The following is a 143,370-nucleotide window of genomic DNA, read 5'->3' on the forward strand; positions in this document are numbered from 1 at the left end:
ATTACTACTATTAAGTTAGGAGGAACTATGTTTGACAAAAGGTGTTGTCAAGTTCTGTTATTTGAAGACTAGTGATCGTTTATCTTATGTAATGGTTGTTGTGGAGATTTTCTGGGTTAAGAGAAGTATGTTTTTCTTTAAAATTCCGATAAGCGTCTGTATTTTTTCCCTTTATTTAAGAAACGACTGCGGTGCTGGTGGTCGTGGTGGGGGGCTCTCACTATCCTGCCCAGGCTGGTCTCAAACTCGTGTCCTCAAATGATGCTCCTACTCTGGCCTCCCAAAGTGTTAGGATTACTGGTGTGAGCCACTTGTGCTGGATTTTATTTTATTTTATTTTATTTTAATTTATTTTTATTTTTGGAGGCAGGGTCTCCTTCTGTTGCCCAGGGTGGAGTGCAGTGGAGCGATCACAGCTGCCAGCCTCAAACTTTTGGGCTCAAGCGATCCTTGCACCTCGGTCGCCCCAGTAGCAGGGACCACAGGCACATGCCACTACTCCTGGGTAATTTTTAAATTTTTCGTAGAGATGGGGTCTGGCTATGTTGCTCAGGCTGGTCTTGAACTACCGGGTTCAAGTGATCCTCCCTTCTCGACCTCCTAAAGTGTTGGATTACAGGCGTGAGCCCACTGTGCCCGGCCTGCATTTAATTAGACACCTAAAATTTAGGCTGGTCAGTGGCACACTTAGCAGCATGTTACTTTTTATAAAAACATAGACCGAATACCAATTTTTTGTGGGGGGAAAAAAAAGTATGCACCAGTTCTCCCCATATCATTTCTTCTGTCCACCTCTGGTGTTTGCAGCTAACATTCCTGGCCGAGTCTGCAGCAACCGAGTTCTCTGGGCTCTCAACCTCCGCCCTCCTCGCCCTTCTCCGCGCCGGCAGGTGAGGCCGCGCCGAGGGACTACAACTCCCAGCGTGCCCCGGGACGGGAGGGTCACGTGGACGTCCGGAAACCCTGGCCGCCGCGCCAGGAGTGCGCTGGCGGCGGAGGCGGCCGGCAGCGGAGCCAAGCTGAATCCGCGAACCGAGCCGGGGCTGGAGAGCGGCAACCACTGCGGATCTCGGGTGGGCGAGCCGTGATGCGTGTGGTCGAAGACCTGCTAGGGGCGGGGGCTGGGGCGGGTCCAATCCGAGGGGGTTCCCCGGTCGAGAGGGTGGTGGGGAGATGTAGGCGGCGGCCCCCCTTGGGCGGGGCGACTAGGCAGGGTCTGCCGCTCGCCCCCTCCATCTCCTCCCTGGGCCCGGGCCCGGGCCTGGGCCTGGGCCTGGCGTCCCGGCGGTCACGGGGAGGCTGCGATGGGGAGGATGGGGAGGAGAAGGACCCCCGGGGGACCCTGCGGCCCGGCCCCGATCCACGCGGCGGCGGCGGCTTTTGTGCTCCTCGCCCGCCTGTCCTCCAGCCGTGGGTTGCGAGATTCTGACTTGATCAGAAAAGAACTTGTCGTTCGGACCAGGAGAGAGGGGATGCTTTTCAGGTAGGTAGGGAAGGAAGCTCTTTGGGAAGGATGTGTAGAGATCAAAGAAGAAGCGTGGTCTCAGTGGAGTGACTGGTTTTGTTTTCTGGTAGCATGAACTCGATCAAGGAATTTGGTCAAATTATTCGTCATTCCCTCCTTTCTCTTCTTCTCAGGATGTGTCCTGTTTATTCTCAGTTTTGACAGGAGATAATGGGAATGTGTCCCCGGAGTTTTTAGTGTTTTCTTGAAATGTAAGATGGTAGGCTATCTCGTGGTAACTGTTACTGAAAAGTTTATAGGGAGGAGTGGTTCCTGGGGTGAGCAAAATCATTCAGTTGTTACCTTCTTGTCCACCGCTTTATTTCTACCTTTACACAAATTTATACATACATACATATATATAATAGTTGTTGAAGGGAATGTCTTCAGTGCTTTGGTGCTTGATTTCTTTTCCGTTTGTTTGATGTTTCTTGGATACTAGGCTCTAGAACTCCACATAAATTATCTCGTTTAATCAATACATGAGGAAGTTGAGTTTCAGGTCGGGCGCGGTGTCTCATGCCTGCAATCCCTGCACTTTGGGAGGCTGAGGCCTGTGGATCCTTTGAGGTCAGCAGTTCAAGACCAGCCTGGCCAACATGATGAAACCCCGTCTCTACTAAAACAAAACAAAACAAAACAAAAAACAATTTGCTGGGCGTGGTGGCGCTCATCGATAATCCCAGTTACTCGGGAGGCTGAAGCAGGAGAATCACTTGAACCCGGGAGGCGGAGGTTGCAGTGAGCCGAGATCACGCCACTGCACTCCAGCCTGGGCGACAGAGCGAGACTCTTCTTCTTCTTCTTGTTTTTATTTTGAGACGGAGTTTTTGCTCTTGTTGCCCAGGCTGGAGTGCAGGGGCACCATCTCGGCTCACTGCAACCTCCGCCTCCAGGGTTCAAGTGATTCTCCTGCCTCAGCCTCCCGAGTAGCTGGGACTACAGGCACCCGCCACCACGCCCTGCTGACTTTTCTATTTTTAGTGGAGACAGGGTTTCACCATGTTGGCGGTGATGGTCTCAATCTCCACCTCGTGATCTGCCTGTCTTGGCCTCCCAAAGCACTGGAATTATAGGCGTGAGCCACCACGCCTGGCCTCAGACTCTGTCTTAAAAAAAAAAAAAAGGAAAAGAAAAAAAGAAATTGAGATTCAGAGAAGCTGCTTAAGTGGAGGGTCTTAGATTCCATACCTGGCTTGTCTCTTGAATGACACCGTTCTTCTATTAGTCTTTGATTTCCAGTCTCTGCCTAAGAAGGTGACCCGGAAACAACAATTTTATAAAAGTTAAGTCAACAGTGTCTTGCTGCTTTCTAGCTGTCAGGATCAACTGCCTTGTTCATTGTTTAAGGTTCTGATTTGTCTCTGTTCATCAGTGTTAATGTCATGTCACTACAGTGACCATTAACTAGATTATAAATCCTTTGTGTAGAAGAGGAAAAGATTTTTATCTTGAAAACTAGTTGTCTTTGAAATATGTCCAAAAACAGAGAGGAAGAATGTGGTTTTGGAAACCCTGGAATAAGATGAGAGATATTTACAGATAAATGCCAGGTATTTTATGTCTGTGGTAATGAGACAATTTAAGAAGAGAGAAAAATTACAGGAAGACTTGAGTTATGAATAAAAAGGATTTATGCGGTATAAGTAAATGGCTTCATATAAGATAATGTGGGATAAAAAAGATACTTGTGGCTTGGTGCAGTGGCTCACGCCCATAATCCTAGGGGTTTGGGAGGCTGAGGCAGGAGGATCGCTTAAACCTAGGTAGGAGATTGAGGCTGCAGTGAACTATGATCACGCCACTGCACTCCACCCTGGGTAACAGAGTGAGACCCGGTCATTGGAAAAAAAAAAAAAAAAAGATACTTGTATGAGTGTGAGCATTGAGATGCTGAACTGTAACATATGCAATACTGTAAAAATGGTGAACTCAACTATCCATTTAATAATTTCCCACATTCTTCTTTACACTTTGAATACACATAATCTTTTTACTCTGCAGACAAAAAAACTGAAGTCTGGGAGGTGAATAATTGCCCATCTAATGCCCCTCTCCTTTGAGTGTGTAAGAGAACCACTCTTACCAGTAAGATGTTTATTTTTCCCATCCTTTGTGTATACCTCTGAGTTTAGATGTGCTAGTTCATTTATTTATTTATTTATTTATTTATTTATTTATTTATTTATTTATTATTTGAGACGGAGTCTTGCTCTGTTGCCCAGATTGGAGAGCAGCAGGGGAATCTCGGTTCACTGCAACCTCCACCTCCCGGGTTCAAGCAGTTCTCCTGTTTCAGCCTCCCGAGTAGCTGGGATTACAGGCACCCACCACCACACCTGGCTAATTTTTGTGTTTTTAGTAGAGACAGGGTTTCGCCATATTCGCCAGGGTGGTCTAGAACTCCTAACCTCAAATGATCCACCTGCCTCGGCCTCCGAAAGTACTGGGATTATAGGTGTGAGCCACCGCACCCAGCCTATTTTTATTTATTCATAGCTCTTTTTTTTTTTTTTTTTTAATTTGAGACAGAGTCTTGCTCTGTTGCCCAGGCTGGAGTGCAGTGGCGCCATCTCAACTCACTGCAACCTCCGCCTCCTGGGTTCAAGCAGTTCTCTGCCTCAGCCTCCCAAGTAGCTGGGATTACAGGCACCTGCCACCACGCCTAGCTAATTTTTATATTTTTAGTAGAGACGGGGTTTCACCATCTTGGCCGGGCTGGTCTTGAACTCCTGACCTCGTGATCCAACTGCCTCGGCCTCCCAAAGTGCTGAGATTACAGGCATGAGCCACCTGCCCGGCTTTATAGCTCTTTTTTAATGCATGAAGGGTATGATAGCTCTAACTACTGTATTTTACCCAGCTTGGAGTATTTTCTATTTTAACCTTTCCCCTTAAATGATATAACATACGATCTAGAATTAGGTCTGAGTTGGAATGTGCACTCCATCTCTTAGGAGAGATTGCTTTCTTTTTAAAAAATTTTTTTGAGGGCTGGGCGCAGTGGCTCACACCTGTAATCCTAGCACTTTGGGAGGCTGAGGCAGGTGGATCACGAGGTCAGGAGTTCGAGACCAGTCTTGCCAATATGGTGAAACCCTGTCTCTACTAAAAATACAAAAATTAGCTGGACGTGGTGGTGCATGCCTGCAGTCCCAGCTACTTGGGAGGCTGAGGCAGAAGAATTGCTTGAACCTGGGAGGTGGAGGTTGCAGTGAGCCAAGATCATGCCACTGCACTCCAGCCTCGGGTGACAGAGCGAGACCCTGTCTCAAAAAAAAACTTTTTTTTTTAATGGTAGAGTCTCGCTCTGTCGCCCCAGACTGGAGTTTAGTGGTGCAGTCTGGCTCACTGCTGCTTCAGTCTCCCGAGCTCAAGTGATCCTCCCACCTCAGCCTCCCAAATAGATGGGGCCACAGGTGTCCACCACCACGACTGGCTAATTTTTGTATTTTTTGTAGAGATGGGGTCTCCCTATGTTGCCAAGGTTGGTCTTAAACTCCTGAGCTTAAGTGATCCTCCCACCTTGGCCTCCCAAAGTGCTGGGATTATAGGTGTGAGCCACTGGACCAGACCTAGAGATTACTTTCTAATATCTGTTTTCTCATCTGTAAAATACTGAGAGAACTAAATGCAGTAATGTGTGGTAGGTACCTAGCATGGTACCTGGTACTTTGTAAGCATTCAGTGTTCTGCCATCAGTCAGCCAATTCATTGATTCAAAAAAAACTTTTTTTTTTATGTGGGGTCTCACTTTGTTGCCCAGTCTGGAGTGCAATGGTGCAACCTTGGCTCACTTCAGTCTCCACCTACCGGATTCAAGCGATCCTCCCGCCTCCACCTCTCGAGTAGCTGGGACTGCAGGTGTGTACCACCATGCTCTGCTAATTTTTGTGATTTTATAGAGACAAGGTTTCACCATATTGCTCAGGCTGGTCCCGAACTCCTGGGCTCAAGCCATCTGCCTGCCTTGGCCTCCCAAAGTGTTGAGATTACAAGTGTGAGCCATTGCGCCCGGCCCAAAAAATCTTTATTGATCATTCTCAGTGCTCTGCTGGGTCCTGTGGATGTAGCTGTGGGACTCAGGACAGAGAGAGCCACTGCCTTTATGGAGCTTACAGATGAACAGTAGACATGGAAACAGTTAGACCAGATAATTGGGAGAAGTGCTCTAAAGGAAAGAAATGATGAAAGAGATGAGAGAGGTAGTAACCAGGGGAGACCATTTTAGATAGGGTGATCAGGGAAGTCACTCTAGGGGGTGACATTTCATTGACTAGCCAAGAAATGGAGCAAGCTGTTTGCCAAGAAGCAGGACAAAAGCACTTCTCTTGTGGAACAGCAAACACAAAGCCCGAAGCAAGAGGAGGCTTGATGGGTTCAGGGACAGGAGAGGGATTTGGTGTGGGGAGACAGTGGTGGTGGTGAGGGTGGAAGGTAGGTGGGCAAAGTAGAAAGGAGACAGGCTAGATCCTCACCAGGTGGCCTGGCAAAGGATTGGGAACCACCCAGCTGCCCAGTGGGGGACTGGTTATATATCTAAAGATTCGTTCATGTCAGGGAGGACGGCACATGTGTTCAGCAAAGTGCAGCAGCTCTGCGGGTGCTTATATGGATGGACCTCCAACCTCTGGTAAGTGAAGAAAATGCACAGCAGATAGTGTGTGCTGTGTGCTTGCATGTGTGATCTTGGGGGCTCTCCCTGGTGTGTGTGTGCAGAGGCACAGATTGTGCCCCTGAAGGAAAGAAAGAAGATATGAAAAAATTGGTTAGGAGATCAGGGTGGACTGAGAACACAGGAGGGAGTTGTATCCTTTGAGGTTTTTTTTTTTTTTTTTGGAACAGAGTCTTGCTCTGTCGCCCAGGCTGGAGTATAGTGGCGTGATCTCAGCTCACTGCAACCTCCACCTCCTGGGTTCAAGTGATTCTCCTGCTTCAGCCTCCTGAATAGCTGGGATTACAGGCACATGCCACTGCATCCAGATAATTTTTGTATTTTTAGTAGAGATGTGGTTTCCCTGTGTTGGCCAGGCTGGTCTCAAACTCCTGACCTCAGGTGATCCGCCCACCTCAGCCTCCCAAAGTGCTGGGATTATAGGCGTGAGCCACTGCGCCAAGCCATATCCTTTGAGTTTTATACCTTAGGTATATAATACCAGTTGAAAAGTAATGAAATAAAACAAAACCCAACCTCTGCAGTTTAGTTATTGGCTCCGACAGGCTCCTCCTCCATCTGTACCAACCCATCTGTCAGCCCAGTCCCTCCCCAGCCCTAAGCATCCTATTTACCTGCAGAGGTTAGACAGGCTTTGAAGGCTGTGGCAAAGAATCTGTGTTTTTATCTGAGTCTCGGGAAGGCAGTAAAGGATTTTAAGCAGAACCTGTCGAGGTAGGCAGGTGGGAGATGCTGCTGGTGGTTTATCTTAGGGCGATAGCAGTGAGGATGGAGAGAGAGGGTGGCGGTGAAGAGGACTAGAACCAAGAGGCTGGATGTTGGGATTTGGGATATATTTTGGAGGTGAAAAGGACTGGATTTAGTAATGGATTGGATGTAGAAGTTAAGGGAAAAGAAGTAAAGGCTACCTCGTAGTTACCTTGGTTGACTGTAACGAATGGCAGTACCTTTGCTGAGATGGGGAATACCAAGGGATGTTGCAGGTCATTAGCGACTATCTGGGCTGGTGGAGGTTACATGGACACCTTTCAGTCCCACTGGAGTGTAGCTCCAGCCAGGACCTTCAGTTATCTTCCTGCTTAGATGCTGGTCCACTGAGGGTTCCAAGTTGGGAAAGAGAAAGGGAGGGGAGAGGGTTCTCCCTAAGGAGAGTTTCCCGTACAGGCCACCAAAATGTTGCAAGTGATCAGTGACTATCTGGGCTGGTGGTGTAGGCGGTGAGAAGAATTTGCCAAGACAGTTATAGGTATAGAAAGGCAGATTTATTAGAGAAGGTAGGAGAGTATGTTTGCAAGGAAGCAGCAGGCAGGTCAGCAGGAGAGGAGCTGACTGCAAAGAGATGAAGGCTTGCTGGAGATTTTATAGGATGGTGCTGCGTGCTGAAGAGGGCTTTGTGCAGTACAGATAACGATAAGGTTTCAGTGAGCTAACTTGCATTTTTCTATCAGCTGAGCGTCTGGTGATTACTGGGTGCAGGAAGATTGTAAGTTACTTGCGCAGAAGGGATGTGTGTCCTGGACCACGAAGAAAGGCAGACTTAGTTTATCTGCTTATTCTTTTTGGTTTCCCTTGATCCCACCAGCCTGACTCCTTTTTCTCTAATTAGAACTCCACATGGGAGGGATAGATTTGGAGGGAGAAGTGAAGAGTTGTGTTTTATGTTATCTTATTTTTTTGAAACGGAGTCTCACTCTGTTGCCCAGACTGGAGTGCAGTGGCCTGATCTCAGCTCACTGCAACCTCTGCATCCCGGGTTCAAGCGATTCTCCTGCCTCAGCCTCCCAAGTAGTTGGGATTACAAGACGCATGCCACCATGACCAGCTAATTTTTGTATTTTTAGTAGAGACGGAGTTTCACTATGTCGGCCAGGCTGGCCTCGAGCTCCTAATCTCAAGTGATCTGCCTGCCTTGGCCTCCCAAAGTGCTGGGATTACAGGTATGAGCCACTGAGCCTGGCCTAAGAGTTCTGTTTTAGATCTATGGAGGGATATTAAGTGGTCATTTGGATCCTGGAGGGTCTAAGTTAGAGCCATGAATCTGGGAATTGTTGAAATAAAGGCATGATACCCTAGGAAGGAGGAGAGAAAGATGTTGGAAGTTTAAAAAGAGAAGTGTGAAATCGCTGTCTCAGTTTGAGAAAGCAAAATTACTTGGAAGTGTAGTAGGCTTGCTGGGCAGTGTTGCATGCCCTTTGAGGTTTGTGGTTTTGAATCTAAAAAGTGAAATCAGCCTGCTCTAGTGGTTTTTCTGTGGCAAAACTCAGCTGCTTGGGTGCAGGGAAGGAGGAGGACAGAGACAAGGAAGCGCACTGTAGATTCTAAGTTGGTAAGGCAGGAAATGAGGACAGGACAGGGCTGGATAAGGGAAAAACGAGGCTACTGAATTGGGAGCCTTGTTGAGGTCAAATGACTGTTGAGGTGTGGTGTATTCAGGTAAGTGATCTGCAAGGAAAGGAAGTAGAAGGTTTGAAATCCGGTTACCAGGGTTCAGCCTTGCATGGGTTTTTATTGGGGGATGGAGGAGAAGGGTGGTGGTGAAGAGAACTGGAACTGAGAGACTGAGGAGGAAACTTATCCACTTGGCCGTGGGGATGGAGGTTGGGTGACCGTGGCTTAGGAGTGCGGGGGAGATCAGTCTCTGACATCTATGGGGAACAGCAGGCTATAGAGCCCCAAGGTGTGAGTTTCAAAGAAGGGGGTTCTTGGCAGGAAGACGCTCCAGAAATGGCCTTGGGGAGCAAAGACAACTTGGACCCCTTGTGTCCTTGAGGCATGTAGGTTGCCGGAGGGAAGATTGCCCCTCTTGAGAGGCCTTAGGGGAAGTGAAGGTATAGGAAGTGTCCGGAGTCTTGTAAGGATATGGTGCCTGCTACCCACGTAACTAGGTTTCCAGAGAGCAAGGATAGGGGGCTTGCTAACTGTGTATCTTTGTTTCCAGATAGCGTGGTCAAAAGGGCTGGGGGTGGGGTGTGTGGGAAGGCTGGGCACAAGAGATGAATGGGGCAGAGTGGGTGTGTGGTGGCTTCACGTATGTCATCTCTTTTCCTGCTGACCACTCCCTGCCCACTCTGCAGTAGACTTTCTTCAGAGAGTTCCTCATACGAGACAGTTGGGTTTTTTTCTTTTGTTTTGTTTTTTTGAGGCAGGATCTTCCTCTGTCATCTAGGCAGGAGTGCAGTAGCATCATCATAGCTCACTGCAGCCTGGAAGGCCTGGCCTCAAGTGATCCTCCTGCCTCAGCCTCCCTAGTAGCTAGGACTACAGTACATGCCACCACATCTGGCAAAATTTTAAATTTTTTATAGAGACAAGGTCTGTTGTCCAGGCTGATATTGAACTCCTGGCCTCAAGTTTTCCTCTTGCCTTGGCCTCTGAAGAACAGCTTTATATTTGGGTTGGAAAGGACTCTAAATACCACTATAGAAAGTGAAATTAGAAATAACATTTGGGGGAAATTTTATATCCCAAAGCAGTGTTGTAGAAGGCAGCATTGCCTTCCTTCTGGACATGTTGCTGCAGTGCGAAGTCATCTTTTACTAAGCAGTGATTGCACACTATTGTAACCGCCCAATGGGTTCACCTTGCCTGCTGCCTAGACAGAGCCAATTTATCAAGACAGGGGAATTGCAATGGCAAAACAGTAGTTCACACAGAGCCGGCTGTGTGGGAGATGGGAGTTTTATTATTACTCAAGTCAGTCTCCTGGAGCATTCGGGGATCAGAGTTTTTAAAGAATTTGGCGGGTAGGGGCTTGGGAAGTCGGGAGTGCTGATTGGTCAGGTTGGAGATGGAGTCATCGGAGTCTGAAGAGAGTTTTTCTTGCTGCCTTCTGTTCCTGGGTGGGATGGCAGAGCTGGTTGAGCCACATTACCGGTCTGGGTGGTGTCAGCTGGTCCATCGAGTGCAGGGGCTGCAGAATATCTCAAGCACTGATCTTAAGTTTTACAATAGTGATGTTTTCCCCAGGAGCAATTTGGGGACGTTCAGACCCTTGGAGCCAGAGGCTGCATGACCCCTAAATTGTAATTTCTAATCTTGTAGCTAATTGGTTAGTCCTGCAAAGGCAGACTGGACCCCAGGCAAGAAGGGGGTCTGTTATCAATTTTGTTTCAGAGTCAAACCATGAACTGAATTCCTTCCTAAAGTTAGTTCAGCCTATGCCCAGGAATGAACAAGGACAGCTTAAGGGTTAGAAGCAAGTAGAGCCGGTTAGCTCTGATTTCTTTCACTGTCATAATTTCCTCAGTTATAGTTTTGCAAAGGCAGTTTCACTATTGTGTTCCATTCTGGAAGTTACCATTTTTGATGGGTAGTCCTCTAGGACTAAGAAAAACTTCACTACGAAAATCACATGAGTTAGTGATTGTGAACTTGCTTTGGAAAGTAGAAGGTTATGGTTCTGGATTTTTGTTTTTTTTAGATGGAGTCTTACTCTTGTTGCCCAGGCTGGAGTGCAGTGGCATGATCTTGGCTCGCTGCAACCTCTGCCTCCCAGGTTCAAGCGATTCTCCTGCCTCAGCCTCCTGAGTAGCTGGGATTACAGGCGCCTGCCACCACGCCCGACTAATTTTTGTATTTTTAGTAGAGATGGGGTTTTGCCATGTTGGCCAGGCTGGTCTCGAACCCCAGACTTCGTGATCCACCTGCCTCGGCCTCCCAAAGTGCTGGGATTCCAGGTGTGAGCCACCACGCCCCACCAATGGTTTTCTGGATTTTATTTGATGGCAAGAATCTTACCACTATATATATATATATATTATTATTATTATTTTTTTTTTTTCTGGAGAGAATGGAAGCAAAGGAATCCTTTTTTTTTTGGTTGAGGGGGAGGGGGACAGGGTCTCACTCTGCCGTGCAGGCTGGAATGCGGTGGCACAATCTCGGCTCACTGCAACCTCTGCCTCCCAGGCTCAAGTGATTCTCCTATCTCAGCCTCCTAGTAGCTGGGACCACAGGCACGCACCACCACCCCTGGCTACTTTTTGTACTTTTTGTGAAGACGGGGTTTTGCCATGTTTCCCAGGCTGGTCTCAAACTCCTGGGCTCAAGCAGTCCTCTTACCTTGACCTCCCAAATTATTGGAATTTCAGGCGTGAGCCACCGTGCCTGTCCAGAATCTTATTTTTAACAAGGATTTTTTTTTTTTTTTTGTCTTTTAAAATAATTCTAATGGGGGTTTGAGGAGATGTTGGCCAAAGGATACAAAATTTCAGTTAGGAGGAATAAGTTTAAGAGAACTATTGTATAATATGGTGACTATAGGCTTTGGTTTTTTGAGACAGGCCCTCACTCTGTCATCCAGGCTGGAGTGCAGTGGCGCAATCGCGCGGCTCACTGAGCCTCTAACTCTCAGGTGATCCTCCCATCTCAGCCTCTGGAGTGACTGGGACTATAGGCTTGCACCATCACACCCGACTAATATATGTATATGTATTTAGATGGAGTCTCGGTCTGTTGCCCACACTGGAGTGCAGTGGTGTGATTTCGGCTCACTGCAGCCTCCGCCTTCTAGGTTCAAGTGATTCTTATGCCTCAACCTCCTGAGTAGCTGGGATTACAGGTGTGCATCACCACGCCCGGCTAATTTTGTATTTTTAGTAGAGACAGGGGTTTCACCATATTGGCCAGGCTGATCTCGAACTCCTGACCTCAAGTGATCCACTTGCCTCGGCCTCCCAAAGTGCTGGGATTACAGATGTGAGTCACTGGACCTGACCTGGCTAATATTTTTGTATTTTTTGTAGAAGTGGGGTTTTGCTGTGTTGCCAAGGCTCGTCTCAGACCCCTGAACTCCAGCAATCCACGCGCCTCGACCTCCCAAAGTGCTGATATACAGGCCTGTGAGCCACTGTGAGCCACTGTGCCCAACCGGTGACTATAGTTAATAACAATGTACTCTATTTTGAAAATTGCTAAAAGAGTAGATTTTAAGTTTTCTCACCAAAAAATAAGTAGGTGAGGTAATGGATATATTAACTAGCTTGACTGAGCCATTCCACAATGCGCACATATTTTAAAACCTGTTGTACATGATAAATATATACAATTTTATTTGTCAATTAAAAATACTATAATGTTAAAAATCTTGTTGCTGTCAACTATCAGTTGATAATTGTGTATTCAGTGTTCATTAATAGAGTCTGCAACCATACCTGCATACCACCCTGAACATGGCCTGCCTTGTCGGACTTTGGAAGCTAAGTATGGTGGGGCCTGGTTAGTGCTTGGGTGGGAAACTGCCTGTGAATACCGGTGCTGTAGGCTTTAAGAAATAAAAATTCACCAATTGAGAAAATACTGAATGACAAGCTACAATGAATTCAGAAATGCTGAAATGAAATTTGGTTTTGAAATTTGGTTTTATTAATTATAACAGCATTTACACATACTTGAAAAATGTTACACTCTTGTTCAGTGTGTATTTAGAATGGTAAAGAGAGTGTTCTTCAAAAAGTAGATAGGACACATGTGCAAGATATTATTATTGCATAGGACCAAATGTTACAGTATTTATCTTAAATGTCATTATGCACACAGCAGGTGAATGTTTAAAACTATTTTCCTGGGCGAGGTGGCTCACGCCTGTAGTCTCAGCACTTTGGAAGGCTGAGGTGGAAGGATTGCTTGAGACCAGGAATTCAAGACCAGCCTGGACAACATGGCAAAACTCTGACTTAACATAAATGCAAAAAATAAGCTGGATGTGGTGGCGTGTGCGCCTGTATTCCCAAAGGATTGCTTGAGCCTGAGAGGTCAAGGCTGCAGTGAGCTGAGGTTGTGCCACTGCACTCCGGTCTGGGTGACAAAATGAAACCTTGTCTCAGTCAATCAATCAATCAATCAATCAATCAATCAATCAGGCTGGGCACGGTGGCTCATGCCTGTAATCCCAGCAATTTGAGAGGCCAAGAATGGTGGATCATCTGAGGTTAGGAGTTCGAGACCAACCTGGCAAACATGATGAAACCCCGTCTCTATTGAAAACACAAAAATTAGCTAGGCATGATGGCGGGCGCCTACACTTCCAGATACTTGGGAGGCTAAGGCAGGAGAATCTCTTGAACCTGGGAGACAGAGGTTGCAGTGAGCCGAGATCATGCCACTGCATTCCAGCCTGGGCAACAGAGCCAGACTCTGTCTCAGAAAAAATAGATAAATAAAATAAAGCCTGTTTTCCCAATGTGCTTATTAAGCCTTTTCTCCCCAATCATTGTAACTTAGGAAAAGATCGTCTACTTAGAAACTAAATCCAAATGGCCTCAAATATCTTGGTAGTTATTTAAAGCTATTAACATAAGTGTACAGCCCTAGATTATGCAGCTCTATTGCCAACATGCTGTAATTTCAATCTGTTGGAGCATTTATTTTTGGAATTATGATTTTACATGATACATTATTGAATTTCATATCCCATGCCCTTTCCTGGAGTACATACTACACTGTTTTGAGGTGGGAAGGTGTCCAGTTCAAAGAGCTATGATTCATAGAGAATGATTAAAGTTTTGAGTTTTTCCACTTGGGTTTCATGTTTAATTTTCAGGATGGAAGTAAATTTAGTCATAACACTAATAGCTCTTGTTTTTGTAACTTCCTAGAATTATAGACAGGAAGTTTATTTACATTTTGTGAGTGGAATTTTATTGTCCTACTCTGCACGTGATTTTATTAACATTTTCCAAGAAGAATGACTTTAAAATGAAATTAGCTAAATTCTACTGATTTGGAATTAATCCTTGGCAGATCAGTGGCTAATATAATTTATCTGAATATGTCACATACATTGTTACTTTTAGCCTTACAGCTCTCAAATGAGATCAGCCATTTTATGGATGACCACTTGTGATTTATAGAGCATGACCTGTCCCAGGGCTCACAGCCAGTAAGGAAAACAACTGTTATGTGTACATAATTGTAACCACCTCAACTTTGTTTCTTTTATCTGCAAGTTGAAAGAATGGCCTTTCTGCTGGGTCTCTTAGCCTTTAAGGTTTGGGTGCATCTATTGAGCTGTGGCTAATGAAAATAAGTAGTGTAACGGTTCCAGTGAACATAGATCTCAGAGCCACGCCCTGTGATTCTCTCTTGAGTATTGGGAGCTCTTGCATGTGTTCCCTACCTTGACTACTGTTGTATATTTATCATACAAGCCATTTTATGGATTTTTTTCCCCTGAATATGAGGATAAATTACATTACTTTTTTTGTTGTGGCGGGGGCCAGGCAAGGTCTTACTCTGTGGTACAGGCTGGAGTGCAATGGTGCGATCATAGCTCCCTGCCTCCTTGAACCCCTGGGCTCAAGCGATCCTCCTGCCTTAGCCTACTGAGTAGCTGGGACCACAGACACGAGCCACCATGCTTGGCTATTTTTTTTTTTTAATTTAGTTTTTGTAGAGATGGGGTCTCACTATGTTGCCCAGGTTCTCAAACTCTTGGGCTTAAGTGTTCCTCCCGCCTTGGCCTACCAAAGTGTGGGGATTACAGGCATGAGCCAACATGTCGAGCCTAAATTATAGTACTTTTCTAATGCTGTGGTTGTTTCCATTATAAAAATTATATTGATGTTTATTGTAGACTTTTTAAGAAAAAAAGTATATAGAAGAAAATTAAAATTATCCGTTATTTCACTCCTAGAGAGAACTGGTATATTCCCTATTTATTTGTATTATGTAAATACAGTTGAGTTGATTAGATTTATAACCAGCTCCCACTTTTTGTCACTTGACATTTTCTCATGTCATTAAAAAGTCTTCATGGCAAATGATTATAAGTGATTTAGCCATTCAGACGTACCATAATTTATTTAATTATTCCCCTATTATTGTATTTTTAAATTGGTTCTGCAGACTCATAACTGGAGACATTAAGTTTAGCTGCTTACTTTATGCTTAATTGTTCTTGGATATCAGAGAATGGGTGCAGCTTTTAGAGAGTACAGTCAAATGAAAAGGCACTGGGGCTAGGCACAGTGGCTTATGCCTATAATCCCAGCACTTTTGGAGGCCAAGGTGGGCAGATCGCTTTGAGTTCAGGAGTTCGAGACCAGCCTGGGCAACGTGATGAAACCATGTTTCTACAAAAAATACAAACATTAGCCAGGCATGGTGGCTCATGCTTGTAGTCCCAGCTACTTGGGAGGCTGAGGCTGGAGAATGGCTTGAGCCTGGGAAGCAGAAGTTGCAGTGAGTCGAGATCGTGCCACTGTACTCCAGCCTGGGCGACAGAGTGAGACCCTGTCTCAAAAAGGGAAAAAAAAAAAAAATAAAAGCTGCTGGAAGTAGTGGAAGGAGATGGCAAGGAGTGGCCTGACCTCTTTCTCTGTTTCGTTGACTGACACAGTTTTTTTCATTTTGGGGGATACTGGGGGTCAGACGGGTTAGGCAGCTTGCCCCGAGTCTTACACTGGGACCTCACCTCAAGGCAGTAGAAGATCGTGTAGAACATTGTTTTAAATCATTTTGTTTTGTTTTGCTTAGAGTCAGGGGTCTCACTTTGTTGCCCAGGGTCGACTGCAGTGGCGTGATCATAGCTCACTGTAACCTTGAACTCCTGGACTCAAGGGATCCTCTTGTCTCAGCGTGTCCAATAGCTGGCGGACTACAGGTGTGAACCATTGTGCCCAGCTCCTTCTTTCTTTTAATATTAAAAATCTCCTCCAACACTTTGTGAAAAATACTTTTTATAGGCCTAAACACATCTTGTATTTTTTAAGGAATAGATCCCTGGAAATACATTTTTTTTTAAAGTGAAAGCAAGTTTATTCAAAAGTAAAGGAATAAAAGGGCAGCACTCCATAGAGAGAGCAGCCTGGAAATTGAATGTTTGTGTCAAACACTCTTGATGAACATGGCTAGATTGTCCTCCTATAATATTATACTAATTTTTACTTCTTTCAGTAGCGTATGGGAGTTCAGGAACCATTATACCCTGAGCTGCATTGAGCACAATCTTTTTTAACTATCCAAATGTTTTCTTGCCTTAATTATATTTCTAATATTACTAGTGGGATTGAACTTTTATTTCTTAAGTTCAATAGCCATTTCATTTCTTCTGAGTTGTCTATTTCCTTTGCTCATTTTTTCTATAACAATGAGTGATTTTCTTATCAGTTTGTATGAGCTCTTTCTATTAAGATATAATCTCTTGTCCAGGATTTTTTTTTTTTAAAGGACTACCTAATAGCTTTAACATAATTATTAATCCAGTTTTCTGGTGTCAACTAGGCCATGAGATTTTTTCCCACAAGGCCTGATTATATGGTGACTATAAATCGAAATAATTCAGTTTTTGGATAATCTGCCGAGGTTTAATAATGTCCATAATATGTTTTGTCTTTCCAGAAAGAAGAAATGATGTAAATCACTCACTATCCAAACTTTAAGGTCAAAGGTGAGAAGGAAGGTCAGGAAGAACATGGCCTGGCCAAATGTTTTTCAAAGAGGGTCTCTGCTGTCCCGATTCAGCCATCATCACGTTGTAGTGTTCCTGCTCACCTTCTTCAGGTAAGCACGTTGCTAAAGCTGCTCTCCTGCTTTTTTTCTTTTTTTCTTTTGAGGGAGCTATTGCATGGCAAATGTCAAATGCACTGATGGGCATACACTTAATAATGTTGGTTATTCCTTCTGTTGTAGTCTTGATAGCTCTAATATAGTAGTTCTCGAGGGCTATTTTGCCCTCCAGAGGACATTTGGCAGTGTCTAAGATAGTTTTGGTTGTCATGAGTGGGGAGGAATGCTACTTGTAGTTAGTGGTGGAGACCAGGGATGTTACTAAACGTCCTCCCATGCACAGGACAGCTCTCCACAACAAACAACATTTCGGCTCAAAATGTCAATAATGTGGAGGTGGAGAAGCCCTGGTCTGGTTTTTTATTTTTTATTTTGTACTTTTTTTTTTTTTGAGATGGAATATTACTTTGTTGCGCAGGCTGGAGTGCAGTGGCATGACCTCGGCTCACTGCAGCCTCCGCCTCCTGGGTTCAAGTGATTCTCCTGCCTCAGCCTCCCGAGTAGCTGGGATTACAGGCACGTGCCACCATGCCTGGCTACTAAATAGAAACAGTTTCACTGTTAGCCAGAATGGTCTCGATCTCCTGACTTCGTGATCTGCCCGCCTCAGCCTCCCAAAGTGCTGGGATTACGGGCATGAGCCACCACGCCCGGGCAACATATCTCACTTCTTTTCATCACCCTGTTTGGAGAGAGAAGTCCTCTATTTGTTAAAACCAGGAGCTGGAGAACAAAGGTGATCGTAAGCGGTTCTCTTAGAAACATAGCATACATCAGGCCATTGGGTGTTAGAGGCGTGCTATAAGTGACCTTGTTACTCAACTTTTTTTGATATTTCTGCTGAGTAGATTTTATTATTAATCTTTATGAAAGACACCAGAAATAATGATTATTTATTTATTTATTTATTTATTTATTTGAGATGGGATCTCACCCTGTCACCCAGGCTGGAGTGCAGTATTGTGATCACTGTTCACTGCAGCCTCTGACTCCCAGGATCAGATGATCTACCTGCCTCAGCCTCTTGAGTAGTTGGGACCACAAGCACGAACCACCATGCCTGGCTTCTTCTTACGTTTTTATTATTATTTGTAGAGATGAGGTCTTATGTTCGCCAGGCTGGTCTTGAACTCCTGGGCTCAAGCAGTCCTCCCGCCTCAGCCTCCCAAAGCGCTGCGATTATAGGCGTGAGCTACCATGCTTGGCTCATCCTTTTTTTTTTTTTTTTTTTTTTTTTTTTTTTTTTTTTTTTGAGACGGAGTCTCGCTCTGTCGCCCAGGCTGGAATGCAGTGGCCGGATCTCAGCTCACTGCAAGCTCCGCCTCCCGGGTTCACGCCATTCTCCTGCCTCAGCCTCCCGAGTAGCTGGGACTACAGGCGCCGCCACCTCGCCCGGCTAGTATTTTGTATTTTTTTAGTAGAGACGGGGTTTCACTGTGTTCGCCAGGATGGTCTCGATCTCCTGACCTCGTGATCCGCCCGTCTCGGCCTCCCAAAGTGCTGGGATTACAGGCTTGAGCCACCGCGCCCGGCCTATCCTTTTTTTTTTTTTTTTTTTTTTTAAAGAGAAGAATTCTTGGCCAGGCATGGCGACTCACACCTGTAATCCCAGCACTTTGGGAGGCCGAGGCGGGTGGATCACCTGAGGTCAGGAGTTCGAGACTAACCTGGCCAACATGGTGAAACCCCATCTCTCCTAAAAATACAGAAATCAGCTGGGCGTGGTGGCCCGCACCTGTAATTCCAGCTACTTGGGAGGCTGAGGCAAGAGAATTGGCTTGAATATGGGAGGTGGAGTTTGTAGTGAGCTGAGATCACACCACTGCACTCCAGCCTGGGCAACAGAGCAAGACTCCGTCTCAGGAAAAAAAAAAAAAAAGAGAAGAATTCTAAAATTGTTCAGTGTCATGCCTATAATCCCAGCAATTTGGGAGGCCAAGTGGTGGGAGGATCACTTGAGCCCCGGAGTTTGAGACCATCCTGGGCAACATAGCAAGACTCTGTCTCTACAAAAAATACAGAAATTTTTGTAGCCTGAGTAGCTAAGATTACAGGTGTACTGAGCATGGTAGGGTGCGCCTGTAATCCCAGCTACTCAGGCTGGGGTGGGAGGTTCGCTTGAGCGCGGGAGGTCAAGCCCAGTGAGCTATGATCATAACTGCACTCTAGCTTGAGTGACGGAGGGAGATCCTGTCTCAAAAACTAAAAATAAATAAAATTGAGAGAGCCTCTCTGAATCTATTTTGGTTCAAGTGGCTGCCCCCCAAATAAAATAAAACACAATTGAATAAAAGAAATGGGCTTATACCTGTGATTTTATTGAATGCTGTTTCTCCTTGCTATCCATTCATCTGCATTCTCTCTATTTTGTAGTTATTCATTGCTCCATGCTTCACGAAAAACATTTAGCAATGTCAAAGTCAGTATCTCTGAGCAGTGGACCCCAAGTGCTTTTAACACGTCAGTTGAGCTGCCTGTGGAGGTAAGCAGAACAAAGTGCTGGGATGGATTGAAGGAGACCGCGCCCACCCCTAGATTCTTCTTAAGTTCTTTTTTGCATCTTTTGCTTGCCCAGGACTCTGAAATGGCTCACTGTTTCCTATCATATCACATAAGAGCCAAACTATTCTACTAATTTCAAAGCCTGCTCCGACTCAGTCCCATTTTACCTCTCCAGCTGGCTTATTTCTAACTGTTTAGAAATCACACCTTCTGATGAGGCTATTTTTTCACTGGCTTTCATTAGTGCTGTACTCGTTTCTGTCTTTGAGATTTTGCATGTTATCTTTTATGTGCTCTTTTGCCCTTTTCCACCTGTCTGAAGTTTGCCTTTCTCTTTGTGTCAAGATAAAATGCCACTTTTTTTTTTTTTTTGAAACGGTATCTTTCTGTTGCCCAGGCTGGAGTGCAGTGGCACGATATCTCAGGAAACATCTCTGCAATCTCCACCTTCTGGGCTCAAGCAATCCTCCCACCTCAGCCCCCTGAGTAGCTGGGACTACAGGCACTCACCACCATGCCCGGCTAATCTTTTTTTTTTTGTTTTTGAGATGGGGTTTCACCATTTCCCCAGGCTGGTCTTGAACTCCTGAGCTCAAGTGATCCACCTGCCTTGGCCTCCCAAAATGCTGGGATTATAATGTGAGCCATCGCACCTGGGGAAAATGCCATGTTTTCAATCAAGTTTTTCCCCAACTTCTAATGTTTCCCTTCACTAAACTCTTGTACACTGTGTATTGCATATTGTAATATCTTGGTATTTCAATATTTTCTAATTGTTTCTTTTTCTTTTTTTGGAGACAGAGTCTCGCTCTGTCGCCCTGGCTGGAGTGCCGTGGCGCGGCGCCATCTCGGCTCACTGCAAGCTCCGCCTCCCGGGTTCACGCCATTCTCCTGCCTCAGCTTCCCGTGTAGCTGGGACTGCAGGCGCCCGCCATCTCGCCCGGCTAATTTTTTTTTGTATTTTTAGTAGAGATGGGGTTTCACCCTGTTAGTCAGGATGGTCGCTATCTCCTGACCTCATGATCTGCCCTCCTCGGTCTCCCAAAGTCTGGGATTATAGGTGTGAGCCACCACACCCAGCCTGTCTGTTTTTTTACTTTAAATTTTTTTGGGGCCGGGCGCGGTGGCTCAAGCCTGTAATCCCAGCACTTTGGGAGGCCGAGACGGGCGGATCACGAGGTCAGGAGATCGAGACCATCCTGGCTAACACGGTGAAACCCCGTCTCTACTAAAAAATACAAAAAACTAGACGGGCGAGGTGGCGGGCGCCTATAGTCCCAGCTACTCCGGAGGCTGAGGCAGGAGAATGGCGTGAACCCGGGAGGCGGAGCTTGCAGTGAGCTGAGATCCGGCCACTGCACTCCAGCCTGGGCTACAGAGCAAGACTCCTTCTCAAAAAAAAAAAAAAAAAAAATTTTTTTGTAGAGACACCCTCTTGCCCTGTTGCCCAGGCTGGTCTTGAACTCCTGGACTCAAGCCATCTTCCGTCCTTGGCTTCCCAAAGTTTTAGGGTTACAGGTATGAGCCATTGCGCCCAGCGTGTTTCATTTGTTTGTATCTTGCTTATGTGCCTTGAAGTAAGGCGCAATCTTGGCTCACTGCAACCTCCACCTCTGGGGTTCAAGCCTCCCAAGTAGCTGGGATTACAGGCATGCACCACGACACCCAGCTAATTTTTGTATTTTTCGTAGAGAAGGGGTTTCGCCATGTCCTGACCTCAAGTGATCTGCCTGCCTCAGCCTCCCATGGTGTTGGTATTACAGGCCTGAGCCTCTGCCCCTGGCTAGAGTCATAAATCTTTTTTTTTTTTTTTGAGATGGAGTCTTACCCTTTTGCCAGGCTGGAGTGCAGTGGTGTGATCTCGGCTCACTGCAACATCTACCTCCCAGGTTCAAGCGATTCTCCTGCATCAGCCTCCCGAGTAGCTGGGGACTACAGGCGCCCGCCACCATGCCCGGCTACTTTTTGTATTTTTTAGTAGAGACAGGGTTTCACCATGTTGGCCAGGATGGTCTTGATCTCTTGACCTCGTGATCCTCCTGCCTCAGCCTCCCAAAGTGCTGGGATTACAGGTGTGAGTCACCGCCCCTGGCCCAGATCATAAATCTTAAAGATGGAAGTGGTCGTAGAGAGATCATGCACCCTACCCTCCCAGATTGGAATCTTTCTTTGTCATTCTTGGAAGATAACCATCCAGCTTCTGCTTCAGTAGTTCTAGGCAGAAGAAACTTGCTGTTGTGTGAGGTGGATGCTTACATTTTTATTCAGCTTTTGAAGAAAATTCCTCCCTGTCTCTGTAAGTTTCTGTTTAGGCAAAACATTCTTGGCTCCTTCAGCTGTAGTTTAGTGACACTGAGCACTAATTGTGGGATTTCAGGTACAGCCTGAACAATATAGAGAAAAAGAGGATTTCATTTAGGCGCTAGATTTCCAGTTGGATTGCCTAAGGCTGCCTTTATTTTTAAGTAACTGGGTTGGGGGTTCCCAAGACCACCCCCAGTTTGGTGATTAACTAGGAGGACTCAACATAGCGTACATGTGGCTGTAATTTATTCCAGTGAGAGGATATGAGGTAAACTCAGCAAAGGGAAGAGGCCGGTGTGGTATGAAGTCTGGAAGAGGCCAGGCCCAGAGGCCTCTTTCATTAATTTTTAATTTTAAAAGGTTGTTAAATTATTTTTTAAGAGATAGGGCTCTTGCTATGTTGCCCAGGCCATACTTGAACTCCTGGACTCAAACGATCCTCCTGTCTCAGCCTCCTGAGTAGCTGGGACTACAGGTGTGTGCCATCATGGCCAGCTAAATAAATATTTTGCTTATATATTTTTATTTTTTTATTTTTATTTTTTATTTTTTTGAGACGGAGTCTTGCTCTGCCACCCAGGCTGGAGTGCAGTGGCCGGCTCTCAGCTCACTGCAAGCTCCGCCTCCCGGGTTCACGCCATTCTCCTGTCTCAGCCTCCCGAGTAGCTGGGACTACAGGCGCCCGCCTTGTCGCCCGGCTAGTTTTTTGTATTTTTTTTAGTAGAGACGGGGTTTCACCGTATTAACCAGGATGGTCTCGATCTCCTGACCTCATGATCCGCCCGTCTCGGCCTCCCAAAGTGCTGGGATTACAGGCTTGAGCCACCGCGCCCGGCCGCTTATATATTTTTAAAAGTTAGAAAGTTTAACAGAAAAACATTTCTTAAGTGCTCTAAGTAGCATCCTAAAAAGTACCTTTTATAGCTTTCATTTTTATGCTTAGCTCTGGGTGTTTTACAAAAAGAGTTCAGCAAACACAGTCTCTGTTACCTTTAGAACTTATAATGGATCCACTGACATGGACAAACGTTGGAAATGGTAAGTAAACATAATAAACATAAAATCTATGTCTGTAGATAATAATCACTAGATCTTATATTTGAGAACAACTCAGCTAAAATCTATAATAAAAATATGTACAGTTCTTACATGAGAATGGTGCTAGAGAATCTAAAATTATCCCCAGGAGAAGGAAGAAGAATTTAAAGTGTCTTGGGCCAGGCGCGATGGCTCAGGCCTGTAATCCCACCACTTTGGGAGGCCTAGGCAGGAGGATTGCTTGAGCCCAGGAGTTTGAGACTAGTCTGGGCAACATAGAGAGACCACTGTCTCTACAAAAATGAAAAAAAAACACACAAAAAAACAAAAAAACACTTTGGGAGGCCGAGGCGGGCAGATCACTTGAGGTTAGGAGTTTGAGAGCAGCCTGGCCAACATGGCGACACTCCATCTCTACTGAAAATATAAAAATTAGCTGGGTATAGTGGTGCATGTCTGTAGTCCCAGCTTCTTGGGAGGCTGAGGCAGGAGAATGGCTTGAACCCGGGAGGTGGAGTTTGCAGTGAGCTGAGATCATGCCATTGCACTCCAGCCTGGGTGACAGAGTGAGACTGTCTCAAAAAAAAAAAAAAAAAAAAATTAGCTGGGTATGGTGGCACATATCTGTACTCCCAGCTACTTAGGAGGCTGAGGTGGGAGGATGATTTGGTCTCTGGAGGTCAAGGCTGCAGTGAGCCATGTTTGTGCCACTGCACTCCAGGTTGGGTGACAGAGCAAGACCCTGTTCCAAAAAGTGTCTTTGGAGATTCCATCTCAACCTTATGCACAGCTACTTGGTAGATTCCCACGTAAACATGTTCCACTCTGCCTTGTGCAAAGAACCACATGCATAAGTTGGCCTATCGTCCATCCTCTGCTCACCACTTTGAGGAAGCCCTTCCGTGTTAGTGAGCCTCCCCTGTCCTCCTGCATAGCCCTTATTCTGTTATAAACATTCTCACCTGGGAAACCCGCACAGGGACCTTTAGTGTGTGCACAGGAAGTACCTCACATCGAGCAAGTGTAGTAGCTTATATAGTCCCCCCAGCACAATACAAGAAAACCCTGCAGTACATTCAGGCTGACAAGTTCATATCAAATGTACGCTCAGACCAGGTTGAATCACATTTAGCATGTTGACTTAGTTGTATTGGTGACTTCCATTAAACATTGGATGGTTCACTATGAATAACTGGAACATGACTAACCAAGTAGTATAGTCATCCTGATCTGAGCTATGTTATTGATGTTAACTTTCTTCTCTAGGCTTTTTTCTGTTACCCTGTTTCCTGCATCTGTTTGTTATCCTACTTTCTTCTTTTAGTTTTTGGTTCGGTTTTGTTTTCCATTTAAGTCAACAGTCAAAAAATATATTTCAACTGAATTCTGGCAGTGAAGGAGAAAAAAAGCTGTTTAAAATCTGTTAATTCTTGCAAAAGCCACACCTGCAGGGAGTTTTCGGTAACTTCTTAGAGGAGTAAAGAAAACCTACAACTTTGAGCAGCTGCTTAATAAGGTCCTTGTCTCTAGCTCACATTGGTGCGGGTACCCAGCAGGGCTTAATCATGGGTCCTGATGAGTCTGGTGGGCACACAAGGATGGAAGACTGTGGTTGCAGGGAAAATGTGGGAATGTCACTCTAATTGAAGACATTTAGGACCCCAGATTGGTGTTGCTGAAAATACTGTTTGATGTCAGCTGTGTGAGCCTGCACTGCTTTCTCATCTTGGATAGAACGCGTCTTCAAAGTATGCGTGAAGTGGCATTAAAGTAACCAGATTGGTTCCAGAAGCCACCCAGAAATTAGTTCCACTGCTTTGGAATCACACTTTATTATTTGTTTATGATTTGGGGATTTTATTTTTTGTTAAAGATATATTTCTTTGATTCTTCTGTAGTTCATAAGCTGGATTATTGAGTATTCACACACGTGTGAGATGTGCCACCCTTGGACCTTGTTACAACGTGGGCACATTACCCATTTGACATGGATTAAAAATAAAGATATTTTTTAAAATTGCTGATTGCGATTTTTCTCTTTAATATTCTTTTAAATTTAATTTTTTTTTTTTTTTTTTTTTGAGACGGAGTCTTGCCCTGTATCTCAGGCTGGAGTGCAATGGCGCTCTCTCAGTTCACTGCAATTTCTGCCTCCCAGGTTCAAGCAAATTCTCCTAAGTCTACGGGGTAGCTGGGATTACAGGTGCACACCGCCATGCCCAGCTGAATTTTTGTATTTTAGTAGAGATGAGGGTTCACCGTGTTGCCCAGGCTGGTCTCGAACTTGAACTCCTGAGCTCAGGCAATCCACGTGCCCCTGCCTTCCAAAGTGCTAGGATTACAAGCATAAGCCACTGTGCCCGGCCTGTTTTTTTTTTTTCTTTTTGTTTTTTTGAGGTGCAGTCTTGATCTGTCACCCAGGCCGGAGTGCAGTGGCACAATCTTGGCTCACTGCAACTTTTGCCTCCTGGGTTGAAGCGATTCTTCTGCCTCAACCTCCTGAGTAGCTGGGACTACAGGCGCGTGCCACCACACCTGGCTAATTTTTGTATTTTTAATAGAGATGGGGTTTCACCATATTGGCCAGGCTGGTCTCAAACTCCTGGCCTCATGATCCCCCCATCTCGGTCTCCCAAAGTGCTGGGATTTCAGGCGTAAGCCACCGCGCCGGCCTTGTTTGTTTTTTAAGACGGGGTCTTGCGCTGTTGCTCAGGCTGGAGTAGTGGCATGATCATAGCTCACTGCAGCCTTGAAGTCCTGGGCTCAAGCGATCTCCCCATCTCAGCCTCCTGTACTCTGGCACTACAGGTGTGCACCTCCATGCCCAGGTAATTTATTTTTATTTTTGTAGAGATGGGGGGCGGTTCTCACCATGTTGCCTATGCTGGTCTTGAACTCCTGGTCTCAAGGGATCCTCCTGCCTAGGCCTCCCAGAGTGTTGGATTATAAGCATGAGCTACTGCACCCAGCCTCTTTAAATATTCTAAAATCAATTTTTTTTTTTTTTTTTTTGAGATTGTGTCTTGCTTTGTCACTCAGGCTGGAGTATAGTGGCATAATCTCAGCTCACTGCAACCTCTGCGTCTCTGGGTTCAAGCAGTTCTTCTGCCTCAGTCTCACGAGTAGCTGGGCCTACAGGCACATGCCACCGCGCCTGGCTAGTTTTTATATTTTTTCGTAGAGATGGGGCTTTGCCATGTTGGCCAGGCTGGTCTCAAACTCCTGACCTCAAGTGACTGACCTGTCTCGGCCTCCCAGAGTGCTTGGGATGGTAGGCATGAGCCACTGTACCTGGCCTAAAATCAAAATTTCTTTCTGTAACAACCCATCTCAGAAATGCCAGGATATTGTAATTAGTAAGTACCTCAGAAATGATTTAGTCCAAGCATTTTCTAGCTTTTTGGTCATAGGACCCCAAAATGTTTTTGGTTATATGGGTTTATATCTATAGATACTAGTTTAGAAATTAAAGCTGAGAATTTAAAAAATACATTGGAGTTTTTGGGATTGCATTTTAATGAATTAAATAAGTCAATAAATATTGACATAAATAACATCTGAAAAATGACTTTTTCAAAACAAAATAATGAGTAGCATTGTTTTACAGTTTTGCACATCATTTCATGTCTGTTAATAGGAGATAGTGGGTTTTCATGTCTCCTTTGAATTCAGTGTGTTGCAGAGTTTATTCAAAGATCTTTTTTTTTTTTTTTTTTTTTTTTAATTTGAGATGGAGTCTTGCTCTGTCTCCCAAGCTGGAGTGCAGTGGCTGGATCTCAGCTCACTGCAAGCTCCGCCTCCCGGGTTTACACCATTCTCCTGCCTCAGCCTCCTGAGTAGCTGGGACTACAGGCGCCCGCCACCTCGCCCGGCTAGTTTTTTGTATTTTTAGTAGAGATGGGGTTTCACCGTGTTAGCCAGTATGGTCTCGATCTGCTGACCTCGTGATCCGCCCGTCTCGGCCTCCCAAAGTGCTGGGATTACAGGCTTGAGCCACCGCGACCGGCCTATTCAAAGATCTTTAGCTGGGCATGGTGGGGTGTGTCTGTAGACCCACATACTCAGGAAGCTATTGCTGGATCGCTTGAGCCTAGGATTTCAAGAGCAACCTGGGCAACATAATGAGACCCCATCTCAAAAAAAAAAAAATTCTTTGAAACATAGGAAGAAAATTTGACCTTTTCACAGGTTTGAAGTTAGAAAAGAGGGAAGTGTTTTTGTAGCCTTTTCAGCTAGTTGTGGATGTTCATTTGTCTTTGGTACTACAGCAAAATTTGGATAAGTGATAATTTCTTAAAAATTAGTTCCGGTGATGGAATCTGAAACTGTATCGGTGCACTTTGGAATACTCGTACATTAAGATCCATTGGTCTGTGTTGTTCTTTGGATCTTTAAAGTGACAGGCTCATTTCATTCATGTCTGAGGCAATCCCTGCCAAATACTCAAATCTGAGTAACTAGTTTCTCAGTCTTTCTTTTTTTTTTTTTTTTTTTTTCTTATACTTTAAGTTCTAGGGTACATGTGCATAACGTGCAGGTTTGTTACATATGTATACTTATGCCATGTTGGTGTGCTGCACCCATCAACTCGTCAGCACCCATCAATTCATCATTTATATCATGTATAACTCCCCAATGCAATCCCTCCCTCCTCCCCCCTCCCCCCTCCCCGTGATAGGCCCCAGTGTGTGATGTTCCCCTTCCCGAGTCCAAGTGATCTCATTGTTCAGTTCCCACCTATGAGTGAGAACATGCGGTGTTTGGTTTTTCAGTCTTTCAAGTCAAAATAGGTTCCAGCTGCTTTGGTAGCAGAAGTGATTCTTGCAGACTTTCTACTTACTGACACAGAATATGAAAAATTATTGGCCGGATGCAGTGGCTCACTCCTGTAATTCCAGCACTTTGGGAGGCTGAGGGGAGCAGATCACGAGGTCAGGAGTTTGAGATCAGCCTGACCAACATGGTGAAACCCTGTCTCTACTAAAATTACAAAAATTAGCTGGGCATGGTGGCACGTGCCTGTAATTTCAACTACTCAGGAGCCTGAGGCAGGAGAATCGTCTGAACCCGGGAGGCAGAGGTTGCAGTGAGCCGAGATCCCACCACTGCACTCAAGCCCGGGCGACAAGAGTGAGGCTGTGTCTCAAAAAAAAAAAAAAAAAAAAAAAGAAAAGAAAAAGAAAAATTATTTTACTCAAGGACCTACAGTTTATAAAATTAAAAATTTTTACTGCTTCGTGAAGGACAGTCTTATGTGACACTGGCTTTTTTTTTTTTTTTTTGAGATAGAGTCTCACTCTGTCACCCAGGCTGAAGTACAGTGGCACAATCTCAGTTCAGTGCAACCTCCTCCTCTCAGGTTCAAGGAATTCTACTGCCTCAGCTTCCCGAGTAGCTGGGATTGCAAGCACCTGCCACCACACCCAGCTAATTTTTATAATTTTAGCAGAGATGGGGTTTCACCATGTTGGTCAGGCTGGTCTTGAACTTTTGACTTCAAGTGATCCACCCTCCTGGGCCTCCCAAAGTGCCGGGATTACAGGTGTGAGCCGCCCAGTCCTTTTTTGGTTTTTTATTGTGAGGATGTTGCAGTGAGCAATATGGTGATTACTAGTGCTGTCTGGCATTACTGCCTTGGCTTATGCTAAGGTGCGGCAGTTCCTCTCCAGTGCAGAAGGGAACAAAGTCGAAAGGACATCACATTTTAATGTGGTGCAAATAATTTTGACCTTGCAGACCCCCTTGGAGGAAGGCTCTGGAGGCCTCTCCGTCTACCCGAGTTCCGTGGACCACAGTTGGAGGGCTATGATCTGGTCCATCTCCCATCCTGTTGAAGAACCCCTTCTGTATCTTTGAGAAATTACCTTCCCGTTTCCCTCAGGGATGTCTGTTGTGGGGGAAATTCACTACACCGTGAAGCAGCCCATTACATTTTTGAAAGTTCTGTAAACTAACTCAGATCTTTTTTCCACCACTGGCCCTTCATAAAGTTGAGGATAACTTTTCACAGATCCCCTGTGTCTCTCTTTTTCAGCATAAATTTATATTTCCATTTCCTTCAGTGGTTCCTCTCATGGCCTGGTTTCGTATATCCTGCTCCTCTTTCTTTAAAATGAAAATGAATGGACATTATTTAATTCATTACAAAAGATACTGACAAAATAACCATGGGTTATTTTCACTGTTAGACCCTGTATAAATATGTGTAAGACTTGGTTCTTATCCTAAAGGAAGTTAAAAAACTGGATTCATTTCAACACAGCTGAAGAATATAAACATCCTGCAGAATCATACATGGCATTTTGCAGTTAGAAAGAACCTAGGTCTCGGCTGGGTGCAGTGGTTCACGCCTGTAATCTCAGCACTTTGGGAGGTGGAGGCTGGCAAATCACTTGAGGTCGGGATTTCAAGACCAGCATGGTCAACATGGCAAAACCCCACCTCTACTAAAAATACAAAAACTATCTGGGCATGGTGGCACGTGCCTGTAGTCCTAGCTGAGGGAGGCTGAGGCAGGAGAATCCCTTGCACCCAGGAAGTGGAGGTTGCAGTGAGCCAGGATCACGCCACTGCCCTCCAGCCTGGGCAATGGAGTGAGACTCCATCTCAAAAAAATAAAAAAATAATAAAAATAGAACTTAACTCGTTTTGTGGTTCTACAGACTGGCCACTGTGGTACTCTGAGAGCTGCTCAGCTGTTTTGTCATGATTGGGTTGTAGGTGGGATGCGATCTCCCTTCCCTAAGCTCCTGGGGTTGCTAGGTGGGGCTTGGGATAGCCTCCTCCTGATTTTAGACTGGTGGATATTCCCAGTCCAATTAACTCTGACCTTGAACATCTTCTTCAGTTTACCCCAGTGTGTTGTACGAAGATCGTTTTCTATGTGTGCCTATGAAGAAGCTGAGAAGTATTGGGATAAGTGGCTCTCTAGGGCAACAAATTCTTCTTTTTTTTTTTTTTTTTTTGAGACGGAGTATCGCTCTTGTCACCCGGGCTGTAGTGCAGTGGCACGATCTCGGCTCACTTCAAGCTCCGCCTCTTGGGTTCACACCATTCTCCTGTAGGGCAACAAATTCTTAAGCATAGAGTTGGGATTATAAGTTTTCTGAGTACCAGACTAGAAAGATAATAAAGTTGGCAAGACATTGTGATTTGATTGAAGTAGGTTAATGAAGGACACTTTTTTTCATTTTAAAAATCAAGATGTGATTTATAATTACCTTTTTAGTATACAGTTCTACAGTTTTTGATAAACACATACAGTGTTGTAACTATTCCAAGATATAGAACATCACCCCCTAGATTCTCTTTACCCCTTGTTAGCCCTTCTTGCTTCCCTCAGCCCTAGGCAACCACTGATCAGTAGGAAATTATTTTTGAAGAGTATTATAAAATGTTTCCTTAGATGGAGTTAGACTTAATTTCTCCCATCCAAGTAGTAACCAGGCCTGACCCCACTTAACTAGCTGTATCAGATGAGATCGCATGCTTTCAGGGTGGTATGGCCCTAGATGGTAGGCATAATTTCTAATTGATTGGATATTGAATTCTGCCAAACAAAAAGATTATAATCAGAATTTATTTTTTATAAATGTCTGCTTTTAAACTTACTGCCCCACTTTCTCACTTAATTGACTGAGTCACTAGCGTTTGGGCATTCTAATGATACATGTTTGAGGTGATAGGTTAATTGCCCTGATTTGATCATTGCATGTTGCATATATGTTGAAATATCACACTCTACTCCCTTAATATGTACAATTATTATGTGTCATTTAAAAATAATAAAAGCAAAAAAAAAAAACTAGTTATTTCTTTTCTTTTCTTTTTTGAGACAGAATTTTGCTCTCGTTGTCCAGGCTGGAGTGCAATGGTGCGATCTCTGCTCACTGCAACCTCCGCCTCCTGGGTTCAAGCAATTCTTGTGCCTCAGCCTCCCAAGTAGCTGGGATTACAGGCATGTGCCACCACGCCCAACTAATTTTGTATTTTTAGTAGAGATGGGCTTTCTCCATGTTGGTCAGGCTGGTCTCAAACTCCTGACCTAAGGTGATCTGCCTGCCTCGGCTTCCCAAAGTGTTGGGATTACAGGTGTGAGCCACCGCGCCCGGCTATACTAGTTATTTCTAAATGCATTTGAAGTAAAAGTTGGTCTTGAGCATTACTGGTGTTTTGGAAGTGTTTGTGAAGGGGCTTTGGGAAACAGAAAGCCCTAGCAGATTCCACAGGGACTGACCCGTTCCTGCTGTCTTACCATAGATCTGGAGCAGCAACCATTTGTTCCCCAGTGCAGAGAAAGCGACTCTTTTCCTCGGAACACTGGATACCATTTTCCTCTTCTCCTATGCTGTGGTAAGTTTTAGAACTCTGGGGTTTAAAGGTAAAGAAAAATGTAAAAGGAAACAACACTGAGCCTTACGAAATGTGTAAGGGATTTTGAATTTGCTGACCGAGGCAGAGTTCAGTATTTCTGAAGTTTATATTTTTTATTTTTCCCATTCATTTATTAATTCATTCAACAGGTATTTATTGCTCATGTAGCACATGTCAATGGGAATTTATCCTGAACAATACAAAAATGCCCTGCCTTTATGGAGCCTGTGTTCTTCGGCGGGGAGCTTGGGGAGACAGTCACCAAATGCTATAAATAAATTGTAGAGTGCATTTGAAGGTGATAAGTGCAATGGAGGAAAATAAAGCAGAGAAGGGGGACTAAAGGGGCCCGGGTGAGGTTGTAATTTTAAGTAGCATAGCTGGGAGACCTCAGGAGGCAGCGGGCATTTGAGTGAAGACCCAAGCAGGTGACTGAGGTCGGTGTGCTTGGATCAGAGCTGTAAGAAGTGAGGCCAGAGTTGTGGTGGGGCTCAGATCTGTAGGGTTTTGGTGCCTTTGTGGGGGCTTTGGCTTTAACCTTGAGTGCGATGGGAGCTGCTGGAAGGTTTTGTGCAGAGCAGCGGCAGGACCTGACTTAGGTTTGGACAGGCGCACTTGCTCTGGGAGCTGAGTTCTTTGGAGGTGAAGGATGATGTTGGCTTGGGTCCAGCATAGCAGTAACAGAGGTTGCAGGAAAGTAGATTTTAGTAGTGTGTTGGAGGTAAAGCCAATATTTTTTCCCTCTTGAATGTGGAATGTAAGAGAAATGTGTGAAGAACACCTCCAGGGTGGAAGTGTCATGGCGGAGGGGAAACTGGGGAGATAGAAAGATTTGAGGACTCACTTTTGGATGCATTACATTTGACCACTACTGCCCAGATGATGAAGAGCAGACGCTTGGTCATTGAGTCGGAGTTCAAGGTGTAGGTTCAGGCTGAAGATACACATCCTTGGCCTTTATTATTTTTTTTTTATTTTTGAGACAGAGTTTTGCTCTTGTCACCCAGGCTGGAGTGCAATGGCACGATCTCGGCTCACTGCAACCTCCGCTTCCCGGGTTCAAGCAATTCTCCTGCCTCAGCCTCCCGGGTTCAAGCAATTCTCCTGCCTCAGCCTCCCGAGTAGCTGGGATTACAGGCATGCACCACCACGCCCGGCTAATTTTGTATTTTTTTAGTAGAATTTGAGAATTTGAGGTCAAAAGTTTGAGGCTGATCTCAAACTTCTGACCTCAGGCGATCTGCCTGCCTTGGCCTCCCAAGTGCTGGGATTACAGGCATGAGCCACCACGCCTTCCCTTTTAGATGATTTATAGATCAAAACTGTGAAGCTGCATGAATTGATCAAGGGAACAGGCGAGGGCAGGGAAGAGGTGTGAAGCCTGAGCCCTAGGGCTTCCAGTCCTCAGAGGTGGGTGAGGAATGGGCCAGGTGGCGGGGGTGGAGTGGTAAGGAAGGTGGGGTTGGGTGTGGGCTCACGCCTGTAATCCTAGCACTTTGGGAAGCCGAGGCGGTTGGATAACTTGGAGTCAGGAGTTTGAGACCATCCTGGCCAACATGAAGAAACCCCGTTTCCAATAAAAATACAAAAATTAGCCAGATGTGGGTGCCTGTAGTCCCAGCTACTTGGGAGGCTGAGGCAGGAGAATTACTTGAACCCAGGAGGAGGAGGTTGCAGTGAGCTGAGATTGTGCCACTGCACTCCAGCCTGGATGGCAAAATTAGATTCTGTCTCAAAAAAAAAAAAAAAGGAAGGTGGGATCCTGGAGAGGTAGCATCCTGGGAGACATTCCATGGTGGTGAGGAGTAATTCAGCATAAGGATAGGCCGCTGACATCTCTGGCTTGCTGTAGGAACGGCTGTGGTGGCTCCCACATTACAGTTCTGGAGCCTACGGTGGCAGCAGCTGGAACGTGGACTGTGAGAGTAGTCTTCCTTTTCTCCCCAGCATATAAGATGCTGTCTTTAAGTGTGCCTTATTAAAAACGCCTTTTAGGCCGGGCGTGGTGGCTCAAGCCTGTAATCCCAGCACTTTGGGAGGCCGAGACGGGCGGATCACGAGGTCAGGAGATCGAGACCATCCTGGCTAACACAGTGAAACCCCGTCTCTACTAAAAAATACAAAAAGCTAGCCGGGCGAGGTGGCTGGCGCCTGTAGTCCCAGCTACTTGGGAGGCTGAGGCAGGAGAATGGCGTAAACCCGGGAGGCGAAGCTTGCAGTGAGCTGAGATCCGGCCACTGCACTCCAGCCCAGGCGACAGAGCGAGACTCCGTCTCAAAAAAAAAAAAAAAAAAAAAAAATGCCTTTTAATTCTCAATGTTCAGGCAATGTGAAATACTGGGTAAAAGTCCTGAAGTAGTTTCTAAATGTTTATTTAGTTAATTATTTTTATTTATTTATTTATTTTATTTTATTTATTATTTCTGTTTTGAGATGCAGACTTGCTCTGTCGCCCAGGCTGGAGTGCAGTGGCGCGATCTCACCTCACTGTAGCCTCTGCCTCCCGGGTTCCAGCAATTCTCCTGCCTCAGCCTTCTGGGTAACTGGGATTACAGGTGCACGCCACCATGCCCAGCTAATTTTTGTATTTTTAGTAGAGACGGGGTTTCACCATGTTGGCCAGGCTGGTCTCGAGCTCCTGTCCTCAGTTGATCTGCCCACCTCTGCCTTCCAAAGTGCTGGGATTACAGGCGTGAGCTACCACACCTGGCCTATATGTGTGTGTGTGTGTGTATATATATATGTATTTATTTATTTTTTTTGAGACGGAGTCTCGCTCTGTTGCCCAGGCTGGAGTGCAGTGGCACAATCTCGGCTCACTGCAGCCTCCGCCCCCTGGGTTCAAGCAATTCTTCTGCCTCAGCCTCTCGAGTAGCTGGGACTGCAGACATGTGCCACCATGCCCTCCTAATTTTTTTTGTATTTTTAGTAGAGATGGGGTTTTACCATGTTGGTCAGGCTGGTCTCGAACTCCTGACCTCAAATTATCCGCCCGCCTCAACCTCCCAAAGTTCTGGGTGGGATTACAGGCATGAGCCACTGCGCCCAGCCTATTTGTTTAATTATTATTATTATTATTATTATTTTTTTTTTTTTGAGACGGAGTCTCGCTCTGTCGCCCAGGCTGGAGTGCAGTGGCCGGATCTCAGCTCACTGCAATCTCCGCCTCGCGGTTTCACGCCATTCTCCTGCCTCAGCTTCCTGAGCAGCTGGGACTACAGGCACCCGCCACCTCGCCCGGCTAGTTTTTTGTATTTTTTAGTAGAGACGGGGTTTCACCGTGTTAGCCAGGATGGTCTCGATCTCCTGACCTTGTGATCCACCCGTCTCGGCCTCCCAAAGTGCTGGGATTACAGGCTTGAGCCACCGCGCCCGGCCTGTTTAATTATTAAGAGTATCTTTTCTTCAAAGAGGAAACAGAGAAACAGTTGGAATGGTTCTTTGGTCATTCATTTAGTCTGTATAAAATCCCCAGATAGGGGCACTGGGCTTTGGCTAGAGCTGGTGACAGGGTACTTGCTTCTCTTGGAGCCACTCATTTCCTTCAGGGACCATTTTAAGAGGCAGTGTAGTTTACTGGAAAGGCCAACTCTGCCATGATTAACTAGCTGTGTTAAACTTGGTTGCAAAGTAGAACTTAACCTTTTTTGGTATTTAGTTTCCTCATCTATAGAGTCATCTAGAGGAATAAATAGATTTAGGACATAAAAGATCAGTGCCATGAAAAATCAGTGGTCATGGTTTTTTATCTTGAGCTGTACTTCCTTCTGTAACTTAGGGTCATTTTGCTTTCTGCAGCAAAACAGTGTATTGATTCTGGCGGGGCACGGTGGCTCACGCCTGTAATGCCACCCAGCACTTTGGGAGGCTGAGGCGGGTGGATCACCTGAGGTCAGGAGTTCGAGACCAGTCTAGCCAACATGGTGAAACCCCATCTCTACTAAAAATACAAAAATTAGCCAGGCATGGTGGTGCACACTTGTAGTCCCAGCTACTTGGGAGGCTGAGGCAGGAGAATCGCTTGAACCTAGGAGGCAGAGGCTACAGTGATCCAAGATCGCACCATTGCATTTCAGCCTAGACGACAGAGTGAGACTGTCTCAAAAAAAAAAGCATGTATTGTTATGTCATCTGAAGCAGAATTGAGATTTTCTTCATCCCTTTTGTTCTGTGTAGCATAAGTCCATGTGAGGGGCAGCTAGACAACATAGAATCTACTTTAAGGCTGACACGGTTCTCTTAGGATGAGGAAGCTTGATGATAATGAGGGAGAAACATTCATATTTAAATTTATCTTCTCATTTTTTTTTTTTTTTTTTTTGAGATGGAGTCTCACTCTATCGCCTAGGCTGGAGTGCAGTGGCGCGATCTTGGCTCACTGCAAGCTCCGGCTCCTGGGTTCAAGTAATTCTCCTGCCTCAGCCTCCCGAGTAGCTGGGATTACAGGCACGTGCCACCGTGCATGGCTAATTTTTGTATTTTAAGTAGAGACAGGGTTTCACCATGTCGGTCAGGCTGGTCTTGAACTCTTCACCTCAGGTGATCCACCCACCTCGGCCTCCCAAAGTGCTGGGTTTACAGGTGTGAGCTACTGCACTTGGTCATGTTTTTTTTTTTAGAGATGGGTTCTTGCTATGTTGGCCAGTTTGGTCTTGAACTATTGGCCTCAAGCAATTCTCCCCTCTCCCAAAGTGCTAGGATTACAGGCGTGAGACGCCACGCCCAGCCAAGTTTTTCTAATGATGTAGAGATACTCAATTTATCAGAAACACCTGGTCCTAACTGAATTTAGGTTTTAAGTCAAGACATTTTAAATATTTATGGAAGAAACCCAAAGTCTGCGGCCCTTAAGGTCTTCAGTCTCACTTCCTGCCATGATCTCAGCATTTTAATTCCTGCCACTCAGTGGGAGGAGAGTAGAAGGCAGAACCTGTCTCCAACTAATTATTGTCTCTGCCTTCCTACTCTCCCTGCCTTGGGATGTCATGAAACCCAAGGGTCAGATTCAACAGGCAGCTAGTGTGCCCTGGAACCTTCTATTCCACTTTTTACAAGTTTGGAACTGAAACTGCAGGGTGTGTGGTAACACATGTTAACCCAGAGTGCAGATGGCTAAGAGGAATCCCTTTGGGAGAGCTTATCACTGATGGGTAGGAATTCATCTAGTCTAGAAAATGGAATGTATTTGTGTGCTTGTTTCATTAGAGTCATTCTTATTTATTTTTTTCCAGTTAGGGAATCAAGTAAAACCAAAGTTTGCCCTGAATTTTGGTGTGTTTGTGGTAGAGTATGCAGAAGCCCACTGCCATTTCCTTTTTTTTTTAAATATTTTTTTCCTTCTATTTTCATAACTTTTTTGTTTTCACTTTATTACTGACCCTGTTATCCAGCCCACTGCCATTTCATGAAACGTTTGTGAAACTCCTGTAGACAGCTAGCCTAGGCATGTGAATAAGAGTTAATTGTAAATAATGTCTGCGTGTGTCTCATTTGCTTTGCAGCGCATGTTACTTTTTCATACCGTGTTATTATTGAGAGCTGTAAAAGAAAATGCTTTATTTTCAGGGCCTTTTCATCAGTGGCATCGTTGGGGATCGGTTGAATTTGCGGTGGGTTCTGTCTTTCGGCATGTGCTCTTCTGCGTTCGTGGTAAGTTGAAAAGGTCTTATTATTATTTTGGTCAGGTATTTTAGAATCCAAGTAATCCCCCTACTTCTCTGTAGAATAGAATAGTAAGATGAATCCTCAGTGTTCCAATCCCTCATTTGCCTTTTCACTTAGATGAGTCTTTTTTTTTTTCTTTTTCTGTGACAGAGTCTTGCTCTGTTACCCCAGGCTGGAGTGCAGTGGTGCGATCTCAGCCCACTGCAACCGCTGCCTCCTGGGTTCAAGTGATTCTCCTGAGTTGCTGGGACTATAGGTGCAAGTCACCATGCCCAGGTGATTTTTGTATTTTTAGTAGAGATGGGGTTTCACTATGTTGGCTAAGCTCATCTCTGACCTCAAGTGATCCTCCTGCCTCGGCCTCCCAAAGTGCTGGGATTATAGGCGAGAGCCACCATGCCTAGCCAGATGAGTCTTTTTAAAGTAAGATTCTAATCGGGTCCCTTTGTTGTCCCTCAGGCACCAGCAGAGTTAATCAGTAGTCTGAATAAATGGCCTGGCATTCACTAGACCCTGGCCCCAGCCTGCCTTCCCATCATATTTGTCACTCTGCTTCATCCCTTTGCTCCAGCCAAGCTGGACTGCTTTCCAGGCCACTAACATCCTGCTCCTTTCTTTTTTTAAATTTTCATTTTTGAGATGGAGTTTCGCTCTTGCTGCCCAGACTGGAATGGAATGGTGCAATCTTGCCTCACCACAGCCTCCACCTCCCGGGTTCAAGCAATTCTCGTGCCTCAGCCTCCCAAGTAGCTGGGATTACAAAGCATGCGCCACCATGCCTGACTGATTTATTTATTTTTAGTAGAGACAGGGTTTCTCCATGTTGATCAGGCTGGTCTCAAACTCCCGACCTCAGGTGATCCGCCCACCTAGGCCTCCCAAAGTACTGGAATTACAGGTGTGAGCCACCGTGCCCGGCCCCATCCTGCTCCTTTCTATCTCGGTGCTTTTGTTCCTGCTGTTCTGCCTGCCTTGGATGGTCCCCTATTCAGCTCTCCGTAGTCCAACTCACAGTCTCCTTCAAGCATTGGCCAAATGACACCTCTTTGAGAACGCCAGTCTCTCTTCTGAGCTCCCATGCCCATTTCTTTGTAGGCACTTGAAACAGTCTGCTGCTTAGCTTGGTTGTTTCTGTTTCAGTCTTGCTTTCCCTTAGGGTGGGCGTGGAGTGGTTAAAATCACAGATACCCTACACCAGGACAGCCTGGGTTTCTGTCTGTCTTCTGTGGTTTTCTAGCTTATGATTTCTGTGAGCTTCAGAGGGAGATATGCATATTACCTCTCCCCGGTTGGCTGGGAGGACTCACAGTGAGGACTGTGAGTTTCTGTGTGTGAGGCATTTGAAACAAGTGCTGTGTAGGGGAGGATCCATATCTGACTAATCTTTTTTTTTTTTTTTTTTTTGAAACGGAGTCTTGCTGTGTCACCCAGGCTGGAGTGCAATGGCATGATCTTGGCTCACTGCAACCTCCACTTCCTGGATTCAAGCCATTCTCCTGACTCAGCCTCCTGAGTAGCTGGGACTACAGGTGTGCATCACATGCATGGCTAATTTTTGTATTTTTAGTAGAGTCAGGGTTTCACCATGTTGGCCAGGCTGGTCTCAAACTCCTGACCTCAGGTGATCTGCCTGCCCCAGCCTGCCAAAGTGCTGGGATTACAGGCGTGAGCCACTGTGCCCGGCCTCTATATCTGACTAATCGTCATTGTTTGCTAGCTTCTAGTCAGGAATTTTTGTTGATTAAATGAAACCATGGAGTTTAGTTAGACCCTAATTTATTATGATTATTATTTTTTTTTAGAGATAAGGTCTCAGTTTGCTGCCCAGGCTGGAGTGCAGCGGTGTGATCCTGGAGCCTTGAACTCCCAAGCTCAAGCAGCCCTTCCACTTTAGCCTCCTGCGTAGCTAGGACTGTAGGTGTGTACTGTCATGCTCAGCAATTTTTAAATTTTTTAGTCATGGGGTCTCACTATATTGCCAGGTTGATCCTTGAACTTCTGGCCTTAAGTGATCCTCTCTCCTTTGCCTCCCCAAACACTGGAATTAGAGGCACAAGTCCCTGCGTTTGGCCTACTATTGTTTTTCAGTGTTCGTCATTTGAATGTAAGTAAAACCTTTTTTTCCCCTTGAAATTTTAGAGATGGAAGCACTTTATTTTTTATGAGTTGCTCACCCACACATATAAACATATTATTTTAAAACCTGTGTACAGACTTTTTTGCTTTTTATATATTTTTTAAAAACTGCAGTTTGTACATAAACTTGCCCTTTTTAAGCATATTGTTCAGACTTTCAACAAAAGAGTAGTTTTGTGACTGCCCCGCCTTTCTCCAGCCCCTGGCAACCCCTGATCATTTTTCTGTGTACTGTTTTGCTTATTCCAGAATGTCTTATAACTAGAACCAGACAGTATTATACATGCTAGTTTTTAATCATGCAGAGTATTCTCAAAATAGAGTTTGACTGTAGATAAAATGTCCACTTGAGCAAAATGCCTGGAAAAAAGCAGCCCCTTGATGAAAGCTGCTAAATGATTCAGCAGATCACAAGTTCGATAGGTTTCGCTTTCATTGATTAACTCAGGAGCTGCAGCCATAACAGTGGCTGGCACTCACCCCGTGCCTCTGCCTAGAGTGGTGCCTGGCGCTGTTCCGGGGAAGGTGGCCTCCCTGGGCTCATTCCATCCTCACAGCAACCCTCTGGAGGTTGCTGTTCCCTCCACATGCACAGTCTGAGGGTGAGGAGATGGAAATAAATGTCAAACGAGGAATTCACTTTTTAGTCTTGGAAGATGTCAGTTGGAGCGCTGATAGCTTAATGACTTTATGTCTTTGACATCACCTCCGCTCTGGTGGGCAGTGATTGGGCGGCTGCCTCCTCACTGTGGCTCTGAGCAGGACCTCTGTGATGCCAGCCACATGACTTACAGGCACTGGCTGTGTGAGTGTATCCTTCATGTGGTCTCTACTCTGAAGCAAGTGGGTGGGTGGCATCCCCTGAAAGTTTCATTGTGGCTGTTACATATTCCTTTTGTTTCCTCCTCTTCAAGGTGTTTGTCTTTGGCACGCTCACAGAATGGCTGCGTTTCTACAACAAATGGCTGTACTGCTGCCTGTGGATTGTGAACGGCCTGCTGCAGTCCACCGGTTGGCCCTGTGTGGTTGCTATTATGGGCAACTGGTTTGGGAAAGCCGGGTATGCCATTTCTTTCCTCTCTGATTTCTCTGTTTAAGTGGTTTCCATGATGAATTTTTCAGATTTGTCAAAGTCAGTTGCTTTGATGCCTTAGATATCACCCACATCTTTCATTAGCAAGTCAGAGGAGTTCAGGGAGAGAGAGGTTCACGTCGGTGTGCGTTGGAAATGGTGTGGGCCTTAGAAGTGATCCGGCCCAGGAGACACATTCCTACTACTCTTTGGGCTGTGGGCAGATTCTGAGTGTGGGCCAAGTCAGGAGGTCTCAATTTTTTATTTTACTCATCGTTTCTTTAGAGAACATAAAAATCTCATTTGCTATCCGTCGTGTATCTTCCTTTAGGTTTTGCCTTCCCTGCCCATTTTTGAGAGTGATCTTATTTAACCTTTTTATATTAAAGATAAGGAAATTGAGGTCAAAGATTATTCATGTGACCTGCCCAAGGTCATGTAACAAGGGCTCTAATTAGATTCAGATGAAGAACACCAGACTTTGGGGCTTGATCAAATGGGGTACTTTTTTCCCCTAAACCTTCAAGTAGCTTTTTTTTCTTTTTTTTTTTTTTGAGACAATCTTGTTCTGTCACTAGGCTGGAGTGCAGTGGGGGCAATCTCTGCTCACTGCAACCTCTGCCTTCCGGGTTCAAGTGATTCTCCTGCCTCAGTCTCCTGAGTAGCTGGGACTACAGGCGTGTAACACCACGTTCAGCTAATTTTTTTTTTTTTTTTGAGATGGAGTTTTGCTCTTGTTGCCCAGTGCAATGGTGCGATCTCAGCTCACCACAACCTCCACCTCCCAGGTTCAAGCAATTCTCCGGCCGTAGCCTCCTGAGTAGCTGGGATTACAGGCATGCACCCCCATGCCTGGCTAGTTTTACATTTTTAGTAGAGACAGGGTTTCTCCATGTTGGTCAGGCTGGTCTCAAACTCCTGATCTCAGGTGATTTCGCCCTCCTCAGCCTCCCAAAGTGCTGGGATTACAGGTGTGAGCCACTACGCCCAGCTATAATTTTATATATCAATGGAATCATACAGTATGTACTCTTTTTTTTTCCTGTAAAGAAAGGGTCTATGTTGCCCAGGCTGGTCTCAAGCTCCCGGCCTCAGCTATTCTGCCTTGCCTCCCAAAGTGCTGCGAATACAGGCATGAGCCACCACGCCCAGCCTTTGTGTTTTCTTTTATTCAGCATAATTAGAAATTTATTCATGTTTATTCATTCACCTGTGAATGAACATTTGGGTTGTTTTCAGTTTTGGGCTATTATAAAGCTCCTGGGAACATTTGTGTACAAGTCTTTGTGTGGACATATGCTTTCATTTCTCTTGGGTAAATACCTAGGAGGAGAATGGCTGGATCATATGTTAGGTGTGTATTTCCCTTTTTTTTTTTTTTTTTTCCAAAGATGGAGTTTTGCTCTTACTGCCCAGGCTGGAGTGCAGTGGTGTGATCTTTGCTCACTGCAGCCTCCACCTCGTGGGTTCAAGTGAGTCTCCTGCCTCAGCCTCCGGAGTAGCTGGGATTACAGGGGCCTGCCGCCACGCCCAGCTAATTTTTTATATTTTTAGGAGAGACGGGGTTTCTCCATGTTGGTTAGACTGGTCTCGAACTCCTGACCTCAGGTGATTCACCCGCCTCGGCCTCCCAAAGCGCCGGGATTACAGGCGTGAGCCACTGCGCCAGGGTGCGTTTACCATTTTAAGACACTGGCAGTCTCTTCCAAAGTAGTGGTACCATTTTACATTCCCATCAGCACAGCATAAGGGTTCTTATTACTCTGTGCCCTTCCCAGCACTTGGCATGCTTGGTGTTTTTTGATTTTAGCCATTCTAATAGGTGTGTAATGATATCTCATTGTGACTTTAATTTGCATTTTTCTCATGTCTAATGACTTGAGCATCTATTTAAAAATATTTTTGCTTTGTTTTGTTTTTGAAACAGGGTCTCGCCCTGTCACCCAGGCTGGAGTACAGTGGTGTTATCTCGGCTCACTGCAACCTCTGCCTCCTGGTTTCAAGTGATTCTCTTGCCTCTGCCTCCCAAGGAGCTGGGATTATAGGTGTGCAGCCACCATGCACAGCTAATTTTTGTATTTTTAATAGAGATGGGGTTTCACCTTGTTGGTCAGGCTAGTCTCAAACTCCTGACCTCAAGTGACCTGCCCACCTCAGGCCTCCCAAAGGCTGGGATTACAGGCGTGAGCCATCTTGCCTGGCCAATTGAGTGTTTTCTCATGTGCTTATTTGCATGTTTTTTTGTGTGAAGTATCTATTAAAATCTTTTGCCCACTTTTCAAAGACTTTGTATTTTGAGATGATTGTGGATTCATGCTTTTTACCGTTCTGTTGCATTGTCTGTTGTCATATTTTACTGAGTTTTGAGAGTGCCTTGCATTCTGGATACAGCTTTTTTTTGGAGGGTGGGGGGAGGCGGAGTCTTGCTCTATTGCCAAGGCTGGAGTGCAGTGGCGTGATCTCGGCTTACTGCAACCTCCGCCTTGCAGGTTCAAGCTGTTCTCTTGCCTCAGCCTTCCAAGTAGCTGGGATTACAGGCGCATGCCACCATGCCCAGCTAATTTTGTATTTTTAGTAGAGATGGGCTTTCTCCATGTTGGTCAGGCTGGTCTCGAATTCCTGACCTCAGGTGATCCGCCTGCCTTGGCCTCCCAAAGTACTGGTATTACAGGTGTGAGCCACTGTGCCCGGCCTATTTTAGTGTATTTTTAAAAACTTTTAAAATAGCGTGTTTAGTCTTGGTAGTATGCACCTTGGTTGTTTTGGCTGTTTTGTATTTTGAACTGCCCAGAGTATCTCTTCTGACCATGGTCCTTTGTCTCCACTGTTTTCCATCTTAGACGAGGAGTTGTTTTTGGTCTCTGGAGTGCCTGTGCTTCTGTGGGCAACATTTTGGGAGCGTGCCTAGCTTCTTCTGTTCTTCAGTATGGTTATGAGGTAGGTGGTGTTTTCTAGCTCTCGTTCTTTCTCTCTGTCTCTCTCTCTCTGTGTGCACATGTGTGTTGCTTTTTATATATTAAATAATACTGTGGCCATTTAAAATTATGTAGAACGGTGTCTGGATAGGGCAAGGCTTGTATTGAAAGTAGTCAAACTCCTGGCCAGGCCTGGTGGCTCACGCCTGTAACCCCAGCACTTTGGGAGGCTAAGGTGGGTGGATCACCTGAGGTCAGGAGTTTGAGACCAGCTTGGCCAACATGGTGAAACCCCGTCTCTACTCAAAAAATACAAAAGTTAGCCGGGTGTGGTCGTGCATGCCTATATTCCCAGCTACTCCGGATGCTGAGGCAGGAGAATCACTTGAACCCGGGAGGCGGAGCTTACAGTGAGCCAAGGTCACACCACTTCACTCCAGCCTAGGCGACAGAGCGAGACTCCGTCTCAAAAAAAAAAAAAAAAAAAAAAAAATTATTCATAACAAAAACACTATGGAGAGCCTAAAGACACATAACCAGTTGAGAAGTATTTGCAACTGATGTTACAGATAAAGGACTAATCTGGGTCAGGCATGGTGGCTCACACCTGTAATCCCAGCACTTCGGGAGGCTGAAGTAGAAGGATCACTTGAGCCCAGGAGTTCAAGACCAGCCTGGGCAATATAATAAGATCTCGTATCTACAAAAAAACTAAAAACTTAGCTGAATGTGGGGGTGTGTGCCTGTAGTTCCTGCTATTCAGGAGGCTGAGGTGGGAGGATTGATTGCTTGAGCCTGGGAGCTGGAGGGTACAGTGAGCCAAGACACACCACTGCACTCCAATCTGGATGATGGAGCAAGACCCTGTCTCAAATAAAAAACACCGAAAAACAAAGGCTAATCCCCCTCATATGTAAAGAGCATCCATGAATTTTAAGAAAAAGATCAACAACAGAAAGATACAGAATTTGAATGTATAGTTCATGGAAAGGATGTAGAAATGGCTTGTAAACATATGTAAAATATTCTACTCACTGCTTATTCATTTAATAAATATTTAACTCCCCATATGTGCTCTTAGAACTGTAGAATATAGGACTGACCAAAAGAGACAAAAATCTCTGTTCTTACAGAACTTAGCAGGGAAATGCAAATTAAAGCTATGTTGTTTAAAAAAAAGTGGGTGGGGGGGGAGAAAAACTACACTCTATACTTATTAGACTGGTAAAAATCCAAAAGTTCGAAAGCATGTTGTACTTGTAAGAACCTGAAGACACAGGCATTGCAATGGAAAGACTGACAGAGTCACTAACTCCTGGAGGGATCAATAAGGCAGTATCTTATCAAAATTACAGCTACACACACCGAGCAGTTCCACCTCCAGGAATTACTCACACAGATGAATAGACCGAAACATGCAAATGATACATCTACAAGGTTCTTTCTTTTGGCATTGTTTATAATGCCAGAATGTTGCAGAGCAGTGCACTGCAACAATCTCAAAAGTGTGCTAGGTGGGCCGGGTGCGGTGGCTCATGCCTGTAATCCCAGCACTTTGGGAGGCCGAGGCAGGTGGATCACAGGTCAGGAGTTCAAGACCAGCCTGGCCAACATGGTGAAACCCCGTCTCTACTAAAAATACAAAAATTATCTGAGCATGGTCACAGGCACCTGTAATCCCATCTATTCCAGAGGCTGAGGCAGAGAATTTCTTGAATCTGAGAGGCAGAGGTTGCAGTGAACCAAGATCGCACCACTGCACTCCAGCCTGGGTGACAAAGCAAGATTCTGTCTCAAAAAAAAAAAAAAAAAAAAAAAAAAAAAAAAAAAAAAAGTGTGCTAAGTGAAGACAGCAAGGGTGCAAAACTGTATTGAATGCCATTTTTGTAAGAAGGAAGAATGAAAGAGAATATGCTTGTATTAGCTTGTATGTTTCCAAAACGATTTCTGGGCAGTAAAAATGAACAGCAATGGTTATATGTTGAGAAAATTGAGCAGATAGGGAAGGTGGGGTGGGAGGGAGAGTTTTTACTGTACATTTTTTTCTTTTTTCCATGACCGAGTCTCACTCTGTCATACAGGCTGGAGTGCAATGGCGTGATCTCAGCTTACCGCAACCTCCTGGGTTCAGGGGATTCTCTTGTCTCAGTCTCCTGAGTAGGTGAGATTATGGGTGTATGCCACCATGCCTGGGTAATTTTTGTATTTTTAGTAGAGACGGGATTTCACCATGTTGGCCAGGCTAGTCTCGAACTCCTGACCTCAGGTGATCTGCCCACCTCGGCCTCCCCAAGTGCTGGGATTATAGGCATGAGCCGCCATGCCCAGCTTTACTATACATCTTATTCCTCTATTGCTTGAATCATGTGAATATATCACCTACTCAAAAACCTAAATTATTAAAAGTAAGTTTGCTCTTTTAAAAAGCGAATACATTTTTTTTTTTTTTTTTTTTGAGGCGGAGTCTCGCTCTGTCGCCCAGACTAGAGTGCAGTGCACTCAGCTCACTGCAAGCTCCGCCTCCCGGGTTTACGCCATTCTCCTGCCTCAGCCTCCCGAGTAGCTGGGACTACAGGCGCCCGCCACCTCACCCAGCTAGTTTTTGTATTTTTAGTAGAGACGGGGTTTCACCGTGTTAGCCAGGATGGTCTCGATCTCCTGACCTCGTGATCCGCCCGTCTCGGCCTCCCTAAGTGCTGGGATTACAGGCTTGAGCCACCGCGCCCGGCCAAAAGTGGATACATTTTTAAACAGCTCACCAAGAGTTTTGGTGTAGTTAGGGTCAGTGAGAAGTCCTTCATTCCCTTTATTCATGGCCACCTTTATTCTAGGCTTCTTAGCCTCACACCTGGATTGTATAGTTGGTTCAGACGAAAATTTCTGTTCACCTTCTGTGCTGCTCTCAGATTTGACTTCTGGAAACACTGCTTTAATTTTGTCACTCACTGGTTTAAAAATTCAGTGTCCACATCAGGCTCCATTCTCTGTTAAATAAAAATTCAGCGGTGCAGCCTGGGGTTGGAGAGTCTTTAATCAACCTGTCACCTTTCCAAATCAGTTTTCTTCCCTATTATGCCCTAACGGAAGTCCTCTGCTTGAGTTGTGCAGTAAGCTTTCTATCTCCTTCCACCCTGTGCCTTTGCTTACCATGTGCCTGGAAAGATGGACAATTGGCTTTCATTTTCCATTCTTCCCTAAGACAGTGTCTTACTGCTTCAGCCTCTTCAGCTCTTTCCTTCATCTGGATTCCTGTATATGTTTCTCAGTAGGATTGGGCCTTCTCATTTATTCAACTACATGGTGCTTTATAATATTGTTTCATGTATTTAATCCCCTCAACTGTATGTAGTATCTTCGAGGGCAGATACTGTCTTTTATAAGAGGCTATGTGATACAAATAACTAGATTTTTGGAGCTAGTCTAATTTCACAACTATAATAGTACCACTTAGTATCCAGGGGACCTTAATTTTCTTCTCTGAGCCTCATAGAATCACCAGGAAGAATTAAATGAGAAAACACGAGTAGAACACTTTGCACAACGCCTGGCCCAGTAGAAGCACTGGGTGCTCCCTTGCTTCCCAGTCTCCCTTCCCACCTCTCCCCCACCCCTACCTCCCCCCACCTGCCTTTACTGAATATGCTTGTGATGACTGTCCCCAGATATGTAAGGACCCCCTTTCCCCCTCTCCTCCAGTATGCCTTTCTGGTGACGGCGTCTGTGCAGTTTGCCGGTGGGATCGTTATCTTCTTTGGACTCCTGGTGTCACCAGAAGAAATTGGTGAGGAGAAGCCGTCCCTTCTATTCCAAATGTCTTACTATTATGGCCAAAAGGAAATCTGAGGCCAAGAAATCGAATCTCTTTTTTCCTAGGATAACTCTGAGCTCCTTTTAGTGAGTGAAAGGAGGACAGTACTGCCGTTTGAGTCCTGTCAACATTGTAGCCAGCCCCTGGCACAGCTGGATGTGTTTGAGGGGAGTGATGCACGTCTTTTATAGATACAGGAAAAGCTTCACATTTGCAAATGATTTTTATAATTGAGACACTGGCAAGGAATGAACATGGATGTATTTCTAATTTCACTTCTTGAAACATTTCTTTTCATCCATAAAAATGATTCACAAAAATGATACCTGTACTTAAATACAGATTACATACAAGCGAAACCACAGAAGCAAACAGATGTACAATTCTTCTATCTTTTGAGGATTTTTAGACAGACTGTGTGACTTTAATTGACCTTAGTTGACCTTGGTCTCTGGACCTTCGTTGCTGTTTCTGTAAAATGGAAATAAAAATAACATCGCCCCATAAGTAGTGATGTATGCCGAGCCCTTCGCACGTGGTGGTCTCTCCACAAACAGTGGCTGTCGCTGTTGTTTTAGGTCTCTCAGGGATTGAGGCAGAAGAAAACTTTGAAGAAGACTCACACAGGCCATTAATTAATGGTGGTGAAAATGAAGAGGAGTATGAGCCGAATTATTCAATCCAAGACGATAGTTCTGTCGCCCAAGTCAAGGCAATAAGCTTCTACCAGGCGTGTTGCCTTCCTGGAGTCATACCGGTAAGGGCCGCTCACATCTCACCACTGCCAGGGAGGTAAGAGAGCCCGTGACATCCCCTCTGCCTGGGATAAAGCTTCCTTAAGTATTGAGCCTCTCTTGGATACTTTATTTTAGGAATATATGTTCTGAGGAATGTTGTCTCGTGCCCTTCAGCTTATCTGATCTCTAATGCAGGGGTTGACAAACCTTCCATGAAGAGGCAGAGAGTAAATATTTTCTTTTTTTTTTTTTTGAGACGGAGTCTCACTCTGTCGCCCAGGCTGGAGTGCAGTGGCCAGATCTCAGCTCACTGCAAGCTCCGCCTCCCGGGTTTACGCCATTCTCCTGCCTCAGCCTCCCGAGTAGCTGGGACTACAGGCGCCCGCCACCTCGCCCGGCTATTTTTTTGTATTTTTTAGTAGAGACGGGGTTTCACCGTGTTAGCCAGGACGGTCTCGATCTCCTGACCTCGTGATCCGCCCGTCTCGGCCTCCCAAAGTGCTGGGATTACAGGCTTGAGCCACCGCGCCCGGCCGAGAGTAAATATTTTTGCCTTCGGGAAACCATCCAGTCTCTCTCCCAACTACTCAGCTCTGTAGAGCAAAATAAGTCACAGAAAACATGGGACAGTTAGGCGTGGCCAGACTTGGCCAAAGAGCCCTGCTTTCCTGACCCTGATCTAGTATGTGATTAAAAAGGCAAAATTGATATTTTTTAATGTGTACTTTTGGGCCTTTCAAAGTATTATAGGATTATATGTGGACCAAGAAGAAGGGTTGTGAATGGTTCCTAAGTCTGCCTTGCCCCCTTTTATTATTTATTTATGTTTTTGAGACAGAGTCTCGCTCTGTCACCCAGACTGGAGTGCAGTGGTGCAATCTCGGCTCACTGCAAGCTCTGCCTCCCAGTAGCTGGGATTGCAGGTGCATGCCACCATGCCCGGCTAATTTTTTGTATTTTTAGTAGAGACGGGGTTTCACTGTGTTAGCCAGGATGGTCTCCATCTCCTGACCTCCTTGCCCGCTTTGGCCTCCCAGAATGCTGAGATTACAGGCGTGAGCCACCGCACCCAGCTTGCCCCCTTTTAAAGGGTCCAGAACAGAGCACTCCACAGTCTTTCTTGGTCATGCATTCCAGTGTTTTCCACAGCCTGTGCAGTCAGGAAAGCCTTCTAACGTCTACACTAAATCCCTTCTGCAGTTTTTCTGTCTTGATGTTTCGGGTGCTCTAGCACTGGAGTGGAAGTTAAGAGGCCTAGGTTATGTTTCCAGCTTACCCACTAACTTTCTGTGACACCTGGGGTAAGTCACGCAACCCATCCGTGTGTCTCAGTTCCCCTTCCCATGGAATAGAAATTATTCCAGTCTTCCCCGGGGCCTGTAACATTGGGCTGTTGTGTTTTGAACAAGCACCTGTTGTTATTTCATTTGTCAATGGTGCTTTATGAATGTGATCCCTCAGGTAGAGTGATCTGTAGGCCATCTTAATACGTGCCTGTCAATCCCCTTCTGTCGGTGCCCCCAAGCTGAGAGAACTCTCGTTTCCCACAGAGTTAAGTATGAGTTAAAATGCAATTTTCCACAATCCTTTAACCCAGTGATGATATATGATATAAGAGAAATGCAGGTTGCTTTAGGCCTGTTCTTATGCTGTTGATTATTATCTTTTAACTGGTTTTTAAAATACTCTACTGGTAATAGTTTAATTTTTGAGAAAGATCTTTGTTGTGACTAAATATGGACCTCTTTTGCTGTTCCTTTGTTCTTCACAAGCTATTGTTCTCTGACATGGGCAGGGATGTAAAGGAAATCTAGTTAACTTAATTCCTTTGTCTTTGTAGCAGGCTGTCTGGTCAGAATGCACTGGTGATTGGGATTTGGCTCTCTAGGGGGTGGCTGTTGCCTGCCAGGGAAGCTGTTTTAAAACAAATAATACCTAGGGAATAACTGGCAGCTCCAGGGAAAAGAATATACTAGCCAGACACCCTTTGAAGTCAGCCCCTCTGTTCCCCCCTGTTTTTCCTTTGATGCTAACTGTCAGGATTTCCTGGTAGTAATGTGTTGAATATAGGAGGCTCAGCCCCACCACCATCTTCATGTAGCTGCAGCATTTTTTTCCCCTAAAGGAGAGAGTCACAAGGACGATGATGACATGTTCTTTCATTTTTGACTCGCCAGAGAGACTCTCTTCTTTGCCACCGGACCGGGGAATCTGGAGCTTTTGGAAACTAGTGTGAAAGGAATTATCATGCTGCTGCTTTTCTTAGACTTTGGAACTGTAGTGTAGTCCCTTTGCTCTCCATTGTTCATAGTGTTGCCTTGGCAAGGAGTAGAATAACCAAGCCTGTTTGGCTGCTCCCAGTAAAGGCTGTGATGCTTCCTGGACTTCTTTGCCTGCGGTTAACGCTGGTTAGTGGCATGAATACCATTCATCTTTGTGTGAATAAAGAAATGTGGGCACGTGCCCTGCCTTTAGGTTCAAAACACTGGCTTGCTTCTACCAGAGAACTGATAGGAGGAGAAACTGGAGACAGCTAAGAAGTAGCCATATGTGTTTTTTATTCCAAAGGCCTGCTGTACATGCCTGTCTAGAAGTTAACAGGGATGAAGAGCAGAGGGAGACTGGCTGAAGTCAGGCATGTGGGGGTTTGCAGAGATGTTTAATTGTAAAATCAGGTTCTGTTCATCCTAAATTCCTTTATCTTGTTTTGCTTTTAAATGACATTAAAAATGGTGGTCATGCTGTGCTATTTGTCCCTCACTGAGAGTTGAATGCTTTTCTTGTAGTACTCACTGGCCTACTCCTGCTTGAAGTTAGTGAATTACTCCTTCTTCTTCTGGCTCCCCTTTTATCTGAGTAACAACTTCGGCTGGAAGGAGGCGGAAGCCGACAAGCTGTCCATTTGGTACGACGTTGGAGGGATCGTAGGTATGCCAGTGATGCGCCTTTTCCATAATAGTCAGTCACTAGTGATCTTTTACTGGGTTGTGAAATCTGGCCTCATTTAAAGTTTTATTACTTATTCTACAGCCATTTTCCCTAAACTGTCCTACTAGTAAACAGCCAAACTCTTAAAAAAAGGAAAAAACAAGAGGTCCATAGAAAGGAAGACCCAGCCTAAGGCAGCGCTGTGATTTACTGGGCTCTTTTTTCTTCTTCTTTTTTTTTTTTTTTTTTTTTGAGACGGAGTCTCGCTCTGTCTGTGGCCGGATCTCAGCTCACTGCAAGCTCCGCCTCCCGGGTTTACGCCATTCTCCTGCCTCAGCCTCCCGAGTAGCTGGGACTACAGGCGCCCGCCTCCTCGCCCGGCTAGTTTTTTTTGTATTTTTTAGTAGAGACGGGGTTTCACCATGTTAGCCCGGATGGTCGATCTCCTGACCTCGTGATCCGCCCGTCTCGGCCTCCCAAAGTGCTGGGATTACAGGCTTGAGCCACCGCGCCCGGCCTGGGCTCTTTTTTCTTAGTCCTTTGTTGATGGATCAGTTCTTTTGTCTTGGGAAGCACATGGGAATCTCTCTAAATGCAATCCTTTCATACGGCTTTCTCAGTGATATCTTAGCTCTAAAGCTAATTGTATGTCAGAGATCCAAGTTAGAATGTGAACGTGTTCGTTGTATCTACCTCCCGCTTTCCCCACCTCCCCCAGCCTAATAAGGGAGAAAACACCAGTCCCCCGCCTTATCTGTGGTTTCTCTTTTCGCAGTTTCAGTTACTCTTAATACCGTACAATAAGATATTTTCAGAGAGAGAGACCATTCACATAACTTATGTTACAGTATATTGCTATTATTTTCTGTTTTCGTTAGTTACTCTTAATTTCTGTGCCCAACTTATAAATTAAACTTGATCATGGGAATGTGTATATAGAAAAAAACGTAGTATATATAGAGTTTGCTACTCTCTGTGGTTTCAGGCATCCGCGGGGGTCATGGAACATATCCGCTGAGGATAAAGGGGAACCACACCTTAGTGTGTAGGTTGTCAGATCATAGAGGTAGACGTAACAGCAGGGATTAACTTTTGTGAATGTTTTACAGTTGTTTCATTGTAAACAAAGATTTTAATAGTGTTTTTTTTTTGTGGTAGCTGGAAGTATCAACCAGGAAGTAATAAGTATGAACAAGGAAATAAGACAGAGGAGCAGAATGTACTTTAGTGGGTATTACTTACATGGCTATCCCAGATCTTAATAACCTTCAATAATGTTAACGTTTAGAATTGTGGTGAGACTCAACTGCCGTGAGCTTGTGAAAGCACACAGTCTATGCTAGGCAATCTACTATTACTGTATTTGAACTTGGCTGCTCGCATTCTTTTTTTTTTTTTTTTCTTTTACTTTTTTTCTTCTGGCTGCTTGCATTCTTAAATCCAGAGCCAAAGGTGAGGTTGCAACCTTTAGACCTCACTGTACTTCTGTATCCTCTGAAGTTGAAATTGTCCAGCTGCCTTCTGTCTGATAAGGACACACCAGATGTCCTGTAGCCCCTAGAACTCAGAATGGTGCTGTATGTGACATTGTTGCTTGAAAGATTCATATCCCTGCTTTTTAAAGATTGTGTCCTATTGCCAAACCATAACTGCTAAATTTTATTTTAGTGAATATTTACTAGCCACTATTTTTTTTTTTTTGGAGATGGGGATACTGCTCTGTTGCCCATGCTGGAGTGCAGTGGCATGATCTTGGCTCACTGCAACCACAACCTCCTGGGCTCAAGCAATCCTCCCACCTCAGCCCCCCGAGTACCTGGGGCTACAGTCACGCACCGCCACACCCAGCTACTTTTTTTGTATTTTTTGTAGAGATGGCGTTTCACTGTGTTGCCCAGGCTGGTCTCAAACTCCTGGGCTCAGGCAATTTGTCCACCTCTGTCTCCCAAAGTGCTGGGATTACAGGTGTGAGCCACTGTGCCTACCTACTGGCCTCAATATACTCTAAGACACAATTTTTTGTTTTTTGAGACACAGTCTTGCTCTGTTGCCCAGGCTAGAGTGCAGTGGCACAATACAGCTCACTGTAGCCTCAGCCTCCTGGGTTCAAGCAGCACGATACGATTCACCACAGCCTCAACCTCCTGGGCCCAAGCGATCCTCCTACCTCTGCCTCCCAAGTAGCTGGGAATATAGGCACGTGCTACCATGCCCGGCTAATTTATCTTTTATAGAGATAAGGGCACTGTGTTGCCCAGGCTGGTTTTGAACCCCTGGCCTCAAGCAGTCCCCTGGCCTTGGTCTCCCAAAGTGCTGAGATTATAGGTGTGAGCCACCATGCCCAGAGAGACATAGTTCTTAATTCATTATCTTTTAAATTAAAAAGAAAAATCAGGCCGGGCGCGGTGGCTCAAGCCTGTAATCCCAGCACTTTGGGAGGCCGAGACGGGCGGATCACGAGGTCAGAAGATCGAGACCATCCTGGCTAATACGGTGAAACCCCGTCTCTACTAAAAAATACAAAAAACTAGCCGGGCGACGAGGCGGGCGCCTGTAGTCCCAGCTACTCGGGAGGCTGAGACAGGAGAATGGCGTGAACCCAGGAGGCGGAGCTTGCAGTGAGCTGAGAGCCGGCCACTGCACTCCAGCCTGGGCGGCAGAGCAAGACTCCGTCTCAAAAAAAAAAAAAAAAAAAAAAAAAAAAAAAAAAAAAAAAAAGAAAAATCAGAAATAGCAGTCACAGCTTGTTTTTGTAAGGGATAGCTGATGGTTTTGACCATTTTTCCTTTTTTCATGTTTTGCTGTCTGATTTGTGGTCGCCTGTCCCCATTGGTCATCATGGCGATTTAACAGACAGTTTATCTTCCTAAAAGGAAGTTATGGAGGACCCCTTTTCAGGGAGTCAGCCATTTTTTTTTTTTTTTTTTTTTTTTAGATGGAGTCTCACTCTGTCGCCCAGGCTAGAGTGCAGTGGCGCGATCTCGGCTCACTGCAAGCTCCGCCTCCCGGGTTCACGCCATTCTCCTGCCTCAGCCTCCCGAGTAGCTGGGACTATAGGCGCCCGCCACCATGCCTGGCTAATTTTTTTGTATTTTTAGTAGAGAGCGGGTTTCACCGTGTTGGCCAGGATGGTCTCTATCTCCTGACCTCATGATCTGCCCACCTCGGCCTCCCAAACTGCTGGGATTACAAGTGTGAGCCACCACGCCCAGCCCAGCCACATTTTTTGATAGACCAGTGTTAGGCTGCTGCCAGTGAGACGAGAGGGCCAATGGGGAGCACACCTCAGGTGTGCTAAATTAGAAGTGATTTTGATTGCTCGACACTCTGTGCTTGAAGGTGGAACTTTGCAAGGCTTCATCTCTGACGTACTACAGAAGAGAGCGCCGGTTCTTGCCCTGAGTCTGCTTCTGGCAGTTGGGTCCCTTGTCGGGTATAGTCGTGAGTATTCCTTTGCAATTACGAATTCCTTTGCTTCTCTAATCTGGTAGGAATAAGGTATTTGTCTGGAATCAGTGACCAGTGCTAGGGAGAGCCTGGAGACCAGCTTCAAGGCCTGATATGCCACGTTTGCATTGTCCTGTGAATGCCTGGGAAACCTGTCATCACATCGTTTTATTTGTCTTGGGAGGAAACTGACATCTCTTTTGCTTTGTTAATTTGCTTAAAAGCTTGCTTGGGAGTGTATATGCTTTGTTTGGGGGAGGCTCCAGAGACATGGCATTATAGCCAATAAAACAATAAAAAGGGAACAGGTTTCAAAAGCGGAAAGATGTAATTAGTAGGTTTGGTATATGTCCCTTAAGATGCTGCTGAGACAGGAGTAGAGCTTTTCTTTAGCTTTTAGAAGTCTCGTTAGCTTGAGCACCAGCAAGAGGCAGACGTTACAAATCAGAGTTGAAAGAGGCAGAGAGAGTTGTGTCTCTTTGTTGTCTCTGGGAGTGATTTGTGAGGTCGCGGAGATTCAGATCTTTGCGTACTGTTGGCAGAGGCACGTGGGGTCTGCTTTTTAAGTTACTGTGGTTTGTCTGTGTCTTCCCTCACAGGTTCTCCGAACGATAAGGCCATCAATGCCCTTCTGATGACTGTTACAGGTGCGGCCCACGGCTCTGCTCCACCGTGCTTCTGCTACTCTGTCAATTCAGAGGAAAAGGGAAACTGTTTTCTCCCTCAATTTGAGTAGTACCGAAACCTTAATTACAGAGAAATCAAATTTTAGAAGGAAAGATGTCTCCTTTTCCAGATTCTTTTTCTCTGCTCTTTCTTATATCACCTCCTCAGTCCTATTATGACAGAAGCAGTCCCTATTGACAGAAATTTTCTTAAGATTTTTTTTTTTTTTTTGAAATGGAGTCTCGCTCTGTCACCCAGGCTGGAGTGCAGTGGCGCGATCTCGGCTCACTGCAAGCTCTGCCTCCCGGGTTCATGCCATTCTCCTGCCTCAGCCTACCGAGTAGCTGGGACCACAGGCACCCGCCACCACGCCCAGCTAATTTTTTGTATTTTTAGTAGAGATGCGGTTTCACTGTGTTAGCCAGGATGGTCTCGATCTCCTGACCTCGTGATCTGCCCGCCTCAGCCTCCCAAAGTGCTGGGATTACATGCGTGAGCCACCGCACCCGGCAGATTTTCTAAGATTTTTGATTACTGTCCCAGCTTCTGCTCTTATTTCTAGAAGTGACTTAGAAAGATGCCACGTGGGAGACCAATTCACGAGCTTTCAAAAAAATCCACAATAGCTCTTGTCTCCTCCTGTGTTGGAGTCGGTCAGCATTTTGTCACTTGAGCACTAGATAGAATAGTTGGGTGCATTTAGGGACTATGTTATAGAAAAATTACTTATTTTATTTATTATTTATTTATTGAGACAGAATCTTGCTTTGTTGCCCAGGCTGGAGTGTAGTGGCACAGTCTCAGCTCACTACAACCTCCACCTCCTGGGTTCAAGCGATTCTCCTGTCTCAGCCTCCTGAGTAGCTGGGTAATATAGGCATGCACCACCATGCGCGGCTAATTTTTGTATTTTTAGTAGAGACAGAGTTTTACCATGTTGCCCAGGCTGGTCTCAAACTCCTGACCTCAGGTGATCCACCCGCCTTAGCCTCCCAAAATGCTGGGATTACAGGCATGAGCCACCATCCCCAGCCAGAAAAATTACTTATTTTAAACTTATTTTATTTTTATTTTTGAGAAGGAGTCTTGCTCTTGTCACCCAGACGGGAATGCAGTGGTGCGATCTCAGCTAACTGCAACCTCCACCTCCCGGATTCAAGTGATTCTTCTGCCTCAGCCTCCTGAGTAGCTGGGATTACAGGCACCTGCCACCACGCCCAGCTAATTTTTGTATTTTTAGTAGAGACAGTGTTTCACCATGTTGCCCAGGCTGGTCTCGAACTCCTGACTTCAGGTTATCTGCCCACCTCAGCCCCTCAAAGTGCTGAGATTACAGGCATGAGCCACTGCGCCCAGCCAGAAAAGTTACTTATTTTAAACTTTAGATCGTGCTTGGCAGAGTGAGCTGCTCATTCTGCTTGGGGTACACGGAACTGATTCCAGCAGTGAGAACAGATTCACCTGGGCCATCCCATGCCTGATTCATGGGCAGCCTCACTGAGAGCAGTGGCAGATAGCGTCACCTGCTCCATTTCAGTGGCTTTTTCCTCTTTGCTCTTTTTTTTTTTTTCAGTATTCCTGGTTGAATTTGTGTAGTGGAAAGATCATATAATGCAACTCTACCATAATAGAATTTATTTGACAAGCTAGTGCAATTGTTATGAATGAATGTAAACTCCACAGGATTAGAAAGGCTATGTGTTTCACTATATTTTTGTATCTTTGGGTTCTACAAAATATACTAGAGTGTCACATAATTCAAGAAGAGATTTCAGGAACATGGATGTTAACTATTAATAGTTTGAAAATGATACTATCTGGGGGTTTCCTTTTTTTTCCACGTCTGTCCAACATATTAAGAAAACTATTGGGATATTTTTTTGCCTTATGCAGTAGATTGCTGGTGGTTGTGAATTGTGTTTTAATAAGAACCTGTTCTATTTGTGACTTCAGGATTTTTTATTGGTGGACCTTCTAATATGATTAGTTCTGCTATTTCCGCGGACTTGGGTCGCCAGGAGCTCATCCAAGGGAGCAGTGAGGCCTTGGCCACTGTCACAGGAATTGTTGATGGTTCGGGGAGCATTGGAGCTGCCGTGGGCCAGGTGAGAGAACAGGCTGGAATTCTAATGTCTACCCTCAAAGGCGCCTGAACGTGAACCTGCCCTCTGGGCCTCAGTAGGTGGCACTCTTGTGCTGTAGAACGCTGTTCCGAGAGCCCAAGGACTTCCGTCTCCTCTCAGGACCAGCTGATGCCTCCTAATGTAGAAGAACTCTACATTTTTTTTAGTTCCTTTTTTCTGCTTATACTTCTAGATTCTTCCTGTCTGCAAATAAGCTAAGACCTCATAAGACAGACAGATCCTTCTGCCCCAGCCCACCACCCCCCTCTTTCTTTCCAGGCTGAACTTGGTGTTCCATGGCCAGGGGCACTTCTTGTTATCCCCACCTGGCATGTGGACCCCGCCCCCCATTGCTGTCTCCTGTCTCCCTCTCCCAGACACTCTACTGCATACACGTTCCTTCCTGGGCCCCACCAGACATGGCCATGGACTCTGCAGCTGCTTCTGAATCACCTGCTCTGCTTCCTGTGTGTCCAAAACTCTCTGACTGTATCTCAAAGAGTGGCCCATAAGTGTCTGGTATCAGAATCATCTGGGGCACTCATTAAAGTACAGAACACCAAGCGTACTACAGACTCGCGGAGTCAGAACCTACAGATCTGTATTTTCAACAAGACTTCTTGGTGATTCTTCCGCACTCGGATGTTTGAGATCCCTACACTAAGATCGGCCTACTATACTTAGAACTATTTACATTGACCTTTTTTTTTTTTTTTGGCATAAATTCAGGCTTTCTCTGGGACAGATATTTCTTTTCTGGCACAGTAATGAGTCATGCCTCTTCCAGGATATACCACTACAGATTGTAGAGTACTAATTTCGCTAAAAGATGGATTTGAGAGTCATCTGTATGGATAAAAATAGTTGAACCTGTGGAAGTGAATGAACCATTTAATGGGGAAAGAGAATGTTGGCTGAGCCTCAGGGAATGCCCAGTGGTCAAAGAAAGCGGAAGGCAGCAGAGTAAGCTGTAGTCAAGGGAACTGTGTTTGAGAAGGCGTTAGTAAGGTCATGGATGTAGAGAGGTCAGGAGAAGGAGAACTGAAGGATTTGTCCCTTAGGCTCTTAGTTTTGACATCTAGGAGGTCATTAATAGCCTTGACGATTATTGTTACTTGGTTGGTGGGGGTGAATTGCTGATGTCTGATTGCTAGTGGTTAATGAGAGACAAGTATTGAGGTAAAATAAGCCATGTTAATACTTTGACTACCTAGCTGTATTTTAATAGTCTATATGCGCTTGTTAATGTCTGTCCCTCCCACTGTACCATGAGCTTCCTGAGTGCGGCATTTTGTTGTATGTTCTTCTGCCACCTTAGTACCGAGAACAGTGCCTGGCACACGGTAGACATTACTTGTGGAATGAATGCTTGATATACTTAGCATATTTGATTATAAGACTAAAGGGCAAAAAAACCCCAAAGAAACAAAAACCTTAGCAAAGACTTGAAAACTGTGCTTACCCGATCGTGCTCTGGGGTGGGAATTGAAAAACGCTCCAGCTATCAATTCAGATGTTTTCCTCTTTGGGGTAGAAAGTGGCTGCATTGGGCATCCTTTTCTGACATTATATTATTTTAAGTTATCCTTCGTTTCGAATGTTTTCTTCACTAACTAAATGGGTGGATGATGAGTATTTCAGAGTTTGCTTTGATTTAGATTGCCTCACCTGCCAGTATCCAGATCCCTCACTGTGAACTTGGGTCCTAGACTGACCTTCATGGTCGGGGAAGCACATCCAGAGTGAATCACTGTTAGCTTTACTCATTCCTCTTCCATGTTGAGTTTTGAATGATTTCCCATTGCCTAAGGGGTGAAGTCCCAAACTCTGTGACTTAGCGTTAAACTCTATGTGTCCTGTCCTTAGCCAGTGTACTAATTTACCCTGAATAACTTTGTTGCCCCCATCTTTCCCTGACTTCCCAAGTAAAGAATTGTTTCTCCTTCAGGTTGCCATAGCAGTTGATGTGGTCCTCTAGTAGGCACCTGTCACGGTGTAAAGGGGTACACCGTGACAGGTGCTGTGCTTGTTTCCTTCGTCTTTGCATACCCAATGCTTAGTGCTTTTTTTGACACATACTAGGGATTCAGTAAGATTAAATTGCAGTATCTGCCCAAGAGAAATGAGAACGAATGTCCACATGAAAACTTGTACATGAGGCTGGGTGTGGTGGCTCATGCCGGTAAACCCAGCACTTTGGGAGGCCAAGGCAGGAGGATTGCTTGAGGCTAGGAGTTCAAGACCAGCCCAAGCAACATAGTGAGACCCTCATCTCTACAAAAAATAAAAAGTGAGCTGGGCATGGTGGTGTGTGCCTGTCCCAACTACCTAGGAGGCTGAGATGGGAGGATTGCTTGAGCCTGGGAAGTCAAGGCTGCAGTGAGCCATGATCACACCACTCTCCACTCTAGCCTGGGTGACAGAGCCAGACCCTGTCTCTCTCTCTCTCTCTTTTTTTTTTTTTTTTGGGACAGCGTCTGACTCTGTCGCCCAGGCTGGAGTGCAGTGGCAGGATCTTGGCTCACTGCAACCTCTGCCTTCTGGGACTCAAGCGATCATCCCACCTCAGCCTCCCAAGTAGATTGGACTGCAGGTACGCACCACCACGCCCAGCTAATTTTTGTATTTTTTTTTTTTTTGTAGAGATGGGGTTTCACCACGTTGCCCAGACTGGTCTCAAACTCCCGGGCTGAAATGATCCTCCTGCCTCGGCCTCTCAAAGTGCTAGGATTACAGGCATGAGCCACCTTGCCAGGCCAAGACCCTGTCTTAAAAAAAAGAAAAAGATAAAGTTGCAGTCAGAGTTTGGAGCACCCCTGTGCTTCCTTTAGTGGATGATTAGACCTCTTTTTTGCTTCACATGATGTGAACTAACATAAATCAATAGTCATTCTGCATTAACTTTTTTCACATGTACATTTCAGTAATAATGTGATCAAAGAATGTTATCCTTTTGTGCCTGTGGCCAAACTGATTTTTGACACGGGTGCCAGGACCATTCAATGGAGAAAGGATGATCTCTCACTAAACAGTATTGGGAAAACTGGATATCCACATGAAAAGAATGAAGTTGGAGCTGAGGAGTGGGGGAGGAAAGAAAAAAAAAAAGAATGAGGTTGGACTCTTACCTTACCTCATATGCAGAAATTACCTCAAAATGAATTAAAGGCCTAACTTTAAGAACATAAAATTGTAAAACTCATAGAAGAAAACATAGGGACAAATCTTCGTGACAAATATGTGCAAATGACCAATAAGCACATGAAGAGTCTCAATATCCTTAGTCATTAGGAAAATGCAAATCAAAAACACAGTGAGCTGTGACTTCATACTTACTATGATGGCTGTAATTGAAACCAGGAAAGGTGACTGGTGTTGGCGAGGATGTGCAGAAATTGAAGCCCTGTGTTGCTGGTGGGAATGCAAAATGATGCAGCTTCTGTGAAAAATACTTTGGTGCTTCTTCAAAAAAATTTAAATAGAATTACCATATGACCCAGCAATTCCACTCCTAGGTATTTCCCAAAAGATTGAAAACTGGGGGCCAGGCACCATGGCTTACGCCTGAAATCCCAGCACTTTGGGAGGCCGAGGTGGGCAGATCACTTGAGATCAGGAGTTCAAGACCAGCCTGGCCAACATGGTGAAACCCCATCTCTACTAAAAATACAAAAATTAACTGGATGTGGTGGCAGGTGCCTGTAATCCCAGCTACTTGGGAGGCTAAGGCAGGAGAATTGCTTGAACCTGGGAGGCGGAGGTTGCAGTGAGCCGAGATAGCACCACCGCACTCCAGCCTGGGTGACAGAGGAAGACTCTGTCTCAAACAAAGAAAAAAAAGAAAACTGGGACTCAGATATTTGTATGTCAACATTTATTGCGGTAGTAGCCAAAAGGTGGAAACAACTCGGGTCCATCAGCAGATGAATGGAGAAACAAAATGTGGTATATCCATACAATGGAATACTAATGAGCCATTAAAAAGAAATGAAGGGAGGTTACAGTGAGCTGTGATCATACCATTACACTACAGCCTGGGCAACAGAGAAAGACCCTGTCCCTTTTAATCCCAGCACTCTGGGAGGCTGAGGCAGTTGGATCACCTGAGATTAGGAGTTCGAGACCAGCCTGGTGGTGAAACCTCGTCTCTACTAAAAATACAAAAATTAGCCAGGCGTGGTGGCACCTCAGCTACTTGGGAGGCTGAGGCAGGACAATTCCTTGAACCTGGGAGGAGGAGGTTGCAGTGAGCTGAGATCGCACCACTGTACTTCAGCCTGGGTGACAGAGCAAAACTCCGTTTCAAAAAAAAAAAGGGAGGGAGCAGGCAGGTGCAGTGGCTCAGGTTTGTAATCCCAGCACTTTGGGAGGCTGAAGTGGGTGAATCACCTGAGGTCAGGAGTTCCAGACCAGCCTGGGCAACGTGGTAAAACCTCATCTCTACTAAAAATACAAAAATTAGCTGAGTATGCTGGCTCACGCCTGTAATCCCAGCTACTTGGGAGGCTGAGACAGGAGAATTGCTGGAACTTGGGAGACAGAGGTTGCAGCGAGCAGATATTGTCCGCTGCACTCCAGCCTAGGTGACAGAGTGAGACTCCATCTCCAAAAAAAAAGGAGTGAAGTTCCAATGTAGTCTACCCTGAAAGCATGATGCTAAACATTCCAAACATAAAAGGACAAATACTGTGATTCCATTTACATGAAATATCTAGCATAGGCCAATTCATGGAACCAGAAAGAAGAGGTTAGCAGGAGCTGGGGAAATGGGCAGTGAATTTCTTAATAGGAACAGAGTTTCTATTTGGATGATGAAAAAGTTTGGAAATAGATAGTGGTGATGGTTGTACAACATTATGAATGTAACTGATACCACTGGATTGTACACTTAAAAATGTTTAAAATGGGCCGGGCGCGGTGACTTACGCCTGTAATCCCAGCACTTTGGGAGCCCAAGGTGGGTGGATCACGAGGTCAGGAGATCGAGACCATCCTTGGCTAACACCTGTCTCTACTAAAATTACAAAAAATTAGCTGGGCGTGGTGGCAGGTGCCTGTAGTCCTAGCTACTTGGGAGGCTGAGGCAGGAGAACGACGTGAACCCAGGAGGCAGAGCTTGCAGTGAGCCGAAATTGCGCCACTGCACTCCAGCCTGGGCAAGAGAGGGAGACTCCATCTCAAAAAAGAAAAAAGAAAAAAAATGGCAAATTTTATATAAGTTACATCTTACCATAATAAGAGAAAAAAAGAAAATGGGTTAAATCAGTGCAATTAGATCCTTTTCAGTAATTGAAAAAGTAAACGGATATGCTGTAGGATGCAAAGGTAGTACAGCAACACTGTGAGCAAACAGCATAATTGGAAAATGAGTGGCATACTTAAAGACAAACTCTTTTTGAGGCATCAATTATAGTACCTTTCATTGGAAGAAAGAATGATTAAGTGGGAGTAGCTTGTGGATGTTCATCTTCCTCTCTAAAGAGCAAAGTGAATAAAATAAACCTTCTGTGCTGGGTGCGGTGGCTCACACCTGTAATCCCAGCACTTTGGGAGGCTGAGGCGGGCGGGTCATAAGGTCAGGAGATCGAGACCATCCTGGCTAACACAGTGAAACACCGTCTCTACTAAAAATACAAAAAATTAGCCTGGTGTGGTGGCAGGCGCCTGTAGTCCCAGCTACTCGGGAGACTGAGGCAGGAGAATGGCGTGAACCTGGGAGGCGAAGCTTGCAGTGAGCCGAGATTGCGCCACTGCCCTCCAGCCTGGGCGACAGAGCAAGACTCCGTCCCAAAAAATAGCCAATAAATAAATAAATAAATAAACCTTCTGAACTGACAACTTCTACTATACGGTTTTTCCATTTAGACTCTGCATGCTTAAATGGGCCATTAATCACAGCAGGCACATGTATGTGGAAGAGCTCTGTAAACTGCAAAACATACAAATCCTGTGTCCCCTTCTTATTTTCTAAAATAGCCATGTTTAATCTACTTTTTAGCTGCTTCCTTTTATAAATTTATAAAGGATTATATTGTAATTTTTTTTTCTCCCTTTTAGTATTTAGTGTCTCTGATCCGGGACAAGCTAGGATGGATGTGGGTTTTCTACTTTTTCATTCTCATGGTAAGTAGGTGCCCCTTTAAAAAAAAAAAAAAAGTCATTTTTCTATTAATTAAGTTCAAAGCATTTACTTAAGTCACTTCTTCAGCAGAATTGCTGATTGCTTTTAAAGGCTCCTTTGTGAAAAGTAACATTTTATTAGTCTAAAAGACACCTTCTTCTTCTTCTTCTTTCTTCTTGTTCTTTTTTCTTCTTTCTTCTTCTTTTTTTTTTTGAGGCAGTCTCGCTCTGTTGCCCAGGCTAAAGTGTAGTGGCATGATCTCGGCTCACTGCAGCCTCTACCTCCTGGGTCAAGCGATTCTCCCACCTCAGCCTCCTGAATAGCTGGGATTACAGGTACCTGCCACCATGCCTAGCTAATTTTTGTATTTTTAGTAGAGATGGTGTTTCACCATATTGGCCAGGCTGGTCTTGAACTTCTGACAACCTCAGGTGATCCACCCAACTCGGCCTCCCAAAGTGCTGGGATTACAGGCATGAGCCACTGCGCCTGACCTTACATTCTTCTTTTTAAGGAAGAAAAAGGCTCTCAGTTTGCTCTTGACCTGAGTCTAATGAATATTGCCATTTATGATTTCAGAAAAACAAGAAGAGACTTACTTAAAGCCCCTAATCAGTATACTCTTCTAGGCTACTCTCTATCTGCTGAATGTAATTTAGGAATTCTGAAGTAAATTACAATGTACACCAAGCAACGCTGAGTTAAAAGAGAAGCATTGCTGTAATTAACACTGTCATGTTTCCCAGTTCTAAAATGGTGATAGTTTCTTGAGGAAATACTTATGATGCCCTAGACATTCTTGGCTGGGATTCTCTGCTTTCTTGCAAATAGCCAATAAAGAATAAGTCGTTTATTTATTTTATTTATTTTTTTGAGACAGGGTCTCATTCTGTCACCCAGGCTGGAGTGCAGTGGCACGATCACAGCTCACTACAGCCTTGACCTCCTGGGCTCAGGTGATCCCGGGCTCAGGTGGTCCTCCCACCTCAGCCTCCTGATTAGCTGGGACTCTAGGTGTGTGCCACCACGCCTTGGTAACTTTTTGAATTTTTCCTAGAGGGGGTTTCACCATGTTGCCCAGGCTGGTCTCAAACTCCTGAGGCTTCGTGCTTTTAAAATGTTGCTCTCTGTTATGAGCTGTGACATACTGAGGCACGTTATTGGTGGGACAGTGCTCAAGACAGGTCTACCTGAGAGTGTGGAAGGCACCACGGACGCATTCAGTATCCTGTCCTCAAATCCAGGGCACTGTGATTGAAGGCAGCCTCCACCACCCCTACTCCAGGCAGCGGTCCTCTTGCTGTGGTCAAGGATTCCTGGGATAGTCCAGCTCCAGGAATACCTTGGAGCTTTCATCTAACTCCCATCTAGCCTCCAAAGACTGGGCCATGTAACTTGTGTTCCCTTTCTGACACCCATGCTAAGTAGAGGGAAGTATCTTGTGATGAACTTTCTGATGTGATCATACTAGGAATTGTAGTAGAAAGGAAACTTTATTATAAGGATCATCGTTTTAATCTGAGCCTCTGGTCTCAGTTCTCTGCTCTGCCTATGGCAAATTATTTGTATGTGTTGTTCTTTTTTTGGCAACTGAAATGTGATGTTAAGTGTTTTGTAGTTTTAGCCATACTTTTCAAAATCATTTTCTAATTCATTGACGATTAAACGTTACCTTTGTATGAAGTCAAAGTGAATGTAATTGTCCAAATCCATTGTTACGTTCAAAACATGACGCTCTAACAGAAGTAAATTGTTGTTGCATTTTTAATCCTATTTTCTCTTCACAGACAAGTTGTACAATTGTGTTTATCTCGCCATTAATAGTGAGGGAAATATTCTCTCTCGTGCGAAGGAGACGGGCTCACATACTGAGGGAGTGACTGGTGCCTGCGAGACAGACAGAACAACGTCAGCCACATCAGGACTGTTGGGGCTTTGAATCTGCCCTAATTTGGGTTTGTCTAGGAGCGCCAGCCTGACCTTGGATTGTCAGGCCTCTCTCAACACTGCCAGCCACCGGAGATGCTGACCAGCGGTGAAGGCTGCGCGCGTTTTCTACACTACAGGAATTCTTGTTGATGATTTTTGTTGTTTCATGAATGTGCCGAGTGACCTCTGACTCTGCCAGCATCTTTGTGTGGCCTGTTGAGGTTTAGCATTTTAACCTTAACTGTTGTTTTGGACTTGAACTTTCTCTAGCCCCAAAAATGGAGTGAGTGGGAGGCACAGCCACCCGTGGTTTGTGTTGGTGATGTGTTCCACAAATGGAAGAGATCATTGCATTTTGCTTTGGTAATGAGTTTATAGAGAGTGGCTCATCTTTGAAGCATCAAATCCCGACCAAATGCTCCAGCTGGACCGAGCTGCCAGCCTGCCTCGGACAAAGAATCCCTCTGTTCACTGTGGTGGGAAGGATCACGCTACATGCCCGTTGATTGGCTCAGTCACTCTGTGTCTGATCTAAAAGTCATTCAGCCCTAGAAGCATGAATATCTTCAAATGATTGTCAACTGCTCTCCTCCGTCTTCATTCAAATTAACTTTGACTCCTGGAAGTATTTAGTCTTCCTTTCAAGGACCATAAGGTACATCAGTTATCTCGAACACTCCGACGTGTAACTCGCAGCCGAAGCAACTCCACCCCAGATGTGTTATCTGGGAACTTGAGGATCCTCTAGGAAGCTAATCTGCTTAGTCTATTTTTAGAGGATTGATCTCTGGCACAACCAGGTTCCTGGAGTTACCTCAGTTGAGGACTAGAATTAGAGAAAAGGGAAAGACCTTTTGTTCTAGTAAGTGTCAAGCACGGATGCTCTTTGACTTACGATGGGGTTACGTCCCAGTAAACCCATTGGAAGTCAAATGCATCTAATACCCCTGACCTACCAAATGCCACAGCTTAGCCTCGCCCACCCTAAATGTACTCAGAACACTTAGAATTGCCTACAGTTGGGCAGAATCATCTAACACAAACTCTGTTTTATAATCAAGTGTTGAATATATCATGTAATTTATTGAATACTGTACATTATGTCGAAATTGCAACTGTTTCGCACCATTGTAAAGTCCAAAAATCAGAAGCCGAGGACTGACTGTACATGACATTGAATCACATGAATGGATTACTGGGGCCTGAGAGGTGTCCGTTCTTTAGAAAAATGTAGAGTATATCTCTTCAGGGCTGTGAATTCCATACTAGTTATCAATATTTTAAGATCATTCTGTATATGTATATATTTTAAATTATACAAGCAAGCTAGGAGGAGAATGTGCAATTTCGAGGGACACCTAATTTGCATTGGGTTAGGGAATATTTTTCAACCTCTTGCTTTATACTCTGATATGGGGTGTGTTTATGAACTTGTTAATATTATTTAATCATGCAGATTTCCAATCAGTGTATTGCTCATTTACTGACAAAAAGGGAAAATACGAAACACAGAAAGGGGAAATAAACTGACTTTGATAATGAACCTCCGTTTCGGTATTTAAATGTATATACCATGAGTGCTGAGATTTAGAATGATCAGTGCCCTAATGTTTCCTGATACTGAGCGCTCCCGGGTGAGCCCACGCTAACCCACAGCATTGCTGGGTCACCTGCTCCTTCACCCGAGGTGCTGGGGTGGCTTCATTTCCATCTGTTCTGTGAAAACTTGCCCTTTCCTACTGTGGAAGACTGTGCTCCGTTTGGATGAATTGCCCGGTTGTAAGTTAAGGGCCGTCTGTTTTCTCATTGAACATCTTGACTGGCGTTTGGTTCAGTTTCCTTTCCAGCTGCACTGTGGGTGTGGTCTCATCTTTGTGTCCCCACGCCAGCCAGTGTTTTCTTCCCCAGTTGAACCTTAGATTGGTGACTGTTCCCTGACGTTTCTATGGCCCCTGAGCTGTGCTGAAATAAAACCATTTTTTGATTTTTTTGGGGACAAGAGTCTCGCTCTGTCACCCAGGCTGGAGTGCAGTGGCACGATCATGGCTCACTGCAGCCTCGACCTCCTGGAGTCAAAAGTGATCCTCCTGCCTCAGCTCCCAAGGAGCTGGGACTAGCCTCCCAAGTAGCTTACCATGCGCCACCATGCCTGGCTAATGATTTTTAGTCTTTTTATTTTCTGTAGAGATGAAGTCTCACTGTTACCTGGCTGGTCTCGAACTCCTGGGCTGAAGCCATCCTCCCACCTTGGCCTCCCCAAGTGCTGGGATAACAGGCATGAGCCACTGGGCCCTGCCTAAAATGAAATTACAAATAAATGCTCAGCACTGGACAACATGAAATAAGGATATATTCCCTTGTTCTAGTTTTGCCAATCTGCACAGGATTTAACTTTTTTTTTTTTTTTTGAGACGGAGTCTCACTCTGTTGCCCAGGCTGGAGTGCACTGGTGCAATCTCGGCTCACTGCAACCTCCACCTCCCGGGTTCAAGGGATTCTCCTGCCTCAGCCTCCCAAGTAGCTGGGACTACAGGCACACGCCATGCCCGGCTAATTTTTGTATCTTTAGTAGAGATGGGGCTTTGCCATGTTGGTCAGGCTGGTCTCTAACTCCTCAAGTGATCCACCTGCCTTGGCCTCCCAAATTGCTGGGATTACAGGCGTGAGCCACTGCGCCCAGCCAGGATTTAACTTTAATGAACATCTAAGAGTTTGCTTTATTTTCTTAATATCTTCTCCCTCGAAAAGGGAAGAGAAAGCCATAGTGAAAGCTAATTTGAAAATGCATCCTTTCCTCACAGCCAGATCGCTGATGCTCACTAGGTTGAAATCAAATGCTGCGGTCTGCCTTTTCTTTTCAGAAGGTGTTTTTTTTTCTTACAGTTTCAAAGGAGGAAATGTCTCTCGCCACTCCTGCTATTCCATCCTTTCCTGGTTCTGAGGAACCAGAGTGCCACAGGCAGCATGCCTGCAGCAGTATTGGAGGAGCTGCTGTGCCTCATGATGTTCCGTGGGACGGAGAATGTGCAATGCTCTCAGCCCTTTGTGCCCCTTCCCTTTTCCCTCCCCCTGCTCTCTTTTTTTTTTCTTTTTTGAGCCAGGATCTTGCTCTGTCCCCCAGGCTGGAGCGCAGTGGCGCGATCATAGCTCACTGCAGCGTCAACCTCCTGGGCTCAAGCAATTCTCCCACCTTAGCCCCACTCCGAGTAGCTAGGGCTACAGGTGCTCACCACCACACTCAGCTAATTTAACAAATTTTTTTTGTAGAGAAGGGATTTCGCTGTGTTTCCCAGGCTGGTGTCTAACACCTGGGCTCAACTGATCTGCCCACCTCGGCCTCCCAAAGTGCTAGGATTACTGGCATGAGCCACCGCACCCAACCCCCTTCTTCAAAACCTCCAGAAGTCCTCCTGCTTCCCAAATCAATACATGGTAAAGCCTTTTCTTTTCCCTACTGGCTTTTCTCACTAATGTCCTAGTTTTCTTTTTGCAGCTAAATTATTTGAGTTAATAGACAGTATCTGCTGCCTTCCTGTCTATGCTACTCATTTCCTCCTGAACTAGGTAGCTACCTATCTGTTGGCCCAAGACAGTCCTGGTGTATGCCTGTCATTCACCGTAGTTATCAATGGTACTTCCTTTTGCTCTCTGAGTGCCCTAGTTTGGACCCCGTATCTCTAGCCTCTGGCCTCTCATCACCCTACAGCATTGAGGGTCATTGAATTTTGAGATTTTTTTGCCCCCTCATCCCGTATTTGTGCTTGACACCTGTAACCACTTCATCTTTCCCAGGACTTTTTCTTCTTTGGCTTCTCTGACATTTTAATTTATCGAATCTTCTTACCGACTATCCCTTTTCCTGGGTTCTCTCCTCTGTTCCCCCTGTGCTGGTTTCCTTTCTACTTTCCCTGATGAGCTACTTTTGTAATCTACCAGTAACCCCATCAAGTACTTATTGAACAAGAAGCCACCAAAGAGAGGAATGGCATCTGTTTGTTAATGACTGTCTGGTGCATAGTTAAGAACAGCCGGTCTCAGGGGAGGGGACTGGACTCGACTTATATAATCCCAACCCCTTCTCCCCTCCCCACACAGACCACTCGGCCAGTTTGCTGCATTAATCGTTTTCAACTCTTTAGGTCATAAACCCTTTTGAGAATCTGAAAGGCACTTAACGTCTCCCAGATTGAAATGCTTACATGAAAAAATATTCGCAGTTTTCTTATTAGATGTTCATGGGCCAAAGCTTGAAGCTCATCGTTGGACTACAAAGTTCGAAACCTTGGTCAAGAGAATCAAGTACCTGGGATTGAGATTCTGCAGAGTTCAGTTTCACTCACTTTCTGTACTGACCCTCCCACTGCCTGTATACACGAACCTTCTGCAGCGTCAGACCAGCTAGCTTGTTTACTCACTGCAAGGGAAGCTGTGCATTCGTATTCATACCTTCTTGTCTTGATTGACACCTCTCTTTAATACCCCTTTTTTGCTCCCAGCTTCGTGAATCTTAATTTTCCCTCAAGGCTTGGCCAAGCACCATCTCATCTGAGGAACCTTTCCCAACCAGCCATGCTAGCCCTTCCTTCTCTACCATCTCTCCTTCCCTTGGTGGTAATGTCAGTGTTGCTTATTTGGTGCTTAGCTGTTTCTGTCTTCCCTATTTTTGTATCTAACTCCCCAAGGAGACGGCTGCTGTTTTTCTGCAGCGCCCAGCTCCTCGCATGGTTGGTGCAGAATAAATGTGGAGTGTGTTGGGAAGGGTGGGAGGAAGATTGGAGAGTGGAGTGTGGGCAGAGCAGGCCAGGGCAAAGTTCCTCCCTGAGCCTGCATACTGCCCCGCCACCTGCTTTACACAGGATGCTGCACGCCTGCAATTAATGGCCGCAGACTCTCGGCGCTGCCCAGGTTCTCGGACTACGTGGCTTTTGAGTGCAGTCTCCTCTCCTCTGGCTCTTGGCAGCCTCGCCAGCTCTCCCTGAGGGCTCAGTGGCAGCAAACAGTGAGCTCTTTTGGTCCAGTACAAATCTCCATGTTATTCAAGCTGCTGTCTTTATTCCTGCTGTGTGTTTTGACTTGGCCTGTCCCTTCCAAGCATTCAAACTCTCTTCATCCCTCATAGTCCCCTTCGTTGCCCACCTCCATGAAGCTTTTCCTGATAACCCTACTAGTAATGCTATTTTCCTTCTGGAAACCTCTCTTGAAAGCCCTTATCCTTAGACCACACAGTCTGCCCCAGGCTGATTGGTTTTATTGCCTTATTTTGTTCTCTATTGTTTCTGGCTAAGTTGTCATTTCCTCAATTAAATTGTGAGAGTCACAGGAGTCGGCACCCTGGCCCAGGACACAGCAGCTGTTTCATCACCACTGGCTGATGTTCCTTCTCACCTTGCTTCTTCTGTGCCTTTAGAGTCAATGTCATCTCCTTGTGCTTTTCCTTAGGCCATTTCTGGGGACATAAAGTTTGTTTCAGCTTATGTCTAGAATAAATCAAATTAAATGTGAAATACCGGCTGGGCATGATGGCTCATGCCTGTAAACCCAGCACTTTGGGAGTCCGAGGCGGGTAGGTCACTTGAGGTTAGGAGTTCAAGACCAGCCTGGCCAATGTGATGAAACCCTGTTTCTACTAAAAATACAAAAATTTAGCTTGGTGTGGTGGTTGGCGCCTGTAATCCCAGCTACTCAAGAGGCTGAGGCAGGAGAATCACTTCAACTCAGGAGGCGGAGGCTGCAGTGAGCCAAGATTGCACCACTGCACTCCAGTCTGGGCAAAAGAGCAAGACTCCATCTCAAAAAAAAAAAAAAGTGAAATACTGATATTTACATATACATGATCTTAGATTCATAGATAATACAAATCACTTCAGTGGTTTTATATTTGTGTGTGTGTGTGTGTGTGTGTGTGTGTGTGTGATATGCAACGTAACAATGATTTGTTACTATATGGCTTTTTGGAAGTAAGAACATATGCATGCTGCATAGTTAATCAAATAATACTCGAAAAGTTCTGTACCTGGACACCCAAGGTGTGGTCTTCCAGCCATTAGTGAAATAATGCTTCATAGGTGGATGCATCTTTAAAAACTGCTGTTCCATTCACCACTCTGTTTTCTCCCCTACACAGTCTGAGGTCCGCAGATGGTTCTGTAGTTTACATGTGAGAACCAAGATTCAGAGAGGGTAAGTGGCTTGCTGGGAGTCAAATCATCTAAATAACAGAACTAGGACTAAATTAAAACCCAGTTTTTAAAATTTAACTTCAGTGGCTTTTTTTTCTGCCATGCAGCCTCTCCTTAAACTGACTCTTCCCCTAGGCTTACTTCCAAGGTGTAAATTGGTCAGCCAGTTCTCATCTTTCTCTAGGGCCGGCGTCCCAAGGGTGAGCGGAATTGTCAGACCTGCACCTTTGTGCGGAAACCACCTGCGCCCCGTTCCTGCTGTTGGGCTGTGGCCCTACATGGATGTCCAGGCCACCCTGGCTGACTGGCCTTGCCCTGGGGTCTTAGCCTCTCTCTAGGGAGCCTTCTGTACTAGATTTGCCTTTTTATTTATTTATTTTTTTTGAGATGGAGTTTTGCTCTTGTCGCCCAGGCTGGAGTGCGGTGGCATGATCTCAGCTCACTGCAACCTCCGCCTCCTGGGTTCAAGCGATTATCCTGCCTCAGCCTCCTGAGTAGCTGGGAGGTGCCTGGCACCATGCCTGGCTAATTTTGTATTTTCAGTAGAGATGGGGTTTCACCATGTTGCCCATGCTGATCTTGAACTCCTGACCTCAGGTGATCCACCCACCTTGACCTCCCAAAGTGCTGGGATTACAGGTGTGAGCCACCGCATCCGGCCTAGGTTTGCCTTTTTAAACAGCACCTCTGTAGTCTTTTTCCCGCATCTTCTGTTTGAGTCTAAGAGTTGCAGCATCCACTTCATAAACTGCCGCGCTGGTGTTTTTCCCCGATTCTGTGTCTGCACGGTCAGCGGAGGTGTGACTGTTTCATGGGCCTGGCTGACCCAGGTCTGCCTTGGGTCCTTGCTCGGGCACCCCTCTTTCTAACAAATGTTGAATTAACCTTGAATGAGATTGTTGCTTCTAAAATGCCATTGGTCAGCTTTTTCCTGCTTGTTCTTGCCCTCTGTTTAAGGAATGTTTTTTTTCTTTTTGTCCTTTCAGGAATTAAATAAAAAGTAGCAAAATTGTTGGAAACTGTTTTCAGACCCCTTTATCACTGTGGCACAGGAAGCTGTCATCTCAGAAATTCATCGGCAGAGAAACACAGATAAAAGGGCTCCCCTGTTGGACAGGAATGTTCTTTTGGATTTAATGGGATAATTGTATTTAGGTAAAACCTTTCATCTGAGGACTTCAAAGGACTTTACCTTGTTTAGTAGTTATTATCACACCCTACAGAGTGACATTAGGGTACTACACCCCTAGATTTTTGTGTGTGTGTATGTACATTTGTTTATTTTTTTAGTATTGTGCTTGTTTTCTTAGGTTCACCATGGAAAGTCTCAGGAACCTAACAGCACTGCAGTTGATTTCCATTAAAAAATAGTACCTAACAAATAGCAGACGTAACTGGCCTCTGTGTCCTGGAATGACAAATGAAGATGTTAATGGGGTTATAAAATAAAGAGCAACCATTCTGGAGCCAGGAAGGCGGGGCTGGGAGGGACAAGAGTAGTGACCAAAGTACTGGCGGCAGAGAGTGCTCCTTCCCCAAATGCCCCTAGTGGGTTTTACTTTTATGGTTCTACTCAGGGTCCGAAAAGAGATTATTCTGTGAACAAGCTCTTGGAGAGAGTGTAGAGCCACATAATCCCCCTTAACAGTTTTTTTTTTTTTTTTTTGAGACAGAGTCTCGCTCTGTCGCCCAGGCTGGAGTGCAGTGGTGTATTCTCAGCTCATTGCAGCCTCTGCCTCCTGGGTTCAAGCGATTCTTGTGCCTCAGCCTCCAGAGTAGCTGGGATTACTGGCGTTTGCCACCATGCCCGGCTAATTTTTGTGTTTTTAGTAGAGACAGGGTTTCACCATGTTACCCAGGCTGATCTCAAACTCCTGACCTCAGGTCATCCACCTGCCTCGGTCTCCCAAAGTGCTCAGATTATAGGCGTGCACCACCGCACCTGACCAACAGATCTTTTGAGAAGCAAGCTTGTGTCATGACCGGAGGAAGGATCCCTAAGTAAGTTAAACTAAGGCCAACTCCCGCCCCCACCCTCCCAGCCCCAGTCTCTGCAATCCGTGAGAGACCATTGGCACAGCCTCTGGGTAAAGGGGTTGGATCAGTGGTGAAGGGAAGAAGCTTTCAGAGAAAAGCCTGGCAAGAGTGGCCATGGGGTGCTCAGTGCTGTCCCCTTTGCTGTCCCCTTCCACATGCATCTGGTCTTGAGCTGTAGCCCAGCCATGTCACTTTTTACCAGCTTCTTTAATGCTGCGGGGTCGTGGTGGTTGTGAGAGAGAAGATTTTTATACCATTGGTTATGTTTTCCTTCCCAAAGATGCAGTACTTGCCCTGTGAAAACCGTTTCCCCATGGCAGGCCATTCATACCTCTTGGCTCAGCAGGGGGAGACAAAGTCCCAGACACTGCCTACTGCACTTGTTTGACGGAAAGTCCTGCGCGCTCTTTATTTCAGTCTCACTTTATATCCATTTGTTTAGATGTCCTCCTGGCTAGTTAGTCTCTGTTTCCCCTCTGTGTAAGTCCTCAGTTCCCTCCCATGGCCTCCTATTTCCGCTGGTAACCTCCCAGTTCCTTATACTGGAAAATGCAGAGGACCTGGAGGTTGTCCACTGAGACGGTTCAGCCTCAAAATCCCTGGCTCAGCCTGTGCTAAAGTCTTAGAAGATGTGGATCCTTAACTTCACTCGAAATCTCACTCCCTTAAATTAGCTTCTGTCTACCTTTTTCTTCAGTATTTATGTCTCCAGACTTCTGAATTGGGGCAGTGGAGGGAAGAGAGACCATCAGTCACCTGCTTCGCCCCTTACAGCTGCCATCCCTCTACCACCAGTGCTGAACAGATTCTCTGAATGGACAGCCCACCTATGAAAACCACATTATTTTCCACCAACTCTGCCTCCCATCATCTGGAATCCAGCTTTGAACTGAGTTTAGAGCTCAGTCGGCTTCCTCCCTCCCTGGTGTGTGAATTTCTTTGTGTCATCTCTACCAGCTGGGCACTAACCTGTCCATAGAAACTGTCTCCTTTCAAGGACCAGAGCATGCTCTCCCGGAAAAGCCATTCCATCATTGGAGAGCTCCAATGGTTAGAACCGTCTTTATCCTATTCACTGAGAATCTCATGATTTCTTCCATTGGTTCTAGGAAGAAGCAACACAAATGTATATTTTCTCTTGAGATATGTAATATACAGTTTTTTCCTTATTTACATTGAAGGGCTAACTCAATGTATTTGAAGACAACTTCCGTCTTTCCCTTTCAAAAGCTTTTTAGGGCCGGGCGCAGTGGTTTATGCCTGTAATCCCAGCACTTTGGGAGGCTGAGGTGGGTGGATTGCTTGAGGTCAGGAGTTTGAGACCAGCCTGGCCAACATGGCAAAACCCCATCTCTACTAAAAATACAAAAAGGAGCTGGGCATGGTGGTGGGCACCTGTAATCCCAGCTATTTGGGAGGTTGAAGCAGATGAATTGCTTGAACCAGGGAGGTGGAGGAGGAGGTTGCAGTGAGCCGAGATCGTCCCACTGCACTCCAGCCTGGGTGACAGAGTGAGACTCTCTCTCTCTCTCAAAACAAACAAACAAACAAACAAAAAACACTTTTTCAAAATATTATTGAAACGCTTCCCCCGCTATTGCCTTCTGATCAAACCGGGAGGTCCCAGTTCTTCCCTTTTGAAATTGTTGAGTACCTTCTCATTCTTTGAAGTCTACTCATCTTTCCCAACTTGGTTTCCTCTTTTTTCCTAATCCTCAATCCCAAGAAACTCTCTAGGCAAAATTCTTTCATTTTCTGTGTTCCAGAGATTCTTGTTCATACTCGACCTTGTCTTCATCAGTCTACAAAACTCTAGAAAGGTCTACATTCTAATCATTAAAAAAAAAAAAATCTCCTAGTACAGCGCCTGGTAAACAGGAGGTAGAACATTACTTAATGTTTCATTTTCTCTGTTCTTGCTCTAGTACTTCCTTAGAAAGTTCACTTTTTAATTTTTTTTTTTTTTTTTTTTTTTTTTTTTTGAGACGGAGTCTGGCTCTGTCGCCCAGGCTGGAGTGCGGTGGCCGGATCTCAGCTCACTGCAAGCTCCGCCTCCCAGGTTTACTCCATTCTCCTGCCTCCGCCTCCCAAGTAGCTGGGACTACAGGCGCCCGCCTCGTCGCCCGGCTAGTTTTTTGTATTCTTTAGTAGAGACGGGGTTTCACCGTATTAGCCAGGGTGGTCTCGATCTCCTGACCTTGTGATCCGCCCGTCTCGGCCTCCCAAAGTGCTGGGATTACAGGCTTGAGCCACCGCGCCCGGCCTTTAATATTTTTTAAAATCTACAAATGACTACTAAATATTTAGCCCTAGCCCCAATTTGTTACTCATTTTCCAATCTTAGGTTCCCTGGAGATCACTGGATATCCCAATTTAATATAGCTAGTTTTCTCCAGTCCCTGCAAACCTGCCGCCCATATAACTTTCCTAGTGGTTTTTGTTCAGTAAGCTGCTTGAAACGATTTGGAAGAACCTTAGGAATCGAGCCATGTCTGGATTCTCATTCATGAAGTTGTTCTGATTCCCGGACCATGGGCCCTCAACTGGGCCATGATTCTCACTCTTTCTGGTTTCTCTGTAACTATCCGGGGCAGCCCAGTCTTTCAATTCCCCTGAGCTCTCAGCCACAGGGATCATTTTTGGCACATCTTTCTCTTTCCATGCAGTCAGCCTCCTTCAGGAGGAAAAGTCAGCCTCCTCCTTACTTTTCCAATCCATCTTTCATTTTTCTTTCCGAGCCACCGTCCTGTGCCTGGGTGACTGGCAACAGCTTCATGGCTGGTACTCCTGCTCCCAGCTTTGCCTCGCTTCACTCTGCCCTGTGCTTAACTCAGAATCGTCTTGCTAAGGGGACTTTTGTGGTGTTATTCCGCTGCTTAGACGTCGAGAGTCACTCTTTTTTTTTTTTTTTTTTTTTGAGACGGAGTCTCGCTCTGTCGCCCAGGCTGGAGTGCAGTGGCCAGATCTCAGCTCACTGCAAGCTCCGCCTCCCGGGTTTACGCCATTCTCCTGCCTCAGCCTCCGGAGTAGCTGGGACTACAGGCACCCGCCACCTCGCCCGGCTAATTTTTTTGTATTTTTTAGTGGAGACGGGGTTTCACCGTGTTAGCCAGGATGGTCTCGATCTCCTGACCTCGTGATCCACCCGTCTCGGCCTCCCAAAGTGCTGGGATTACAGGCTTGAGCCACCGCGCCCGGCCGAGAGTCACTCTCTTACTTGCTGGATTAAGTGTGAGATCTTGCACGAATCCTCATCTCTAGCTACAAAATCTGAGACAGACCAGAGACCTGTTAGGAAGCAGAGGCTGCACTTTTCTTCTGTGAATGTACTGTTTGTAATTAATAGTATTGACCAACTCTCTTCTTTTGTCTTTTTTTAAACAACTTTATTGAGATATAATTTATACATGCCATATAAGTCATCCATTTAAAGTGCACAAAGGTTTTGGGGACATTCACGGAGCTGTGCAACCATTACCACAATCAACTGTAGAACATTTTCATCATCCCCCCAAGAAACTCCATACCCATTAGCACTCACTCTCCATTTTCTCCAAGCCCCTAACCCCTGGCATCCATCACACTTCCATCTCTATAGATTTCAGACATTTCTTCTAAATGGAATTGAACAGCATGTGGCCTTTTGTGACTAGCTTCTTTCACATAGCGTCATCATTTCAAGGTTCATCTATGTTGAAGCATATATCAGTATTTCATTTCTTTTTATTGCATAAAAGATTTCCATTGTATGGGTGTACCACATTTTGAGTATCCAGTCATCAGTTGATGGACATCGGGTTGTCTGTCTTCATTTTATGTAATTCACATACACGAAACTCCACCCCTTTACAATGTAAAATTCAATTTTTTTTTTTTTTTTAGTTTATTCACAGAGTTGTGTGACCATCTCCATATCTAACTTTAGGACATTTTCATTACCCCCAAAAGGAACCCTGCACCCATTAGCAGTCCACTCCACTCTCCCCACTCCCCTGCTTCTGGCAAATGCTGCTTTCCATTTTGTGTGGATGGATTTTCCTCCTCTAGACATGGCATATGAATGGAAGGATGCAATATGGGGTCTTTTGTGACAGGTTTCTTCTACTTACATAATGTTTTCAAGGTGATTCTGTGTTTTCTTAGATTCTGTATTTGTCTATTTGGCATTCATTCATCACGGGCCTACTGGATTAACTATATTTTCTTTTTTTTATAATCTTGATGTCTTGTTATTCATGGCCTGGCTGACTGGCAGGTACTGCCCCTCCCAGAGTGAGCCAGTTCTTAGAGATTGCCAAGGCCTGGCCCAGGAGAACACCTTTCATTTGCAAATGAATCAGCGGTCTTCTTTATCCATCTCTCACACCAAGCTAATATTCCCCTACCCTCAATCAACCCAGTGACAGGCACCAGGCAACTAGCTGACAGCCCCTATGCTCTAAAGCCTGGCAAAATTATTTACGCCAGTCAGTCCTCAACTGTTTAACCCTAACCTGTCTTGCCTTTCCTGCAGAAAACACAATAAAGTCTCTGGCCCTGGCTTTTCCCTCACCCTTCTGCCTCCTGCCCAAAATCGGTGCTTCCCCATGTGGACCTACATGGCCTGGCATCCCCTCCTGTCAGGAGCTGTAGGTCATAAAAGCCTTCTTTCAGTGGCATGGACCTCTGTGTAGTCACTTGGTTACCTCCATAAATTAAACTCTTGTGGGTACAATTGAGCCAAATGTTCATTTAGGTTGTAGCATGTATCAGTTTTTCATTACTTTTTTTTTTTTTTTTTTTTGAGATAGAGTCTCGCTCTATCACCCAGGCTGGAGTGCAGTGGCGCCATCTCTGCTCGCTGCAACCTCCGCCTCCCGGATTCAAGCGATTCTCCTGCCTCAGCCTCCTGAGTAGCTAGAGCTACAGGCACGCACCCATCAACGCCTGGCTAATTTTTGTGTTTTTAGTCGAGACAGGGTTTCACTACATTGGACAGGCTGGTCTTGAACTCCTGACCTCAGGTGATCCACCCACCTTGGCCTCCCAAAGTGCTGGGACTACAGGTATGAGCCACCGCGCCCAGCCTCTTCATTCATTTTTATGGCTGGATAGATAATATTGCACTGTGTGGATATGCCACATTTTGTTCATTCATTCATCAGTTGATGGATATTTGTGTTCCCCTTTTTGGCTATTTTGAATAATGCTTCTATGAGCATTCATGTACAAGTTTTGGTGTGAACATACGTTTTAAATTCTCTTGGGTAAATACCTAGTTGTAGAATTGCTGCATCGTTTGGTAATTCTATGTTTAACATTTTGAGGAACCATCAAACTGTTTTCCAAAGTGGCTGCATCATTTTACAATCCCGTCGGCAGTCTGTGAAGCTTCCAGGTTCTCTGTGTTTTCACTGACACTTGTTATTGCCTATCTTTTAATAATCCTAATAGATTTGAAGTGGTGTGTTATTGTGGTTTTGATTTGCAATTCTCTAATGAATAACGATGTTGAGCATCTTTTCATGTGCTTATTGGCCATTTGAATATCTTTTTGGTGAAATATCTTCTTTGCTCTTTTTTTTTTTTTTTTTTTTTTGAGGCAGAGACTCACTCTGTCACCCAGGCTGGAGTGCAGTGGTGTGATCTTGGCACACTGCAACCTCTGCCTCCCAGGTTCAAATGATTCTTGTGCCTCAGCCTCTGGAGTAGCTGGGATTACAGGCGCTGCAAACATGCTTGGCTAATTTTTTTTTTTTTTTTTTTTTTTTTTAGTAGAGATGGGGTTTCACTATGTTGGCCAGGCTGGACTCAAACTCCTGACCTCAGGTGATCTGCCCGCCTTGGCCTCCCAAAGTGCTGGGATTACAGGCGTGAGCCACCATACCTGGCCATCCTTTTTTATTTTTTAATTAGATTATTTGTCCTTTTATTGTTGATACCTATTGTTGAGTTATAAGAGTTCTTTATGTATTAATGTTTTGGATATAAGTCCCTCATCAGATGTCGGGTTTGCAAAATTTTCTTCCATTCTGTGGGATGTCTTTTCACTTTCTTACTGGTGTCCTTTGAAACACACAAAAAAATAATATTGATGAAGTCCAATTTATTTTTCCTTTTGTCACTTTTGGGTTTGGTGTCATATATAAGATATCTTGGCCTAATCCAGGGTTACGAAGATTTATTCCTATGTTTCCTTCCAAGAGTTCCATAGTTCTAGCCCTTACTTTTAGGTGTATGATCCATTTTGTGTTATTTTTTGCAGATTGTATGAAGTAGGAGGCTCATTCATTTTTTTTACATGTGAATATCCAGTTGCCCAGCATCATTTGTTGAAAAGATTATTTTCACCTCCATTGAAATGTTTTGGCATCTTTGTTTAATATCAGTTGACCATGAATGTAAGAGTTTATTTTGGGACTCTCAATTTTTATCAGATTGATCTATATGTCTATCTTTATGTCAATACCATTCTGTCTTATCTTAATAACTATAGCTTTGTAGTAAGTATTTATTCTTTTTCTTTTTCTTTTTCTTTTTTTTTTTGAGACAGGGTCTTGCTGCCCAAGCTGGAGTGCAGTGGTGCAATGCTGGCTCATTGCAACTTTTGCCTCTTGGGTTCAAGTGATGTTTCTCCCTCAGCCTCAGCCTCCCGAGTAGCTGGGATTATAGGCGCCCACCACCACACCTGGCTAAGTTTGAATTTTTGTATTTTTTCAGTAGAGATGAGGTTTCACCATGTTGGCCAGGATGGTCTCTAACTCGACCTCAAATGATCCACCCGCCTCAGCCTCTCAAAGTGCTGGGATTGCAGGCGTGAGTCATCATGCCTCGCCTGTAGTAAGGTTTGAAATTAGCAAGTGTGAGTCCTCTAACTTTGTTCTTAATTTTCAAAATTGCTTTGGTGAGTCTGAGTCCCTTGCATTTCCATATGAATTTTAGAATTAGCTTGTCAATTCCTATAAAACAAGACAGCTGGGATTTTGATAGGGGTTGTGTTGAGTCTGTAGATCGATTTGAGGAGTATTGTCATCTTAACAATATTAAACCTTTCAATCCATGAATATGGGATGCCTTTTTATTTATTTATGCCTTTAATTTCTTTCAGTGACATTTTGTAGTTTTTGGTGCACAAGTCTTGTTACTTCTTTTGTTAAATCTATTTTGTATTTCTTTTTTTCTTTCTTTCTTTTTTTTCTTCGAGACAGAGTTCACTCCCGTTGCCCAGGCTGGAGTGCAATGGTGTGATCTTGGCTCACTGCAACCTCTGCCTCCCGGGTTCAAGCGATTCTCCTGCCTCAGCCTCCTGAGTAGCTGGGATTACAGGTGCCCACCACCACGCACATCTAATTTTTGTATTTTTGGTAGAGATGGAGTTTCACCATGTTGGCCAGGCTGGTCTCAAACTCATGACCTCAGGTGATCCACCCGCCTCGACCTCCCAAAAAGTCCTGGGATCACAGGCATGAGCCACTGCGCCCAGCCATTTTTTTCTCTTTAATTTTATTGTAAGTGGAATTATTTTCTTACCTTCATTTTGGGTTGTTCAACACTAGTATATAGAGATATACAATTGAGTTTTATATATTGATCTTGTATCCTGCAACCTTGCTGAACTCGTTTATTTGTTCTAATAATTCTGTGGATTCCTTAGGATGTTTTTATATATAGGATCATGCCATCTGGGAACAGAGATAGTTTAACTTCTTTTTCAATCTGGGTGCCTTATTTTTTTCTTGCCCAATTTCCCTGATTAGAATCTTCAGTACAGTGTTGTATAGAAGTGATAAGAGCAGACATCCTTGTCTCGCTCCTGATTTTAGGAGGAAAGTATCTCGTCTTTCACTGTTAAGTATGATGTTAACTGTGAGTGTTTTGTGGATGTCCTCTTGCCTTCTTGTTGTCTTGTACCATCCTGTTTCTCTTTCTACTCTGTATAGTGGAAAGAATGTGAACCTCAGAATCAGACTTGGATTTGAATTGATTAGTTCGTTAATTTCACCAGAAAATACTGAGTGTTAGAGAGAGTGAGATTAAATTGGATTTAGTCATATAGATTAAGCTGTAGTGGTAAGAGCTGTGATGGGGGTACGGCCAAGGCAGTGAAGGGTACAGAAAACTGGCCCCTGGGAAGGTTTGGACACCTCGAGGCTATAATGCCCGAATTGCTCTTAAAAAACAGTAGGAGATAGTCTTGAAAAACAGGGAGCACGTGCAGCGATGGGAAGGTAGCTGTATTCTGTGAGCCACAGATAGGTCTGTGAGGCCAGAGTATGGGGTGCCTGCAAGTGAGTGGCTGAGGTGATCCCAGAGAGTGAGCAGAGCCACCTCACCAAGGCCCTTGCTAGCTTCTGAAGGTGTTGTGAGAACTGGATTTTTGTGTTGGAACCCTTGGTGGTAGAGGAGATGGAGGGGTAATGGGTGAGACCATGAAGAGAGCGACCTGGAGAGAGGAAGCTATTGCCTAAGCAGGGGACACCTGAGGACCTAAAGGAAGGCTCTAAAGTAAGGCTGGAAGAAGGGAATTGAGTTAAGAAAGATTAGAAGGTAGTAATAACAAGGTGTGTTGCAGTTGACTGAGAGGTGAGGGAGATGCATTTGCAGAGAATGACTCTTGGATTTCTGATGTGGAATTTGGGTTGTTTGATGGAATAGACTAGATTCAGTTTTCTCATCTGTAAAATGGAAAAAATCCTTTGCAGATAACATAGTGAAATCTCTTAGCACAAGCATATGGTTGTGACTCAATAAATGCTCATTCTTTTTGCTTTCTCCCATTTTGTTTCTGTTTCTTCCATTCTCTCAATGTAGGTCTTTGTTTGGTCAGTTCTGCCTTTGGAATACTTTTCTTTGCTGTGTCCCGTACTTCCTACTGTGACTGCCGCATGGATGACTCCCGGATCCCTCTCTCCAGCCCTGATCACACTTGCATGCATTTTCGACTGTGTTCTGGTCATCTCCATGGCCTCTCACCCTCACAAGGGAGAACCACCCCCAAATTGTTTTCTCCTCTTGAGGTCCATATGCCTGTTGGTGGCACTGTCATCTTCCCAGTCAATTCGGCTACAAATCATTTTCTCTAGTTGAAAAAACACATCTACCTCTACTGGTTTTGAGTATTTCAGAATCATTTTGATGCCTTTCTCTTCCTCTTTCATTTCTTCACATTTGGTGAATATTTGGCCTCTGTTTAATTACCTCCATAACATTATACACACAAGTTTCTTTTTCTATCTCATTGTTACTTCCCTCATCAGGCCTTTATTAGTTCCCATCTGAACTATGATACTGGTTCCCTGGTTTCCCTTCCTTTCAAGTCATCTTGCCACAACTGCCGGACCAAGCTTCTGGAAGCTCTGATTGGATCACCCCTGTCGCCTTGTGGGTTCTCCAGACCCACTGGATCAAGCCCAAGCTCCTAAGCCTGTCATTTAAGGCATTGCATGTCTAAACCCCGCATACCACTCTGATTTTATCTCCCCACATCCTTGTGGAAGAATGGGGCAGTTCTCTGCACCTTTAGTATCATCTCTGTGTCTTCCCTGGTGGAGATTGTGCTTATTCTTCAAGGCACAGTTTGTGAATCCTGCCTAACTTTCATCAAACCAGGTAATTCTTTTACATATCACATAGGACTCTGTGCTTGTTTATTTTGTTTTGTTTTTTTGAGATAGAGTCTCACTCTATCGCCCAGGCTGGAGTGCAATAGCATGATCTTGGCTCACTGCAACCTCTGCCTCCCGGGTTCAAGTGATTCTCCTGCCTCAGCCTCCACAGTAGCTGGGACTACAGGCACATGCCACTGCGCCCAGCTGATTTTCATATTTTTAGTAGAGATGGGGTTTCGCTATGTTGGCCGGGCTGGTCTCAAACTCCTGGCCTCAAGTGTTCCTCCTTCCTTGGCCTCCCAAAATGCTGGGATTACAGGCATGAGCCACCGCACCTGGCGGTGCTTATTTAAAATGATCTGTGTACACTTCTTATCTCTCCTACTAGATTTAATCTCCTTGAGGTGCCTCCATCTCTGTAACCCTCAAAATGCCTTCTTCATATTCAGTATATGTTTGTGAATGGAAGGTATACACTCCTCATCTTCCTGAAGCATACAGGCATGACCTCTGCTTTTCCAAATACCCATTCCCAAGGGTCTGTGACACAAGACAGTGAGAAGATGAAGGACAGCTGACTTTCCCCTGTGGGACCTCTTGCAATTTAATACACAGGAGCATGAGGATGTTACACAGGCAGGTTCTTATTTAAATTCCTGGTAGCTGAGCCCAGTAGCCTGTGGTGGGTTTGATTTAGTTTGTATAGCACTTAACTCTTTCTATGAATGAAAGATGAAAGTGGATGAAAGTTCTCATGGATGTATGGGAACCAGACAGATTGAGAAATTAACTCATGTGTGGTGCAATTATACAGAGCTCTGGGTACCAGTCTGATTTTTCCTTACAGAATCTAGAACTTAACTGACATACTGCTTAGGTACTTTCAGACACATAGCCAAACACGTAGCCAGGTGATTCATTTGGTAAATTCCATAAGGTCTGCCCTGCCCTGGAATGGCTTCTCAGCAAGCCTGTCTCAGCTAGGCTGGGAAGGAGGTGGCTTTCAGTTCCGGTTTCCAATCAGTGACTAACAAGAACTGGTTAAGAAGCAGGAAGAATAGAAAGAGTTAGATGGTTTCTGTGTTAGGCTAAAAAAAAAAACCTCTCAGATACCCGGTTCCTACAATGCATGTCTCCTGGCAGCCAGACAAGGAAGGAGAGAAACTGTGAAGGGTGCCAGGGTGCCAACAAGAGCACTCGTGTTCTTGGCAGAGCTCAGAATAGCGTTCGCAGCTCTCAGTGATTCATCATCCGCAGGCCTGCCCACCCGTGATCTGAGTGACTGAGGACGGGGTGAGTCAGGCAGCTCCCTCTCCGCATCACCCTTCCTCCATGGATCGGTTCTATGCCCTCCTTGGGCCCTATGGGCTGCCAAGCAGAGGGGAGGCCGATGTTTCAGGGAATGCTGCCCGTGAGGAAAGGGTGCCTGCTCTGGGTCTGTGCCAGGGTGAAGCCTTCATGGCTTCTTGAAGGGCTCCCGGGTCCCCCCTGCATTAAGCCCTAAGCACGTTTAGAGAGGAGGGGAATCTTCATTGCCAGTTTTGGGACGGGTCTGATGGCGGGGCCTGCTTAGCCCTAGCGAGCTACTCAGTCTCCTGCACTGATCTAGATACCACCCCTCATCATCGTATCTGCCCCTCTTAAATCTAATCTGCATTCTGTTCTCTTTCTTTCTCCCACTCTTTTCTGTTTATTCTTCTCTTTCTTCCCTTGCTCAGCAAGAATGATATTTATTTAAGACATCACAGCTGTTAAATGTTTGCCTCTGGGGATAATTTTTCGGCCAGGTGCCCCCGTGCCTCTTGGCTGGTCCACACCGATTGCTGGCCATGACGGGAGGGGGTGGCCAGCTGCCCTCAACACTGAACTCCCTAGTGTAGGTCCAGGCCCGGGGCTCATCACAGCTACCCTGCTTTGACCCGCAACACAATCACAGGTTGAGAAACCATCCTAGTGCCATAATAGGCTTAGAAAGGGATCATTCTTCATCTGGTCAGCCAGAGCCAGGCCACAGGCTGTGTGGTTTCCCTCAGTGAGGCTCTCGCTGGGTGTCCCACTTTACTTCTGCAGCGAAAAAGCCGTTTTACCTCTTTTGCCACTTTCACAAAACATTCTCTTGGATCCACTCAAGTGAAAGCTGTGAAGTGTCCTCGTTCCTCCCTCACAGAGGGAGCTCCTAGCCTTGCAGCCCTGCGTGTGTCTGTCACTTACCAGCAGCGTGCCAGGACACTGCAGACATCCAGGTTAGGGGACTTGTCTAGGAAGCCATGGCTCTGTGTGGGTGAGGATGGCAATGTACTGCTTCAGAGTGTTCCTGTTTTCCCTTCCCTGTTGCTGCAGAGCACACATGCTGCGGGGAGAATGCAGCTTTAGTAACAAAACATCCAAATATACTTATTTCCAAAAAGAGCATCGTAAGATGAAGAGTGGGGTGCTGTGTGGATGATGTCCTGCGTGAGGATAGAACACAGGAGGAGGTTGAGTGGGAATAATGTTTCGCTTTTTGTCCAGGAGTCAAAACTTACAATAAATACGACCAGGTCTCCAGATCACAGTGAATTCCAAACCCTGGTAGACGACCCACTTATTTCAAACATGTTATGTAACATTGTAAAGCACAAGGGATAGGTAAAATACACAGCCCTGGGACAGTTCGGGGCACGTAGATGTGACATGTTTGGAGATCGCTTTCATTTTTCTCATCAGAGCCATCCCGTGAAATGGGTAGGACAGAGACTTTGCCCCATTGAGAAGCAAGGACGCTGAGGCCCAGTGAGATTGTCATTCAGCTTCGATTCCAAAGGCTACAGACTTGGTTAGCACAGTCGGGCTTAGCTCCCTGATCTGTGTTTGATTTCTATCACACTGCTCTTTCTTCAGTAAACCTCTTTCACATAAGAGATGAAACCAACACACCACTAATAGGACCTGTGCTCTGGGCTGTTTAATGAAAGTCGGAATGAGTTTTGCTGAATTTACATGCCTTTCCCTAGAACTCCGTATATTCCATTTGGAATTTGAACGAAGTCCTAGGAGCAGGCTCCCTCTCTGCAATTGCTCAGGACTCAATTCCTCTGGCGCTGCCCACAGCTCTCCAGACCCATTCCCGCCAGCATCTGCTGGACTTCCTCTTGACCCTATCACTTCCTGTCAAATTGTCTCTTCTTCCCACGTCTCCCTGACTATGGGTCAGGAAAAGGGAATGCCGTGCCCTGTGCTCCCTTGTCATGCTGCCCTTCATGCCACGTAGTATGGAACACCTGCCACGTGTAAGGTTCTTTGCTAGACCTGAAGATACAAAGGGAAGGCATAGCTGGGGCCACACCACCCTGGATGTGCCTGACTCAGAAGCCAGCCAGGGTCGGGCCTGATTAGTACTTGGATGGGAAAAGGCATAGGTCCTGCCCCGAGGACCTAGAGTTTAGTGTTGGAAACAAATTGGATTCCATCACCATCATTCAACTCCCCCTTTCTCTTGTAAGTCCTGAACTGTGATTCTATCTCCTCCTTGTGCCTTCTATCTGCTGACTTCTAGGAAGCACTCCCTCCTCTTGTAGTGAGTTGAGCACCGACCGATAGGCTCCCACCCTCTTCACTGCCATCTCTGTATTAAGAATTGCACAGCCATGTTCAATTCTTAGCGAGGGTGCCTCTCTCTGTAGGACGCACAGTCACCCACAGGGCAGTGAGGCTAACTGGACTTCATAATTACATGAGGCTGTGCCTCCTTCAACCTTTCAGCTCAAAATCCCTCAAAATCTCCATCTCTCATCCTCCCAGTCACCCTTCTGTCCATGGCTGGCCATTTCAAAGATGTGCCTTGTGTGTGTGTGTGTGTGTGTGTGTGTGTGTTTGAGACGGAGTTTCACTCTTGTTGCCTAGGCTGGAGTGCAATGGCAAGATCTCGGCTCACTGCAACCTCTGCCTCCTGGGTTCAAGTGATTCTCCTGCCTCAGCCTCCCAAGTAGCTGGGAATACAGGCATGCGCCACCATGCCAGGCTAATTTTGTATTTTTTTTTTTTTTTTTTTTTTAGTAGAGACGGGGTTTCTCAGTGTTGGTCAGGCTGGTCTGGAACTCCCAACCTCAGGTGATCTGCCCACCTCGGCCTCCCAAAGTGCTGGGATACAGGCGTGAGCCACCGTGCCTGGCCATGCCTTATGTTAATACTAATGTATGGTATATTTCAGAAATGCTAAGAGAATACATTTTATGTGTTCTCACTTCAAGAAATAGTAAGCATTGGAGGTGATGGAAATGTTCATGGGATTGATTTAATCATTTCACAACATGTATATATCTCTCAAAACATTATATTATACCCATAAATAATTGTCAGCTTTAAAAATTATGTTCTGGGGGGAAAACACTTCGAATTTTAACAAATAAAAACCCCACAAGAACGTGCCTTCTCTGATGGAGAATCTCTCCCTTCTGGTGTTTTCTTACACTGCTCCTAGGCCTGCTTGGCCACTGCGCCCCATGCTGTATGCCTTTCCCACTCTCCCTTTAGTGTGAGAAGCAGGGACAACTACGTCGCTCTTGGGGCTGCTCTGGGCGTGTGCTCTCCAGTCTCAGCTGGGCCCCGTGACACTCAGCAGCTACTGAATTCTTATTCTGTGACATGCCACTGTTGAGCCACCAGAGTCACTCCTGGTCCCCTCCTTCAAAGCAGATGACTTCGTTTACTATCTTTCTGGGCAAGTATGAAGCCATCTTCCTTCCTTGCCCCATAGACTCTGCTCTTTGCTTTCTCCCACCCTCCCCTCACTTATGTCTGCGCCATCCTCACCTTGCCGGGTCTCTCAGCTCCGCTCCCTCCGGTTCCTCCTGCTCAGTGGTCCCTCTGCATCCTCTCTCATCTCCAGTCCCCCACCAAGTCTCTCTCTATTACCCAGGCTGGAGTGCAGTGGTGCTATCTCAGCTCACTGCAAACTCCACCTCCCAGGTTCAAGCAGTTCTCCTGCCTCAGCCTCCTGAGTAACTGGGATTACAGGCACCTGCCACCTTGCCGGACTAATTTCTGTATTTTTAGTAGAGACGGGGTTTCACCACATTGGCCAGGCTGGTCTCAAACTCCTGACCTCAAGTGCTCTACCTATCTCAGCCTCCCAAAGTGCTGGGATTACAGGGGTGAGCCACTGCACCCAGCCCCTGCCATTTCTTTCTGCTGCCTCAGTCTCCTCTAACCTAAAAGACAAAAACCACACATTAAAAGGAAACCCCGACCCTCCCCCTCACTCCAACCTCTCCCTTCATCTCTGTGGCCATCACCTTGGCCCCATTCAGACCCTCCCTTTGCGGCCTTCAGCTTCTGACTGTCGTCCCTCCTGGCCCCTCTGCTAGCCTTCCAGCGGGTCCCTGTCTCCTCTCAGGAGCCTGGCTCATCATTCTCAGGAACAGCTTTGAGAACTTTGCTTGTTCTGCTCAAAATGAAGTGGGAAGTCTTCGATTTGGCCTGGTCTCCTCATCCCAGTCCCCTCCTCCCTTCCCAGCTCCTTCTCTAATTGGAGTCTGCTCCAGTCAAACTGGATCTGTACTCACAAACACCCTCTGTTCTTCCCCCAGACCTCTGCTCAGGCAGGCAGCAGCATCCTTGCCCTCTCACCTAAACTTCAGCGCTCAGCTCATGTGCCAGCGCCTTCACGAGTCTTTTGGTGATCCCCACAGCCAGGTGTGATCCATGCGATCTCCTCTCCAAATCTCTCCAGGCACATTTTTGGAACCCCCTGAAAGCACGTTGCTGTATTACTACTGTTAGGTCTATTTCTAGCTTTAATCTCAAGGATTGGAAAGATATATTTTTAATTTTATCCACCTCCCCAGCCCCACTCCAACGTCTAGCATAGAGCTGTCTGTTACCGTTGGTCCTTGAATATGAAGAGGCTTAGTGGAGATGGCGTTGGCTGTCACCACTGAGCACAAGGGCCCAAACTGCTGGCCCACAGCCCGCAGAGCCACTCCTGATATGTTTTGTCTAGCCACTCTAGAGGTTTTTGGTTTTGTTTTTTTTGGTAGTAAGATATATACAACATTTAATTTTCGTTTTTGTGGTTGTTTTGTTTTGTTGAGATGGAGTCTCGCTCTGTCACCAAGGCTGGAGTGCAATGGCATGATCTCAGCTCACTGCAACCTCTACCTCCTGGGTTCAAGTGATTCTTCTGCCCTCAGCCTCCCAAGTAGCTGGGATTACAGGTGTGCACCACCACACGCAGCGAATTTTTGTATTTTTAGTAGAGAGAGGGTTTTTTCATGTTGGCCAGGCTGGTCCCAAACTCCTGACCCCAAGTGATCCTCCCTCCTCAGCCTTCCCAAGTGCTGGGATTACAGGCGTGAGCCAGTGGGCCCAGCTGTTTATATATATGTGTGTGTGTGTGTGTGTGTGTGTGTGTGTGTATAATATTTTAACCATTATTTTTATTATTGTTATGAGATGGAGTCTCGCTCTATTGCTCAGGCAGGAGTGCGGTGGCGCAGTCTTGGCTCACTGCAACCTTTGCCTCCCGGGTTCAAGCAATTCTCCTGATTTAGCCTCCGAGTAGCTGGGACTATAGGCATGTGCCACCATGCCCGGCTAATTTTTTGTGTTTTTAGTAGAGATGGGAATTCACTGTGTTAGCCAGGATGGTCTTGATCTCCTGACCTCATGATGTGCCCACCTTGGCCTCTCAAAGTGCTGGGATTACAGGCATGAGCCACTGTGCCCAGCCCCCGTTTTAACCATTATTAAGTGTACAATGCAGTGGCATTAGTTATATTTGCACTGTTGTGCAAACATCACCCACTGTTTCCAAAACGTTTTCATCACCTCATGCAGAAACTGTACTATTAAGCAAGAACTCCTAGGCACCTCCACCCACCTCCCTCCCCCAGCCCCTGGTAATCTCTTATCTACTTTCTGTCTGTATGAATTTGCCTATTCTAGGTGTTTCATGTAGTACAATCATGTAATAGTTGTCCTTTTGTGGCTGGCTTATTTTACTTAGCATAAGATTTCCAAGATTCGTCCATGTTGTAGCATGTATTGGAGCTGAACTTTTTTTTTTAATGGCAGAGTATTGCATTGCATGAATATATCACATATTATTTATCAGTTCATCTGTTGATAGACACTTGGATTGTTTCCACTTTGGGTTGCAATGAACATTGGCCTACAAATATCTGTGAGTCCCTGTTTTCAATTCTCTGGGGGAATATACCCAGGAGTGGAATTGCTGCATTGTACGGTAATTCTATGTAGCATTTTGAGGAACCCACTATAAAGTTTTAAAATTCAAATTAATTAACAGCTTTCAAAAATGAGGAATTCCACACAAAAATTAGATTTTTTTTTCAACTTCTTCCTTTTTCTTTTCTTTTGGAGATGGAGTCTTGTTCTGTTGCCCAGGCTGAAGTGCAGTGGTGTGATCTCAGCTCACTGCAACCTCTGCTTCCTGGGTTCAAGCAATTCTCCTGCCTCAGCCTCCTGAGTAGCTGGGACTACAGGCACCCACCATCACACCCAGCTAATTTTTGTATTTTTAGTAGAGACAGGGTTTCACCATGTTGGCCAGCTTGGTCTTGAACTCCTGACCTCAGGTGATCTGCCCACCTCAGCATCCCAAAATGCTGGGATTACAGGCATGAGCCAACACGCCTGGCTGAGAATTTTTTTCCACTTATTTTGACCTTTCTGGGTCTACCTACAGTGATATGATCTGCTGGGGATGAGTGGAAACTGCCTCCTCTAGATGGGGCATCTGGTATCCAGCTTGACAAGGGCCTCACCCAGCTTACATCAGACATTGGTCCATGCCTGGGCCCTGCTCTGAGTCTTTGCTCTAATCTCCTCCCTTTATGAGGTTTTCCAGCCCCCCTCACACAATCACTCCTTCTCTCTTATGTTCGTACTCCCTTGTTATTTGTTTACATGCCAGACCTCTCCCCATCTTGGCTGTGATCGTCTGAGGGCAGGGCAATTGTCTTTTCACCTCTGATTTACCCAGGACCAACAGATAGATACATTGTTGGTGCTCAAAATGTTTGTCAAATTGAAGTTTTAAATTGATGGCTCATGCTTGTAATCCCAGAGACTCAGAAGGCTGAGGCAGGAGGATCACTGGAGGTCAGGAATTCAAGGCTACAGTGAGCTATGATTGTACCACTGCACTCCAGCCTGTGTGACTGAGTGAGACTTCAACTCTAAATAGATAGATAGGAGAGAGAGATGTGGGAAAGAATAGAATAGCTGAAGGTTAGGTCAGGACTAATTGGTACAGTTACCACTGACTTAATCTAGCAAGTACTAAATTGCATTGTAAAATATTATAAGAAAAGGGGAAAAATTAAAATTGGAGAAATGAGTTACAGATTACAGACAATGAAAGAAGGACTAACCACTTCCTCATATGGACTGTTTCTTCATTTAGGGTTTTCTTTTTTATCACTCTTGGTGTAGTTAGGGTTTTCTTTCTTTTTTTTTTTTTTTTTTGAGACAGAGTCTCGCTCTGTCACCCAGGCTGGAGTGCAGTGGCCGGATCTCAGCTCACTGCAAGCTCCGCCTCCCGGGCTCATGCCATTCTCCTGCCTCAGCCTCCCGAGTAGCTGGGACTACAGGCGCCTGCCACCTCGCCCGGCTAGTTTTTTGTATTTTTTAGTAGAGACGGGGTTTCACCGTGTTAGCCAGCATGGTCTTGATCTTCTGACCGCGTGATCCGCCCGTCTCGGCCTCCCAAAGTGCTAGGATTACAGGCTTGAGCCACCGCGCCTGGCCAGGGTTTTCTTTTTTATCATTCTTGGTGTAGTCTCATCAAAGACATGTAAAAGGTGATTTGTGGAACTGAGCATGATTGTGTGTGCCTGTAGTCCCAGCTATTCTGGAGGTTGAGGCCAGAGGATCGCTTGAGCCCAGGAGTTTGAGTCCAGCCTGGGCAATATAGCAAGACTCCTGTGTCTAAATAAATAAATAAAAGGTGATTTATGGAAAATAGGTGCAGTATCATAGAACAAGTCAAAAAGAAACAGGATCAAAATGTAATATCTATATACAAATGCAAAATAATGAGTTTGGATCCCTATCTCACACCATATATTAAAAAATTACTCAAAGTGGATCATACATCTAAATGTAAGAGCTAAAACTAGAAAACCCTTTGAAGAAAACATAGGACTAAATCTTTGTGATATCGAGTCAGGTAGTGGTTTCTTGGATCCACACCAAAAGCACAAGCAACAAAAGAAAAAATAGATAAACTGACTTTATCCAATTGAAAGCTTTTGTGTTTCACAGGGCACCAGGAAGAAAGGAAAAGACAGCTCACAGATGGGAGAAAATATTTGCAAATCATATACCCAGTAAGGGACTTCTGTCCAGACTATATAAAGATCTTTTACAACTCAACAACAACAAAAAGACATGACCCAATTGAAAAACAGGCAAAGGATTTGAAGACACATTTCTCCAAAGGAGGTTTACAAATGGTTAATAAGCACATTAAAAAACTCAACATCATTAATCAGTAGGGAAATGCAAATGAAAAGCACAATGAGATATCACTTTACACCCACCAGGTTGGCTATAATAAAAAAGATGGAGAATAACAAGTATAGTGAATTTATGGAGAAATTAGAATTTTCATACATTGCTGGTAGGATAGTAAAGTGTTATAGCCACTTTGGAAAACAGTTTGGTGGTTCCTCAAAATGTTAAACATGGCCAGGTGTGGTGGCTTACACCTGTAATCCCAGCACTTTGGGAGGTGGAGGTTGAAGAGGGAGATGGGGGTTGCAGTGAGCTGAGATTGCTCCACTGCACTCCAACCTGGGCAACAGAGTGAGACTCCATCTCAAAAAAAAAAAAAAAAAAAAAAAAAAAAAAAGAAAGTTAAACAGAGTTACCAGGCCGGGCATGGTGGCTGTGGTCCCAGCACTTTGGGAGGCCAAGGTGGACAGATTGCTTGAGCCCAGGAGTTTGAGACTAAGCCTGAGCAACATGGCAAAACTGTCTCTACAAAAAATACAAAAGTTAGCCAGGCATGTTGGTGCACACCTGTGGTCCCAGCTACATGGGAGGCTGAGGCAGGAGGATCACTTGAGTCCAGGAGGTCAAGCCTGCAGTGAGCCATGTTCATATCACTACACTTCAGCCTAGACAACAAAGTAAGACCTTGTCTCAACAAAACAAAAACCCAAGACATAGAGTTATGTTCAGAAAAATTCTACTCTTAGGCATATACACGAGAGAAATGGAAACATATGTCCACACAAACATTTGTACATGAGTGTTCATTGTGGGATTATTCATAATAGCCAAACGGTGGAAACAACTCAGATGTCCATCAGCTGATAAATGGATAAATAATATGTGGCATATTCATGCAATAAAATATTACTCAGCCATGAAAAGGATTAAAGTGCTGATACATACTTTAGCATAAACCTACCTTGAAACATTTTGCTAAGTGAAAAAAGAAACCAGTTACAAAAGACTAGATATTGTATGATTCCCTTTATATGAAATGTTCTAAGTAAGCAAATCTATTGAGACAGAAAGCAGATGAGTGGTTGTGTGAGGCTGGAGTGTGGGGGAGGAGGGAAATGAGGAGTGACATATGATGGGTACAGGGTTTCTTTTGGGGGTGATGAAAATGTTCTAAAATCAGATTGTGGTGAGGGTTGCACAACTGTGTGAATATATTTAAAACCACTAAATAAAAAATTGTAAAAAAGAGAAAACAAAACAAGCAGACAAAAATCACTGAACTGTAAAAGAACTGAAGGGGACCCAGATGTAAAACGCTATTCATTCCTTTTACATAAGTAATAAAATACTCCTCAGAGGTGACTGAAAAAATGCGCCTGAAGTCGTTTACACTAAAGCTTTACAGATGACCTGGCATGGTGTGTTGTTGGCTTTAAAATGCTCCACATATTGCCCCATGCAAAGTGACCTTGGCTGGGGGCTACATGAAATACAATGGGCAAAATTCGATGGGCAAAATTCTTCATAATGAACACATGGGTGTTCATTATGCCACTCTATTTTTGTGAATGTTAATTTTTTTCCATAATAAAAGTAAAAAAAAAAAAAGAGACAGAATGAAAACATCGGTAATCTGCAGTTCAGTAGTTACACATCAAATGTGCATTTGTGTGTGTGTGTGTGTGTGTGCATTTGGGGAGCTGTGTGTGGAGGTCTGTGGCTGTGGACTGACACACCTGTGTTTCTGTGAACCTGCATTTCTGTGGATGAGGGCAGGGAGGGATTCGGAAGGAGAGGAGAGGACAAAGCCATCTGGGGATGTATGACTTTGCTAGGGCTGTGTAAAAATGACCACAGCCTGGGGAGCTTAAAACAATAGCAATTTCTTTTTATTTTTTTTATTTTTTTGGACACTGAGTCAGCTCAGGCTGGAGTGCAGTGGCATGATGTTGGCTCACTGCAATCTCCGCCTCCTGGGTTCAAGTGATTCTCCTGCCTCAACCTCCCAAGTAGCTGGGATTACAGGTGTGTGCCACCATGCCTGGCTAATTTTTGTATATTTAGTAGAGACGGGGTTCCGCCATGTTGGCCAGGCTGGTCTTGAACTCCTGATCTCAGGTGATCCACTGCCTCAGCCTCCCAAAGTGCTGGGATTATAGGCGTGAGCCACTGCGCCCAACCGACAGCAGTTTCTTCTCTCATAGTTCTGGAGGCTAGAAGTCTGTAGTCAAGGTGTCTGTTGGGCTAGCCTCCTTCTGAAGGCTCCAGTGGGGAATCCTTCCTCGCTTCTTCCAGCTTCTGGTGTCACCAACAATCCTGGGTGGTCTGTTGCTTGTAGATGCACCGCTCCAATCTCTGCCTCCATCGTCACAGGACATTCTCCCTGGATCTCTTCACGTTGTCTTCCCTCTGTGTGTGCGTATCTCTGTCTCTGTTTCCTGATCTCATGAGGACCCCAGTCATATTGGAGTAGGGCCCACTCTAATTAAGTATGACCTCATTTAAACTTGATTATATCTGCAAAGATCCTGTTTCCAAATAAGGTCACATTTATAGGTAGTGGGGGTTAGGACTTCAATATATCTTTTGGGGGGGACACATTTAACCTACAAAAGGGCAGAAGGCAGGATAAGCAGAGACAGATTCTTAGAGTGTAAATGCAGAGAGCTGAGGCCCCAGCTGCCCCACAGGCAGGCTGCAGAGGACACAGCGTTTACAGTGATTAGACTGGACCTTATCGCATCATTCGCTGGCCAACTTTGTATTTTCCAAACAGAGACAAGCCTTTTCTGGAACCCATTTCCCACTCAGCAGTTTGGACTGAGGAGTGACACATCTAGACCCTTCCAGTTGATCAACCCTTTTCACTAGAAAGGTTTTGGGGATAATTCTAACGCATATTCACTAAGAAATGTTTCACACCGGGTGCGGTGGTTCACGCCTATAATTCCAGCACTTTGGGAGGCCGAGGCAGGTGGATCATGAGGTCAGCAGTCCAAGACCAGCCTGGCCAAGATGGTGAAACCCCTTCTCTACTAAAAATACAAAAACTCGCCGGGCAAGGTGGCGGGCGCCTGTAATGCCAGCTACTCGGGAGGCTGAGGCACAGAATTGCTTGAACCCAGGAGGCGGAGCTTGCAGTGAGCCTACATCAAGCCACTGCACTCCAGCTTGGGCCACGGAGCGAGACTCCGTCTCAGGAAAAAAAAAAGAAAAGAAATGTTTCAGAAAAAGCTAGTTTCTTACTCTTTGACACAGACATGTCCATTTAGAGTTTATCTTCTGAGCTGGCCGCTAAAGTTATTTTAGACTCTACAGTTAAATTGACCCAGAAATAATTCCTCCTTTGAAAGTTCCTTTGCGGCCGGGCGCGGTGGCTCAAGCCTGTAATCCCAGCACTTTGGGAGGCCGAGACGGGTGGATCACGAGGTCAGGAGATCGAGACCATCCTGGCTAACACGGTGAAACCCCGTCTCTACTAAAAAAATACAAAAAACTAGCCGGGCGAGGTGGCAGGCGCCTGTAGTCCCAGCCACTCGGGAGGCTGAGGCAGGAGAATGGCGTAAACCCGGGAGGCGGAGCTTGCAGTGAGCTGAGATTCGGCCACTGCACTCCAGCCTGGGCGACAGAGCAAGACTCCGTCTCAAAAAAAAAAAAAAAAAAAAAAAAAAAAAAAGAAAGTTCCTTTGCAATGTTATTCACTCTGACTGTAACTCCAGGTTAAGTTGTGCTATTCTTTGCTCTTTAATCTTACTCTGGCCTTTCACCAAAAGCAATAAAATCTGACTTCTGTATTAAATGGTACTTGTGTTTAATATTATTCAAGTAAACCAGATGTCTGATAATTGCAATGTATTTTCACATGAGTGTTTGAAGAGTTTCATGGAAAAAGTGCAAGCCCTTCATACTTCCCGAACTGTGTGAGCTGTTTACTGTTGAGAACTTTCCAGAGGATGTTGGAGGGAGCAGAAAGCTGAAGAGAAGGAGCTGGACTTTGGGTTTTGTTTGCCTGTACTCTCTCCACAGTTATCTTCAACCCACATTTCAGCTCCAATCCATAGGAGTCATTTGCAACCCATCTGTTTTCATCTCTTTGCCCCCAGGAGTGGGGAAAAAGGCATGAGCAGGGAGGAGCTGAAGTTTTGCAGAGGATAGGGAGGAGGGAGGGCGGGGGTTGAGGGCAGCCGGAGAGAGCTGTGGCTGCCGGTGTGGGGAGCTGGGAATGTTTTTTTTTTTTTTTTTTTGAGACGGAGTTTCGCTTTTGTTGATCAGACTGGAGTGCAATGGCATGATCTCGGCTCACTGCAACCTCTGCCTCCTGGGTTCAAGCGATTCTCCTGCCTCAGCCTCCTGAGTGGCTGGGATTACAGGTGCACACCACCACACCTGGCTAAATTTTGTGTTTTTAGTAGAGGCAGGGTTTCACCATGTTGGCCAGGCTAGGCTCAAACTCCTGGCCTCAAGGGATCCCAAAGCGCTGGGATTACACACATGAGCCACCGCACCCGGCCGAGAGCTGGGATTTCAACCACTGTCAGTTCCTGAACAGAGATTAAGAGATTGATGAGCACTAGATGAAATCTTAATCCTCCGTCATTGCTGGTACTTATGTAGACGTGGGATAATAGGAGGATAACAGTATCCACACAGGCTGATAGTATTTCAAGAGCTTCCATGTGTTGCTTGAGTCCTCAGGGCTGGGCATGGTGCTAACAGTTTTATGTGCATGTGGCACCTGCCAGCTGCCCTGCTTCTCTATCCTATGTGTGATGGGAATTCATTCTTTTACCTGGCATGGGCTCTTCCATTTTGCTTTTCAAAAACCCACATTTACAATAGACTCTCATTTTTACAATAAAGCGTACCATAGAATCACTTTACATTGCAAGTTCTCCCTCCTCCTATAGTTCAATTAATCTACTCTATTAAATTGGCAGAAAGTCTGTTTACAAAGAGCTCTGTGAGAAGACTCTTGTCTTCAAAGCACGGAAACAGAAATAACAGAAAGACTCAGCTTCACTGATGCCCACTTACCACAGGCAATAGTTAGTGCAATGTAATTAATTATACTTCTAGAAAAGACTGGACTGAGGTCCTAGAGCTTTTTATAACCGATTGAAAGACACCAGACGCTCTCCCCCTGACGTCCAGCCGGAACCCGCACCTAACCCACAATACAGCCAGGCTCTTTTTTTTTTTTTTTTTTTTTTTAAGCTATCCATTAAAAAAAAAAAAAAAAAAAAAGATTTTCCAAGGCGAGCACATTATTTCCTTTGTTAGTTTGGATCAGAGTCTGATATCCCTAACAAGTCAAAGTTGTTCTTTTTAGCCCTTCCGACAATTTGAGTCTGTTTCTTTGAAGTTGTGCTCTGGGTGGAGATGGAAAAGAGACTCACCTTTCAGTGTATGGAAACTCTGTTCCATTCCTGTGAACTGTTAATGCGCACATTTAAATCATTGCTACTTTCTTCTCTTGTGTTAGTTTCTGACCTCTTGGTTATTTTCTGTTTTCCATTGGACTTTTCGGTTGCTCCATGTTTCTTTTTAAAAGTAGCACCTCAATCTGTTCACACTAGAAAACGTTTGGCTTATTTTGCATGTCCCTTTTCTCAAAGGATAAAGGGAAGAACCATTTCTATGAATTGCTGACATCTCTGCTGAGGCCAGCCGCTAAGTGAAGGGAAGCTGGCGACTATTTGCAGGAGATCAGAGGCCCCCAGGCTCCTTCAGGCCAAGCGACATCCAGATGAGGGCTTCTTGCTCCTTTTAGATCCGTGCTCTGAGCCCAGATTATGGTCTCAGATGGCCACTGTAGTGAGGAGTTATAGCCAACCTAACCCACGTGCCTTATGTTAAGTTACAGTATTAAGCAAACATTTGCTTGTTAATCTACAATCTTTTTTTGTTGTTGTCGTTGAGATGGAGTCTCACTCTGTTGCCCGGGCTGGAGTGCAGTGGCGTAATCTTGGCCCACTGCAGCCTGTGCCTCGTGGGTTCAACCAATTCTCCTGCCTCAGCCTCCTGAGTAGCTGGGACTACAGGCATCTGCCACCATGCCCAGCTAATTTTTGTATTTTTAGTAGAAACGGGGTTTCACCATGTTGGCCAGGCTGATCTCAAACTCCTGACCTCAAGTGGTCTGCCTGCCTCAGCCTCCCAAAGTGCCGGGATTACAGGTGTGAGCCACTGCGCTCGGCCTAATCTATGGTCATTATCCCAAGTTCTTGCCACTACCCTTAAGCAGGTTCTGTGTGAGTGGTCCTCCTGATCTGCAGTGGACTGCCACTTTAACTTGCTTGAATAACAACTGTTATACTACACCCTTGTGTCCTGCAATGCAGTTTAGACACATGAGAAATAGTATGAACCTCAGCCCAGTACAGTGGTTCATGCCTGTAGTCCCAGCACTTTGGGAGACCAAGGTGGCAGGATCACTTGAGCCCAGGAGTTTGAGACCAGCCTGGCCAACATAATGAGACTTCGTCTCTACTAAAAAAAAAAAATTGACCAGGCATGGCAGTGCATACCTGTGGTCTTAGCTACTCAGGAGGGAGGATCGGAGGTTGAGGCTGCAGTGAGCTGTGATCATGTCACTGCACTCCAGCCTGGGTGACAGAGGAAGACCCTGTCTCAAAAAGAAAAAAAGAAGAAGAAGAAAAAAAAAGCCGGACACTATAATCCCAGCACTTTGGGAGGCCAAGGTGGGTGGATCACCTGAGGTCAGGAATTCGAGACCAGCCTGACCAACATGGTGAAATCCCATCTCTACTAAAAATACAAAAATTAACCAGGCATGGTGGTGGACAGCCTCCCAGCTACTCGGGAGGCTGAGGCAGGAAGATCACTTGAATCTGGGAGGCAGAGGTTGCAGTGAGCTGAGATCGCGCCACTGCACTCCAGCCTGGATGACAGAGCAAGACTCAGTCACACACACACACACACACACACACACACACACACACACAAAAGGATATAGAACCAACCTTGTAGATTTTGTGCCAGCTCTCCGGGGACTTCCTGCACCACTTGGACTATCATTCTTCCAGAGCAGGCATCCCCAGGGATCGTCTGCAGTGGTTACAAACAACACTTCACAAAATGTTAATAGCTACAAATCTATTTTAATGTGTATTAGAAAAAAATATGGCTGGGCATGGTGGCTCATACCTGTAATCCAAGCGCTTTGGCAGGGCAAAGTGGGCGGATCACTTGAGCCCAGGAGTTCAAGACCAGCCTGGGTGACATGGCAAAACTCTGGCTCTACAAAAACACAAAAATTAGCCAGGTGTAGTGGCACATGCCTGTAGTCCCAGCTACTTGGGAGGCTGAGGTGGGAGGATGGCTTGAGCCTGGGGGGGCGGAGGTTGCCATGCGCTGAGATAGTGCCACTGCACTCCGGCTTGGACAACAAAGTGACACCCTGTCTCAAAAAGAAAAGTAACATGCACATAAAACCTGAGACATGCACTTTCTTTTCAAAAGTCATCAAAGTTAAAAAGTGAGTCATATTTAAAGACTATTAACTAGGTAACTCTAGGAGGCAGCGTGTGACTATGGAGAACACCCTTCTGAAGGCCTAGAACTCCTTATGCGGAGGCTCTGAAGGCCACCCCAAGCCCTTTCATTTTTCACTCTTCCATCTTCAGTACTCCTTCTTTCTCCACTTGTTTCATCTTCTGGGCCTGTTTCTCCTTCCCTTCCTCCCTCTAAGCTTCTCTGGTGGTGCCCTGGGTTTTAAGAGGGAGAAGGAAAGAGGCTCACATTTAGTGATCATGAATTACTTGCCAGAAGGTCACAGATGTAAGGCAGGTACTGTCTACTAGTGGGGCTTTGGGTGATTTCTCTGGAGTGGTTTTCGAATTTGCATGTGCCTACCATTGTGAATCACCTGAAGATCTGGTTAAAGTGCAGATTCTAGCCCAGGTGGTCTGGAGTGGGGCTGAGATGTTTGCATTTCTAGCAAGCTCCAAATGATGCTGCTGTGGTTGGTTCATGGGCCACACTTGGAGTCACAAGGGTTGATCATGGAGCTCTGTTTCTTTTTTTTTCTTTCTTTTCTTTTCTTTTTCTTTTCTTTTCTTTTTTTTTGAGACGCACTCTTGCTCTGTCACCCAGGCTACAGTGCAGAGGTGCGATCTCAGCTCACTGCAACCTCCCCGCCTCCCGGGTTCAAGATATTCTCCTGTCTCAGCCTCCTGAGAAGCTGGGACTACAGGCACACGCAACCACGACCAGCTAATGTTTTGTAATTTTAGTAGAGATGGGGTTTCACCATATTGCTCAGGCTGGTCTCGAACTCCTGACCTCAAGTGATCCACCTGCCTTGGCCTCCCAAAGTGCTGGGATTACAGGTGTGAGCCACTGTGCCAGGCCATGGAGCTCTATTTCTTTAGAGAACTGAAAACAGAAATATATATTTTAGGAAGAGGATGAGTTCTGCAACCACCTCTTTCATCTGCAGTGAAGCCAATATTAAGAATACTAAGAGTCGGCCAGGCACGGTGGCTCAAGCCTGTAATCCCAGCACTTTGGGAGGCTGAGACGGGCGGATCACAAGGTCAGGAGATCGAGACCATCCTGGCTAACCCGGTGAAACCTCGTCTCTACTAAAAAATACAAAAAACTAGCCAGGCGAGGTGGTGGGCGCTTGTAGTCCCAGCTACTCGGGAGGCTGAGGCAGGAGAATGGTGTAAACCCAGGGGGCGGAGCTTGCAGTGAGCTGAGATCCGGCCACTGCACTCCAGCCTGGGCGACAGAGCGAGACTCCATCTCAAAAAAAAAAAAAAAAAAAAAAAAAAAGAAAAAGAAAAAAAAGAATACTAAGAGTCTAGCATGTTTTGCTCTCTGGAAGAAATATAAGATGGTTCCTTTGTACTGACCAAGGCAGTTTGTAATGAAAACTGTTGGCTCAACTTGTTGCTAGGGTACTGCCAGGGAACCGGCACGCAGGAAATCTGTAACCTAATGTGATTGTGTGGGAGCTAATGAGCTCTGAACATGACAGGCAGGGAGGGTTCTGCTTCCCTCCTTTGCTCAGGTGATGGGCTAACACCTATGTCCAGGTAGGCAGACCTGGCATGTGGAACCACTCGGGGCTGCTGCAGAGCTGTTTCTCTGGGTGGAGACAATGGGATCGTTGAATTGTTCCCAATATCTTGGTATGCTCCCATCTCCCATCCATTTGGTTACGAGAACCAGACCTACAGACACGTTCTGAGGGTTAGAATCGCTACAGCAGTTAGAAAACGAGCCAGCCAAATACAACAGGACCCAGATTGAGATCATATGAAAATTGATGGACATGATTCAGGACCTTGCTATTTTAAATGAAATGACTTTCACCTGAAGAGATCAGAGGGCGATGCTATTAAGAGGTGCTGCACTTTTACAGTATTCCTTCTGTTAGGGCAGAAAAGCTTATGGAAGGAAAAAGGCAAAGTGAATCACCTTAAGATTCAGCTGGAACCAGACACTTAGCAAAACATGACACTCTGCAGCTGACACAAGTAGCCACATGACTGCAGAATGATAGTACTAAAAAATGTTCTTGGGGGCTGGATGTGGGGACTCACACCTGTAATCCCAACACTTTGGGAGGCCAAGGCAGGCACATCACTCGAGGTCAGGAGTTCGAGACCAGCCTGGCCAACATGGTGAAACTCTGTCTCTACTACAAATACAAAAAATTAGTCAGGTGTGGTGGCGGGTGCCTGTAGTCCCAGCTACTCGGGAGGCTGAGGCAGGAGAATCGCTTGAACCCAGGAGGTGGAGGCTGCAGTGAGCTGAGATTGCACCACTGCCCTCCAGCCTGGGCGACAGAGTGAGACCCTGTCTCAAAAATATTTTAAAAGTTAAAAAATTAAACAATTAAACAAGAGGGCTTAAGTGTCACAACCATCAATGGGGAAAGTATCCGTGCATAATTTATTTCTCGAAGCCCTGAGAAGAACAAGCGTCAAGGGCTTTCTGCGAGAGTTATAACTTTTAGCTGAGGGAATCTCAATATTTAACCAAATCACACTTGAAGAAAAGTAGAAATCATCGAGAGAGAAGCTCCTGGGAACTACGTTTTATGATGTGTTCTAGAGACGTGAGCAAGAAGCCTGCTGTCGCTTGGTAGCTGTGCGCTAAACTGCAGTTTGGGGTGTCTTTAGGGTAGGTAATAAATTCCTTCAGAGACTGAATTCACATACCAATGTGAATCTTCCACATCCCTGAAAACTACTTAGGCAAGATGCCTCACATGACATGGAACTCTCGATTTGGCAACACATTTTGGGGTTCAGTCCCCCACAATCCTGGCACAGCGTAGGTAATCGCTAAATATTTATTTGGATAAAATGGGCTTTCCTTAACTTCACAGTTTTCTGGTGATGGAAGACTCAGGAAACACGAGAGAGCAGTATAAAATGTGTAATTACACAGTGGAAAGCTGGGGTTCCTAGCGAGGGATTCAGAACCTCACAAACAAAAGCAGACAGACACACAAAAAAATGTGCATTATGATTCCTTATATATGAAGAACAAATGTGGATTTTCAAATTAACTTATGCTGTTAGAAGCTAGAATATTGGTTACCTTTGGGGACCAGAATTGGGGGTGAGTGTCTGGGAAAGAGAACTTCTAGGGTGCTATTAACCCTAGCCCTATTCTATTTCTTAATCTGGGGGCTGGGTGCCTCTATGGATTCACTTTGTGATAATTTATCAAATGATTCTGTGTGTGTGTTCTATTTTAATGGAAACATTTATTTAAAAATACGCACACAATGAAAGATGTAGGCCAGTCCTTCCCAACCTTGAACATGGGTACAGGTCACCTGGGATCTTATTAAAATGCAAAATTCAGGCCAGGTGCAATGGCTCACGCCTGTAAACCCAGCACTTTGGGAGGTTGAGGAGGGAGGATCACTTGAGCCCAGGAGTTTGAGACCAGCCTGGGCAAGACAGGGGGATCCTGTCTCTACAAAAAAAATAAAAAATTAACTGGGCATGGTGACACATGCCTGTAGTCCCAGCTACTCAGGAGGCTGAGGTGGGAGGATCTCTTGAGCTCCAGGGTTGGCGGGGTAGGTGTTGGAGCTGCAGTGAGCTATTATATAGTATAATTGCGCCACTGCACTCCAGCCTGGGCGAGAGTGAGACGCCGTCTCAAGAAAAAAAAAAAAAAAAAAAAAAAAGCAAGATTCAGATTCATTTGTCCTCTGCTACGGCATTTGATTCTGTATTTCTAGAAAGGATCCAGAGACTGGTATCGTCAGGATCTTTTTTTAAAGAGATCCAGGGATCTGGTAAAAGTAGCCTAGGCCTATCCTGTTAACCTATTGGGCTAACAACCGACAGGGCAGTAGTTACCAAGGCCAGCCCATGCTCTCGTGTGGGTCTGTGAAGTTCACCTGCTCACAGCACCTTTGAAGGTGATTTTCCAACCGCTGGGGGGTGACCAGAGCCTGAAGTTGGGCTACCCCAGTGAATGATCGGCTGGTGACCAGCCCTTGCAGCCAACATAAGGGCCCCTGGACTGCCTGCCCCGTAGAAACCACTGGAAACCTGGAGGCTGTTACCCACAAAAACATAACGAGGGCATGAGGAGCCTTGCTTCCCTCTCCAGCCACAAGTGTGGGTGAAACTGGGTTTTCAGCAATGACTGCTGCATAAATAAAGTGGCCATTCCAGCTTCTCCTCATAGGGCTCTGGCGAGCCCTTGTAGGCCGAGGTGAGTGGATCACAAGGTCAGGAGTTCAAGACCAGCCTGGCCAACATAGTGAAACCCTGTCTCTACTAAAAATACAAAAATTAGCCAGGTATGGTGGCACGTACCTGTAGTCCCAGTCCTGGAATGGTCTGAATGTTCGTGTCCCCCACCAAATTCATATGTAAAACTCCTAACCCCAATGAGCTCCCTCACCAGTTTGGCCATGTGAGGACTCAGGGAGAAGATAGCAATCAGTGAACCAGGAATCAATCAAGAAAACCATTATTTTGAGTGGGGGCTGGGTGCGGTGGCTCATACCTGTAATTCCAGCACTTTGGGAGGCTGAGGCAGGTGGATCACTTGAGGTCAGGAGTTCGAGACCAGCCTGACCAACATGGTGAAGTCCCATCTCTACTAAAAATACAAAAATCAGCTGGAGTGAGCACCTGTAATCCCAGCTATTCCAGAGCTGAGGCAGGAGAATCGCTTGAACCTGGTCGGCAGAGGTTGCAGGGAGCTGAGATCGTGCCACTGCACTCCAGTCTGGGCAACAGAGCAAGACTTCATCAAAAATAAAAAGAACAACAACAGCAACATCGACAAAAAAGGAAAACCATTATTTTGAAGAGGGAAAAAAAAGCAAGTCGTATACAACATGATTCCTTTCACAGAAACAGTAGAAGCAAGCTGGATGTGGTAGTGCATGCCTGTAGTCCTAGCTGCTCAGGAGGCTGAGTGGGAGAATTGCTTGAGCCCAGGAGTTCAAAGTTACAGTGAGCTATGATTATGCTGATGGGCAGCCACTGGGAAACATAGCAAGACCCCGTCTCTAAAAAAAAAACAACATGGCTGGGTGCGGTGGCTCACGCCTGTAATCCCATCACTTTAGGAGGCCGAGGTGGGTGGATCGTCTGAGGTCAGAAGTTCAAGACCAGCCTGGCCAACATGGCAAAATCCCATCTCTAGTAAAAATACAAAATTAGCTGTCTATGGTGGTGCGTGCCTGTAATCCCAGCTACTCAGGAGGCTGAGACAGGAGAATTGCTTGAACCAGGAAGGCAGAGGTTGCAGTGAGCCGAGATTGCACCACTGCACTTCAGCCTGGGCAATAAGAGCGAGACTCTGCCTCAAAAAAACAAATAATAGCCGGGTGTGGTGGCGGGCACCTGTAATCCCAGCTACTCGGGAGACTGAGGCAGGAGAATTGCTTGAACCCAGGAGGCGGAGTTTGCATTGAGCTGAGATCTCGCCACTGTATTCTAGCCGGGGCGACAGAGTGAGACTCCATCTCAAAACAAACAAACAAACAAACAAACAAACAAACAGACAAAGAAAAAACAGCAACAACAATAAAAAGAGGCCAAACTAATTAATGCCTTGTTCCTGGGTTGAGACATAGGTAGTAAAACATAAAGAGAGGCCGGGTGTGGTGGCTCACGCCTGTAATCCCAGCACTTTGGGAGGCCAAGGCGGGTGGATCACCAGGTCAGGAGTTAGAGACCAGCTTGGCCAACATAGTGAAACCCCGTCTCTACTAAAAATACAAAAATTAGCCGGGTGTGGTGACCAGCACCTGTAATCCCAGTTGCTTGGGAGGCTGAGGCAGGAGAATCACTTGAACCCGGGAGGTGGAGGTTGCAGTGAGCGAGACGGTGCCATTGCACTCCAGCCTGGGTGACAAAGCAAGACTCTGTCTCAAAAACTAACAAGCAAAACAACAACAACAACAAAATATATGTATATATTGAACCTGGTCGGCGGAGGTTGCAGTGAGCTGAGATCGTGCCACTGCACTCCAATATAGGCAACAGAGCAAGACTTCATCAAAAATAGAACAACAACAACAAAAATCATATATATCTCATACATAATCATATATATCTCATACATAATCATATATATCTCATACGTAATCATATATATCTCATACATAATCATATATATCTCATACATAATCATATATATCTCATACGTAATCATATATATCTCATACGTAATCATATGTATCTCATACGTAATCATATATATCTCATACGTAATCATATATACATTTATAACATCATATATATATAGAGAGAGAGAGGGAATGAATACAGGAAGTGATTAATAAATACACAGGATGGCAGTGTCCTCCAAGAGCTAGAGAGGAAGGTGATGAGGAGCACCAGGGCCTTCCAAGGCACCAGGAGAGTTTTGTATTATCTGTTGTGCATCTCATTATCATTCTTTAAAACTAGATATCCACATCATATGCGCTCTTTCACTTGTATGCAGTGTTCACAATTTAAAAATGAAAATGCAATGCCACATCTTAGGATAATATTTTATGCTGCAATTTCTTTTGCTTGACTTTTCTTTTTTTTTAGGACATTCTGTGTTTTAAAAATTTTTGACATGTCAGAGTAAGTTGCCAATTACGGTGTTTATTTGCAAGGACACTTTATTCTGAGATTCTGCTCCTCTTATTACTATTATTATTATTTTTTTTGGTGATAAGATGCCCTTTCTTTTTTTGATGGCATTTTAGTAAAATGTTGGTGATAGTAACAGTATATCTGGAGTTTAAAAACAAAAATCTCTCTTGTGTATTAAATAACAAATTGGCAACTAGAAGTGAATGGGGGGTGGCAGGTAATTATCAATGTCAACTACAGACATGTGACCAATGGCAGAAATGAGAACCATAGTAATGATTTTGATACAAATATGTTTGTATTTATGAATTAACTAAATATTTTCATTATCTTCCCCTCTCCTATCCCCTTAACATCTAACATAAGGCATGTTAATAGAAATTAGCTTTCTCTCTCAGTATTTCAGTTATAGGATCTCAAAGGGGGAGTGTGAATCAGCGAGGAAGAAGCTTATGATGTGTTTATATACAGTTTAAAGAGTGATAATAAAATGCACAAAAAGGGAGTGTGAATCAGCTAGAAGAAGACAAAAAGGGAGTTTGCATCTTTGCTGGGAAAAGGGTATGTGTGGATTTGTGGGATGGCTGCATTCTGTTAGGAGGAAGCATCACTTTGTTACTGACCGTAACTGGAGGATAAGTGTGGTGAAAAAAGGAGTGTGTGGGTGCCAACTTGAGAACGGAGCAGTTGTGCTGACTTTAAAATATGTCAGCCTGGCTGCGTTGAACTCCGTTTCTCAGAATTCCCTCCCACTATGTCCCCAGTTGGGGTGGGCCACAAGAGAGAACTGGAGGGTGGAAGTGAAGCAGTCACCATTTTGTAATTTACCTGTTGTCATTTAACCTGCAGGCTCCCCTCGTCAGTGTGGATGGCAGCCATGCCTGCAGCTACTCCACCTTTCCTGATCCTCCTTTAGCTTCTCCAACTCCTGGGCCAGGTGGGGCAGCTCTACGACAACAGGCACTGGCTTCTTCAGGACATCCAGACCCTCAAGCTCAGGGGCAGTGAGATCGGCACAGTTCCAGTCTATGCTGCTGGGTTCCAGCTTGTGCTTGCAGGTTACAGGCTGTCCTGCTCTTCTCTATTTATATCCATTTCCCTCCTAACCACCTGCCCTGTGAACTTGACTCTCTAGCATCAGACATCCCATCCAGGAGGACAACATACACACAGTTGCTTAACCAGCCTCACAATTACTAAGATCAAATTTGCACAACAAATACACACACACATACACACACACACACAGAGAAATATGTATCCTAATGGGTCTGCCTCTCTGATTAAACCCTTAATTGATACACTCATTCTGTGGACATCATTCAGTGCCTTTTCTCCAGCCACTCCATCCTTGCTCAATGAACTCACAAACAAAGGGGACATAGCAGCAGCAATAAAGGGATGCAAGGGCTTAGAAACCTGGTCTTCTACCCTCCAAGCCTGAACTGACAACAGATCACAGCCCCTACTGAGGCCCTTGTAGGGGACCATTCCCCAAGAGGACCAATCAGCTCACCTCCATTATGAAAGGGGAAGTACTTTGTACTTGCTGGAATAGATACTTACTATGGACACGAATTTTCCTTCCCTACCCACAATACTTCTGCCAGAGCCACAGTAAGTGGACTTATAGAATGCCCTACCCACCGTCAAGGTAGGCCACGTGGCATTACTTCTGACCAAGGAAGTAATTTCACAGCAAATTAAGTGGGTCAGTGGGCTCCTGCTCATGGAATTTACTAGTCTTACCATGTTTCCCACCACCCTGAAGCAGCTGGCCCAATAGAACAATGGAATGAGCTTTTGAAGAGTCACAGGACCATCTACCATCCGGGTGATGACACCTTATAGAGCTGGTGTATGGTCTATGCTTTTTGTTGTTGTTGTTGTTGTTGTTGTTGTTGTTGTTGCAAGTTTAACCTGATAATTTATTTGTGGGGAAAAAGCTAATTTTGATGAGAAAAAGTTCAGTCCTTTCCTTGTAAACACAAAAAAACTCAACAGGAATTTTGAATGTTATAGTAGGCCAGAAAATCCAACAATAACTCTTACAATCCTTTTCAATTAAACAGACAAATCAAGTTGAAGACAAATATTAAAATACTATTTAGCCCAAATATTTATCAGCCTATTTATCCTATTGTTCAATTGGCTTTTGATTTAAAAAACAAACAAACAAACCAATACACTTTATAAGAGCTACACCGGCTGGGCGCGGTGGCTCATGCCTGTAATCCTAGCACTTTGGAAGGTCAAGGCAGGCAGATTCCTTGATTTCAGGAGTTCGAGACCAGCCTGACCAACAGGGCAAAACCCCATCTCTACTAAAAATACAAAAAAATTAGCTGGGTTTGGTGGCACATGCCTTTAATCCCAGCTACTTGGGAGACTGAGGCAGGAGAATCACTTGAACCCAGGAGGTGGAGGTTGCAGTGAGACAAGATCACACCACTGCACTCCAGCATGGGCAACAAAGCAAGACTCCCTCTCAAAAAAAAAAAAAAAAAAAAAAAAAAAAATAGAGCTACCACCACATTTAGAGTGATGAAAATAAATTAGTTCCCCCCAAAGGTATTGTTTAACCTCTAAAGCATAAAAAACTGTATAATTTCTTATACAAATTGACCAGTGTTCTTACAAAAGTAATGCAGAATGCAGTTTGGGACTGATGATATTACACTGTATTTGTGGTAAAGTACTAGGCACAAGAATATATATATATCAATTAGGTATTTTCAGTCTAGTCAGTCTCTAACGTTATCATTTAATTCTTGGTGACATATAATCATTGCTATGCATTTTGGTACTTAAGTCATGAATTGTGGAGAACAAGAAGCAATGTATTATAGTAACAGAGTTTATATCTAACAAACGATTGCAGCATTGAACCAATCTCTTCCGTGAACTTTGTGATTTGTTTTACCATTGGTCGCTTGTAGTAGGTCCTTTTTTTTATTATTCTTCCATATTCATGCTTTCTCTATCTGCACTCTCTAACGTTTCTTCATCTTTGTCATCATGATGTATGTCTTTTGAAATTAGTTGTCTAGCTAATTTAATATTGAGTCCTTTGTTGAAGTGAAGCTTCCTTTTCATTTCAGATTGTCACTTTTTTTCTCGTTATTCAGGTGAGGTGTCACCGTCCTCCTCTCCATTGCTTTCTTGTTCCTGAACTCAATACTTGAGTCACCCCATCACTCAAGGAATCTGTCTAGCTGAGTTGTTTGTTTGTTGGAGTACAGTGGCACATTCTTAGTTTACCGCAATCTCTGCCTCCCAGGTTTAAGCGATTCTCCTGCCTCAGCCTCCCAAGTAGCTGGAATTACAGGCGTGCCCACCACACTCGGCTAATTTTTCTTTGTTTTTTTTTTTTTTTTTTTTTGAGACGGAGTCTCGCTCTGTCGCTCAGGCTGGAGTGCAGTGGCGCGATCTCGGCTCACTGCAAGCTCCGCCTCCCGGGTTTACGCCATGCTCCTGCCTCAGCCTCCCGAGTAGCTGGGACTACAGGCGCCCGCCACCTCGCCCGGCTAGTTTTTTGTATTTTTTAGTAGAGACGGGGTTTCACCGTGTAGACCAGGACGGTCTCGATCTCCTGACCTTGTGATCCACCCGTCTCGGCCTCCCAAAGTGCTGGGATTACAGGCTTGAGCCACCGCGCCCGGCCTTTTCTTTGTTTTGTTTTGTTTTGTTTTGTTTTGTTTTGTTTTTGTATTTTTAGAAGAGACAGGGTTTCACCATGTTGGCCAGGCTGGTCTTGAACTCCTGAACTCAAGTGATCCGCCTGCCTTGGCCTCCCAAAATGCTGGGATTATAGGTGTGAACCACAGTGTCCAGCCAGTGAATGAATATTTTAAAAGCTGGTTTTAACCATCACACTTACTGCTTATGATTTATCCTTACTGACCCGGCGCAGTGGCTCACGCCTGTACTCCCAGCACTTTGGGAGGCAAAGGTGGGCGGATCACGAGGATAGGAGATCAAGACCATCCTGGCTAACACAGTGAAACCCTGTCTCTACTAAAAATACAAAAAATTAGCCGGGCGTGGCAGCACGCGCCTGTAGTCCCAACTACTTGGGAGGCTGAGGCAGAATGGCATGAACCCAGGAGGCGGGGCTTGCAGTGAGCTGAGATCACGCCACTGCACTCCAGCCTGGGCTACAGAGTGAGACTCCGTCTCAAAAAAAAAAAAAAAAAAAAAGGAAAAGAAAAAAACAATTTATCCTTACTTCAGTGTTCTTGTTGAGGGGGGAAGGGGATGTTGATTAGTTGAGGAAAAGGATTAAGAATACCAGCTGCAATCATGAGATCAACTACATAAATGAAGACAATGGTAGTTACAAGCATTTCTTCTTACTTTAATATGAATAATTCATATATATTTCATCCAATTTTTTTCTTTCCTTCCTCCACCCCGTTACACTACTACAGAATGAGATGTGCTAATAAGTTAACTTTATGTTTCATTATTCAAGTTACAGAATATCAAAAAGGGATCAGCTAGAAGAGGAAGGAACATTACCTAAACATGGGTAAAATGATATACAACTTTGTGTTCTCTTCTGGAAAGATGGTTATTTTTGGTGATATAAAAGATAATTGTATTCTGTAAGGTGAATGCATGATTTTGCTATTGTCTTTATTTGGAGGTTAAATGTGATTCAAAAAGTATGTATGAGGCTGGGCTTGGTGACTCTCACCTGTAATCCCAGCACTTTGGGAGGCCAAGATGGGCAGATCACCTGAGGTCAGGAGTTCGAGACCAGCCTGGCCAACATGGTGAAACCCCATCTCTACTAAAAATACAAAAATTAGTCAAGCGTGGTGGTGCCCTCCTGTAATCTCAGCTACTTGGGAGGCTGAGGCACGAGAATTGCTTGAACATGGGAAGCGGGGCTTGCAGTGAGCTGAGATCACACCATGCACTCCAGCTTGGGCAACAGAACGAGACTCTGTCTCAAAAAAACAAAATAATAATAATAATAATAAGTGTGGATGCCAAGTTGACAGGGAGTAGACTGTGGTGGTTTGTATTGTGTCAGTTGGGCTAAGTTGGAACTACATTTCCCAGAACCCTCTTCTCTGTAGAGCTGACCAGAAGAGGAATTTACATGAGATTTGAAAGGCAGAAATGAAGCCACCACACTGCTCTGGAAGGTCATCATGTGCAGCTACAATAACGGCTACACAGAAGTGCTGGTGAAGGTGGAGAAAAGGAGAAGTTTGGCTGGGGCTGAGTGCCGTCTTTACTGGGAGATCTCCGTTCTTTTATTTATTTATTTATTATTTATTTATTTATTGATGGAGTTTCACTCTTGTCGTCCAGGCTGGAGTGCAATGGCACTATCTCAGCTCAGTTCAACCTCCTCCTCCTGGATTCAAGTGATTCTCCTGCCTCAGCCTCCCGAGTAGCTGGGATTAGAGGTGCCAACCACCACACCCAGCTAATTTTTGTATTTTTAGTAAGGGCAGGTTTTCACCATATTGGTAAGGCTAGTCTTGAACTCCTGACCTCAGGTGATCTGCCCACCTCGGCCTCCCAAACTGATGGGATTACAGGCATGAGTCACCACGCTCGGCCTTGGTTCTTTTATTGATTCAACAAATATTTATTGAGTGCCTACTATGTCTGTGCTACTTTATTTTTAAGGCTTTAAATGTTCATTTCGAAATAATTTCAGACATAAAAAAAGTTGCATTAACAGTACAGAGTTATATATTATTCACCCGTCTTCCTCAAATGTTATCTTAGGAAATCTGGAATCATAGTGCAATAATCAAAACAAGGAAGTTGGCTGGGCGCAGTGGCTCATGCCTGTGATCTCAAAACTTTGGGAGGCCGAGGTGGGTGGATCTCTTGAGGCCAGGAGTTTGAGACCAGCCTGGCCAACCTGATGAAACCCCGTCTCTACTAAAATTACAAAAATTAGCCAGGCGTGGTGGCACACACCTGTAATCCCAGCTACCTTTCAAGGCTGAGGCATGAGAATTGCTTGAACCCAGGAACCAGAGGTTGTAGTGAGCCAAGATTGTGCCACTGCACTCTAGGCTGTGCAACAGAGCTAGACTCTGTCTAAAAAAAAAAAAAAAAAAAGACCAGGTGCGGTGGCCCACACCTGTGGTCCCAGCACTTTGGGAGGCCAAGGTGGGTGGATCATTTGAGGTCAGGAGTTCAAGACCAGCCTGGCCAACATGGTGAAACCCCATCTCTACTAAAAATACAAAAAATTAGCCAGGTGTCGTGGCGCACACCTGTAGTCCCAGCTACTCGGGAGGTTGAGCCAGGTGAATCGCTTGAACACAGGAGGCGGAGGTTGCAGTGAGCTGAGATTGCACCACTGCACTCCAGCCTAGGCAACAGAGCAAGATTCCACCTCAAAAAATAAAAATAAATAAAAATAAAACCCAAGAAGTTAATATTGATACAATACTATTAACTCATCTAAGGATGTGTTACAATTTTGCCTGTTGTTCCACGAATGTCTTTTTTTAGGTTCTAGAGTCAATCCAGCAGCCCATGCTGCTTTTATTTATGTCTGTTTAGTCCCTTCCAATCTGGAATCATCCCATAGCCTTTCTCTTTCAAGACCTTGGCACTTTTGAAGAGTACAAACCAACTGGTTTGTAGAATGTCCCTCTACTTAGATTTTTTAAATGTGTCCTTAGGTTAAACTGGGAGTATATGTTTTGGGCAAGGATACCAGAGAAGTGATGCAGTTCTCTTCTCAGTGCGTCCCATCAGAGGTGTCTCCTCCCTGGACTTGGCTGACTTTGGTCCCTTGGATTAGGTGATATCTTCCAGATTTCTCCACTGCAAAGTCATTATTTTTCCCTTTTGGAATCAGTAAAGATCTTATGGGGAGATTCTTTGAAACCCTGCAAGTATCTGGTTTTCCACCATGCTTGCCCACTACTTTTGGCATCGGTGGATGGTTCTTGAGCAGGCCCTGTTTCAGGCATTGGGCATTAGCGACTCCAGCTGTGGGGCTTCCGCTGTCCCTTTTGAGACCTTGTGAAGTGTGGATGACTGAGTTGGCTGTACCTAACCAGGCCAGCAGCCCTCATTTGCAGGGCAACAGCTGCAGCTGCTCCTGCTGTTCAGCACCTGGTTCCGGGATAGGGCAAGGCTTGGGGCCTGTGGGGTGGGGTGGGGGGGTTTCCTTTGGCGGGCACCCATGGGCTGAGCTGCAGCTTCACTCCCATCTGCCTCAGGACTGGGAGCTCTACCCATGGGACAGCTAAGGGTTTTGTCCATTTTCCTCCATTTCGTTGGAGCTTCTAGAAGTAAGGGTGGGATTAGGAATCATGTTCTTCTTCACCACCTGCCCCGCCCTGCGCCACCTTAGGATCTTTCCCCCTTGACCATTCCTCTCTGGAGTTTATAGCATAGAGTTGTTAGCGGTATTCCCACTTCCCCGTCAGGCTCTTGCTAGTGAAGTTGTGGATCCAGCATAACTCCATCTGCAACCTTCATCCATTTATTAGGAAAGGTCATGTATTTCCAGGTTCCAGGCATTCAAACGTGGGAATCTTTGGGGAGGCCATCATACTGCCCGCCACAAGTGGTTAAGCAGTTTGCCCAAGGTCACACAGTTGGGGGTGGGATCGGTGGCTCAGGCCTGTAATCCCAGCACTTTAGGGGACTGAGGTGGGGGGATCGCTTGAGGTCAGGAGTTTGAGACCAACCTGGCCAACATGGTGAAACCCTGTCTCTACAAAAAATATAAAAATTAGCTGGGCATGGTGGCGGGTGCCTGTGGTCCCAGCTACTCAGGAGGCTGAGGCATGAGGATCGCTTGAACCTAGGAGGCGGAGGTTGCAGTGAGCCGAGATCATGCCGCTGCATTCCAGCCTGGGTGACAGAGCGAGACCCTGTCTAAAAAAAAAGAAGAAGAAAAGTAAGTGGCAAGCCAGGCGCGATGGCTCATGCCTGTAATTCTAGCACTTTGGGAGTCTGAGGCAGGTGGCCTGAAGTCAGAGGTTCGAGACCAGCCTGGCCAACATGGTGAACCCCACTTCTACTAAAAATACAAAAATTACAGGTGAGCTCCTGTAATCCCATCTACTCGGGAGGCTGAGGCAGGAGAATCGCTTGAACCTAGGAGGCAGAGGCTGCAGTGAACTGAGATTGTGCCACTGCACTTCAGCCTGTGTGACAGAGTGAGACTCTGTCTGATAAAAAAAAGGTAAGTGGCAAAGTCAGGATTCCCAACCCAGGCAGTCTGGTCCCAGCCTGCTGTTTGTCACCATGCTGCACTGCCTCTCAGCCCTTAGAAGGCTCTTTCTGGGAAAGAGATGGCCAATCTCTTTGTGAACACCCCCTTTACAGGGAGTGTTCCCCTAGGAACTAGTGCATTAGTTCAGGGTGCTCCAGAAAAACAGAACCAGTAGCATGTGTGTGTGTTCTGTGTATAGATACATAATACACACACACACACACACACACACACACACACACACACACACACACACAGACTTCTTTGGAATGTGTGATAAGCCTGGCTGCCCATCCTAAAAGGCTATAACTGAAGTCCTGTTGGGCCGGGGTAGGGATAGGGTGCAGAGCATCTAGCAAAAGCAATTTTGTTCCAAGTGGTCTTAATTTATGCAGTAACTGGGATCCTGAATCAGTGCCCATGAATGAAATTTTAGAAAGCAATGCAGAGAAGTCCTTTTGCAACGTGAATAAAACCTGAATTTTCAAGTGTCCAGTGTAGAACCCACCTGGATTATCACCTCAAGGGATTTCTGCTATTTCACTGCATTCAAGCTAGGCATAATGGTTCATAAGTACATTCTGAAAATGACTTTTTATTGCCACAGTTTTTTTTTTAAAGAAGGAAAGCTTAAAGTATATCAATAAAAATACCACTACTATCAGCAAGAAAACTGTTAACATTTTGGTGTATTTCCTCTGTCTTGTTTCTAGGCCCAAGAAATTTTTAAGGAAATGGGAAACACATTGAATGGGCAGTTTTACATCCTGCTTCTTTTACGATATCAGTGTATCATAAACAGTTTCTATTATTATGGAAGTGGGTTATTGAGGGGGTCAGAGGAGGCCTGCAGTGTGAGGCCTCTCTATGAACTACAGCAGCATGGGATCCCAGGTTCCAAGAACAAGAGTTAGACCACACAGGGGTTCTTTGGTCCACGCTGCACACATAGGAATGGGCCAGGGGGGCTTGGAGTTGGCTGAGTTTCAGGTTATAACCAATATTGGGCTGAGCAGTGCACGACGACAAAATTAAGTTGGAGACTATGTGGCAGCCAGAGAGAGAATGAGGTGTCAGTTTAACAAAGTGGCTTGCAGACTTGGAGCAAGCAGAGGAGAGGCTGGCCAGGTGGCTGCGGATACAGAGAGAAGGAGTCTCAGGAAGGGTGGAGGAGGCGGGAACTGACCTGTTCCCAAGACCTTGGGATGCTCCTTCACTCACCTAGGGTTCCCCAAGTGCCTGCCATGCACTGCCTGGAGCCAGAGGCAGTAGAGAAGGAACAAGAGAAGCTCTTCCAGGCACAGAGGATCTGGTGGATTTTGGCAAGTTCTTATTCCAAAGCCTGAAAATTCCTTTTGAGTCCTTCAAGGCTCATCCTGATCTGCCCCAGGTTCTCTTTCTCACTTCATCTCCTCTCTGCCTCCTCGCTCCTTCTACCCGGCTCCACTGGCCCCTTTTTCTTCCTTTTCTTTCTTTCTTTTTTTTTTTTTTAGATGGAATCTCGCTCTTTCACCCAGTCTGGGGACAGTGGCGTGATCTCGGCTCACTGCAACCTCCACCTCCTGGGTTTAAGTGATTCTCCTGCTTCACTGCAACGTCTGCTTCCTGGGTTCAAGTGAGTTTCCTGCCTCAGCCTCCTGAGTAGCTGGGATTACAGGCATGTACCACCACACCCAGCTGATTTTTTGTATGTGTATTTTTTATTTTTTTGAGACGGAGTTTCACTTTTGTTGATCAGACTGGAGTGCAATAGCTCGATCTCGGCTCACCGCAACCTCCGCATCTTGGGTTCAAGCAATTCTCCTGCCTCAGCCTCCCAAGCAGCTGCGATTATAGGCATGTGCCATCACATCTGGCTGGGTTTTTTTTTGTATTTTTAGTAGATACAGGGTTTCTCCATGTTGGTCAGGCTGGCCTTGAACTCCCGACCTCAAGTAATCTGCCTGCCTCGGCCTCCCAAAGTGTTCAGATTAGAGGCGTGACCCACCGCACCCAGCCTGTATTTTTATGAGAGATAGGGTTTCACCATGTTGGCCAGGCTGGTCTCAAACTCCTGTCTCCAGGTGATCCACCCGTCTTGCCTCCCAAAGTGCTAGGATTACAGGTGTGAGCCACTGCACCCAGCCATCAGATTTTTTTTTTCTTTGCAATCTTTCCCCTTCCAATATACCAAGTAATTTTACTTATGTCTCTTGTTTATTGCCTGTCTCCTTGCCACTAGAATAAGGGCAGGGATTTTTGCTTTTGTTCACCGATTTATCTCCAGGGCCTACCACATAGTAGGAACTCAATAAACGGTTGCTAATAAATAAATCCAACCAAATCTGACACCTAGCCTATGCTCAGAAACAAATCAGTGTTAGGCTTATCGGGAACAAATGAAATCACATTGACTACTGCATTAAGATTTTTCACCAAATGTCTTTGGATTTATTTATCCATTCAGAGAATATGTATTGAGGGCTTTCTATGTGCCAGGCACTGCTCTCAGTGCAAAGAGTCTAGCAGTAAGCAAAACCAAGAGAGACAAAGAGACAAGAGACAAATAGCTTATGATCTAATGTCAGGTGGTGATAAGTGCTACGAAAAATTAATTAAGCGAGTAAATGTTCCAGTTAACTGTTGCTGTGAAACATACCACCCTGAAACTTAGTGGGCTAAAACAACATGTCAGTTTCATCTCTCATAGCTCTTTGGTTGACCGGGCTCAGCAGGGAGGATCTTGTGGAGTTTTACATGTGGTTGCCATCGGATGCCGGCCAGACCTTCAGTCATCTGAGGAATCTGCTGGCTGGACATTTGAGTAGCTCACTCCGTTGGCTGCAGAGGTTGACTTTCAGCTGGGAGCCAAGCTGGGCTGTCAAACTGGACACCTATTTGTGGCCTCTACATGTGGTCTGGGCTTCTCAACATGCCAGCTGGGATCTGGAAGGAGCTCTTCAAGAGGAGAGTATTCCAAGAAGCAGGAAGCAGAGGCTGTCAGGCTGGTTGAGGGCTGTGTTTGGAACTAGCACTATGTCTAGCACCATATTCTGTTGGTCCAAGCAGTCACAAGGTTCCCATAGTCAAGGGGCTGGAGAAATAACACGTGGGACAGAAGAGGTTCCTGCAGTACCCCTGGGAAACACAGTCTCCATGGGAAGGGGATAGTAAGTGGTGGGGAAGGTCTCTGAAGGGAAGGCCTCTCTGATAAGTTGACCTTTGAACACAGGCCTGAGGAGAGTGAGGAGATGAGTCATGGGGGTATCTGGGGCAGAGGGCTCTAGGCCGAGGCAGAGCAACTACAAAGGCCCCGAGGCAGGAGCGGGGCTGACCCAGTGAGGAGTGGCACCATGCCTGTGCTGGGACCTCTGTCAATGCCCGCGCATGCAGTGTGCCCTTTCCTTCCCTGTCCTGAGACCACTGGTGCTCATGTGCCATTTACGCCTTGATCTTCACCAACCACGAGTCCTTTTCATGAAGTCACACTCCTTGACACAGAAGGCAGGTGCCAACCAGGTCACCCGCATTGCTGTGTTTGCTGCCACCTAACTCAGAACCAGTGCCTGCATCATAGCCCTGGGGATCTAGCACTCCTGCCTCTCAGGTCAGCCCATCAGGGCCCCAGCACGTAAACTGAGCAATGGCCCCAAGCCAAGGAGGCCCAGGTGCCCTTTGCTGGGACTGCAATTGGTGCCTGACCCCTGCCTGGCTTGGACCAGGCCCCTTCTCTGGGGCTGTACTCAAGGCCCACAGTCCACTTCACTGGTTGCTGAGCCCCACCTCATGCAGCTGAATGATCACACACCATGATGGACCCCAGTCGGGCTCTAGGCTCCGTCGGCTCCCCAGCCACATGTCTGATTTGCCACCCAGAGGCCAACAGCTGGGGTGGTGGCTGCACAGTGGCGAGTGTGCCAATTTCAGAGCCTCACTTTGTGGATTTGGATGGAGCTCTGCCACACACTGGCTGTGTTACCTTGAACAAGTAATTTCACCTCCCTCTGCTTCTTTTATCTTTAATGGGCTGTTATTGCATCTTTAAAATATTACAAAGAGGTCTGAAGAATCATCTGCCATCTTGTTTCCATAGCTGGTCAACTCAGATCTTCATCAGCCTACAGACCTTTTCTTTTTTTGGAGACTTAGATACCATCCAAAAATTTTTTGCTGTCCTTGTTGTGACCTGTGGAATCAAAGTGGCAGCCTGAATTTGATTACAATGCTTAATATTTGTTTCCTTCAAGAATTAACTGATCACTCGTCTTTCTGGGCTTGAGATATTGAACAAGCAACACCTGGTCTCATCCAAACCCTGATGATTTATCAGAAGCCCAGGGGAGCACCCCGGCTACAGGCAGTGTGGCCAGTTCCTTCCTACCTCCTACCCTTTGTCAGCCTGGAGCCTCTTCCTTTCCTTTCCAAGGAGACGGAGTTCAGCATTGATGTGAAGCAAATCCCTCCACAGGATTCTTCTAGGACCCTTCCTAATCCCTGTATGTCCCTTCCTAGTGAGGCTGACGCTTTCTGGAATGCTGATGGTGTGATTGCTGAGAATGACCTTCATTCTCACCACAGACGGGGCCAAGAGAGAGCTCCTGGTTTTGCTTCTGTTTCTCCATAAAATGGGACTTACTAGTTCTGATCTCATAGGTTTTATGGGAGAATTCATTGAGTTGATGCATGTGAAGAGTTCAGAAGGGTGCCCGGCAGGCGGAGGGTGTTGTGTAGGCTCTAATGATGCTATGACTCTTGGGCAAAACGTCGGACTTTCTTGTGCTGACCCGGAGCCAGGCCCTGCAGCCAGACCCCACCTCAAGGCCTCATGTCCACCTGGGCCTCTCAGGTGGCTTTACCCTCTTGGTTGGCCCCACCAGCCAGATCACCCCCATGCCCCACCTGGGCCAACTGAGAGAGCCCAGGAGCAGGGTGGAAAGTCCACCTTGTGAAAAAAGGCAGCAAGAGTCCATCTGAATTTATAGAGGCGGCACCATGGGATCCAAAGTGGGTATTGGCACTGTTGGAGTCACAGCAGACGCCCTTAGCAATTGGTAAGCTTCAGCAGTGGCTGCAAACACTGGAGTACTGGTTAACTCATAGGACAGGTGCCAGAATTTCTTTCTAAGAGGCATGATGGGAAAGCGGCAGCCGTGCAGTTGTGGGAGGATGCTAAGAGGCCCGGCTTGAAGCACATCTGCACAGCAAGCTCGGTGTGCATGTAGAGGGGCTGTCTACAGGCGTGTGGTGCTCAGAGGTGCTCATGGCTAAGGAGTGGGCAGGCAAAGCCTCTCATGCTCCAGTGGTGATGAGGGACACCAGCTTTGACCCTTATATGGGGATGCTAGTTCACGGAGTTGTCCTAATCATAAAAGAGTAAAGAATCAAGGAATGCAGACTCTGGTTTTCATGTTACTTTTTAAAAACATTTGTTTAAGTTTTTGTTGTGGTAGAAAATGCACAACATAAAAGTGACCATCTTAACCATTTCCAGGTGTACAGTTCAGTAGTGTTAAGTTCATTCCCATTGTTGGCCAACCAATCTCCAGAGCTCTTCCATCTTGCAAAGCTGGAACTCTGTGCCCATTAAACAGTGCCTCCCTCCCCTCCCCCAGTCCCTGGCAAGCACCATTCTACTGTGTGTTTCTATGAATGTGACAGCCCTAGGTGGAATCATGCAGTATAGGTTTCCGTGTTCCTTTGGAAAGCCTGGACTTTTCGAAAGCCTCATGGTGGCCATCCGCGTATACACCATCCCCCTCCCTCACCAGCTGCTGCTCCTCAGTCTCCTTGGGAAGACTGTATTCAGCCCACAGGTGCTGCTGTTGTCTCTCCTACTCCTTGGCCAGCATGTCCTTCACTCCCACACTTTTTCCGGATGTGCTCCCCCAGCCGAGGCTTCCGTCACCCTCTGACAGCTGATGGCCCCCCACTTGCCGTAAGGCTTTATCCTCCCTGGGCCTTTGGAATCAAAGTGGCAATCTGAATTGGATAACAATGCTTAATGTTGTTTCCTTCAATAATTAAGTCGTCTTTCTGGGCTTGAGATATTGACCTAGAGCCCCTGTCCCATTGAGTCCCCATTGCTGCCTCACTCCTTCGCATCCTCCAAGGCTCAGCCTTCTCAACAGATATCGGGAGATCCTTGCCTATATTGTGATGACCTATTTCCTTGTCTGTCTGCCCTACTAGAGTATAAGCTATTCCCAGGCTGAGAGAGCCTCGTTCCTCTTGATGTCCCAGCATTGCAGACATCAGAACCTCAGGAATTATTTTGCAAATGAATGAATAAAGGAATCTTAACAACACAACTCCATGGAAAGTACGACCAAGAGAAAGGGTTGCAGGTGAAGATGGTGGGTTGAACACATGCATTTAACTTATTCTTTTCTTTTTTGGGGGGAGAGAGGAAGTCTTGCTCTGTTGCCCAGGCAGGATGGCAGTGGCGTAATCTCAGTTCACTACAATCTCCGCCTCCCAGGTTCAAGCGATTCTCCAGCCTCAGCCTCCTGAGTAACTGGGACTACAGGTGTGCGCCACTGCATCTGGCTAATTGTTGTAGTTTTAGTAGAGAGTGGGTTTCACCATGTTGGTCAGGCTGGTCTTGAACTCCTGACCTCAAGGGATCCACCCACTTCGGCCTCCCATAGTGCTGGGATTACAGGCATGAGCCACTGTGCCTGGCCCATCTAACTTATGCTTAATGAAATCCCACTAAAACTACAGCAAAGGGATTTAAAAGATAATATGCAAACCCATAAGGAGGATGAAAGGGCAGACCTGGGAAACTGAGTCATAACTGGCCAGTGTGAGGAGCAAAGAACCAATGCCATCTACCCTGCTGAATCCTCAAGAGGTACAGGAATAGGCAGGACAAGAGACCTCTGAAGATGGGGGGAAGTTGAGAAGCGGGGAGCCCTGGAGGCCATCTTGGATGCTGCTGACCCAGACCACGTGAACAAATGCAGTGCACTTACCCAACCCTCGACCTCCGGGGGCCCAGTGTCTTGTCTACATAGGTGCTCTAATCCAAGTGAGCCCTGGGTTTCCCTGGGTAGCCTTTGGTATATCCACTGTGTTTCTCAGAAGGGGCTCTGAACACTGTCAGGGAAGCTGAGTCATTTTATGACCTGAGACCCCATTGGAATATCTCATCCTGGAAGCCTTCATCTCGAAGTGGCAGTGAGGCCCTGATCTTATTCAGCTGGCCTTGCTCTTCATACCCAGCTTTTCAAAACTCAGAAATGTTCGGTTAGGTATATATAGTCAGGTGATCAAAAAGCAAAACAAACAAACAAAAAACTATTTCAAAAGTAAGAAAATGATTAACACAAAAGTAACCCAAGTGGTTACCTCCTTAGCAAGGGGAGGGGATGTCACTTAGGAGGAATACACATGGGAATCTGCAGCGGGTTGAATTGTGGGCCCCCCCAGCTCAAGATATAGTCAAGTCCTAAGCCCTGTGTGTTAGGCTGTTCTTGAGTTGCTATAAAGAAATACCTGAGATTGGGCTATATATTTGTTTATTTATTTATTTGAGACAGAGTCTCGCTCTGTTGCCCAGGCTGGAGTGCAGTGGCATGCTATCTCAGCTCACTGCAACCTCCGTCTCCCAGGTTCAAGCGATTATCCTGCCTCAGCCTCCCAAGCAGCTAGGATTACACGCACAGGCCACCATGCCTAGCTAATTTTTGTATTTTTGTAGACACGGGGTTTTGCCGTGTTGGCCAGGCTGGTCTTGAACTCCTGACTTCAAATGATCTACCCATGTCGGCCTCCCAGATTGCTGGGATTACAGGCGTGAGCCACTGCACCTGGCCTGAGAGTGGATAATTTATAAAGAAAAGAGAATTAATTGGCTCACAGTTCTGCAGGCTGTCACACGAAGCATAGCAGCATCTGCTTCTGGGGAGGCCTCAGGGATCTTCCAGTCACGGCGGAAGGTGAAGGGGGAGCAGGGGCATCACGTGGGAAGGCAGGAGCCAGAGAAAGAGTGGGGGTGGGAGTGCCACACACTTTTAAATGACCAGATCTTATGAGAACTCACTCACTATTATGAGGACAGCACCAAGAGGACGGTGCTAAACCATTCATGAGAAATCTGCCTCCATGATCCAGTCATCTCCCACCGGGTTCCACCTCCAACAATGGACACTTCAACAGGACATGAGATTTAGTGGGGACACAGATCTGAACTATTATCACTACAGTACTTGTGAATGTGACTTTATTTGGAAATACAGTCTTTGCAGATGTAATCAAATCAAGGTGAGATCATGCTGATTAGAAATAAGGTGGACCCTAAATCCAGTGTGGCTGTTGTCTTTATAAGAGAAAGGACAGGGAGATTTGGGTATAGACACACAGGGTAGAAGGGCCTATGATGATGGAGGCAGAGATGAGAGTGATGTAGTTACAAGCCTAGGAACAACAAGGATTGTTGGCTGTCATCAGAAGTTAGGAAAAGGTAAGGAAGGACTCTCCCCAAGAGCCCTCAAAGAGAACACAGCCCTGGCCAGGCACAGTGGCTCACATCTGTAATCCCAGCACTCTGGGAGGCCGAGGCAAGTGGATCACCTGAAGTCAGGAGTTTGACACCAGCCTGGGCAACATGGTGAATCCCCGTCTCCACCAGAAAATACAAAAATTAGCCAGGGTCGTCGTGGCATATGCCCGTAGTCCCCAGCTACTTGGGAGGCTGAGGCAGGAGAATCACTTGAACTGGGAGGCAGAGGTTGCAGTGAGCCATGATCATGCCACTGCACTCCAGCCTGGGAGACAGAGCCAGACTCTGTCTCAAAAAACAAACAAACAGGCCGGGCGCGGTGGCTCACGCCTGTAATCCCAGCACTTTGGGAGGCCGAGGCGGGCGGATCACGAGGTCAGGAGATCGAGACCATGGTGAAACCCCGTCTCTACTAAAAATACAAAAAATTAGCCGGGCGCGGTGGCGGGCACCTGTCATCCCAGCTACTCGGGAGGCTGAGGCAGGAGAATGGCGGGAACCCGGGAGGTGGAGCTTGCAGTGAGCCGAGATCGCCCCACTGCACTCCAGCCAGGGGGACAGAGCGAGACTCCGTCTCAAAAAACAACAACAACAACAACAACAACAACAACAACAACAAACAAAAACAACCCAAAAAACAAAGAGAGCACAGCCCTGCCGATACCATGATTTCAGATAGCCCCCAAACTGTGAGAGAATACATTTCTATTGTTGTAAGGCTCTCAGTCTGTGATGCTGTACCTTGATATTGGCAACCCTAGCAATCTAATACAGATACCTGAGGTTTTTACTAATGTTGTATTTTATAGCCTGGGTTATGAGTACATAAGCGTTGAATTTGTTTTTTTTAAACCTGTTTATATGTTTTATATACATATATGACTTCACGATAACAAAAATGAAAGTAAGCAATGGCAAAAAAGGGAACATCTAGTGACTGGGCTTTGGAAAGAAATTCAGGTTGGGCACATCTGGCTATGGGTTTGCCTTGTGTACCAAGATCACAGCAGGGGATGTCACCATCTGCAGGTGTGTGGGGCATGTGCAGATGAGGACTTTTTTTTTTTTAACTTTTATTTTATGTTCAGGGGTACATATGAAGGTTTGTTGCATAGGTGAACTCATGTCATGGGCGTTGGTTGTACAGATTATTTCATCACCCAGGTACTAAAGCTGGTACCCAATAGCTTTTCTGCTCCTCTCCCTCCTCTCACCCTGCATCCTCAAGTAGAACCCAGTGTCTGTTGTTCCCTCCTTTTTTTTTTTTTTTTTTTTTTTTTTTGAGACAGAGTCTTGCTCTGTTACCCAGGCTGGAGTGCAGTGGTGTGATCTCAGCTCACTGCAACCTCTACCTCCCAGGTACAAGTGATTCTCCTGCCTTAGCCTCCTGAGTAGCTGAGACTACAGGCGTGCACCACCACACTTGGCTAATTTTTGTATTTTTAGTAGAGACAGGGTTTCCCCGTGTTGGCCAGGCTGGTGATCTTGAACTCCTGACCTCAGGTGATCCACCTGCCTCAGCCTCCCAAGGTGCTGGGATTACAGGTGTGAGCCACTGCACCTGGCCTGTTGTTCCCTGTTTTGTGTTCATGAGTTATCATTTCGCTCCCACATACAAATGAGAACATGCGGTATTCGGTTTTCTGTCAAAAGAGGACTTTCTGGGGTCAAGCTTGAATGTTGTAGATAGCGAGATACAGCAAACAGCATGGGGTTCCTGGAGCTTGGTCTCTTACAAGCAAACATTTCTAGTGATCATGGGCCAGACAACATCCTAGCCAGTGCGGCATCCAAAAGGAAATGAGATGCTGTTCCTTCCCAGGGGCAGCAGACTGTGTGCCCTCATGGGGAAGGTTCTGGACAGGGTAGCTGCCCAGAGGCGGGTTGCTAGGTGTCCCTCAGAAAGTTCTCTAGGAGCCTGCATGAACTGCAGTACTGGGGGCTCCTGCCTTCCTATACAGAAGGCAGCCAGAGGTTACCTTTATCTGGCCTGATAGGGGGTGCTTTGGGAACAGCTAAGTAAGAGTCCCGAATACACCAAAGTGGGCACGGTCTGAGCAACTCACCATATGCAAGATGCTCACTACAACCTTGGACCTCGTCTGGATGTCTGCTGATGACCATGAGGCCAGGAGGGAGGCCTCACCGAGGGCCAGAGAGACTCCTTTAAGAAACGGATACAGGCCAGGCATGGTGGCTCATGCCCATAATCCCAACACTTTAGGAGGCTGAGGCAGGTGGATTGCTTGAGGCCAGGAGTTCGAGACCAGCCTGGCCAATGTGACGAAATTACTAGAAATACAAAAATTATCCGGGCGTGGTGGTGCACGCCTGTAATTCCAGCTACTCGGGAGGCTGAGGCATGAGAATCACTTGAACCCTGGAGGCAGAGATTGCAGTGAACTGAGATCACACCACTGCATTCCAGCCTGGGTGACAGAGTGAGACTCTATCCCCCCTGCTCCCAGCCCCCAAAAAAAAGAAAAGAAAAGAAACTGATATAGACCCAGGAGCCTGGGATAGGGACAGAACCTGCATCCCATCTGGTGTTGTGGGGCTTCATCTTGACATGACTCCTTCAAAACCCTGTTGGCTTATGACAACTGACCTCCCAAATAACTTTCCTCTTCTCTTTCTTGGCCAGAGGTAATCAGGACAATGTGAGATTTCCCAGTGATTTTTTTTCTCCAACTGGTTTCCTGCCTTGTAGTTAGAGGAGACAACAGCAATCCCAGGAATTCTCAATATATGTATATTACTTTAGCTGAGAAAAAAATGTTTAAAGGATGGGAAAGTGAATACGGAACACCTCATAGAACGGTTCTAAAGGAATAGATTGGTTCTGAATGTAAGATCAAAGTGCACTTGGAAAAGTGTAGAGATTGGAGAAAATCACTTTATATCTCTTTCTCCTAAAGCTGTGCTAAGTTCTCTTTAACGGCGATTCTGGGAAAAGGATCTAATTCCTTTAAAAGCTGGGCTGCCCTGCAGCTGAAGCCAAGTTGTAAAACTGTTCGGGATGTAGAAAGGTTAGTAAAGAGACCGACTGTATGGCCATTTCTAACGATCTGATGGGAGGGGTTTTTGGAATGGTCTAAATGCTGGCTGCGAGGAAAGCAATGATCGGAAAAATAACATCACGGGGCTTTTTATACGGCCCACTGGTATCGTGATGCAATGTGATTATTTTTCTGACTTTCTGTTTTTACCACAGGAAAAGGAAGAAACGAGGGAATTGGAGGAATGCTCAGATGCGTAATTACCAGTGTTTCTCTCAGATAAATTATAAACAGGCAGTCAAAGAATTCTACTACAGCTAGGAAACAAAGCAGGCTTTAAACACTTCAGATGTCAACATGCCCCAATTTTGAAGGCACTAGAGCTGTGTATAACCCCAGAGATAATTTTTCGCCAAGGAAGGATTCAGCAGAGTTAAAAAAAAAAAAAAAAAAAAAAAAAAAAAAAAAAAAAAGAGTAACTCCCACCTCCCCATTCCTGTGTGTATGGCGGACATCATTAATAAATCAAGGCAGATTTTTTTTTTCTTTTTTTTTTTTTTTTTTGAGACGGAGTCTCGCTCTGTCGCCCAGGCTGGAGTGCAGTGGCACAATCTCGGCTCACTGCAAGCTCCGCCTCCTGGGTTTACGCAATTCTCCTGCCTCAGCCTCCCGAGTAGCTGGGACTACAGGCGCCCGCCATCTCGCCCAGCTAGTTTTTTGTATCTTTTAGTAGAGACGGGGTTTCACCGTGTAGACCAGGATGGTCTCCATCTCCTGACCTCATGATCCACCTGTCTCGGCCTCCCAAAGTGCTGGGATTACAGGCTTGAGCCACCGCGCCCGGCCTGTTTTTTTTCTTATGGAGCATAGATGCTGCTCCAGAATTCTCAACAGTGTGTGCCGAAGAACTATAAATGGATCAGAATTGGTGCGTGAACGGAACCAGCTAAAGAGGGACCTAGCACAGTAAAGTGTAGGCTCTAAAGTTCAGCTCAGCCAGTTAAGCGTTCAGATAAGTTTTCTTATCTGTAAAATGCAGATAACAAGAGGATCTGTCTTCTAGTATTGTTGTAAGGATTAAATTACCACATCTAAAGAGTCTGGAGCAGGGACAAGTAGTAAAATATTCAACAAATAGTATTTAAAATTTTTCTAGAATAAAGAGCTAAAGAAAGTCATTTACTGTTTAACCCTGGAGGAAGTACTAGATTAAGATTTAGAAGCAACCTGTGAGTGGAAGATTTATTCAACAAAGATATTTAGCAACTACTCTTATTTGCTGAGCTTTGTACAAAGTGCTGGGGAGTATAATGCAAGGTACCAATATACAAATCTGGATCAAAGTTGACCTTTTTTTTTTCTTTTTGAGACAGGGTCTCACCCTGTCACTCAGGCTGGGGTGCAGTGGTGTAAACATGGCTCACTGCAGCCCTGACCTCCTGGGCTCAAGTGATCCTCCTGCCTCAGCCTCCCATGTAGCTGGGACCACAGGTGTGCACCATTATGTCTGGCTAATTTTTGTATTTTTTGTAGATATGGGGTTTTGCCATGTTGCCCAGGCTTATCTTGAACTCCTGAGCTCAAGCTATTCATTCACCTTGACCTCCCAAAGTGCTGGAACTACAGGTGTGAGCTGCCACGCCCAGTCTGGCATCCTTTTAAATGTAATAATATACTGACAAGTTATTTGTTTATAGTCAGTTGTTTTACATAAAATTTCAATTTAATAAAAAATGAATAATCAGAAGATAAATGGCCAGTTAATTAAATATGGAAAGCTACTCGATTTTGTTAATAAACAGGGAAACAAGTTAATACAACAATGGGAATTGGGGATGGAAGATTTGAGAAACAGAAGATCAATCTAGACATTTAACATCCAGATATAAAAAAATCCAGGAAGACAGCCGGGCACAGTGGCTTATGCCTGTAATTCCAGTGCTTTGAGAGGCCAAAGTGGGTGGATCACTTGAGGCTAGGAGTTCAAAACCAGCCTGGCCAACATGGCAAAACCCTATCTCTACTAAAAATGCAAAAAATTTGCTGGGCGTGGTGGTGCACGCCTGTAATCCCAGCTACTCGGGAGGAGAAGGCAGGAGAATTGCTTGAACCCGGGAGGCAGAGGTTGCTGTGAGCCAAAATCAGGCCACTGCACTCCAGCCTGGGCCACATAGCATGACTCTGTCTCCAAAAAAAAAAAAAAAAAAAAAAAAAAAAAAAAAAAAAAAAAAAAAAATCCAGGAAGAGAGAGAAGAGGCAATTAGGAGGAGAAAAATCATCAAAGAAAGAATATGAAGGTATTTCTAGACCTGAAGGGCAGGCATCTCCAGATAAAGGTCGATTGAAGTCATTGGAAAAATCAATGAAAAGACCCCCATCAAGGCATATTATCATGATACTTCTGAATCCCAACGATAAAAGAAACAAACAAACAAACAAACAAACCAAAAACCATGGTCAGGGGAGGGCAGGAAACTAATCATATGCAAAGAAACAGGAGGGAAAATAGCATTAGATATTTAAGCTATAATTTTATACCCAGCCAATCTATCAATCAGCTGTGAAGGTAGAGCAAAGATGTTTTCAGACTGTAATGACTCAAAAAATACTTTTCAGTTAAAGGATAATTTTTTTTTAAAAGTTTGTAAAACCATGACTCTCATACAAAAATAAAATGAATACATTAAATATCTTAATATATTCACTTGTTGTTAATGAAGAAGCCAGTAATGATGTTACAGCCAGTTTAAAGGAGAAGTTAGGCCACTCATGGTGGCTCCTGCCTATAATCCCAGCTCTTTAGGAGGCCAAGGTGGGAGGATCCTTGAGCCCAGGAGTTTGAGACCAGCCTGCGCAACAAAGTGAGGCCTAGTCTCTAAAAAAAAAAAGAAAAAGAGAAGTTAAAGAAGTACAAATTTATTTAAGAATTGATAAATTTCCAGCTGGGCGTGGTGGCTCACGCCTGTAATCCCAGTGCTTTGGGAGGCTGAGGCAGGTGGTTCACGAGGTCAGGAGATCAAGACAATCCTGGCTAACATGGTGAAACCCCGTCTCTACTAAAAATACAAAAAATTAGCTGGGCGTGGTGGTGGACGCCTGTAGTCCCCCAGCTACTCCTGAGGCTGAGGCAGGAGAATGGCGTGAACCCAGGAGGCGGAGCTTGCAGTGAGCCGAGATCACCCCACTGCACTCCAGCCTGGGCAACAGAGTGAGACTCAAAAACAAACAAACAAAAAAAAGAATTGATAAATTTGCTGGGTGTGGTGACTTGTGCCTGTAATCCCAGCACTTTGGGAGGTTGAGTCAGGCGGATCACCTGAGGCCAGGAGTTTGAGACCAGCTTGGCTAACGTGGTGAAACCCTGTTTCTACTAAAAATACAGAAATTAGCCGGGTGTGGTGGCACACACTTGTAATCCCAGCTAGTCAGGAGGCTGAGGCAGGAAAATTGCTTGAACCTGGGAGGTGGAGGTTGCAGTGAGCCGAGATCACACCATTACACTCCAGCCTTGGCAACAAGAGTGAAACTCCATCTCAGAAAAATAAATACATAAAATAAAAAAAATTGATAAATTTATAAAGGAATTTTGAAACAAATTTGCAAATAGATAAGAACTATCTATTTTTTTGTGAGGGGTGGGGAGAGGAATGTGGATTGTTGCCTGTCTATAGATAAGAATTGTTTTGCATTGCTGTCAGTTATCTACAATTCAGTTTCAAGGACAAAGAAAGGGACAAAACCCTATGAATCAGAATTGGAATGCATAGTTTTTCACTGAAGCACAAATGCTCCGAGTACACTCCTAAGTAGAGAATATGCAATGTTTAAAAAAGAGAGAGACATGGGAGCCCCCAAATAAGGTCTAGGGTATCCAGTACCGGAGTGTGGTGAATCCCAGGACTACAGGAGACCGTTAGGCCAGACCCCAGCCAGCCCACGCTCCAGGAGGAACATGCCTCCTGAGAGGGTTCCAGGAAAGGAAAATGGAACTGATATGCTTGGGCATATGAAAAGTATTGTGGAAAGGCTGGGACAGAGATGTTCAACATTCTGGGGAACACTAATGATAAGTAATAGGAAATAAAATCAATGTAGAAATGAAGCCATTTGCCAGGCGTGGTGGCTCACGTCTATAATCTCAGCATTTTGGGAGGCTGAGGCGGGCGGATCACCTGAGTTCAGGAGTTCGAGGCCAGCCTGACCAACATGGAGAAACCCTGCATCTACTAAAAATACAAAATTAGCTGGGCATGGTGGCACAAGCCTGTAATCCCAGCTACTTGGGAGGCTGAGGCAGGAGAATTGCTTGAATCCGGGAGGTGGAGATTGCGGTGAGCTGAGATTGCACCACTGCACTCCAGCCTGGGCAACAAGAGCAAAACTCTGTCTCAAAAAGAAAAATAAGAAATTAGGCCATCATAAATTTTAGGAATACTGGGTGGTCATAAAAAAACGAAACTAGGTAATGTTCCATTTGACTTGCATAGTCATTCTAAGGTGAATATTGACTATTCCTCCAAAAAGTGTGATAAAGCTGTGCCGGGGTGATAGGGGAGGGGAAATGAGGGGTGTCCATGTGGCAGAATTAGACAGCCACCCACGCAAGTCAGCGAGTAATGTCTAAATATGATCAATTAACCAATAGCGGTAGAAGCATAATATTCACATATATGGAGGTGAATCCAGAGCAAAACAGCTAGCGGAGCTGCCTCTGAGAAGTAGATCCCCGTGGTGAGAAAGCTCAGGGCAAAGAATGGCTGTTTTTCATTGAAAATGTATATACATACGTACACACATACATATATAGAGAATTATACATATACTAAAAATAAATTTGAAGAAAACGATTATATCCTGAAAAGGGCATATATTATTAAGTGCAGGTGGGATGCGGGCAATCGCAAATGCTTACTCAGGAAGTGCAAATTGGCACTGCCATTGTGGAAAGTCATTTGCATAATCCAGAGAAATTTTAAATGCACTTACCCTTTGAACTGGCTGTCTTACTTCTTGGCCTCTTTCCTCAGAGAATCACTTGCAGGTGTGCTTAAGGAAGCATGCCTCACAATGTTCCTGGAGCATTGTTTATAAGGTAAAAAATAATAATGCTGTGGCCGGGTACAGTGGCTCACACCTGTAATCCCAATGCTTTGGGAGGCCGAGGCAGGTGGGTCACCTGAGGTCAGGAGTTCGAGACCAGCCTGGCCAACATGGTGGAACCCTGTCTCTACTAAAAATACAAGATTAGCTTGGTGTGGTGGTGCACGCCTGTGATCCCAGCTACTTGGGAGGTTGAGGCAAGAGAATCTCTTGAACCCGGGAAGCAGAGGTTGCAGTGAGCTGAGATTGTGCCACTGTACTCCATCCTGGGCAATAGAGTGAGACTTTGTCTCAATAATAATAATAATAATGCTGTAAATGTCTGGGGAAAAAGGAATGGCAGCACAACAATAGCAAAACAAAACAATAGTGTGGTTTTATACTGTGCTGTTGGCACATACTGTGTCTGAACTGCTGATAAGGCACAGCTCCCCAGACATGGTTTGGCGATAACCATATGTTTCAGAATAACATTAATGTTAAAATTGCAGTCAGGCCAGGCACGGTGGCTAACGCCTGTAATCCCAGCACTTTGGGAGGCCGAGATGGGCGGATGGCGAGGTCAGGAGATGGAGACCATCCTGGCTAACATGGTGAAACCCCGTCTCTACTAAAAAAACAAAAAATTAGCCGGGTGTGATGGCAGGCGCCTGTAGTCCCAGCTACTTGGGAGGCTCAGGCAGGAGAATGGCCTGAACTGGGAGGTGGAGCTTGCAGTGAGCTGAGATCGCGCCACTGCACTCCAGTGTGGGTGACAGAGCGAGACTCCGTCAAAAAAAAAAAAAAAAGGGCAGTGACACCCACACAAAATGTAACAATATATTTTTATATGTTCATACTATACTTATATAGTATGTGTATACATAAGGAAAGTTCTAGAAGCATAAGTACATCAGCTGGTAACAGTGATCAAGTACGGACTTTATCTGTACTATCTTTTTTAGTTTGAAATGCAATGCTTTTAAAATGTTAAAATATTGAAATTGTGACAAAATACACATAAAAGAAAATTGACTAGCTTAACTTTTGTTTTTTGTTTTTTGTTTTTTTGAGACAGAGTCTCACTCTGTTGTCCAGGTTGGAGTGCAGTGGCGTGATCTCATCTCACTGCAACCTCCCCCTTCCGGGTTCCAGTGATTCTCCTGCCTCAGCCTCCCAAGTAGCTGAGATTATAGACACCCGCCACCACAACCAGCTAATTTTTGTATTTTTAGTAGAGACGGGGTTTTAACACTTTGGCCAGGCTGGTCTCGAACTCCTGACCTCAGGTGATCTGCCCACCTTGGACTCCCAAAGTGCTTGGATTATAGGCATGAGCTACTGTACCCACCCATCTTAACCATTTTTAAGTGTGCAGTTCAATGGTGTTAAGTACATTTACATTGTTGGGCAACCAATCTTTTTCATCTTGCAAAACTGAAACTGTACCCAAACAACAACTCCCTATTCTTTCTTCCCCAAGCCCCTGGCAGCTACTATCCTACCTTCTGTCTCTATGGATTTCACAACTCTAGCTACTTCATACAAGTGGGTCTTTTTGTGACTGGCTGGTTTATTTCACTTAACATAATGTCCTTAAGTTTCATCCATGCTGAAGTCTGCGTCGCAATTTCCTCCTTTTTGAAGGCCAACTTGTACTACCTTCTTTCTTTATTTTTTATTTTTTTTTAGATGAATCCTGCTCTGTCGCCCAGGCTGGAGTGCAGTGGTGTGAGCTCGGCTCACTGCAACCTCTGCTTCCCAGGTTCAAGCGATTCTCCTGCCTCAGCCTCCTGGGTAGCTGGGATTACAGGCGCTTGCCATCACACCCAGCTGATTTTTGTATTTTTAGTAGAGACGGGGTTTCACTATGTTGGCCAGACTGGTCTCGAACTCCGCACCTCAGGTGATCCACGTGCCTCTGCCTCACAAAGTGCTGGGATTATAGGCATGAGCCACCGCACCCAACTCCCCCCCTTTTTTTTTTTAAAGGAGAATGTATATTCATATTTTCAGTGAAATAAAAAATAAATACAGTTTTTGAAAGACAACGCAAATATACACTTAGAAAAATAAACTTGAAGCTGGCCGTGGTGGCTCAAAAAAAAAAAAAAAAAAAAAAGAAAGAAAGAAAGAAAGAAAAGAAAAATAAACTGGAAGGAAATACACTAAACTTTAACTCATTTATTTCTGGGTCAGACATTTATGGTAATTTTAATTTTCTTATATATATCACGTTTTCGTTTAGATCATGTGTTATTTTAACACCAGAAAAAAAAAATCTAAGCATAAAAAGAAAGAAAGCGTGCCATCTGGTTTTGGTGTGTCACCCTGGGAAGCTCCACCATTTGGAAAGAGGAGTGCATCTGGCCTGGTGCCTGGAGATGGACTCAGTGGGCCCTGGAGATACGGAAGGAACTCAAGTGCCTGAGGCCTGCGGCGTGGGTGTGGTCTGCCCTCAGGTCTCACTGCCTTCCTCCAGGGGGCCCACAGCCCTGTGCACCAGGCAGGGCCTCCAGCTTCCCTGGTGAGGACTGCAGCGGCTGAGGCTTCACCTGAACGTGGCTATGGCCAGCCCTACAGCTGTGCTGACTCCAGCCACCACCCATGTATGGGTCTGAGGCTGCTTGGAGGGTACAGCATCCATCTGAGACAGATGGATTGGAGGTCCCGGCTGCCCCGCACCTTCTGTGACTGAGCTGGACATGAACTGGGCAGCAGCAAGGGTAGGGGGAGGGACACATCAAGGCACCTACAACCTCAGCAGATGGGGCTGGACTTGGTCTTTTAAGCAGGGCCAAAACTCCCCACTCCCACCCAAATCAGCAGGAACCTTTTTAATTCAACAAACTGATTCTAAAGTTCATATGGAAAAACAAATAACCAGGAACTTTCAAACCAGAATAAGAGACTAACTCTACAGGTGTTTGAACAACTTTTAAAGTCACATGGATTTTATGCGGGGTCTCACTCTTGTCCATGCTGGAGTGCAGTGGTGCAAACACAGCTCACTACAGCCTTGATCTCCTGGACTCAAGGGATCCTCCTGCCTGAGCCTCCTGTGTAGCTGGGCCACAGGCTCATGTCACCATGTCTGGCTAAGTTTTTAAATTTTTTTGTAGAGTCAGGATATCACTTTGTTGCCCAGACTGGTCACAAACTCCTGGCCTCGAGCAGCAGTCCTTCCACCTCAGCCACCCAAAGTGCCAGGATTACAGGTGTGAGCCACTGTGCCTGGCCTTTATTTTATATTTTTTATTTAATAGAGACAGGGTCTTGCTTTGTCACCCAGGCTAGAGAGCTGTGGTGGGAACACTGTTCACTCCAGCCTCGACATCCTGGGCTCAAGCGATCCTCCTGCCTCAGCCTCCTGTGTAGCTGGGACCAAAGGGGCATACCATCATGCCCAGCTAATTTTTGTTGTTGTGTGTAAAGAAAGAAAACACCCAGCCATGTTGATTTTTAAAATGTGGTACTAGTCTGTAAATGGATAGACAACTCAATGGAATAAATCCAAAATTCCAGAACAGACCGAAATACATACAGGAATTTCATTTCTAAGCAGGATATTAGTTTATAAAATGGGCTAGACACTTGGAATCACACTATTCAATTAATGGTGTTGAGACTTCTGGCTACCCATTCAGAAAGAAAATCAAATCTCCACATCCTCAGCTAAAATAAGATGCAGATTCATTGATATTAAAATACCAAAATGGAAACTATAAAAGCAGTGGTAAAATATGGGAGATAGAAAATCTTATGGTGGAGCCGGGCAGCAAGAGCCGCGGGAAGGGCTCTCCAGGCGAGTACGGACGCCAGGCGTCGTGGCAAGGAAAAGTGACTAGTTCCCCTTCGTTGTCAGCCAGGGACGAGAACAGAGCCACGCTCCCACCCGGCTGCTCACGATCCCTCGGCGGCGTTGTCGGCCGCCGGTGCCCGAGGCCTGAGAGCCACCTACCACCGGCTTCTCGATAAACTGGAGCTGATGCTGCCCGAGAAATTGAGGCCGTTGTACAACCATCCAGCAGGTCCCAGAACAGTTTTTTTCTGGGCTCCAATTATGAAATGGGGGTTGGTGTGTGCTGGATTGGCTGATATGGCCAGACCTGCAGAAAAACTTAGCACAGCTCAATCTGCTGTTTTGATGGCTACAGGGTTTATTTGGTCAAGATACTCACTTGTAATTATTCCAAAAAATTGGAGTCTGTTTGCTGTTAATTTCTTTGTGGGGACAGCAGGAGCCTCTCAGCTTTTTCGTATTTGGAGCTATAACCAAGAACTAAAAGCTAAAGCACACAAATAAAAGAGTTCCTGATCACCTGAACAATCTAGATGTGGACATGACCATTGGGACCTAGTTTATTATTTGGTTATTGATAAAGCAGAGCTAACTGTGCATTTGGAAGGCACAATAAAACTAACTGCAACTGGTAGCTAGTGCTTGATTCAATAGAAAAATAAGGCAAACATAATAACAGTCTCTCTACATGACCTAAGGAACTTAGCTATGGATATTAGTAACATTTTTCTACCATTTGTCCATAATAAACCATACTTGCTCAAAAAAAAAAAAAAATCTTATGGTGGAAAGGCCTTTTAAAACAATGTCAAACCCAGAAATCATAAAAGAAAAGGTTGAATTTTTTTTTTTTTTTGAGAACGAGTCTCACTCTTGTTGCCCAGGCTGGAGTACAATGGCGCAATCTCGGCTCACTGCAACCTCCGCCTCCTAGGTTCAAGAGATTCTCCTGTCTCAGCCTCCTGAGTAGCTAGGATTACAGGCATGCACCGCCATGACCACCTAATTTTTTTGTATTTTTAGTAGAGGGGGGTTTCTCCATGTTGGTCAGGCTGGTCTCGAACTCCCGACCTCAGGTGATCCACCTGCCTTGGCCTCCCAAAGTGCTGAGATTACAGGCATAAGCCACCGTACCTGGCAAGGTTGAAAATTTTGACAACACAAAAATGAAACATGTCTCTAAACATTGTAATCCCACTGAACTGTACACCTAAAAATGATTTATGGTAAGTCTTATGTTTCGTATATTGTACCACAATTAAAAAAAAAGTCAATTTAGATAAAAACAAAGTCAAAAGGCAAGGTTGGAAAATGTATTTATAATCCACAACACAGACAAAAGACTAATATTCCTAATACATAAATACGAACTCCCACAGGTCTATATCCTGGTGCACACTTGTCCCAGCTACTCGGGAGGCTGAGGCAGGAGAATTGCTTGAACCTGGGAGGTGGAGGTTCAGTGAGCTGAGAATCATGCCACTGCCCACTGCACTCAGCCCGAGCAACAGAGCGAGACTCGGTCACAAAAAAAAAAAAAAAAAAAAAAAAGTACAATGAGAGGCAGGAGGGTGGGGAAATTTAAAAAAAAAAAAAAAATTAAAAAAAGAAAAAAGTACAATGATGTTCTGTATTTTTTGCCTGAGTTTGGCAACATTTGATAATGCTTTATTGGTGTGTTGGTAAAGCTATGGGAAAACAGGTGATTTCAAACTTTGCTGATGGGAATGCAAATTGTGCACCTGTTTATTCCATTGAGCTGTCTATCCATTTCCAGGCTAGTACCACATTTAAGAAATCAACATGGCTGGGTGTTTTCTTTTTCTCCAAAAGGAAAAGTCAGTTGGGCATGATGGTGTACAGATATACACACAGATAAATTCTCCATTGATTAATCGATATTTGTTGCAGTGTTGTTTACACTAGCAAAAGTTTGGAAACAACCAGTAGAGGATTAGTTAAAGAAACCCTGGACATCAATATGATGAAACACTGTGAAGGCAGGAAGATTGGCAGCTGTGTCTTAATCTGAGATAATCTCCAACATAGAGCTAAAGGAAAACATTTGAGATGTAGAATAGTGTGCTACTATGTCAGACTTTTTAAAAACAGCAAGTGTACAGACACATGTGATAGGATGTGGTCTTGAATTTTCAGCAGCACCCCCCAAAGGAAGACAATAGGAGATAAACACCCGCACTGCCTAAGGAGAGACTATAGAGCCCTCCTTGGTGGATGTATCAGTCTGTTTTCACACTGCTGATAAAGACATACCTGAGGCTGGGTAATGTTTTTTTTTTTGTTGTTGTTGTTTGTTTGTTTGTTTGTTTTCTGAGACAGAATTTTGCTCTTGTTGCTCAGGCTGGAGTGCAATGGCGCGATCTCGGCTCACTGCAAACTCCGCCTCCCAGGTTCATGCGATTCTCCTGTCTCAGCCTCCTGAGTAGCTGGGATTACAGGCGTGCGCCACCACACCCGGTTAATTCTGTATTTTTAGTAGAGACGGAGTTTCTCCATGTTGGTCAGGCTGGTCTCAAATTCCTGACCTCATAATCTGCCTGCCTCGGCCTCCCAAAGTGCTGGGATTACAGGCGTGAGCCACCGTGCCTGGCCTAGGCTGGGTAATTTATAAAGGAAAGAGGTTCAATGGATTCACAGTTCCACGTGGCTGGGGAAGGCTCACAATCACAGTGAAAGGCAAAAGGTACATCTCACATGGTGGGGGGCGCAGAGGAAGTGAGAATCAAGCAAGAGGGGTTTCCCCTATAAAACCATCAGCTCTGGTGAGACTTATTCACTACCACAAGAGCAGTATGGGGGAAACTGCCCCGATTCAATTATCTCCCGCTAGGTCCCTTCCACAACACGTGGGAATTATTGGAGCTACAATTTAAGATGAGATTTGTGTGGGGACACAGCCAAACCATATCAGGAGACTTCCTAAAAGGCCGTCGACTTTTCCAGCAACCCGCCCCCATCACCTACCGCCTGCCTCTAGAAAGGCAGGCCAGAGATTCATTAGGGGAAAGATGGTGCTTTCTCCCCCTTGTGGGGTTGGGGAGGGCTTGGCCTCCCTGCAGCTGAGAGATAAGGGCTTCATGAGACCCAATCACAGAGAGCAGCGGTGTACATCAGGAAGGGAGCCCATGTAACATGGGTGGCTGTTACTAAGTGTCTGAGTCCCAAGTCTTGTTGCCACAGGTGGACAAAAGTTCCTGGGGGCTTGTGGACCTACGGCAGGAGAACCACTTGAACCCAGGAGGCAGAAGTTGCAGTGAGCCGAGATCGCACCACTGCATTCCGGCCTAGGCAACAAGAACAAACTGCATCTCAAAAAAATAAAAAAATTAAAAAATCCAGTTCAGGCCAGATGCAGTGGCTCATGCCTATAATCCCAGCACTTTGGGAGGTGAAGGCGAGTGGATCACTTGAGCCAGGAGTTTGAGACCAGCCTGGGGAACATGGCAAAACGCTGTCTCTACAAAAAATACAAAAGTTAGCTGGGCATGATGGTGCACACCTGTGGTCCCAGCTACTTGGGAGGCTGAGGCTCACCTGCCCGAGAGGTTGATGATGCAGCGAGCCAAGATCGCGCCACTGCACTCCAGCTTGGGTGACGGAGCAAGACCCTGTCTCAATAAAAAATAAAAATAAAAATCCAGTTCTATAGTGCCACCCGCAATTCAGGTGGACAGCTCTATGTTTCTCCCAACACTCCCTCATTTTGCTACCTTCTGGATTTGGAGTGTGCCTGATCCGACTTTCCTCTTTCCCAGCCCTGACCTGGTGTCTTTTATACGATGCACATGCCTGGAAGAGACCCAGGCTTCTTCCTTCCCTTCCACCCTTGTATCTTTAGGGTTTCCATCATGCCCAGTGTGATGGCACCAGAACGTAGAGCTTAGTGGTTAAGGGCGCAAAGTCTGAAGTCACTACCCGGGCAAATAGCTTTATGCTTCAGCTTCCTCATCACTGAAAAGGAGATGATAGTTCCGACCTCACAAGGTTGTTGTGAGGATTACAGGAGCCAACCCACGGTGCCATATGTAACTGAGGGTGGACATGCCCATGGCACTGAGGGTTGGGCCCAGCAGCCATGAGAGGGGGCTCTAGTGGTCACTAGGAGACAGACAATAGGTTATGTCAGAAGTACCACACAGAATGGAAATCCACCCAGCCAATGAGATTGGAGAGTGATCTCCAGCAGCAACAACACAAAAGACATTCACCTTGCATGAAATGTCACCTAGACCATGGGGAGGACTGGGAGTCAGTTACCTTGGTGCTCTCCAAGAAGCCACATGTCCTGGGAGTCACACCCTTGTGTGAATCTGGACTGGGCTGATGACCGGCTTTAGTCAGCAGTGTGGCAGCAGGAGCTCCTCCTTCAGAACACCTGTACTGACCACACAGGGTGAAACCCCTAGGAGGCCAGCTTCCCCATTAGGCCCCTAGACGAGCAGCTGAAGAAAATCCAGAGGAAATTATTATTTTAATTTTATTTATTTATTTTTGAGATGGAGTCTCGCTCTGTCAGTCGCCCAGGTTGGAGGGCAGTGGAGCGATCCTGGCTCACTGCAACCTCTGCCTCCTGGGTTCAAGCGATTCTCCTGCCTCAGCCTCCCAAATAGCTGGGACCACAGGCGCCCGCCACCACACCAGGCTAATTTTTGTATTTTTAGTAGAGCCGGGGTTTCACCACGTTAGCCAGGATGGTCTCGATCTCCTGACCTCGTGATCTGCCTGCCTCGGCCTCTTCAAAGTACTGGGATTACAGGCGTGAGCCACTGCGCCCAGCCGGAATTATTATTATTTTTAAATGGCAGTTCCCCTCCTGCACCCTGTTTAAGTTAGGATGGGGTCCCATTCTGCCTTCACAGTCTTGGGACCCCTGCATTGTCTGGAAAGGAGTCTGGCTAGCCTGCTAGAGAAAAGTGCTGGAAAAGCTCATCCAGCATTTCAGCTTCCCTCCAGCTGAGCCAGGCCCCAGCTGAATGCCCGCCCATGGGTGAACACCAGCAGGGCCAGCAGAAAATGACCCAGTGGAGCCCAGAGCTGGGAACGAAACGACTGTTGTAAGCCACTTCATTCTGGGGTGGTTTGCGACATAGCAGTAGGTAACTGGGACAAGGACCAAGTGCTGTTTTTGCTGCTTTGTTTGCTTAAGAGATCCCTGGAGTTCTTGTAGCCTGGGTATAGCAGGAGAAGAAGGGGAGCCTCCCCGAGCAGGACCCCCTGGTTATTTGCATGAACTCCAGATCTCCTGGCATCACTGTAATTCCCTAGCAGTTAACCTTGGTTTCTGTGTGGGAGGAAGGAGGCAGCTGGATGGAGGGGGAAGAGACAAGAATGTAGAAGAGACCGACCTGTGTTCAAAGCCATCTCTGCCACACCCCGGTTGTATGACTGTGGACGAGCTGTTAAATTTCTATGAGCTTCATTCCTCATCTGTAAAATGGACTTCCTTACAGAATTGTTGCAAGGATGACAAGACATTACATGTAAAGCAGAACAATACCTTAACATAATAGGTTTCCAAAACATGATAGCTGTTATGATTTTACCTCGTGAGAGCTGGGGGTAAGGGGGGCCCTAAGGCTGGTGGGTCAGGCCCTGTGGGACCCAGAAATGTTCTGTTGCAGGGATCAATAGAGTCATCTCCTCGTTAGGAAGAGAGTTACCCCCAGCACCCAATATTTGCCAGTTCCTACCCCAAACATGGCTGGGCTTATGACTTAGATAAGGTGTCTCATTGCCCCATTAGGCCACCAGTTGTCCTGGAGCCAGTGTGTTCAGAGGGTCCCTGGGCTCAAGTCTAGGAGGATCATCCACATGCCATCTGATCCCACCAAACATGAACTGATCCGATGCCTGAACTGATTACACTGAGTGTGAGACCCAACCTAGCCAGCTCCCCAATCCAACCCATGGACCAACCACTGAAACCTGATATTTCAAGGAATCCTGAAGGGGTCATTTTTAAAGATGGCTATCCTCCTTGATGAAGTTGGAATGGGGTCTAGCTGCATAGGATAGAAAACTCCCCAAATACCAATGGCTTAAACAACTAGTTTCTGGGCCGGGCGCGGTGGCTCAAGCCTGTAATCCCAGCACTTTGGGAGGCCGAGACGGGTGGATCACGAGGTCAGGAGATCGAGACCATCCTGGTCTACACGGTGAAACCCCGTCTCTACTAAAAAATACAAAAAACTAGCCGGGCGAGATGGCGGGCGCCTGTAGTCCCAGCTACTCGGGAGGCTGAGGCAGGAGAATGGCATAAACCCGGGAGGCGGAGCTTGCAGTGAGCCGAGATCGCGCCACTGCACTCCAGCCTGGGCGACAGAGCGGGACTCCGTTTCAAAAAAAAAAAAAAAAAAAAACTAGTTTCTTTATTTCTCATGTAAAAGAAATCCAGAGCTGGCTCCATATGTTATAGGGACCTCGGCTCCTTTCTTTCCATCCTGCTGTCCTCAGCCTTACACATACTTACTTGCTGCCAGAGACCCCAACATCACATCTCTGTTTGTTAACAGAAGAAATAGGAGAGAATGAAAGGGTGACCACTTCCTTGCAAGGAACTTTCTAGCCAGTAAAATGTAAGCAGAAGTATGAGGAACACTCATACTTAATCACAAGCCTAATGACAAAGCTATACCTGGCTGCAAGAGGGATTGAGAAATTAAGTCCTAAGGAATACAATCAAAGTTCTATGGGTGACAAAGAAGTTCTGAAGCTAGATAGTGGTGGTGGTTGCACAACCTTGTGAATATGCTAAATGCTGAATGCTTTAAATGGGTTAAAATAGTGAATTTTGTTATGTGCGAATTTTACCACGATAAAAAAAATCAGAGTTCTGTTAAAAAGGAATAGGATGCAAATGAATATTGGAGTAGACACCCAGTGGTCTTGCTATGCCTGGTTTTTTAATTGCAACCATTTAATAGTATCAGGTATCTCAGGATCGTGTGCACACCTTGTAGTCAGGGGCCGGGGTCTGTGACTCGGAAGCTGGGGAGGGTTGCTGGCTAGCACTGTTCATCATTAGGATTTAGCAAAGAAACTTTCTGAAAGCGAGGGATACCTGTATTGGCAACTGGAGGCGCGTGGAATTACATCCCATGATCTGAAGCAGTTTGGTTAAAAGTGGGCTTTAGGATAAATAAGTATTCTTCCTTCCTTCCTTCCTCCCTTCCTCCCTCCCTCCTTTCTTTTCTTTTCTCTTTCTTTCTTTTTCTTCCTCTCTCTTTCTTTCTCTTTCTCTTTTCTTTTTCTTTCTCTTTTCTTCTCTTTTTCTCCTTCCTTCCTTCCTTCCTTCCTTCCTTCCTTCCTTCCTTCCTTCCATCCATCCTTCCTTCTTTCCTCTCTCTCTTTCCTTATTTTTACTTAGTTTTGAGACAGGGTCTTACTCTGTCATCCAGACTGGAGTGCAATGGTGTGAACATGACTCACTGCAGCTCACTGCAGCATCAACCTGCTGGGCTCAAGCAAACCTCCCACTACGGCCCCACGAGTATCTGGGACTACAGGTATGCACCACCCTGCTCGGCTAATTTTTTAAAACATAGACACAGGGTCACGCTATATTGCCTCAGCTGGTTTTGTTTGTTTGCTTGTTTTTAGAGATGGGGTCTTGTACTGTGCCCAGGCTGGAGTGTAGTGGTGCAACCATAGATCGCAGCTCACTGCATCCTTTAACTTCTGGGCTTGCATGATCATCCCACCTCAGTCTCTTGAGTAGCTGGGACTACAGCTGTGCGACTCCATACCTGGCTAATTTATTTTATTTGTAGAAATGGGGTCTTGCTATGTTGGCCAGGTTGGTTTCAAACTACTGGCTTCAAGCAATCCTCCTGCCTCAGCCTCCCAAAATGCTGGGATTATAGGTGTGAGCCACCATACCAGGCCCAAACAAGTATTATTATTATTATTATTATTATTATTATTATTATTGAGACAGAGTCTCGCTCTCTTGTCCAGGCTGGAGTGCAGTGGTGCGACCTCGGTTCACTGCAACCTCCATCTCCTGGGTTGAAGTGATTCTCCTGCCTCAGCTTCCTGAGTAGCTGGGATTACAGGCTTGTGCCACCATGCCTGGCTAATTTTTGTATTTTTAGTAGAGACGAGGTTTCACCATGTTGGCCAGGCTGGTCTCGAACTCCTGACCTCAGGTGATCCGCCCACCTTGGCCTCCCAAAGTGCTGGGATAACAGGCATAAGCCACCGCTCCCAGCCCCAACCAAATATTCTTATGTGGCATATGAGTCTGTGTGGGCTGCCCTAACAAAATGTACAGACCTGGTGGCTTAAACCGCAGAAATTTCTCACAGGTTTGGAGGCTGGAAAGTCCAAGATCAAGATGCCAGTCAATTCAGTTTGTGGTTTGTTCTCTTCCTGGCTTGTAGACAGCTGCCTTCTTGCTGTGTCCCCACATGGCACAGAGGGAGAGAAAGTGAGAGAAAGGAGTGGGGAGAGTCAGCACTCTCTGGTGTCTCTTCTTATGAGGACACTAATCCTATTAGATCTGGGTGCCATTATTCTGACCTCATCTAACCTTTGTTAGCTCCTTTAGGTCCTATCTCCAAATACAGTCACATCGGGGGTTAGGGCTTTGATACGGTTTGGATCTGTGTCCACCCTCAAATATACTGTCGAAGTATAATCCTCAATGTTGGAGGCAGGGCCTGAGGGAGGTGATTGGATCACAGGAGTGGTTTCTTATGAATGGTTTAGCACCATCTCCCTTGGTGCTGTCATCGGGATAGTGAGTTCTCATGAGTATCCCCCTCTCTTTCTTCCTCCTGCTCCGGCCATGTGAAGTGTGGCTTCCTCTTTGACTTCCGCCATGATTGGAAGCTTCCTGAGGCCTCCCCAGAAGCGGAAGTTGTCATGCTTGTATAGCCTGGGGAACTGCGAGCCAATTAAATCTCTTTTCTTTATAAATTATCTAGTCTCAGGTATTTCTCTATAGCAGTGCA

At 45.5% G+C, this 143,370-nt stretch overlaps 1 protein-coding gene, 1 non-coding gene and 1 pseudogene across 9 annotated transcripts; all 3 read left to right on the plus strand.

The window, feature by feature from the left end:
* The first annotated feature begins 939 nt into the window (after positions 1-939).
* On the plus strand, positions 940-64,962 carry SLC37A3 (solute carrier family 37 member 3). 7 transcript variants are annotated; one of them, XM_030932842.1, is made up of 17 exons: positions 5,321-5,368; positions 6,065-6,137; positions 16,518-16,679; positions 19,059-19,167; positions 30,789-30,881; positions 36,468-36,551; positions 39,617-39,762; positions 42,615-42,711; positions 46,386-46,470; positions 47,076-47,254; positions 50,021-50,162; positions 51,321-51,389; positions 53,502-53,603; positions 54,209-54,256; positions 56,229-56,380; positions 62,456-62,521; positions 64,307-64,962. In XM_030932842.1, the coding sequence occupies exons 3-17, from the start codon at positions 16,591-16,593 to the stop codon at positions 64,397-64,399; spliced, it is 1,554 nt and encodes a 517-aa protein (XP_030788702.1). In that variant the 5' UTR covers positions 5,321-5,368; positions 6,065-6,137; positions 16,518-16,590; the 3' UTR covers positions 64,400-64,962. The 7 variants fall into 7 exon arrangements, 6 of the variants coding, with proteins under 6 accessions (XP_030788701.1, XP_030788703.1, XP_030788704.1 ...); XM_030932841.1 differs by lacking the exons at positions 5,321-5,368; positions 6,065-6,137 and adding an exon at positions 940-1,073; XM_030932843.1 differs by lacking the exons at positions 5,321-5,368; positions 6,065-6,137; positions 62,456-62,521 and adding an exon at positions 940-1,073.
* On the plus strand, positions 24,416-24,517 carry LOC115898502. The gene has a single exon (XR_004058227.1). It is a non-coding gene; the product is annotated as a small nucleolar RNA U13 (small nucleolar RNA).
* A 54,042-nt stretch (positions 64,963-119,004) lies between the features above and the next one.
* LOC104656628 lies at positions 119,005-135,157 on the plus strand (annotated as a pseudogene). The gene is made up of 3 exons (XR_747152.1): positions 119,005-119,063; positions 119,902-119,947; positions 134,459-135,157. The product of XR_747152.1 is annotated as a mitochondrial pyruvate carrier 2 pseudogene (transcript).
* Positions 135,158-143,370: the final 8,213 nt, after the last annotated feature.

The sequence above is a fragment of the Rhinopithecus roxellana genome, chromosome 6 (genome assembly GCF_007565055.1).
Source record: "Rhinopithecus roxellana isolate Shanxi Qingling chromosome 6, ASM756505v1, whole genome shotgun sequence".
NCBI lineage: Eukaryota > Metazoa > Chordata > Mammalia > Primates > Cercopithecidae > Rhinopithecus > Rhinopithecus roxellana.

Excerpts from the sequence above, each read along its gene's own strand:
- SLC37A3 (XM_030932841.1), top strand. The coding sequence starts at position 16,591 with ATGGCCTGGCCAAATGTTTTTCAAAGAGGGTCTCTGCTGTCCCGATTC. Across the intron at positions 19,168-30,788 it reads CAGTTGAGCTGCCTGTGGAG|ATCTGGAGCAGCAACCATTT; the intron begins GTAAGCAGAACA and ends GTCTTACCATAG. Across the intron at positions 54,257-56,228 it reads CCTTCTGATGACTGTTACAG|GATTTTTTATTGGTGGACCT; the intron begins GTGCGGCCCACG and ends TTGTGACTTCAG.